The sequence below is a fragment of the Salvia splendens genome, chromosome 5 (genome assembly GCF_004379255.2).
Source record: "Salvia splendens isolate huo1 chromosome 5, SspV2, whole genome shotgun sequence".
Classification (NCBI taxonomy): domain Eukaryota; kingdom Viridiplantae; phylum Streptophyta; class Magnoliopsida; order Lamiales; family Lamiaceae; genus Salvia; species Salvia splendens.
The window spans coordinates 42,809,843-42,919,833 of NC_056036.1; the positions used below are offsets into that span (position 1 = coordinate 42,809,843).

Genomic DNA, 109,991 nt, shown 5'->3' on the forward strand with positions numbered 1-109,991 from the left:
GACTCAGGGGCAGAGCCAAGAATTCAATTCAGAGGGGGCAAAATTATATTTATAAAGAAATTTTTAGAGTTTGAGGGAGGGCATTTATGAAGGAAAGTGAAAATTTTGCAAAAACTGAAGAAGAAAATAGTAAAAAAAATATTTTAAGGGCGGTATTTGCACCCTACCCTACTCAAGTGGCTACGCCCCTGCAATGACCAAAATATGGTCATGATTCAGACAAGTCTTCTCTCGATTATTTTCTCTTACTTTGATTTTTATTCACTTTATTAATTTATTATCATTTTCTTAAAACGAGGGGAAAAAGTACATTTTATCATTTATTATTTTATTTTATAGTAAACTAAATAAGTCATTATAATGTGACGTAGGTTTGCCATTCAAAGTAAAAGTGAAATAAAAAATAAAATTCATGTTGACGGTGGAAAAATCAAATTGGATATGGTTATATTAGAGATAAATCAAAATGGATTTTTTAATTAGAGTGAACTACATAAATGATATCTGATCTTTCACTTTCGCACGTAGATGGTATATGATCTTTATTTTATATCGTTTTTAGTACCTCATGACAAAAATAACTCTAGGTACCAAACATGTAATTTTTTTAGTATGGAGGATATTTTTAGAAATTTCAATTAAATAGAACCAATTATGTGATTTTTTTTGCTTCCTTTCTTATTTCTTTTCTTCTTCTTTAGTTTATTCTTCTTTCTTTTTTCTTCATTTTCTTCTTTCTTTTTAGTATTTTATCTTCCTTTCTTCTTTCTTTTTTCTCCTTAGTTTATGTTTCCTCTTTTTTCTTTTCTCTTCTTTTCGTCTTTCTTTTTAGTGTTTTATACATACATCCAATTGCATTCATAATATAAATCAATAACAAAACACCTAATTAAATTAATTATTTAAAGTAATTAAAATAATTGAATATTTTTAATTAAATTAGTTATACTCATTTTAGGGTTGAAACACCTGACTGAAAATATTCAACTCTTTATCATTATGAATACAATTCACAATTTTAAATTTTGATTAAGACTATATTGATTAGTTAATTTAATATAAAATAATAATAATTATTTATTAATTACTACTAGTTTTTACTATTATAATAATTAAATATAATTATAACTATAATTATGATTAAGTATATTTATATGATATTGAAAAATAAATTACTTATTAATTTATAACATCAAAATAATAATAATAATAATAATAATATTAATATTAATATTGATTAATAATAATAGTATAAAGAGTGAAGAGAAGATATTATAATATCACTTTTGGTACTAGTTTTGTCAATGCCCAAAATATCCTCTATGACATAAATGGAAAAATGAATTTGTTTAGAGGGTATTTTGAGGTGAAAATTGCATCAGGTACAAAAAATATGATTTATAGGTACTAAAAACGATATAAAATAAAGATCAAGTACCATTTACTTTAGTTCCCTCTTTTAATTAAATTTACTCATTAGAGCATCCCCATCCGTGCTCTTTCCAACGAGCACGGATGTGGGCCCGGACCCACTTTTACTCTCTGCTCTTAGGCAAGAGCACAACACCCACATCCGTACTCTTCCGCAAGGACAAGCTCAAAGGCCCCACCATTCTATTATTCAATTTAAATAAAAACATTTTCATAAAATTAAAATGTATTAAAAATATCCGGAATACTATTACAAATTACATAATTAAAATCCTAAAAATTAAAAAGTACATAATTAAAATCCTAAAAATTAAAAATTACATAATTAAATTCATAAAATTAAAAAATCCACTACTCGTGGTCGAATTTCGCTCAAATGTGTTTGATTAGATCTTCTTGTAGCTCAATGTGGACTCGGGTATCGCGCATTGTGTTCTTTGTTTCGATCCTCTCGCCCACCGTCGTATGCACACCTCGGCGTGGGGAAGACCTCGCGGTTGAGCTTCCGGCTTCATCATCGTCATAAAAGCTAGCCGCCATCGGTCATTCGTCAGCTATAAACATGTTGTGCAAGATAAAACACGTGTACATGATGTCGGCGATATTTTTCCACGTACCACAGCCGAGACGGGGCCTTCACAATGTTGAATCGGGCTCGAAGGACCCCAAAAGCTCTTTCGACGTCTTTCCGAGCTGACTCTTGACGCTGCGCAAAAAGAACTCGTCTCGAGTCTTGCTGGTTGCTGAGCGTCTTCACGAAAGTCGACCACCTTTTGTAGATACCATCAGCGAGATAGTAACCCATGTGGTATGCATTTTCGTTGACGGTGAAGTCGATCGCCAGTGCTACACCATTCAAAACATCATTGAACAATGGAGAAGAATATAGCACGTTCAAGTCGTTGTTGGATCCTGCAATACCAAATTATGCATGCCAAATTCATAAGCGGTAGTCGGCGACCGCTTCAAGGATAAGTGTTGGGCCGACGCCTTTGTGACCGCTTAAGTGTTGCCCCTCCAAGCAGTCGGGCAATTCTTCCACCTCCAATGCATGCAGTCAATGCTGCCAAGCATACCGGGAAAACCATGGACTGTTTCGTGAAGACGAAGCAACCGTTGGCAATCATCGGTGGTGGGTGCCTGAAGGAATTCCTCACCGAAAGCTGAATGAACGCTGTCGTAAAATTTTTTAAGACAAAGGATTCCAGTTGACTCACCCACATGCAAATACTCGTCGAAGAGGTCAGCCGTTTGCCCAGTAGCAAGTTGTCGAATGGCACACGTACACTTCTGCAATGCCGAGAGACTTTCCCGACCGGTTGTGTCTGTACTTGTTTGAAAGTATTCAACACTGGCGGACAATGTGTTGACAATACTCATAAACAAGCGTTCTGACATACGAAAACGGCGCCGAAAGCAATCTTCCGGAAACCGCGCTTGGTCGAAAAAATAGTCGGCAACGAGCCTTTCGTTGGCTCCCTCCCGGTCACTGTGGATGTAGCGGCGAGTTGATCTAGTTGGTCGAGGAGGAGGGGCTGGGGTATTCGCGGCGACATAGGCTTCATAGGCGGCACGATATTGTTCATAGTATTCTTGTTCTTCGCTCTCCGTTTCCGCAATAAGATGAGTGAAATCCATTCGAGAGGGTTTGAGTGAGAGAGGAAGATGTAGATAAGTTGTATGAAAAAATATGAACGAGAGATGATTTGATGTGAATAATTGATGATGAATGTGTGTATTTATAGATGATTTTGTGATTAAAAAAAATACCAGAAAAAGGTAAAAAAACGGCCATATTTTTGGGAATCTGAATATTTTTTATATTATTTTCGATTTAAAAAAAATAAACGTTGGCCAATCAGAAGTCGCCATGTCAACTCCTCGATGGCACGGACGTGCTCTTAGCTAAGAGCAGCGCCGCGGCAGCGGCAAGAGCGCAACGACGAGCAGGTGGTGCCGCACCGCCGTCCGACCCGCTGCTGCGGATGCTCTTATGTAACAAGAAGACAAAAGAAAAGTAAAGCGAAAAATGGGCTCCAAACCATGGTTATTAAAGCAAGTAGGTGGTCCCCACCACTGTCCTCACCAGTTCCTCATTGTATATTTTGGGGCGTTCTGGACAAAGTATAGTGACGCATTTAATTAAGAAAAATCACAAAAACAGATAAAATTAATAAATGCGTACGTAAATATTGTTCCCCTTTCTCCATCTCTACAGAAAAAACATGTACACTATTTTCCTCTCACTATATTTATAAATAAAATGCAGTCAGTATACGAATAAATCTGTAGCAAATGGAATAAAATAATCTGGAAAAAAGGTAAAGCTGCGCTCTGATTTTTGCGTTCCTCTTTTTCATCTGTTTCTGTTCTTCTTCCGAATTTCGTGCTCAAATGGACACCATTTGAGCTATCAGGTAAAAAAAATCCGTTTATTTTGGGGAAAAAGTCACACAAATTGGAGTTTTTTTTCTCAGTTTCGGTCTGTCGAACTGAAGAAATTGATTATAGGTTTTCGTTTTTTTGATGTTTTGCAACAGTGAAAAATAGAAGAAAAATAGAGTCGAAAAAAACCCGAAAAATTTGCGGAGGTTTTTGCTCGATCATTCATGGCGGTGGTGGAAAGCGACAGAGGTAGCGCGATGAGCGACGTTGCGGATCATCATCATCGCCACCACCAGCAGTCAACAAACGGCCAGAAGTCAACGGCGCCGGCCGATCAGAGCTTCCACCTGATTCAGCAGAAGATGATGATGTCCAACGGCCACCGCCAGTTCGGAAATGGAGCGGCGCGAGAGGAGAAATTGGAGGATGATGACGACGGAGGGGAGGGGTTTAAGAGGGAGATGAGAGATTTAGAGGAAATGCTGTCGAAATTGAACCCCATGGCTGAGGAATTCGTGCCGCCGTCGCTGACGTCACTCGGCGGCGGCGGCGGCCAGCAGATGCTTTCGCCGTCTCAAGTGGCGGCTGCTGGGATGCTTGGGTTTGATGCTAATGGTTTTTTGATGCAGCACTTCCTTAATTCGGGTGTTTCAACTGAAAATTCGTTTAGAAGGGTCAGTGTTTTTTATCTGATAATTTTTTGCATTTTTCAAGCTATATTACATTTACATCCATTTTTTCCTTCTAATTTTCTGTTGGTTTACTTTTAGAAATATGGAGTTCTTAACATTTTTAGGTTGCTTTGTTTCCATGATTGGGTAATATGTTTATGTTCTCTTTAATTTGTATATTTTGGGGTTGAAATTGTTGTTTCTTTTAGATAGTGAGATATTTGTAGAGTTCTCTTGTCATGATAAATTGTTTTATGATTCAGCACCTCCTTAATTTAGGTGTTCCAACCGAAAATTTGTTTAGAAGGGTTATTATTTTTTTATCTGATAATTCCTATCATTTTCTAAAAGCTATATTACAGAGTACTACCTTTTTTCTAATTTTCTGTTAGCTTGCTTCTGTAAATAGGGTTGTTCTTAACATATTTTTAGGTTGTTTTGTTTCCATGATTGGGTAATATGTTCTCTTTAATTTGTTTATTTTGGGGTTCAAACAGTTGTTTCTTTTGGATAGTGAGACATATTTGTCACGCTAAACTTTATATTTTTCTTTTACATTCTCATTTGGTATTTTCTCTCTACCAATTGGTTTTAATATGCAGAAGAAAAATGGCTATGCCAATGGAAAACGGAGGCTCACTAGCAGAACAAGCATGGCTCAAAGAGATGACGTGATTAAGAGGACAGTGTATGTTTCTGATATTGATCATCAGGTATAAGAGAATCTATCGATTTGGTTGCTAACATTACTTTATTCAGGCAAGTAAACACTTAAATTTGGCCATTGTTATGATGACTGTAGGTTACGGAAGAGCAACTTGCAGCACTTTTTATTGGCTGCGGTCAGGTGTGTATTTCTCAAAACTCAGCTTCATTAGTTATGTTTTCACCACCACTAAATGGTTTTAATGGTTGCTTCCGCAATTTACTTAATGAAGGTTGTGGATTGTCGTGTTTGTGGTGACCCTAATTCTGTACTTCGATTTGCCTTTGTTGAGTTCACTGATGAAGGTATGTGGACAGTCTTCATTTCGTTGTGTAGTTGAAATAACCCCAGGGCTGTATAACATTATATTGTCTCTCATGTAAATACAGAAGGGGCAAGGAATGCCTTGAGTTTGGCAGGAACTATGCTTGGCTTCTACCCTGTGAGAGTACTGCCATCCAAAACTGCGATTGCTCCTGTGAATCCGACATTCTTGCCTAGGGTGAGAAACCTTGCAACCATTTAGCTCCTTCCAACATGTGTTCTAGCTCCTTTTGTTCAAAGAATGTAGACTAATTTCCTTTGTTGTTACTGAGGTGTAGTCTGAGGATGAAAGGGAGATGTGTGCAAGGACAATTTATTGTACAAATATTGACAAGAAGGTAGTTTTGCTCTCAGAATCGTTTCACAGGCTGTTAGATTCCTGTTTTCAATACAAGCATTATTTAATTGTTTCCATGTTACAGGTCACTCAAGCAGATGTCAAACTCTTCTTTGAGTCCATTTGTGGCGAGGTATGTAGACTTCTGAGAGTACAATTTTCACTAATTTCATGCTTTTCTGAAGGAATTAAACGCTTGCATATTGCCATTTGCACCTCTTGACTCAGGTCCGTCGGTTGAGGTTGCTTGGTGATTATCATCATTCCACTCGTATATCTTTTGTGGAGTTTGTAATGGTGAGAGACACAATTTCTTGCTTATCTTATTTGACTTCTATCTAAGTAACAATCTCAGCTAATAATCCCCCCCTGTCTAAATTTTTTTGTTTATGCAAATTCGTTTATGCCTTTAAAGTATAAATTGCCTGTGATATTCGCACCTGGGGCTAAAAGTAGCTTTCTTGTATTAGACAAATTTTTCTGTCACAGATAAGGTGCATATTCTTGAATGAAATCTTTACACCCTGTTTCTCCCGACCAATATATGTAACTGAGATAGTTAACTTTTTACTAAACCCTACTCGGTGGAACATTAGTTTTATTTTCTAATAAGTTTGACAAAGCTCTAATAAATGTAATCTCATTTAAACTTTAGCTGGATCAAGGACAAAGATGTACTTATCCAGATAGTAATTTTATTTGGATTCGAACTTTTATTTTTATCCCGCAATCTACTGCAGTTGTACTATATGGACAGCCAATAGATGCTTTCTTCATCTTGAGTTCTAGAATGTTCTTTGAATTAGTCCTGAGTGAAACTAATTGAGATTTGACAAGCTGCCCATTTCTTCTGATAGGCACTTCAGCACTTGTTCTAAATGGCCTCCTGAATGTAGGCCACATCTTTTTTCAATTGATGTTTATGCTAGAGAATATTGATATGGAGTTTGTACATCATAGATTTGGTTGGCGATGAGAATTTTTTTTACATTATTCTACAAAAATATGAGGCTTGCGATAGTGGTTTCTCATTTTCTTCTTTCCTCCTGTAGTAAAATATTTTCACGTTGCTTCTACTAAAAAAATCCTGTTGCTGACTTGCTGTATAAGCATCACCGTGGAAATAATTTGTTGCCATTCTGTATGTGGGTCTACTAAGCTGTGTTCCCTAGTGAAAGCCTCAACCTGCTTTAGGATAACCTGGTTTGGATAGAGGAACACATTTTCCCAAAGTTTTGTTACTTATATCATTCTATCGTAGAGTGGTTTAAGTGTCATAAATTTTGAGATTTTTGGCTATAATGTGCATTGTTTCTGTTTCACCAATTACCACTGTGCAGAAAACATACTCTTATGAGATAGGCAGTGTTGACTTATTGTTTTTGTTAATACTACTATATTGGAGATACATACACTCTCTAATAGTTTCTATACTGAAAATTGTCGAGGGTGTAAATTACTGCATCTCTTGGAAAAACATTAGGCGAGAGAGCAAATTGCCATTCTAAGAATGTGTGATTGCTGTTGATGAAGAATATACTTCTATCTAAAAGTGTTGTAACTTGTAAATTATAGTACTATGTTAGATTATTTTCATAATTTCGGCATCTTAAATTATGAACACTTATAAATTTCCCTCCAACTACCTAGGCTACATAATGTATCATTATATCTCGTCCCAAGTGTTTTATCATCTTCATAGATCTTCTCAAAGCTAAACCAGCACATACCATGTCCTTCCATGCCTTTTCACGATAGTGTGAATATCATATGAGATATACTCTGTAGTTTCTCCAGTTTGCAGTGAGTTTTGAGTTTTGAGTTTGCCTTTGCATATGCTTCATTGATATCTAAAAGCTCCCATCAGATTAATTAACTAAAAGCCACGACGATCTTTCCCCAAGTGACTTGATTTCTCTCATCTTATATTTTACTCGATGGAGATTTCAAGATGCTCGTGATATGACTTTTGTGAGGTTTCTCTGTGTTCTTCAATGTTGTGTGTGATTATCCTCCATAGAAAGTTCAACATCTTATTGGGCTTGAGGTCTTTGTGGTCATACTGATATCTTTTACAACTTTGAAGGTCGAAACGTTAAATATTCACCTCTGTATTATCTATCACTGTTACTGAAATCAACTGAGGACTTGATTCCTCCAATTCTTTTGATTATGTTTGTGTGTGTTGGAGGGATGAGGTGCATTACCGTAGAATCAGAACTTAAATTGGACTGTTTTACCCGTTGCAGGCTGAAAGTGCGATTGCAGCGTTGAACTGCAGTGGAGCTGTGTTGGGATCATTGCCTATAAGGTTGGGCATTCTCTAACATCCCTGCACCCATTACTATAACCCTACCTTTTTTCACGGTCGATTAACGCTACAGAATTTTAACGCTTCCAGGGTAAGCCCATCAAAAACTCCTGTCCGGCCCCGGGCACCCCGTCAATCCATGCACTGATCCGACAGATGTCATCTATTATCCCCTATGTATACATAGTTACATGGTAGATCCAGATACTCTGTGGTATCTATGTGTTTTTTTTTTCCGTCCACGCATACGCTGGTCGTCTCACCTGTATTGGATAATTATGGTCGACCGTTAAGCTAGTAGAGTACGGCCATTTTTTAGGGTGATTGTGACCTTGAAAGGAAACTCCTCCTTTCACATTGCAGAAAACCAATCATATCATGAGCAGCCTGGAATTGATCTTGTTGCACTATGTTTTAGTAATATGTTTGCTTCAGTTGATCCCATTTTTGAAGTACTCGTGCTCGACGCTTTCGTCTTTCGTTTGGCTTGGACGACGACTACACGTGGACTTCGAGGAATGTCGAAAAGCATATTGGTTTTGTGTTTCCCCCACTTTGATTTCAGATTGCCCAGGAATTGAATGAACAGAGTTGAGTTTTTTCAGTTATCATGGAAGTTTGTAGCAATGATGTGTTTGGGAGAAATAAAGAAAAAGATTTGTTTTTTTAATAGTCAAAATGATTAAGAGTATGTGAAGCATCAAACGAAAATAAAAATAAATGTGGGAATACAAAGAAAAGTAAAATTAAAATGAACAAGTTTGCTAAGACAGAAAAAACAAAATTGAAATAAAAAAATAAAAATAAATGTTGAGAATACAAAGACAACTAAAATCAAAATAACCAAGTTTGCAAAGACAGAGAAAACAAAATAGTACACTATTAAATTAAGAGAGAAAATAAAAAATTAGATGAACAAGTCTGCAAAGACAAAAAAACAAGACTAAAACAATAAAAGACAGAAAACAAAATGGTATAAAATCAAGAGATAGAAAATAAATAAATTAGATGAACAAGTTTGCAACGATAAAAAAACAAAACTAAAACAATAAAAGACAGAAAAAAACAAATGTTGAGAGTGGAATTTGAACCTTAATTCTTTCAGACCAGAACCTTAATCTGGCACCTTAGACCAACTAGGCCATCTCAACTTTGTGATAAGGTATCATAGTCTAAAATATACTTTAAATTAAAATTTATATATGTGTGAAATACTTATACTCCCATCTATGGAGGAAAGTTGAGTGGCCTATGTTTTTGGGGAAGTGTCATAGTGAGGTGCACTAGTATGGGCATCGCCTTTGCCCCTCAGACGCTAACATGACCTCAACGCGAACGGAGAGAATAGATTATGCGACAAGAAAACACGGAATCAACTTTGACCCTATTTTGTTGAGTATGTATAAGCACGATTCGACAGTGATTAGTGATTTAAAATTATGTTTTATATTTATTTTTCATTTTAAATTTGAATCAACATGTCGTTGTATATTTTATACCGTATGTATATTCGTTTAATATAACAAAAATATAAATTATGATATACTTATAGAAAAAATGTTGGTAGAAAAATGAAAAATACATTTGACTGTATATATATTTATATGGTGAAATCCAAATGGACCACCGTCTGTGGGATTCGTTTGGGATTTGATAGCTACCACCCGAAAGGAAACAGGTATTGCCTCCCCACACTCACATTTAATCATTATTTTATTTTTTATTCATTTCAATAATAAATAATAGTAATGTCACTTCTTTGTATTCAAATTTATTGACTACCTCCGAAAATTGATTAAATAATAATATGCAAAACTATAGCAATGCCTTTCCATTAACCTAAAAATAAAAATGACCACATCTTCATCAATGCACTCTTGAAGAAACAAAAAATTTGAGTTCTCCAAATTTAAGAGAATAGATATTTTAAATAACAAGTATCATTGAATCGATTTGCACAGGGTAAAAATATAACTGGACAATTTAACTTGTGCTATCAAAGCCTTTTGCCACTCATCTTCTCCAATTCCATACTTAGCATACCCTGCAAAGTAAATAAAGCAACTCAATATGGAATCTTGTAACCACAAGGCTTTTCAAGGCTAAGAGTTCAGACAAACATCATATATTGATGTCCCGGGTTTTAACAAATGTGACGAATGTGGACAGAAAAGTTGAAATGTGGATAAAGTAAATAAATGAAGAAAGAATAAAATAGATAAACAAAGAGATGGTAAAGAGTACCAGATAGAATTTGTTTTTTGGGATACGACTCAACTATAATGGTACCGAAGGAGTATTTGCTTTTTAATTATATAAAAAGTAAAATGAATTAGTGGTATGTAAGACCATACTACCAAATAATGTAAAAGTGAAATGGAGCATGTAATGATGGACGTCCCAAAGTGACATGTAATGATGGATGAAGGGAGTATGTTTAAAGTTCATTTTTAGCTCTTTTACACTTACATCCTATACATTAGTGTTGAGTGTCAAAAGATGTGTTGAGGAAAAACAAAAACCACTAATCCATCAAGAACACAATGTTCCACCACAAAGTTATAGACCAGAAGTAAATCATAAACTTGACTGGTCTAGACCGACGCTAACGAATTGTCTTTAACATAAAGCAATGATTCAGTGATAGTGATGAAGTGACACTGGTTGATGTCAAAAGCTGGGTAGTGGAACTAGATGGACCTTGACGAAAACATGCAAGACAATATAGGAAGAGTCTTAAACATAAAAAAAAGTTAACCTTTTCCAAAGAAGAATGATTACTATCTTCTCACATTTGACACAGCCCCAACTGCCCTGAAATATTCCACAAGATTATATTCAGAACCAAGTAAATTACAAAAAGTTCAGAAAAAATCTTAGAATACCTTTGTTGTTTCCCAGCTGAACTCATTCCAGACCTCCCATGAGATCCACCCTTGCCAACTGGCCGCAGCGTAGAACGGCCAAGTTCAGTCTCATTACCATTCGGCTCCACTTGATCTTTGGCTTTGCTCAAAATTTTGACATTTGATGTTCCTACAGGGACACGGAGTGAACCACCGTTTACATTCTGGCTCTGCGCAGCTGAGAACTGAGAAGCATGGTCATTCACATTCAAAGGTCTAGGAGCACCAAACTCATTAAAGCTGGTCTTGTCAACATTTGCGTGAGACAAGTCAGGAGGTGAGGCCTTCTTCAGTCGGTGGGACTGAGCCATGGGAGTGACTGCTACAGAAGGCAACAATGACAAGTATGATGATGGAGCTGCAGCAGCGGCTGCAGCAACTTTGGCAACTGCCGCTGAGGCTGCTATGGTTTCCTGTGCCCCTTCATGAAGCTGAATGTAGTCGCCCTCAATAAAAAACAGCTGAGATAATCCAAAGAGAGAAAACATTAGCAAATACCATTAGAAGAAGTCAAATTACAGAAACCAACAAGAAGAAAGAGGTATACCTCAGGATGACCAGCTACAAAATCATCAAGCTTTCCATACTTCCTTTTGTAATCATGCCAGTGAAGTGGGGCGAGCATTTTCCCAAGTCTATTTGGAAGCTGTTCCAGGCAGGCCATGACAATCATGTATCATTGTTGACTTATCATTATGAGTTTATATTATTTAAAGTCAAACATTCAATGCATCTATTAATTCACTAACCGTTGAACTAATCCTAATTCTGCCACCAGAGCCTATTGTGCGAGCTATAGATGCCAATAATACTCTTTCATCCAGTAGAAAACTTTCTGCAGTGTTTGCCGTGATACTCTTCTGCCCAGCAGATACAGATGCATCAGCCATATCAGTAGTTGAGCCATTATTTGTGGTTTTCTCACTGAAATTCTGAACATTAGCAACTCTTTCTGATGACGCCAGGCCAGCATGATCAGGATTTTCCATTGGGTTCCTGTTTCCCGTTCCATGATCATGAACATGGTTAACTTGTTCCTCCTGTGGTTGTATTATAATGAGACGATCTCTCAATTCCATTATGACCATTAAAAAAGAAAACAAAAGGTGGGTGAATGCTAAATATTAAGCTTTATCCAAACCTTAGTGTCGTTGCCATGTTCTAGATGATCCAAACTAAGCGCGCTTCGAAAATGGGAAGACACTTGCTGAAGGCTCTCTGGAGATTGTGTATTATCATAACCTTTTCCGATGGAGTCGAGAATCTGTAAAAGGTTAATTCAATGTGATAAATCAAAGGACTTGACAATCAGTAGAAAAAACAAGTTGCTGGAGTATCCTAATGAGCCATATACCTTGCCATCTCCATTTGCTGATGGGATTGAATCAGCAGCTAATCCTCGGCTGATATTTGAATCCAAAGTATTCACGTGAAGAATCTGATCATTCCCAGAGGCTTCGTAGTCAATATTAGATTGAATTTTCACCACATTTTGTTCGGTTTCTTGATTATATTGATTAGGGGTAGGAACATGTTGGCCATCTGGTTGACCCTTAAACATTTTGAAACAAAGAATACTTCAACTACCTAACTGGTGAAATTCTTGAAACCAAGGCAACATAATAGTATTACACTTACTTACCTGCTGCCAGTTTTGAACAGAGGGCAACGTGGATACTGAGTGAAAATGAGATTGCATAACATGTGAAGGGTGAGGAACACCTTGTTGATGCATTACAAATGGATGCAAAGCAGTCACTTGTCCTGGTTGAGCATAGGGTGGCATGCCAAGAAGGGGTGTAGGACCAAAGGCAACAACTTGAACATTGTCTGCCTGATGAAGAAAAAAAAAGGTAATGAGAACCACAACAAACATTAGTCTGTGGTAAAAAGTTCACACAAGGGGTCCTCCACATAGTGGGGCTATAATCCAATATGGTAATATGTCGTTCACAGCATGTCCACAAACCCGTACACAAATAAATTAAAAAGCACAAAATCAGTTCCCAATACCAAAACAGTAAAAACCAATTGACACCAAATTTGAATGTAAGCTAAGGAGAAAGGATCACATCAGGAAAAGAGCACAAGGATGAAAGACACTTTAGACAAGGAAATATGATATGAGGCTGCCAATGGCAATGGTCCTAGCCCTAGCGCTTAGAGTTAACAAACAATAACCTCTAAAATGAATGTACACAGGCAGACCAGAGTACAAAACAAATTATTAGGAAAATACCTGTGTTGACGTGTTTCCACCAGAAACTTCAAATTTTCCATTTTGTAGGCTGCCAATATTTGTAGTCTGTGAACCATTACTATGCACTTCTTGCTGGCCACCGTTGCCATTTTCAGGTGTAGAAGCAGTAATCACATTTTTATGGGAGATATTAGAACCATCCATGTTGCTTCCAGTCTTCTCTCTAACATCAACCAATTCAAGCTGGAGCTGTTGTATATGCAAATGAAGCCTTTCCATCTCACCCAACTGAGATAAGGAGAAATGTTAGTTTCTAATGAAAAGAAAAAGTATCTGGATCGCTCATTTGTGGCTTAGTCACCTGTCTTTGACAAGCAAGCCAGAGTTGATTATAATGTTCTGTACGTTCTCGCAGCTCAGCTTGTAAACTGTGGTAAGTGGTTGAATGTAAAGCATCCAATTCCTGTGCATGAGTAATCCAGGCTTGTGCTTCTCGTAACTGCTCCTCTTTAAAGATAAGGGTTTCTTGGGCTTTCCTATTCTGAATAGACACAAACCATAAGTATACAGCCAACCAGTTTTAACCATTGCAGGTCTATTTCTTTTTATACATAAATATATTTTTTAGACAGTAACCCATTTATATCCGTGACAATATCTCTCAAGAACAGTGCATTACACTGACTGAACCAAATGATGTTCTTATAAGGAATAAACAGATTGTCCTTTATGTCTCTTCGATTTGATGATTATAATATCTATAAGCAATTATCATGATTCATGAAATATAATGTTAATTAACCAACATTACTGGCTTAAGAACAAAAATGGACAAACCTGTTCTTGCAACTCCATGACCAGGCGATCTTTCTCTTGAATATGTTCTTGAAGTTCCCGGATTTGATTAATGTGCTGCAACCTTTCAGCTTCGGAGCTGTCCCTTTCCCTCCTACAAATGAAGCAAGAATATTATGAGTTCCAAACTCCTTATAAAAAAAGTGAAAAGCTATCATAAAAATGTTACTATTTAGTTCAGAAATAGAGACATGGAAGCAGGAAACAGCAGGAAGCATCTTCAAGCAATAGCACAACATGAGCTACAAACTTAACCAACTTCAGATCGGTCAATATTCCAGATTTGAAACCAAATCCAAAAATAGCATGCAAGAAAGTACCTGTAGCTCTGAATCTCTTTGCTTTGTTCCCTCAAAAGGTCTTCTTTGGCCCAAGCCTGCCGAAAGAAATGAAAATCGCTTAATCCAACAAAACCAACAATAAATATAAGCAGTGAAACCCCATTGCAACTTTGCAAGAGAATGAAAGCATAGCAGATTGGAAAACTAACCGCTTCATTGTCCAACCTAATAGCATGCAGCTCTCTATCCTTATCTTCCATCTTCATCTCCAGCTCACGTATTTTCTGTCCCTTCTCGTGCAGTTGCTCCTAAGAGATTGATAGCATTTCTAAATTAGCGAAGAAGATCATCATAAATGGCTACACCACAACAAAGAAAGTCCAAAACCTGCAGTTTAACATTAGCATTTCTGTGCTCTTTGATTTGAGCATCAAATGTATTGTGAATTCTCGAAATCTCAGATCTCGCAATGTTCTGCGCCCGAAGCTCAATCTCCATATGCTGCAACTCCTCCCTCTGCTTTGCCACCTCATGAAGTCTCTGCTGCAAAATATCGTTGTCCAAATCCCCATCAATAGTTACAGAGCAAAAATCCACATCCACCGGCTCCCTCCCATGCTGTACCTTAAATAACACACATACCAAATCACATCACATCTATTTGCATCACACCAAAAATCCTCATTTGAAACAAAGTTACTACCTCGTATATCAATCTCTCATCAGACTGAACTAGCTTCGAACGCTCCAACTCCTGCACAGTACCAAATCAAAACCGTCGGCAAGCTAGCAACAACCCAAACTCGCCACAATATTACGATGCACGAATCTCAAATCGATAAAAGCCGACGCAAGCACATATTTATGAATAACGTTGTCCAATTCAATTTTTACCTAGAAATAAAATGCAGAACGCGAAAAAACATTCAATTAAAAAAAATAAACACAATGCGAGATGATTTCCACCTCATTCGCGGAGTTTCGAGCGGATTGCTCCGACACAACGCGCCACTCCTTGCGGGAGGGAGCTGGCGGCATCGCGAATCCGCCATTCCGCGCGGCGGCGGGGGCGGGGGCCGGCACCTCCATTGACGCGATGCTGAATCACTTCCTTTTCCCCAATTAAATCGCTAATTCCTCATTTAAACCCTAACGAGATTAGGGAAGAAGTGGCGGTCAACGAAGAGTTGAAATCGAGCGATGAAATCGTCTGCACTTTTTGACAGTGGAGTTTGGGAGATTGATTTTGGGGTGGTTTGGTGAATTAAAGACTTTTATAGGACTTAAAGTGAAAGTAGCATAACTCTTTTGGGAAAGGGAGAGAGCCATATTTGGAATTTATTGCAAATGAATGGGAAAAATATATCGAAAAATATAGATTAACCGTGTTTATCCTACTGAAAAAATATCAATAAGTTGGACTTTTGATATCTTGTAAATTTTGATACGATATGATAACACATACCAGTAGATTTTGGTATCGTAACGAAATGTACACTGAACATTTAGTATATCGCACATTGTTCGAGATTTTGGTAACTTGCGATACAGATATACACCGATGATAATATATATATCCAAATTTTATATTATACTATGAAACAAATTTTTGGCATAGTGGTATTTTGGTATGTCATTCCGAATTGGATATATTGTAAAACACGGTACATTGAATTCTTGTATGTGTGACTTTGGTATTGAAAATTGATCATATTAAAAATAAATATACATAAATAAATTATTAAGGTGATGATATGATAATCACACAAACCAAAACTTTTGGTAAGAACAACCTTGATAAAGTATATTGCATCGAACCAGTCTATTTATAGCGCATTTATATGACATTGCAGAGCCTTGAACACGCTATGTGTGTAAGGCACAGCACAGTCAACTATGCACACACGCCAGCCTCAACAAGCGTGTAGTGCCTATTGCACACATGTGTAGTTAAATATCGATTTTAAATTGGGATTGAGAGTTGTGCAACAAATAATTATATTATAACATTATAAATTAGTACTTTTTGAAACATTGTTCAATTTTAATGTAATGTGTTTCAAATATAGAAGTTAATTAAGTGAAGCTTTGTACAATTTTAACGCAATGTATTTCAAATTAGTACTTTGTACATAGATCACTTTTTTTTACCCACCACAAAGATACGTCGAAATCATTTTCAAATATTATCACATTATAAATATACCTTAGTACTTTTTGAAACATTGTTCAATTTTAATGTAATGTATTTCAAATATAGAAGTTAATTAAGTGAAGCTTTGTTCAATTTTAACGCAATTATTTGTCTTATACCTTGTATGATAAGAAATTTTTGCAATCACTATCTAGATTAGTGTGTTATTATGTAATTAATATTATCATAATGTCCTGGACTTGATGTCCCATAGAGTAATAGATATGGGATTTTTAGAGTAAATATGCTCTCTTTTCTAAGAGCATCCTTAACGCCACGGGCCGGACCGCACCTGGGTCCTGGCCCGCGGCCCCGCGCACTGGAGATGACAAAGTTGCGGCCCAGGCCGGTCCCGAGGACTCAGTCGCGGCCCAGGGACCGTCCCGGGGTCCGGCCTGCATGGCGTTGCATCGTGACGGGCCGCACGCGATAAGTCCCGGCCCAGCGTTGGATGCCTTTCGGGCCGGGCCGCAAGTCCCCAACAATTTTGTTTTTTTATTGCCTATATATACTCCATTTTTGCACCATTTTTTCCACACTTTCTCAATTTCAATCCTCTTATATTACAATATTTTCGGCTTCTATGGATTGGTTTAACAACAATCAACGACAAATGGACGAATTTGTCAGCGCCAACAACTGGTACTTCCCGCCGTCGTCGGGCCCTAATGCAATGCCTACGCCTACCAACATGGAAATAACATCGTCAGTTAGCACTGATGAGTACGAAATCAGTGATATGAAGCCCGCTGTAGGGAAGGGCAAGGCCAAGGTTGCAGATGATGAGGGGCCGAAGAAGTATAGTCTGCAGGAGACATTGTGGCTGGCCAAGAACTTCGTCGATGTCTCCGAGGATCCTATCGTCAGCAACCAATAGAGCGGCAAAGTGTTCTGGGAGCGGATTGCGGAGATGTACAATGCTGGTCGACCAAAAGGGTCGTTCGAGCGTAGCTACGCAAGCATTGGGGTCGGGTCCAGAAGGATGTGAACAAGTGGAATGGCAAGTGGACTAACGTAGTCCGGATGTGGCCGAGCGGGCATAGCGAGCTGGACCTCGTGGAGAAGGCCAAGGAGGATTTCTTCTCTGAAGTGACGAAGCACTTCAAGTACTTTGACGTTTGGAAGCTTGTCGAGAAGAGCCCGAAGTACACCGGTGGGGCAGAACTGGCGGCAAGTGGGGCGCCGAAGAGAACCAAAGTTTCCACCGCCGGACACTACTCTTCGAGCGAAGGAGGTCCGACGATCGACCCCAACGAGACAGACGACGACGTCTTCCTCTCATCCCCTAGCACTCAAAGCCGTCCGATGGGAACAAAGACAATAAAGAGGAAAGCGAAGGGGAAGGCAACTGCAAGTGATGTGTAATTTTCGAGTTCAAATATCAAGTGCAAGATCACACAAGTTTAATAAAAATAACTCTAATATTACAACGATACTGCAAGAATACAGCGTCGAATGTAGTACTTCGCGTGTCGAACCACAGGGAGGCGTAGGTTATTTAATTCAAGATTGATAAAATAAAATATGATAAAGATATGATAAAACAAACAAAGATAAGTAAAATACAAAATTTAGAAAATAGGATTAGAAGAAAGCATTGCTCCTATATGTCTCGGGTATATGAATTGGGATACTTCGATGGATTACTATGATCAAGACTATGCTTAAGAGGATTAAGTTTGTTTTACTCTCCCTATCCGTTGAACACTTCAAGGGATATGTATACCTAGGATAAGCTGAACACGTCTCCCAAGTTCTACTCACTAACCTATGATTACTACTAGGTCGCGTAGCAAGCTTTAGATTAGTTTCTTCAATTGTCAAACACGATAATTAAATCAAATTAACTTAATGCCCACGCGGAAGCGCAGCAGACACCAAACCAATTTTACATATAAAAACTATCGATCCACTCGAGACTATCTCTCTGAACAAGTATCAAATCTCGAGTTCCTTGCATATGAGTAACGGCCAAAATCTATGCTAAAGAGGCAATAGAATAATGGCTACAAAGTTCTACCTATCTAGACGTCTCAAGATTAGTAGAATAATTAAACAATTCATAAACAAGAATCACATATAAATTAAACCGTAAAAATCATCAAAGTATCCACAATTCACCCTACAACATATTCGGAGCAACGAAGGAAATCTAGCCAAACATACTAAAATGAATTACACCAAAAGAACCGTGAACCGTGAACTCCATGGTGTTCTCCAACTCTAGATGATGGTTGATCTCCCCCGAGATGGAGTTTGGATCGTTCCTTCCTCTTCTATCCTCTTGCTTCATTCTCCCCAGATCCTCTGTCCCAAAACGTCACCCCATCAATTCAAGTCATACTCCCTTTTTTATTCCTCAAAAACTGCCGCAAGAAACTGCAGAATTGCAGTTAGAATTCATAATGCCCGACCGGGCAAAATTGGGAGAGAAAATCGCCCGACCGGGCGAAGCATTCTGGACACCTCGTTGATTTCACCCGACCGGGTGTTTTGGTGATGTCAAAACACCCGACCGGGTGTTTGTTCTGGACTCCGCATGCTTTATAGATTTCACCAGACCGGGTGTTTTGAATCTGGAAATTCACCTGGCCGGGAGTAAGTTTTGGAATCATCCAACATGCATTTCCGGCGAACTTCCAGCTTCCAACCCTCCTAAACTTCAATAAAAGCACAACTTGGTGAGTTATAATTAACATAAAAATGTGTAGTCTAATGGGAAAAGTATAGGAAATATGCTTCGCATCAGCAAGCTACGCCGCTATGCCGCCACCGCCGCCAAATCAGTCTCTGGACAAGATCGCCGACTCTATGTCGGAGATGAGTATTACCCGGTGGATGAGCCAGCTGACGGAGTTGACATTGAGGGATACCTCGACAATGTCGGAGTTCGATCTCGAATTGCACCATGAGATGGTCGCCTATCTTCGTGCCCAAATGAAGAAGTAGTTTTGCTAGGATTTGTATTTTTTTTCTAGGACTTGTAATTTTTTTTTTGGATTTGTAATTTTTTTTCTAGGATTTGTAATTTCTTTTTTCGAATGAACAATTTATTTTCCCGGTTTTAATTGTTCGACGTATTGCATTTGCGAGTAAAATAGGTTGAAGTTGTGAATAGTGTCATTTATTAGTTGCGGCCCGGGTTGGGGCGTGCAGGGTTAGAGCAGTTGTGGCCTGGGACTGAAATTTAGGTGAATGATGACGTGGAGGAGACTTGGAGCCTGATTCCGGGCCGGGGTTAAGGATGCTCTAACATATTAGTTCTTTGAAATAATTTCTAGCACACCATATTTAATACTTTCATTGATAGATTAAATGACATATAGTCATTTAAGGATATTCTTCATGGATTGTATTAAAATGACAACCATATTTAAAATGACAACATACCACCAATGAGGACCCTTAGATTTAAGAGCAGATTCAATCTTAGCCTGCTAAGTGGCAAACTTGTTTGCTTATGTATCGCAAATTGATTTATTATCTCTAATTTCGTAGTGCAGATTGCTTGGAACCATATACCGAGTTGCTTGCCTATGTATAGCAGTTTGCTTGCTTAGATTGTCATTTTAATTATGGTGTCAACATAGTGCTCTAATTTCGTATCGCAAATTGCTTGGAACCATATGCCGAGTTGCTTGCCTATGTATCGCAGATTGCATGATACGTTGTTGTCAAAATGTCACCCTAATGCACCCCTATTCTTTATAGTAGAATAGTTATACATATTTGTCAAAGTTAATATATAGTAGTATAATGAATTGATTGATAATGAGGTGGTTTGTGATATTATATGTAAGATTTCATGTTATGACTACATTTAGTCATTTGTTCGAATTTTCGGTCATATGTATATATACAGTGGCGGAGCTAGGAATTTCTGATGAGGAGCCTAAATTTATGTTAAATAACTATTGAGTTTTATTTGTTTCGATACTGTTCGAAGTCATTGGCTATAGTTGCCATCAAATGAATAGGAGTTTCAATTATCTTCAATTGTTTGAACACTCAAAACTAAAAATTAAGGCAAAACAAACAATAAAACACACAAACATAAAAATGTAGGTGACCGCGAGTTCATGTTGGTAGCAAGATATCAAACATCGTCAATAATTTGAATTAGAATAGGATAGGGTTTAAGTAATTAATCCCTAATTGTGGTGGAGTATATTTTTGTGAAACACATCTCTTTGCTATTGAAGCATGTCTGAGTGAGTTTTTAGATCCAATTATGATGATTATTAATTTAATGTATGATCGATACATTTGTTATAGCTTATTTACTGATTCGCTTCGATGTGGCCTCTTTCACTCCCTCTCTCTCTTCTCAACTGGATCAGGTATTCCTTCATTGCTCTTCTAATCTGTTGTTTTTTTATGTAAGATTCATTTTGATTAGGAGTTTTACTTCATAATTATGTTTCATTATTGTTCTAATTGAAGTTTTTTAGTATTAGAGTATGCTCGTGTTATGATCTTGATTTGCGTTATTTTGCGTGTCTGAAACTTATTCGATTTCAATGTGATTTAGATTAGAGTCGGTCTGCACTCTAAATGCTTGATGTATTGTTGGCATAGGAAAGAAGAGAATGTGTGCGCTTGTCGCAGCCAATGCACCACTTGCCAGTGTTGCTGCACCTCCGAATAAGATCTTGTTGCACTGCTTGCCGCTGCACCTTGTGCACCTCCCTATAAGATCTTCTCTGGGCATCCACCGGCACCGGGTTTTGGATTTAGCGTTGTTGGGTATCAGTGGTACTCCAGGATTGATAATAAACCGACACCATGTGTTGGATTTAGCGTTGTTGGATATCAGTGGTACTCCAGGATCGATAATAAAAACATACCCAAACGGAATTTTATTATACACAACGAGGTGTACAAAACACCAAATACACAACACAGTGGTGTACACAACACCAACACCTACACAACACTACAACACTTTTGAGGACACGCCCCAAAATAAACTCTTGGAGGACAAGCCTCACAAAAACCCGATGACACACCTCGCACACTTAACTATCCACACTCATTTATCTCCACTCCACTTCTTACTGCACGCACACACTTCTACTTTGTGCACTACTTTGTGTACTCACTCACACTTGCTACAAAATGGCCTAGTGCCAATATACAGAAAATCTAACTAATCTAGAAAATTCTAGCTAACCAAGTTTAGCCTATTTTAATAATATTATAATACATAATTATTATTTTAATACTATTCACTCACACTTGCTACAAAATGGCCTAGTGCCAATATATAGAAAACCGACTCTACTGATCTAGATAACTCTAGTTAAACAAGTTCTAGACTTTTCTAACAATATTATAATACTCGTACTAGGGATGGAGCCAGAAAATTATAGTCGAAGGGGCAAAAACATAAACATCCAAATTTTTCTTTAGAGAAGCTCTAATTTTCGTTCGTCGACAGCTATAAACCCTTGGTTTTTTTTCTGCATGTTCTATTCTCTAAGGAAAAGGAAAATATTTTATCCATCTTTTCTATTTATCTTGGATTCTGATTGCATTTTATCTTTTTAGACGGGACAATTGTATTTTTCTATTATAAAATATGGAGGGGCAATTTAGTGCTTAATTAATAAATAAATAAAATTTGCTATATAAATCTACATGTATGTGGGAAATTGAGGTAGGGCATTTGCCCCTTCACATTATGAATTGGATCCGTCATGACTCGTACATAATTATTATTTTAATATTATATCTAATTACAAGGTGTAATTCGGTCATTCCAGATTCATTGGAGATATAAGTTGAATAAGCGTGTCTGTTTTTGAGCTTGTCGACATCGTCGAATGAAGGCAAAATGAGATGAAAATAAAAAATATGAAATTCTCTGTCAAATATGTGCTGCTTGGAACTGGACTGATGTGGAGCTTCTTCAATGAAATGTGCAAAGACAAGCATCAAAATAATAGCATCAAGGAAGAGGATGGAGTCTTTTCCGTCTCTTAGAAATAAAAGGTCCAAGTTAGATTATTTTTTTTCTTCATCCCATCCAAGGTAGCCCTGAGAGTGTCCACAATAGTCGGAACAGTCACGCCACACCCACAAAAAACTTGTCCGCCTAGTCATTACAAAATAAATTAAGAAAAAGAAAAAGAGTTAACTACATAAATGGGACCTGATATTCTACTTTCACACATAAATAGTACATGTTCTTTATTTTGTATAATTTTTTTGTCCTATATATTACATTTTTGGTACCTGGTGTAATTTTCATCCCAAAATACCCTATAAACAAATACATTTTCCATTTGTGTCATAGAGGATAATTTGGGCATACACAAAATTAGTATCAAAAGTGATATTATAATATCTTATCTCATTCTCCTCACTCTTTATACTATTATTATTAATCAATATTAATATTATTATTTTTATATTATAAATTAATAACTTATTTATTTTTTTAATATCATTCAAATATACTTAATTATAATTATATTTAATTATTATAATAATATTATTCTTATAATACTAAAAACTAGTAGTAATTAATATATAATTATAGTATAATTACTTAAATTATGAATCATATAGTATTATAGAATAATAATAATTATAATTATAATTATTTTATATTAAATTAATAACTAGTCGATATAGTATTAATAAAAATTTAAATTTGTGAATTGTATTAAGAATGATATAAGGAGTTGAATATTTTTAGTTAGGTGTTTCAACCCTAAAATGAGTATAAAATAATTTAATAAAAATATTCAATTGATTTAATTATTTTATATAGTTAATTTAAATAGGTGTTTTAGTCTTGATTTATATTATGAATGCAATAAAAGTATGTAAAAAACACGAAAAAGAAAGAGGAAACATAAACTAAGGAGAAAAAAAGAAAGAAGAAAGGAAGATAAAATACTAAAAAGAAAGAAGAAAATGAAGAAAAAAGAAAGAAGAAGAAACTAAAGAAGAAAAAAATCACATGTTTGGTATTATTTAATTGAAATTTCCAAAAATATTCTCCATAACAAAAAAATCACATGTTTGGTGCATAGGGTTATTTTTGTCACGGGGTACCAAAAACGATATAAAATGAAGACCAGGTACCATTTATGTGCGAAAGTGAAAGATCAGGTACCATTTATGTAGTTCATTTAAAAAAAACACGTTTTTGACAGCCGTGGCGGTCTGTGATCGCCGCGGAACCGCCGCCACCGCCCCGTCCACGCCGCCTACGCGGCTCTTCCTCCACCGCCGCGGCGCCTCCTGTCCCTAAGACCGCCGCCGCGGCCTTCCACTGTGGACACTCTGAGTTCGACTTTCCAGGTCCATCGATGTATTTAGATTTTAAAAAATGGTGAAAATATGAAATAATGGAAAGTTCATATAATAATAAAATGAACTTACGCCCGTCGCAAAGAGCTTTCCTCATGCCACACGCTACTTAGCCGGAAGCTTCCCCGACCTTTCTTCATGCCACCGGCCGGGACACATTGCGTCTAGGTTCGCTTACGACGTAGAAAATGCATATTCTTGTGAAACGTATTAAAAATAAAAGAGTGCATATTTTTATAGGAGAGAGTGATTAATGAATTTAACCTATCTTTTGTTCTGCATTTTGGTATTAATTAAGATTAGTTTTGTATAAATCAAAACCGAAAGTGAAATTACTGCATTACCTTTATTACTTTTTTACTTTCACAGTTCACGACTAAATATTTTACTTTTGTCGACTCAGGGTTCTGAGAATTGTGAAATTATAAATATAAAAAGTTAAATGGGTGTATATATTTAGTTCATTAGTTAATGGAATGCATCACTTTGTATAGTAAAAATAAATAAAAAGAGACAACTGACTAACTAAGATAACGAAATGAGACATCATAAATCATAATATTATACTAAAGAAAAGTATATCTAAAATTAGATATACAAAATTCAAGATTCTAACATAGTAACATATATTAAAAAAAAGAGGGAACATCTTTTTAGGTCCATGAACTTTGAAAATATCATTTTAGGTCCGTCAACTACAAGTTAATATCATTTGAGGTACTTTGAACTTTTTCTGGACGAAAATGCCCTTAAGGTCTTCAAAGGGCAATTTGGACAATTCTTTCGCCACCCATCTTGCGCCAGAGACCTATAGTCCAACAATTTTTAACCGCAAATTTTTATATTTAAATTTAATTTGGATGGTAATTGATCTCATTCTGAAATTCATATAAATAATACTCCGAATGATCATCCAAATTAATAGCTATCCAATTTCAAAACAAATAAACTAAATATAATTCACAAATCACCTATAGTAAGGTCTTAAAATGCAGTTTAGATTAAAAAAATAAAATAAAGTATCTAAGTCCCAATTCACTATCCATATATAATTGGTCATCTAATAATTGAGAAATGTACTATTTTTTACGGCAGATTTTAATTGTATTTAAATTCAATTTGAATGGTAATTGAATTAAACAGTAGTAAAAAAATTGTTGGACTATAGGTGTTTGACGCAAGATGAGTGGCGAAAGAATTGTTCAAATTGTCCTTTGAAGGCCTTAAGGGCATTTTCGTCCGAAAAAAGTTTAAAATACCTCAAATGATATTAACTTATAGTTGACGGACCTAAAATGATATTTTTAAAATTCACGGACCTAAAATGATACTTCGGCAAAGTTCGTGGACCTAAAAAGAGGTTCCCTCTTAAAAAAAAATACACCTCCTAGGGTAAATCCACCACAATTCTCCATGTATATTTGAACCAATATCTAGTAATATGAAAAGTTGGACTATATGTAAATTTGACTAGTGAAATAGGCCCAATGGATTAAATAGGCCCAATTATTCTCAACGGTGATATTGTAACTATATTAAAATGTGCCCCTATTTTTTCGAAATTCTGAATTGTTACTTTCTAGTTTCTAATTTATATCATATACTCATATGTTTTCGAGAGTATAAAATAAGAAAAATGAAGGATAATATTATCACGTCAATAGAAGTGAAATATCACAATATAAATTCTGAATGCTCAATATGGTATTTAGCACCATAGATAAAAATAGTACACTAGGGGGTGTTCGGTTTGCAAGATTGTATCCGTGATTAAATAGTAGTGTATTTGGTTCATGAGATTCAACCCCCAACTCAATCCTATATGGATAATCATGGGATAATTAGTCATAGATAACCTCTTATGACTAAAATAATCTCACAACTCAATCCCAGGTTGTATCTTGGTATTATTTTATCTTGGAAACCGAACACCACCTAAATACGCACAACGTTGCTTTTCCAATAATAATTAATGTATAATACTATTAGTTGAAGAATAATAGACAAATCCTCATATTTTTCCTATATCAATGAAAATGGGCCTTTTTCCTATATCAATGAAAATGGGCCTTCCGAATAAATTGAAATATTTCTAGGACAAAACAAAGCCAATTTATTCGGTTAAACTTGTTCATCTTAAATTTACGAGCGATCAATGGATAAATTAATCGGTAAAACATTTATTCTTCAATCAAATAGATCGCTATTCGAGTTATTCCATGTGGGAGTTGTAACATGAAAAATAATACAACGTCTTCCGAAACCACTATTAAGGACTAGAACCCTATTTATATAGAGGATCTTATATTGATGGGTAACGCCGTAACGGGTTAGCTCGGGAATTATTTGATATCCACTAGCCATTTCAACACCCTTAGAGCATCCACAATGGCGCCCGTCTCGGCGGACGTCCGGCAGGCGTGTCGGAGTTCTGCGCGGGACGTCCGCCATTGCGCAGCGGTGACCCGGATACGGACATCCGCTGTGGACACTGGAGTTCCGCGGCGTTCCTGGGACGTCCGTCGCTACGTCCTTGCGTTGACCCCACGGACGTCCGGCGGACATCCCGATTATTTTTTTTCTTCTGAAAATTCTATAAATACGGCTCGCTGAACTTCATTTCATTCGCACCACTTGTATTAACGAGAATCTCTCTCTCTTTTTTGTTGAAATGTACCTTTCTTTTTTTATTTAATGAAAATTTAATTTCGTAATCGTGGAGAAATTTTAATTCCGTAAATTGTTTAATTCCGTAAATTGTTTAATTTGGTGAATTTGTGAATTTTTATTATTGTGGGAAGTCCGTCGGGATGTCCGCCACTGTGCAGTGGGAAGTCCTTATGACATGGCAGTGCAGTAGGAAGTCCTTATGACGTGTCATGAGGTATTTTTGGGATGTCTGCCGGGACATCCGCACCACTGTGGATGCTCTTAGTCATAAAAGTATAATCTTTGATAAGATACCGACATTTTACAGTTATGCTGATAGCAAAGAAAAAAAATGTAGTTGAAACATCAAATCATATCGTGCTAGTAAAGCATCTAGAATAAGCGTAACAAAGAGTTTGATAATTAATGTTATTTAATTTGTATGCATCGTAGCTCGAGTTGTAGCCAATTTTAGAAAAATAATCATATAACATAATATTTTGTATGGATTTGGTTGTACCCAAATTTGTGATGATGTTTATGTTGTCGATAATTTGAATTAAGGTTGGTCTCATGTGTATAATCTTTCATTACATTCTTCCTATCTTTTCAAAATAGTGTTAAGACCATAAAATTTTGATCGAATTCTAGCCGTCGAACAATTTTAAACAACCGGTTAGGATCACCTACTCCACTAATCCTAATTCATTCTTACTCCGCACTCACAATAAAATAAAATGGATCCACCATCACTTATTAAAATTGTTCATATTTATAAGATTATTTTATTTTATTGTGAGTGTGAAGTAGGAATGAATTAGGATCAGTGGAGTAGGTGATCCTTACCGACTTTAAACAGTCAATGTTAAAATATTGAATATGAACATTTTGCTCAATATTACCACATAGCCTAATTTTGGTGAAAGTGTATCGAATTTGCATCTAAAAAAACTATACCAAGACGAGACCGTTTGTATTATTTTTTTCAACACACTTACAAAATAAATCACTCACATCATCAATTTAAAATACTTATGTGCCAAATCAACAAACATATTACATATAGGAAATCAGAATATTTTGTCGTGGGGAAATGAAAAAATGCTAAATTTTATAATTTTTATGATTTGACTTTTAAAGTTGCAGGAAATATCAAATTTAATTAAAATTAATGATTTTTTCGGCAATTTACTTTTTATTAACTTAGCATATCTCTTAATTGGCTCGATCGGTTAATAATCATAAATATATACAATCGTTTAACAATTGTGTTAAACTTTTTTTTTGATGAATAAATAAATAGAATAAATAAACTATTATGTTTCGTGTACTAGTAGTCTCCCATTTTTTAATGAATGAAGCATCCATATATTTGAAAATCCTCAACTAATTTGGTTGACACAAGGTGGGAAATTTACTTACCCTTTTTGAACGTGTCAATAATTACAATTTTTTCAAGGTACTGCTGAATTAGTTTTATTCAATGTACTGAACAACAATAATACACTGTCAATAATTACATTTTTTTCAAGGTGAGTTGGAATCAATGACGGATCCAAGAATTCTGATATGGGGGTACGAAAAATAATTACAACATTGTAAAGTTTCAAAATTCGGCTAATTCTTTTTATTCACTTTATTTTGCTTTCACAAATTTTCTATACTTTTCAAATACAGTTTCTTTTTTTCATCAAAAAACTTCATATTAAATAAAATAAATAAATTATTCACTAGAAATATAAATATCGATGCTTTGTTCGGAATATAATTACATAGAGGTTAATTTTATAAATTTTTACTAACGATACTTAATTTCATAAACATCAATTAAAAATAAAGTAATTATTGGAAACTAAATACTACAAATAAAAAAAAATAAATTTGAAAAGAGCATGTTAGTTTGTATTGAATTAATACAAATTCTAGAAAAAGTTTGGAGAAATGCACGAAGAAAATATCTATTAAAAATAAAGTATTTAAGAAAATTAGGAGTGCAACAAATTGAGTTGAAAAAGAGCATTATGTATTGAATTAATACAAATGGAAGTTAAATAATTATTTAAAAGTAAATACGAATAAAAAAAATTAAATTTGAAAAGAGCATGAGAGAACATCTATTTAAGAAAACCAAATAGAAGTTCAACAAATTGAGTTGAAAAGAAAAGAAGAATTATGCATTAATTACTAATACAAATAGAAGTTCAAAGGAGTAGCGCATGTGGCGATGATTCGAACCTAGGCCTCCACGCAAAAATATTACATCTTTACCATTGGGCTACTGATAGATTTTGAAAATGCAAGACTACATTTTATATTAATCCAGAACATTTTGGGGTATAACTGTATCCCATGTTCCTATATAGATACGCCACTGCTTGGAACGTTGGAACACATTTTGTTGAGAGATTTCATTAATTAATTCTCCCAACCATAATTTATTTATTCTCGACAAAAAAAAGAAGTTAAAAACACAAGCGAAAATTATATCCGCCATATTCTCGCACGTATATGAAAGGAAATTGTAGTTATTATTCATTAAAAAAGGGGTTGTGATTATGATTATGAGATAGTACATATTATTGTACTATAAAACTAAATATATATTTACGAGTTAATATTTACACCAAATTAATACATTTTGGAAGAATGAAACTTCGTTTTCGAAAGTTAAATAATATTATAAATTGACAAACTTTTTGTTATTTTCTATCTCTCATAGATTGACATTGAGATCAACAACAAATTTAGGAAACATAACTTAAAGCTGAAAACATTAAAATGTTTATTACTAGCATCGAAAAGATGAGAGAACATAGTACAACAACCATCGCTAACACTGAATAACGATAACAAATGGAAGTGAATATTAACCGTTCGAAGTTTGGTTAGAGTTGCATCTCCGAAAAATCGGTGCCAACTCCAAAGAGTTAATATTCTAATATTGTTGCGCACTTACGTCGGTGGTGAGATCGATCGACCGGATCCTACGTGGAAATGTTTGGCACATTAATGATCCTACGTGGAAATGTTTGGCTCATTAATTTGTAGAAAAAAAGGGATAGAGCTACTTGGATTCCGTTGGCCATTTAAGTGTAGGAATAAATGTTTCATTATTCGGTAGTTGAATTAGACAATGCACGCGGCTTCCATTTAATGTTTCTATAACGTTACATACAGGAAAAATAGGTCAGTTACAATAATCCAATATAATACTTTCATCCGTAATAAACGAGTATTACTTATTTTGATACCGTTTTTTATTTTTACATTTTAAAATTATAAATTGCAAATTTTAAAAAATTCTCAATTATTTATTTCAATCAAAGAAAAATTAAGTTGAATCGACGGATGAAAAACTTAAAAAAAGGTATTGGTTAGGCAACAATAAGGAAGGATCAACGTGTAGAATAGAAAAATAAACGACATAGAGCGATTAAATGACTTCACATTTATTTTGTTTTTGTCTTTTAAACTAAAAAAACGTTATTTAATAATATCCGATGTCGTATAATACTACTACAAGTTATTGTTGGACTTTGGAATAGTCTGAATTGACAAAAGTAGTTTACATGGAAATCTGTAACCAAAAAATATTATTCCAATCAAGGAATTTAATGTTCGACTCAATCAAATTTTATTTTATATTTTTCATACGATTGTTGAATTATATGGTATGAAAGAGTAAGAAATATTCGGCTATGAATTTTTATTTTATTTATGAAAAAAATAATGTTTCCAATATGTTGAAATACTCGTTTATAATTTCTTTGGTCAAATACCTAACTAAATATTAACAATTATTGACTACGATTAAATATAAATGGAAGACTATTAGTGTATTATTTATATTTAGTACATAAGGGAATATGAGACTAGAATACATTTTAAGTGTCTTGGGTCACACAATAAATTATTTTATTACTACCACTAAGTAACAACTCATTTAAACACACTTCAACGTTTATTAATATAGTATATAATATCTAACAAGTCATTTAAATACACTTGAAAGTTTACACGCTTCACCATATTCCATTTTATAAAAATTCTATCATTACAAATAATATTATTGAACAACTATCTAAACAGATTCCTCCACTCAATGTATATGTTTAAAAGAAAATTAATCTTTGTAATATACTTACAAAAGAAGGCTTAGTTGAGGGGCGGAGCCAGAAATTCAATTTAGCAGGAGCAAAATCAATTACATGAAGAAATTTTAGAAGTTTGAGGTGGGCCATTTATTAAGAAAATTAATTTTTTTAAATTAATCAACAAATTAGTATAAGTGAAATATATGGTGGTAATAAGGGGCAATTGCCCCTTATTACCACCAAGTGGATCCGGCCTTGGCTCAGTTAATTGGGTGATGATTATATTTTGATAGAAGTAGTAAACATTGTGATACGTAATGTTTTAGAAATTGGATTGGACCAACTTGTTCGAGTAGTTTGGTCGTAAAGCAAGGCGTTGTTCAATCATGCTTGATCATCAAAACGAAAACCACTAAACATTTAGATCATCATGAAATGATAAGATCAAGCTTTAACCATATTTTTCTATAAATATGATGTCGAACCAACTCTAGTCCACAAATGGGGAGGGAGCATGAGCCCCGACCGATTTAGTGATCAAAATCATTTGCACATAAATATACTATGCCTGTAATATCATCACTGTTAAAAAATGAAAATGACTGATGTAATTAAACTTCTTATTGGGAAAAAGGATAGACAAAAATTCATGGAATCAATTTTACTCCTTCCATTTCGTATTATTATTGTCATATTACTTTTGGAAGTCCCAATATAATAAAGTCTTTTCTATTTTTAGTAAAACTTTGCATACTTAATCTCTTTTTTCTCTCCTATTTTTTTTAATAATACCATGTTTTCTCTTAATTTAACATATTACTACTCCCTCCGTCCCGGGCTACTCGCTCATTTCCTTTTCGGCACGGAGATTAAGGAATGAGTGAGTGTATAGGAAAGTCAAAAATTACGGCTGTAGGTGAAAATTTTTACTAAAAATGGAAAGAGTGCAAGTAACTTGGGACGCCCAAAAAGGAAATAAGTGCGAGTAGTGCGGGACGGAGGGAGTATTATTTTTAATTTTCTAAGTCGAAACAAATGCTTATAATATCATGGAAGTACTACTCCATTTTGAATCTTAATTTTCCAATTGGACTCTTCAAACTGTATTGGACGTTGATGTTAAACCTTGTGATTTAAGCCCATAATCTCTAACTTCGATTTTTCTCGTACAATTTTTTAACAGAATTAACGACTCTGGCCAAGTAATAAATGGAAAAGTAAAACAATTTAATATATAATTAAATACTATTTAATACAATATTTAATCCAGCAAGATCGAAAAAGCCACATACTAAATTCCATTAATTACTACTCCATCCGTCCACTTAAAATGACCCGTTTTCCTTTTTAGTTTATTCCAATTAAGATGACATATTTCATTTTTTGATAATTTTCTCTCTCCAATTAATGCACTCAATTACTTTTTCTCACTCCTATTTAAATATTCATTTTTCTTTTCTCTTTATTTTAATATTTACACCCCACCTTTCGAAGGGTATAGTAATTAATTTCTTTTTCTCACGTCAAAATTTACGAAATGCTGACGTTTCGTTCTTCTCTAAGAAAAAAAAAGCCGAAGCTCTCTGCTCTTTTTTATGTGTAAATAAATATTTATATATAAATACTACATATATACGCGCCTATAGATATACTATATCTATCCATCAATCTCCATTAAATTCCTCCACAGCGTAACGCAATCTGACCGGAGCTGGATTTTGCGTTTTATTTTGAGTTTTCGGTTGACCGTTGGCTGAATTTTCGTTGATGGGAGCAGCAGATGTTGGGAAATTACCGGTGAATTGAGGTCTCCGTCAACGCTATACGACGTCGCATTTCGTCTCACTGGAGCTTACAAATCCACTTCTTTTGAGCTGATTGTGCGATGAATAGGCTTTCCTGAATAGTTTTTTTTTTCTGTTTTCGGCTGATCGGAGGTGAGATTTTGAATTTTTTGGCTGACTTTTCGTTGGTGGGAGAAGAAATTAACGGTGAATTGGGGTCTTCTTCAACGCTAAACGACGTCGCATTCGTCTCAAGAGCTTACAAATCCACCTTTTTTCAGTTGATTGTGCGATGAATAGACTTTCCTGAGTAGTTTGGTTTTTGTTTCCGGCTGATCGGAGGTGAGATTTTGAATTTTCGGGCTGTGGAAACATGGGGCATTGCTGCAGCAAAGGCGTCTCCGATTCCGCCGACAAGGAGGACTTCACCTCCACCTCCGCCAATCGCCGCCGAGAGACCCCCGCATCGGGATCGCAGACGCCGTCCGCCGCCACCAATGGGGGCGCGCCGCCTCACTCCTTCACGGCGAGCCCGTGGCAGAGCCCCTACCCCGCCGGAATCGCGCCCTCGCCGTCTCCGGCGAGGACTCCGGGGCGGAAGTTTCGGTGGCCGCTGCCTCCACCGTCGCCGGCGAAGCCGATTATGTCGGCGTTCATGAAGCGGCAGCCGAGTCCGCCGCCTGCGAAGCCGATACCGGAGGAGGGCGGCGGGGAAGGGAGCGAGCGGGCGCTGGATAAGAGCTTTGGGTATTCGAAGAATTTCGCGGCGAAGTATGAGCTGGGGAAGGAGGTTGGGCGAGGGCATTTTGGGCATACTTGCTGGGCGAAATGTAAAAAGGGGGATTTGAAAAATCAGCAAGTTGCTGTCAAGATTATTGCTAAAGCTAAGGTTTATTCAATCACTACTTCAGATTGCAATTTTGATATTATATGTTCCATTTCTGCAAATCATGTTTATGCTGTAAGATGTCATGTCCTCTTTGAAATTGGAGAACTGATCTATAGAATTGGTTGTTGTCAGCTTACACTTACAATGCATTTAATTAATATTGGTGTTTTGTTGTTTAGTTCTGCAATTTTCTGGCAAGAAATAAGGGTATTAGGTATAGTTTATAAGAAGGGCTATTTTACATTTTGAATGTTCTTGGAAAAGATGGAAGGAGGAGAGGCTATGCTTGTGATCAAAGTGCACAAAAACTTGCTTTGTACTATTTGTTTCAGAAAATTAGGTTGCTTATGAAATGATGATTGTTTGGCAGATGACAACAGCAATATCGATTGAAGATGTTCGAAGGGAGGTGAAGATTTTGAAAGCTTTGTCTGGGCATAAGAACCTGATCAAATTTTATGATGCTTTTGAGGACGCCCATTATGTCTACGTAGTTATGGAGTAAGTTCTTTCTTACTGTTGAGTCATATGTTCTGTACAGAATTGTATCTATGCCGTGTTACTAAAATGAAGTCTTGTTCGACAGATTATGTGAAGGGGGTGAGCTGCTGGATAGGATTTTAGCACGGTAATTCAAGATGAATATGCATCATATGTCATGTGCTAAAGCAGCTTGAATATATTTGTTTCTCTACATTTACAGAGGTGGAAGATATACAGAAGAGGATGCGAAGAAAATCGTGGTGCAGATGTTAAGTGTTGTTGCCTTCTGTCATCTACAAGGCGTTGTACATCGGGATCTGAAGCCCGAGGTACAGAAAACTTGTGTTTCTTGTATATAATCTATTCATTTGGAAGTGTGCATCCGTTAAAATACATACACATATATATATCCTTGCAGAATTTTCTATTTGCCACAAAAGATGAAGATTCTCCGATGAAGGTCATTGATTTTGGTTTATCTGACTTCATTAGGCCAGGTAAAGGTCCCATATTTTACTTTCGGCTTCATCCATAATCTTGATAAGCTTCTAGAACTCATGTTTCCTTCCTTATCCGTCAAATTAGCACTAGCTAGGCCAGGTAAATGTCTTTAATGTCTGAATGATATTGTTGGCAGATCAACGTCTGAATGATATCGTTGGTAGCGCATACTACGTTGCACCAGAAGTACTTCACAGATCATACAGCAGTGAAGCAGATATATGGAGTATTGGTGTAATAACATACATTTTATTATGTGGGAGCAGACCTTTTTGGGCACGCACCGAGTCAGGAATCTTTCGTTCAGTTCTACGAGCTGATCCTAACTTCCACGACGCACCATGGCCATCAGTATCCCCAGAAGGCAAAGATTTTGTGAAAAGGCTGCTTAATAGAGATCATAGGAAAAGAATGACTGCTGCCCAAGCACTTTGTAAGTCATTGTTTCATCATTTATGTTGTTTCTTTCTTATCAAAACTTAAGTTTCTAACTGATAGAGGTCAATATGTTTATCTTTCTCTGCAGCTCATCCATGGCTAAGGGACCTTAACATCACGATACCTTTAGATATGATGATCTACAGATTAGTGAAGTCGTACATTCGAGCCACACCTTTGAAACGTGCAGCCTTGAAAGTAGGCCCTCTTTGCATGATCTGTGTACTTGATGTTTTTAAAAAACAGCTCAGAGATGACATTTTTCACCGTCTGCAGGCACTTTCGAAAGCTTTGACAGAGGACGAGCTCCTTTACCTTAGAACTCAATTCGAACTTCTGGAACCAAGAGATGGCTATGTCTCTCTTAATAATTTCAGAACCGTGGGTCTTTTTCATAATTTGTTTTCCACATTTTTCATAACCAGTTGTATTCCTACGCCGGTGTACTTATATCCGGACGATCGTCTCTTATTCAGGCTCTCATGAAAAACGCAACGGATGCCATGAAGGAATCGAGAGCTTCAGACATCTTGAATATGGTGAGATGTGCTGTACTTAAAAGTGTAGATAGATGCATGATAGTGTGGTTTTGACCCGAATATGATAGATGCATGATAGTGTAGATAGATGCATGATAGATGTGCTGAAGTAGTTTTGTTTTGACCCGAATATGAAGCTGGAGCCCTTATCCTACAAAAAGATGGATTTCGAAGAGTTCTGCGCAGCCTCAATCAGCACCTACCAGCTGGAGGCGCTCGAGAAATGGGAGGATATCGCGAGTGCAGCATTCGAGTACTTCGAAGCAGAAGGAAACCGCGTCACTTCCGTTGAGGAACTGGCACAGGTAACCACCACAACTTTTTACTGACATGAACTAATCGGTCGTCCGTAATTGTCCCCGGAACTAACCTAGGGAAATCCACAAACTCAATCTGATTATTCTTTGTTACTAAGTACCTACATTGAGTACTTAGCAAACTATTCTTTCTGCCTTTTACTATAGGATCAAGATACCATGTGCTCGTCACTATTTAAGCAGCGTACGTTACTAGCTATGGATGTTTGTGTTTGCAGGAGTTCAGTTTAGGTCCAACTGCTTACTCTCTTCTTGGTGATTGGATCAGACCATCAGATCGAAAACTGAGTTTTATCGGGTTTACAAAGTTCTTACATGGTGTCACCATCCGAACCTCAAACACCAGACATCGACAGTGACTCTCTCTCGCTCTATCTCTCTTCGACAGCTAAAAGATTGCTGTATGTTTGTCTGGTTTTGGGGCTTCTCAAAGAAAAGCTGATTTGGCATTTGGGAACAAGAATGAGAAGATATTCCAACAGCTTATGCTCAAAAGTTACGAGGAATATGTCATTTTACACGAATTTCTCATTGTTTGCTGTCGGCTTTAGCTTTGGAGAATGTCGAAATTATTCTTTGTTTTTTTTCTTTTTAGATGCTACGCACATCGAGTTTCATTATATAACATCCGATTTTGTCGATGTTTATTCTCTTTTAAAGACTGGTGTAAACATGAACCTTTTTGTAAGGTGATCGAGAGATGCAGAGACTTATATAGTGATTTCAATTGTTACATACCGGATGTTAAAGTTTCAATATGTAGTTGACCATTTGTCGTGTTTTATCTTACAATCAATTCGTGATAAGCGAAATAACGTACTCCCTCCGTCCCAAAAAAATATGTGCATTTGGGACGGCACGAGAATTAAGAAAAAAAAATTGGTAAAATAAGAGAGAGAAGGAGAATGTATAGTAAAGTAAGAGAGATAGGGAGAATGATAGTTAAAGTAGTGTTAATGGATAGTAAGACCTACATTATTAAATTGATATAACTTTCCAAAAATGGAATGCACATATTTTTGTGGGACGGACGAAAATGGAAAGTGCACATATTTTTATGGGACGGAGGAAGTATATAATTGGTTCAATTATCTAGTTGGAGTTTGGTCCAATTCTGGTTCTTTCCACAATTTAATAACCAGCCAAATAAGTCATTAAGTTTGAATTTGTTTGCAATTATCCTATGCATATAGTACTTAATATACTACTATTAGTTTTGTTAAACCAAAAGAAATTATTTTCTATATAAAAATATAAATAAACATTATCATTTAACTCATTAAAAGGGTCTTCCATGTACAAGTTGTCGATTGTCATATCAAATACATTTTCACCAAACATATTCGATGTGGGACGATTATCCATAAATTCAAAATTCGTGATTTTTATGCTAATATGTAAAATTGTAATAAGAAGGATCAAAATTTTACCAATGTCCATCACTTATACATCAATTTCCCCTTTATTTTATATGGCAGCAGCAAATAGATATCACACTGAGATCCTCATCATCACTTAATAGTGAAAATGTCAAATTTTGGATTGTTTCTTTTCTCGGTTTTTTTATTCTAGACTTGGAATTCAAGATTGGAAATAATAATTAGGTGTTATCTAGCTGTAGGGTTTGCCTTTTTTTAAGTTAGTGGATGAGATTATTAGAGTTGAATTTTATTAGAGCATCCACTATAATGTGGACGCGGCTATAGTCGCGAGCGGAGCGGAAGCAGGGCGGCTTATAGTGGGAAGGGTGTCCGCCGCGGGGGTGGACGCGGCGGGTGGGGGGAGGGGCGGCGGACGCGGAATCGCCGGGTGCGGGGCGAGGACGCGGCGGGGGGGCTATAGCCGCGCCTATAGGCGCGGCGCCTATAGGCGCGGCGCCTATAGTGGCACGAAGATAAAGCCGCGGCGGTTGCATGCGAATTTAATTTTTTTTTACACTTCAATTCACCTATAAATACACTCCACTCCATTCATTATTTTCACACCATTCAAACACAACATCTATACAAATTTCTCTCACTACAATTTGGGGTCGGAAATGAACAATTTGTGGAGAGACAACTGGAATGCTCTGATTCAACAGGTGCAACACCAGGCCGCCCAGGAGGTAGCGGCCCGTTTGGCGGAGGAGGCGGAGGATGCGGAGGATCCGATCCCTCGCACCATTACTCATCGGCGGACAATCCCACGAGATCACGTCGGTGCTCACCAACGTTTAATGGATGATTACTTCGAGGATAACCCCTGTTATCCACCCGAGATATTCCGGCGGAGATTCAGGATGTCGCAACGGTTGTTCAACTATATAGCGACGAATTTGGCGGAGCGTTACCGGTGCTTCACCCTCCGGCGTGATGCGGCTGGCCGGATCGGGCTGTCCACACAACAGAAGTGCACCGCTGCAATCCGACAGCTTGCCTACGCTGGACCAGCGGACATGTTCGATGAATACCTACAGATGGGTGAGACGACTAGCCTCACGGTGCTTAGGCAGTTCTGTAAGGGGATCCGGGAAATTTTCGGTGGGGAGTTTCTACGGAAGCCCAACCCGGATGAGTGTCAGCGCCTACTTGATATGCACGGGTCGGTGCACGGCTTCCCAGGAATGTTAGGAAGCATCGATTGCATGCATTGGGAGTGGAGGAACTGCCCCGTGGCATGGAAAGGCCAGTTCACTACTGGATTCAAAAGCAAACATCCAACGATGATACTGGAAGCCGTTGCGGACTACCGTCTGAAGATCTGGCATGCGTATTTCGGCGTGGCAGGTTCGAACAACGACATCAATGTTCTTCAGTCGTCGCCTCTCTTCAACGAGGAGTGCCGGGGGGAGGGGCCAGAAATCAGCTTCGTAGCCAACGGTACGCAGTACAGTAGGGGATACTATTTCGCAGATGGAATATATCCGCGGTGGCCCGTATTCGTGAAGACTGTCCGCCAACCGGTAGGACCGAAGAAACAATATTTTGCGCGCAAACAAGAGAGTGCTAGGAAGGACGTTGAGCGGGCTTTTGGTGTCCTCCAATCGCGGTGGGCTATTATACGTTGTCCGGCACGAGTTTGGCACGAAGATGATGTCGCGAATATTATGTTAGCCTGTATCATATTGCATAATATGATAATAGAAGATGAAGGATTTGCGGCAGAGCGATGGGCGCCGGAAGAGGGTGCAAGTACAAGTCACGGTGTCGCGTCCGCGCCGATACAGATGGGCGTACCACAGAGCAATGAATATTTGATCTAACGCTTCGCTGATATGCGCAGGACCACATCACATAACACACTGCAGGCCGATTTGATTGAAGACGTGTGGGCACGTAGGGGAGGTAGTGGCGTTGTGTAAACTTGGTAGTGATTTGTACTAGATTGAATGTAGTGTGTGATTTTAATTTTAATTTAGTGTATAATTCTAATTTTAATTTTAATTTGTATTTTATTTTTATTTTTAATTCGTATAGTCGGCTTCTTCTAATCCACTAAGAGCCCGATAAATTTGTTCATAATTACTTGAAATATTATAAAATGAAAGTTGATTATAAAATTTGGGGGCTATTGGAGGTGTCCACCATAGTGGTGGATACAAAATTTTGGGGCTATGAACAATAAAATTGGGGCTATGGACAAAAACTGGGGCGGAGCTATTGGGCTTGTCCACCTTATAGTGGACATCCTTATGAAATATGCTAACTTTAATACTTAATTGAAGGATGGTTGAGAAGAATATAAACAAGTGGGCATAAAGTCCAGGAAAGAAGGGAATTAGTGAAGGATATGATGAGAGAGATTAATTATACACAATCTACCACCCCTTTTCCCACTTGTATGGGGATTTGAAGATATTTTAAATAATTTAATGGCCTAAGTCAAAAGCCAGGCAGTTTTCTTTGGAAATTAGGCTTGATTTGGTAGTTTACACATGTTTTAATTTCATTTGTTCCAACTCCATTGACAATTCCCGTGCCTTTTTTCTTATTTCATGTTTACCTATATTTGGTATGCTATTATGGTATGGCCCGATATTCGAGTCCACATACTATGGACTATAGAGAGTAGTAGTATTTTTTCTATCAAGAGACTATGTTGTGTTTTTTTTAATCGCATCTTTACTGTTATATAGTATAAAACTAATTAAAAAAATTGACGACATACATCATGCACGTCTTCGAATAAAAGCACGCCAAAAAGAGCTGCCTCGAACGCATGATTTTTGCTCCATTCCCATGCCTTTGCTGTGTTTCATGTTTCCCTACATTGGTATGCTACTAACTGATTTTCCGTTTCCCTACATTGGTATGCTACTAACTGATTTTCGAATCCAATTGTTTTACAAAGACTGTTTTTTGATCGATACACTATGTTGTGTTTTGTACTCCCTCCGTCCCATGTTACTTGCACTGTTGCTTTTCGCCTCGTCACAAACTACTTACACTATTTCTAGTTGAAGTTAGAATTAATGTATTTAACTAATATGTTACATTAAGTTAAAAGGTCCTTTATTAAGTGATGTCTCGTTACCCTTCAAATTCTACTTTAATTACACTAAAAAATCAATCCCAAATTTACGGCATAAAATGAAAAGTGCAAGTAACATGGGACGGATGGAGTATTACTATGGAGTATTACTGTGTGTTTACAATTATTTATGTAATTAATTGAAAAAATATCTTGACAGCATACATCATGTACACCTTCATGTGAAGGTATGCCTAAAAGGGTTGCCTTGAACGCGTGATTTCTTTGTTCCGTTCCCCATGCTTTTTTGCATTTCATCTTTTCATATTTTGGTATGGTAGTGCCTGATTTTCGAATCCAAATGCTTTATTGGTATGATAGTGCTTTTATGGGTAGACTATTCGTCGTGTTTTGTATATTATCTTTACTACTTATTATTTATGTAATTAATTGAAAATATCTTGATGGCATACATCATGCACGCCTTGGTGTGAAAGCGTGCCTCGAATCCAAATTCACCTCAAACGCCTGAATTTTTCGTTCCCGTTCCTCAAGCCGTGAAAAACACTCCGCGTTGGCGATGCTCTTATATGTGAACAAATTCTCCGCATCGCATATGCGTAGCGTAGGCGTGTGTAGTTGGTACCTTATTCCTTACTTAAAAGTCTACAATTACGGTTCTTTGCTTAGTAGAAAATTTCAAACCTTAATCGTATGCATTTAATTTGATTTGCACATGGCACGAATGATTATGTGTTTTCAAACTATTACATCAATCACTTTTCATAAATAAAATTCCATTTTTATTTTTCTAGATGAGCTAAGTTAAGCATAACAGTAAGATTATTTATGGACAATATGTTTGCCCTTTACTTGATAGTAAAAAAATCATACGCAAACATCACAAGTGACGATGTTATCTATTCATACATAAAACAAGTTTGTATAATTAAAAAACATTTACTACTGCAAATTAATTCAAACTTCCAAGTTTGTTGGCTAATTTGTAAGTAGATTGTGAGATATTAACTTTTAAAAATTAAATTCCATTGTTTATCTTTCTAGATGAGCTAAGCATGAAATTGAGTATTTGTGGAGAATATATTTGCTAACGAATTAAAACGAACATGTCGTTAAGATGAGTTTGAGATTTTGTAATATTTTGTGATATGAGATTTATGTAATTGGGAAAATTGTAAATAACACGAAATTTGTTTAATGTTACTCCAGTATATAACGCATTTTTATAATTTAGTTGGAAATTCAAAAAGGTAAGAATTGTTTTCAATTAGCTGACGATTAATTTGATAAAATTGCACATTTGATATATTAACCAATAAACCATATGGTGAATATATTATGTCGTCCATTCATACAAAAAAACGATATCATTGAATTATAAAACATCGATGAGGCGACTAGATCATCGGAAAATTGCGATTAAATCCAAACTCGTTTGTGTTTTTTTCAAATGGACCAATTGCACACGAATTGGATCATAGTTTAACACTTACACTTGTTTAATTTAAAAACCAGTCACACCTTCAAGATCAAATCTATGAATCAAACCTTAAGAATTAAAAGGAAAAATCACAATCAATTCATAACCATAAACTGCTAAACACTACCGATCAAGCTCTGAAGCACAAAAACTGGTGGTGATGCGCGTGGTGGTGGTGGCGATACGACGTCGCATCCTGGTCAATCAAGCCTCTAACCTGGCGAAACTCCTCCACGTGGCAGGGGATATTGATCGCGCCTTTCTGATCGAAGCCGTACTCCTCCTCCGCCTCCCTGAGCAGCTCCGTGAAGAGCGGGTGGTTCACGTACATCACCGGGATCACGAACCGCTGCTGCTCCGCGCCCTGCCCCACCGTAATCGCCACGCGTCGCCTCGGAATGCCCCGCCGCCCCCCGCCGTGCTGGAGATGAAAATTGAGGTGATGGCCGCCACCGCTCTTCAGATCTCCGCCGCTTCCCATGGTAATTGAGATTGTATGTACAATTTCGAGCAGAAGAAGAGGAGAGAGATCAAAAGGAGACGGAGAAGGGCCAAGGATCGGAGGCGGAGGCGGAGACGGCGAGCTTGAAGCGCGTCAAGGCGGAATCGGTTAGGGATTTGGGGATGTTGCAGGTCATGATATGGAGGATTTGGGGATTTTGGAAGAGAGAAGATGAAGACGAAATGGAGACGTATTTATACACGCGTTTGCGATGGGTTTCTTAAAGTATACGCGAAGGCTACTTCTGGAAGAAAATATCAAAGTTTTTGCCACATTATAATATTTCTACAATTATTCTAATAAATGAATTAAAACTCAATATTATATATAATCAAGATAATAAGCTACTTAGTTGAAAATAAAAGGATATATGAATGAAATTTTAAACTGCATAATTAGTTTTCTATTGAGGGAGTGTGTCCAAATTTTCAATGCAATTTTGTAAGAATTGGTCCTAAAGTCGTCATTTAGCAAATAGAAGCGTGTCGACTTTACAATCTTAGACTTAGGCGGTGGACCTTGAGATAAGTAGTTTGTCGTGGTTAGCTACCGAGCTAGAACCAACTTCATCATCAACAAAAATAGTTGTGTCGTCTGTTTACTACGAGTACTTTATTACTGCGTACTTTATTAATTTTAAGTGTAATATATCACACAAAATTTTACATTAATGACTTGAGATATGAAGAAATGGAATACCCGCCGGTTGTATAATGTCAAAATGAGACATGGTCATAATAAAGATGTAATGCGTTTTGTTGGTGGAAAAGCATAATATATTTCATGTGCTATTCAATTATGACCTTTCCATTTTCTTCTCTCTATCCACTTGCCAAATGCCCTCAACATAAAACCAACTCAAATAAGCCCCTCCACCTTCACGAGGAGTTATAATTAGCATTTCTAAATATTTTATAAAGTCATTGGTTTAAATTAATGGAATTAATAAAGTGGGAATATAATGAAATTAGAAATAAAATGATTGTGTGAATGGAATAATATTTACTTTGCTTGGTATATATGTTTATGGAATGAATATAGGAATGCAACAAAACTTGAGGTATACTCCTATCATAGTACTGTTTCTTTGTAAGTGCAACGACTAATATTGGAATTACAATAGTAATAAAATTATCTTACATGCATAATCTATAAAATAAATAATAAAAGTATATAGTGATTATGTCATAAATAATTAGATTTATGACAACTAGTTTTACATATTTATAAAGAAATCATTTGGAGATTTTATTTTAACATTTTAGCAAGTTATATTTTTTTACGATACTTATTAGTACATTTTATTTTATAATATAAATTAATTTAAACTATATAACATTTATTTAAATTATTATTATCGAATATATTTTTACATTTATTTTGGTATTTTATTTTTTCTTTCACAAAAATGTTACCTTTAGTTTAAATTATTCAATATTCATTAGTAGTAATATTGTTCTTAATTAAGCATTAAAAAATATTTTTAAATATTCTATAATATAAAAAAAATTACTTCATTATTATTACTTGGCACAGTACATGTATCAAATTTGAGCTCCTTTGAGTGATTTGTTGCCGACAAAATCATATATTATCCTCCCCACAATTAAGGCTTTATTATAACACTCCATTTACTTTGACCCTTCTGCTTTTTTTCATCATTTTGTTACTCCAAAAAATGTTCAACATAGTAGAAGAAATGAACTGTAGTGCATAAAAAATACCTATATAATTAGTCTAAGAGCAGCAGTAATTTAAAAAAGAGAGAAAAACAATTGTAATTGATCAATTGAACATTTTAGCAGGGTAAAATTTAAATTAAAAGCTATATAAAGCAAATGAGTCACAATTCATAACTAACTGAGCAAATGAGGCAAATTTCTTATGCTGCAACTTAATAAAGAAATCAATGAGCTGGTCGATTACTTAAACATAATTAAGCTACGAAAAGAGCATTACTTCTCCATTTAAAAAAAGCTTTAAAAATAGATTAATTGGTCAAATACTCTTTCTTAAGAGGTCCCAATTCACCTGGAAATATATGCGACATTATAGTTATTGTTTTCAAATTGGAGATGAGTTTCATCCTTTTTCTTATTTTTTATTTCGCAACGTTTTAATTTTACCAAATTTGTGAATTAGACCCCAAAAAATTCATAATCATATCGATATATAATCAATTAAAGCATAAAGTTTGACCCTTGAAAACCAATATAACACCCATTTGAATAAGAAAGTTCATAACAGAAAAAAAAAACTCCCATCATCCCAAGATTTAAGGAAATGTTAGAAAAAACAATTCAATATATTAAAAGAAAAAGGCAATAATAGTAATAAATAAAGAGAGAAGAAATAATTAAATGTGTTAACAAAAATTTACTTTAAAGAAAATGACACAATAACATCTTTTCCAGGATAAATAAAAAAAAATATGGCATCTATTTACGACGGAGAGGGGTTAGTTATTCAGAGAAATGAACTGAGGCATATAACACACTCACATAATCAATAGTATCACAAGATGATAAATGAAGTCTTTCTCATTGTAGATTAATCAAAGCTACAGAACATTAGCAAAATCTTGCATTATGTAGATCAAGACTCATGAGCAAACCAAATTACCAAAAACAAGACTGATCCACCTAGTAATCTACTTGATCTTCTTCTTTGGCCTCAACTGCAGAAAAAAGTAACCATTAAACACACTTAAAAATGTCAGCAAGGTTTACATAATCATCCAAAAACAGCTAAGAAAACACACATTTCAACTGAATTGACACAACCAGCTAAACAACAGGAAAGCTTACTTGCAGCAAATCATCTTGTCCTGGTTATACTTCCTAGCCAAAGCCATAAGAGACGGCTCGATAATTCCACCCCTAAGCCTCAGAACCAAATGCAGGGTAGATTCTTCAATATAAATTCAATAACATATAAATAATTCACTCTCCATGATCTAAGCAGCCTCAAATGATAATGCAATAATCAAGATCTATTTTTTGCCCCATCTTGAAGTCATAAAATGAGTTTGAATCGTGTAATTCATGCTTGCAGTTTGGGAAATTAGGGCAAATACAACAGTTTCATTCACTAGTCCCAAAATCCAGAAATAACAAAAACCAGAAAAAATTTAAGAGATAACTATTCTGAGTGTAATGATAATGCAATAACAAAAACTAGTTTTTTGCCTCATCTCGAGGTCTCAAATGAGTTTAAATCGCACAATCCATTTAGTAATACCCAAAATCTAGAGATAACAAAAACATATGAATTAATAGAAAGAAAAACATTTCTGAATGTTATAATCAGCAAGAGTTCGCCCATCTTCAAGCTGCTTTCCGGCGAAAATCAGACGCTGCTGATCCGGAGGGATTCCTGAAACAGAAAACAAAAATAAATACAGGGTAGAAACGATGTTTCAGCATAAATTGATGAGATTATGATAAAGGGAGTGGCTGTTGCATCCTTTTTCTGGTATCAGAGACGACACCACATGAAGAGCTCCAATAGATCACAACCTCCATGATTCGATGCAACTTAAACAAAAATCAAATACACAAATCGATAGAACGGATGAATAGGAACTGCATTGATGATGGGTATTACACAAATGGAACTTCAAATGTAAATGGAAATAAAAGATACAATGATAAGATGAACACGATACATTCAACGAAGAATCACCGGATTCTCACGATGATCACAGCTCGCAAGTTCACACGCTATTTTCATGAATATGTTGAAGAAGAGAGTCTCTGCATTTATACCCAATTTGTTTCCCTTCTCTCTCCTTTCCATTTAGACCCCTCAAACTTTCTTTTTCTCTCATTTTCTGTTTATACTGATGTGGCCCTCCAGCTGGCATATCAATTAAGTCAATTGAGCTGAGCTTCTTTTCCCCTCTTTAATTTGTGACCGTAACAATCCATCCCCTTAAGAATCCTTGTCCGCAAGGAATCACGGAGACAAGCCTCTTGACCTTCTTTACCATTGGTCTAGGGAACCAAGCGAACAACCACTCCCATGAAAGGTAATGACCTTGCACAACCAACAACCTCTTCAAGCACAAGACTCGTTCCCTCTCACCAGCTGCCTCGCTCGTTGGTCTGATTTGTCCATTGCTCCTAACCGAAGCCTCCAGCAAACGAGCCGCTGATCTCTCTCGTATCCACCTTAACACTATCATCAATACATCAAATGCTATTATAAACAAGCATTTGTGTGTCAGTCTCAATGTAGATTCACCCGTCTCCAGCTCTTTAGCCAAGCTCTGCCAACATACTCCGTAAGCTTCATCTCCCCCATAAGCCATGCAATTGTGATCGTATCAACACTCCCCCAGTGAGCTTCCTTGTCCTCAAGGAAGAAAGGAAACAAGTCATTGTCAGCAAGAATAGAGCGAAATGTAAGCATCCTAAATGGAAGGTACGAATAAGGGAGCTCTCACGCCATGGTCCTGTCTTCGTCCAGAATTTGATACGGACCAAAATTCACAAGGGCTAGAGCTGAAAATTATAACGAAACAAGTGATCAACTTTAACAAATAGTGTCTCCAATTTCTCCACTCGTTCTAGTCCTTCATCAATATAAAATCTCCCTTGACACACATAGTGATTGCACAATGATCCCAATTGCTCCAACTGTTCTATACCTTCATCAATACAGAAACATCAAATGACATATCTCCATGTAATGGATCTTCCTCTCTTTTACCACCATGTTTCTTGCCTACTAAAATTCCAATTTCTAAGATGAAAATATCCCTATTATCTTTTCCATCTTGCTCTGGCACCTGCACATCCTTCGGTGTAAAAGTTTTTCTTTCAAAACCATAGGACAATGAACTAACATCCTCTGTGGAAATTCTTTGAGAGTCATTTAAATATACTGGAACTTTAACTACTGCTCTAGTGATCTTGTCACTCAAAATCTTGATGCATCATCTACAAACTATATCCCTTCTCCCAACTCTTGTGTAAGGGTGGTAGAAATTAGGTCTCCTAGTTCCACCTCCTTCGTTTTCATCTTCACCTTAGGCCTCGGAAACCAATTGAGCAGCCACGACAGTGATAAACTATAACCGGCTGAGATACGTAAAACCACAGTCAGCCCCCTCACTGGGGCATTTTGTCGAGCATGAGATAGACGTTCAATTCTCTGGAGTTGATTCTGCTCTAATTCCATGCCCTTCTTCACCTGCCCATGGTCGATTTTTCCACCACCAGCCTTTGCATCAAGACAAAATTGCAATGAAAAATTGCTATATTTCCCAAACTCTTCAAAATTAACAATAGCATCCTTCCTTAACATCATCGATTCTTCCTCCACAACACCACTAAGTTGCTCAACTACACCACCTATGGAATCCATTCCATGTCTAGAAGAACTGGTATCAAATATCTCAGAGAAATAATCCTGACTGAAAATTGATGTCACCAATGAATTACTTGCTTCCAACTTGCTTGCACATCTCGACAACAATCCCAGGCTGACACTATTACAATGGTGACTGAATTTGGAGTAGAACTCAACACACTCAACCCTACACTTCATCTTCACCTTGGGCTTATGAACACATTCCAACAGCCACTTCGATGCAAAATTACAATAAACTAGTGTAGGCAAACTTACAACAAGCTCTTTCAATTGAGCATTTTCTCGAGCAGGTGGTAGAATGAGGATTCCTTGATTTTGTGCTCCAAATTCCACCAATTTTTTCCTAGAGTTCTCCACCCTTAGGTAGTCCTTTGATTCTAGTGATGAGCTCATAACGTAAGGCTCTGAATCAATGTCGTTCACCTTCTCCAAATTACAGTTGTGCGGTAAAGGTATGGATAGCTCCAGTTCCTCTGTTTTCTGCCATGGAGTCAGCACTACCTCCAATGGATGATGATCAGTGATGTTGCAACTCAAGAACAACTCCCCAATAGGCTCTCATTCTTTCTCATGCGATTCATGGCTATCGGCGTGTTCGTCTGTCGGCTGCTGTTGATCGTTGCACAATCCATTCCCCATCGTGAGATTCAAGGCTGACGGATCCCTGCCCTTCGACTTGTGGTAGAGGTACGAACGTATGAGGGTCAGTGTCCGCCATCCGCTCGTGAAATCGAGCCTCCGATTGTTGCCGCCTCGCCTCGTACTGCAGATCTACTTCTTCCACAAGTGATTCAAAGTTGAATTCCTTATCCGCCACTGCAACTACTTCACTCGGCTTTGGAACAATCATATTTCGGAGTTGTTGCATCATTTTCTCCCATCGAGCCTCGAATTGCTGTGATTCCAGCTTCAGCTGCCCCCATCGACTCTCCCACTCTAATTCTCTCTTCTCTGGCTCTGCCAATGGCGTCAGCGACATCATTGTCCGAGGAACGTTAGCTCTAGATACCATTTGTTGCATCCTTTTTCTGGTATCAGAGACGAAACCACACGAAGAGCTCTAATCGATCACTACCTCCATGATTTGATGCAACTTAAATCAAAATCAAATACACAAATCGATAGAACGGATGAATAGGAACTGCATTGATGATGAGTATTACACAAATGGAACTTCAAATGTAAATGGAAATAAAAGATACAATGATAAGATGAACACGATACATTCAACGGAGAATCACCGGATTCTCACGATGATCACAGCTTGCAAGCTCACACGCTATTTTCATGAATATGTTGAAGAATAGAGTCTCTGCATTTATACCCAATTTGTTTCCCTTCTCTCTCCTTTGCATTTAGACCCCTCAACTTTCCTTCTCTCTCATTTTCTGTTTAGGTTGATGTGGCCCTCCACCTGGCATATCGATTAAGAGCATCAGCAGTGGCGGACGTCAATGCGGAATTCCCACCGGCGTGTGGGAATTCTGTGGCGGACGTCCGCCATTGTGCGTGGCATACACGGATACGGAATTCCGTCGAGGAATTCACAGTTCTGCGGCGTTCCGCAGAATTCCGCGGGGAATTCCGTGCGGACGTCCGCCATTGCGTTGACTCGCACGGACGTCCGCGCAGAATTCCCGTATATTGCATTAAATGGTTTTTTTTTTCGATTCCTATATATACATCCCGTTGAACTTCATTTCATTCGCACCACTTGTATTAATGAGTATCTCTCTCTAAAAATACCTTTCTTTCGAAGAACAATGGAGCACCACGATAGCGATTCCCCCGCCTCGAGCGAGTCACCGGCGCCGCATTTTCCCATCGGCGGGAGTACGTCGATGTCCACTGCGATGTCTCAAATACCGGGGATGATGCCCCAATCTCAAATGTCACCGGGTATGATGCCCCAGTACTACAACATGTACCCGCAGTGGTATGAGATGATGCCCCAGATGCCCGGGGCGAGTACCGGAATGATGCCCCAGATGCCGGGGATGATGATGCCCGGGATGATGCAGGGATCGCTTGTCGCTGCGGGGGGAGTAGGTAGGGGGTCCTCCAATCGCCGGTGGACAACGTCTATCTACCCTATATGAACCTACTGCCGACGGACAACCCGACGAGTTCTCCTCTCGAGATTCAGTTCACTGGCAATGACACGTTCTCGCTCGAGGAGTTGGGGCTCTCTCCGATCCGGGATTCTCCCACCGACGCATCACCGGCGACAATGAGGAAGAGGAGGACCGGGCGATGGAGAGGCAGGGGACGGGGCATCCCGGTGTACGGTGGTGAGGTGGGGGCCGCTGAGGTGGGGGAGGGATCCAGGGAGAACAAGAGGACCGTCTGGATCATGGACGAGTGTGTCGCGCTGGCGAAGGCGTGGATCAGTGTAGTGGAGGATCCATACGTCGGGGCGAACCAGCACATCGACCGGATGTGGTGGCGCATTAGCCAAAGCTACCTCCAGTTCAAACCGCCAGGGGGAAAGCCTCACAACGCAGAGCAATGCCGGAAACAGTGGGATCGGTTGAAGAGACAGCTCAGCCGATTTGCCGGCATTTACACAAACAACCCCCGCTCGGCAACCAGCGGCATGTCTGCCGAGGATGTGAAGCTGCTGGCTCATCAGCAGTTCCCCGACGGTGATAAGGGCTTCGGGGAATTCAAGTATTGGCCGGTGTATCTTGTGGTGCAATCTTCGCCCAAGTTCACTGCGGGTGTTGAATCTGGCTGGCCAAAGCGGACGAAGATCAGCGCCTCCGGAAAGTAAAGTAGCATTGTTGGTTCTGCGGAACTCCCACCTCCCGAGTCAGAGTTACCCACACCCACATCGTCGGCCCGCCGCCGTCGCTGGTTGGGCAAAAGTCTGCGGCGCGGATGTCGAGGGGAAGCACCAGCGGATCCGCCGAGGCCCAATCGGCAGCACCCCCCAAAATAATCCCGAGAACCCCTCATTCGCCCGCATCGCGGTACATGAAACCTTATTACGTGCGATGGTTGAATGGCGCCAAGCGACCGACCCCCATTACAAGCGGAAGCTTAAACCCCTCCTCAACATTATGCGGCGCGATTTGGGGTTCGACGAGATGTCTGATAGCGACGGCGAGGGGGGCGGCGGGGGGGGACTGGCGGCGGGGACGACTAGGGGACTGGCGACGGGGAATCCGAGGAGTGAGAAGCCGGTTTTTATTTTAATAATAATGTACTTTTTTTTAGTAATTATGTATTTTTTTAATGAAGTATGTTTTTTAATAAAGTTGTTGCATTTTCTCCGTATTCGGGTCGAAATTTTAATTACGTAAATTGTTTAATTTCAGAAATTGTTTAATTTGTGAATTTGTGATTTATTTTACTGTGGGAAGTCCGTCGGGAATTCTGCGGGGAATTCCGCCACTGTGCAATGGGAAGTTCGTATGACGTGGCAGTGCAGTGGGAAGTCCGTATGACGTGGCAGAAGGTGTTTTTAGGAATTCCACGGGGAATTCCGTGCCACAGCTGGTGCTCTAAGTCAATTAAGCTGAGCTTCTTTTCCCCTCTTTAATTTGTGACCGTAACAGTGGCGAAAAGAGAGAGTTTTTGGGGAAAATTAACCTTCCTTGTCCTGAATCTTGGCCTTGACATTGTCGATTGTATCGCTAGATTCAACCTCGAGCGTAATGGTTTTTCCGGTCAAGGTTTTCACGAAGATCTGCATTTTGGATCGTCAATATTCAGCTCCACCTCGCGGATTTTTTTCGCGCAACGGCGATTTATATGTTTAGGAGAAAATGCAATTAGTTTGTTTTGTGGCTGGCCATACGACGACGTTACACACGCTCAGCTAGGCTAGGAAGTTGCTACTTTCATTAGTTGGGCTCTAACCCAATCTCGGGCCGTTTACATTGCCTGAGGCAAGAATTTTGGGCCCAAAAAGGAAAAGAAAAATAAGAGAGACAGACGCCTCATGGGTTGATTCAAGTGATACAATCCTAAATTCTCTATTTTAAGTTTGGTGCTAGGTTTTCTAGATAAAATAGTATCAAGATTTAATTTAGGATTTGGTTGTTAGATTATTTTAGTTATATGGAGTTAGTTATGACTAATTGTCCCATGACTATCCATTTAGGATTGAGTTATGCGATTCAATGTCATGAACCAAACACATTATATATTTAATTCTGGGATACAATCTTGCAAACCGAACACTCCTAATGGGATGAAGGGCATATTAGTGAACACATATAGTACTATATTTCATTTAATATGAAATTTGTTGGGCGACACTTGCCATAGGCTCCTCATGCTCGAACGTAGCTCTGCACAACCAGATACTCCCTTCGTCCTCGAATAGGGGTCTCTTTTTCCATTTTGGTTCGTCCGCGAATAGGAGTCCCGGTTCATTATCACTATAAATGGTAGAGATGGCACACATCCCACTAACTCATTTCACTCACATATCATTTAAAACTAATATATATATACAAGTGAGATTCATATTCCACTAACTTTCTTCCACACATTTTTCTTAATATTTCTTAAAACCCGTGCCGGAAATGAATGAGACTCCTATTCACAGACGAATGGAGTATTAGACAACTCAAGTTTCGCTCATTTAAAGATCTAGGTATTCGAGCTCAGTCCAATTGCATACTCATAGTTTGAGCTCAACTTTCAATATAACTATTAAGCTCAGTTCAAACTTGGTCCATGTGATTCTTGAGAAAATCATATCCGAGAGCTTAATTTTAAGCTCTACTTGTCCGATATTCATATAAAGGGTTTTCGAGCTTGAACTTGTTAAAAGCTTGTAAAAGTTTTAAAGAATATTCAGAATATACTCTCTAAGTTAAACTTAATTACCATGCTCAACCAAATATTCAACTAAACTCATGTGCATACTCACTAAATGTTGGTCAATGATCTCGATTCTCGATTAGCAAGGTTGCGAACATATTCATTAACTAACAAATCAAAATATGCAAGTGGGAACATGAACAATAGCATCACACCTCGATAAAACCATCAAGCTCGTGCGCGAGCTCGTCGAATAAGTTGCCGACTAATTCAAAACCCTACAAAGAAACAAAAATGGAAAATTATAAAATTGAAATAAAGCCCACGTGTCATCGATATTCCCCCACACCTCATCACACCAAACCCCACACTCTCACCAACCACCACTAAACTAAGCCGGTTTCCGCCCCTTTCTCTATATATTCGCCGCATGGCCGCCTCCTTCCGCGCTCTCTCTGCCGCTCTCCCCAATCAATCCCTTACCCGATCGCCGCCGCGCTTCCTCGCCGCCAGCTGTCTCAGTCTCAGATTGAATTCGGTTTCGTACACGCCGAGGCGCGGAGCAACGAGAGCTTCCATGGCTGAGATCGTGACGCCGAAGAGCAGGGGAAAAGTCAAAGTGTTCGATACGGAAGAAGATCTGGCGGTGTCGCTCGCGGAATACGCCGCTGATTTGTCCAAAAAATCGTCGCAGCGGAAGGACTCGTTCACCGTTGTTCTCTCCGGTGGATCCCTCGTTAAGTCTCTTAGGTATATTTCAGATGATTATAATGATTCTCAGTACTAATTGCAATATTTGGTAGCATTTTTTAGATTAAATGATGATTCTCAGTAATGTTTGGTGATGATCACCCGTTGGTGATAATTTTGGTATGATTGTATTGATTTAGAGTGGATTTGTCTTGTCTTTGTGGTTTAAGAGCATCCACAGTTCGCCCGATGCATCGGATGGACTATCGTCCGTCACTGTAGCCATGAGGACGATGGCACATCCATCGTCCGCGCCCTACGCGGACGATAGGGCTTCGACCGGGCATCGTCCGCCCCACTGCGGGCGAGGCGGACGATGCAACGCGTTTTCCTTTTTTTTAATTTTCAAAATTTAATATATACACCACAATTCCTTTCACTTTTCAACATTTCACTCTTTCATCTCATTCTCTATTTCACTTATAATGAATCCTGTGATTACCCAAGTCCGAATAGTCCGATGTTCAGTGGTGGTGCACGGTGGCCGCGTACCGACTCTAAATACCGACCCTTTGACTCCAACACCCAGTACGATCCCGATTTCAGTATGGATTCGTACGGGCTGTCAGACATGGAGCCGTCTCCCACCCGCTCCACCGCCCCACCCCGCCGCGCCTCTGAATCCGCCGCCGCCTCGGGCTCCACCACCAAGAAGAAGCGGAACAGGCAAAGTGCTTAGAAGTTGCCGCTTCCGGAGAAAAATGAAGAGTTCGCCCCAGGGAGGACGTACTACAACCCGTATGAAACCATCGTCTTGGCGAGGTGTTGGATTGATATTTCAGAGGATCCGGTGTTTGCTAACAACCAAAAGCAAATAGTGTACTGGGAGCGCATCGTTGAGCGCTACAACGAGGCTAAGCCGTTGGCCGCCTACAAGCGTCATAGGGAGCAGCTCCGCAAGCACTGGGATCAGGTGAAGAAGCAGGTCAATTTGTTTTCGACGGAGTACGAGAAGTGCTTGAGGGAACAGGGCAGGGAGCGGCGAGAGTTTGATTGATGTGCGCGATAGAGCGCTTGCGTCGTACATTTCATTGTACGGTGATTTCAAGCATTACAACTCCTGACTCCTATTGAAGGACAAACGGAAGTTCTAAGGAGGGATTCTGCCCCTATCCTCTGCGGCGAAGAGGACGAAGAACACCGCCGTCGGTGATTATATGAGCAACGAAAGCGGCGCACATCCGATGGACCTCAACCAGCCGATGTACGAGGATGAGAATTTCGGCACACCGATGTCCTCCCGGCGTCCCATTGGCAGCAAGGCTGCCAAGAACAAGGGCAAGACGAAGGCGACATCCTCACAAGCAGTGGCCCCGGCCCCGACCCGATCGCGACCCCGACCTCGGCCCCGACCCCGATCGCGACCCCGACCTCGGCCCCGACTTCGGCTGCGGGACATGCCTATGCGGAGTTGGTGGCGGCCGCCAACCGGAGGACATTGTTGGACACGCACCACGCCCTCATGCAGTGTGAGGATCCGGACAAAGCTGAATACCTGAAGTGGATGATCGATGATCTGCGCCGCAAGCTGGGAATGAACTAGTAATGTAGGATTTAGTGAACTTGTTTTTTTATTTCCAACTCTTGTAACTTTTTTTTTAATTAGTAATGTAGGATTTGCCTTTAATCGTAGTGTTCTTTTGTTTATAATTTTGCATGACATATTTGAAAACATAAAAATTTAATCAACAAAATAGTAGTGAAAACTATAGGGCGAACTTTAGGGCGTCCCACTGCAGGTGGAAGGGTAGGAGGATAGAATGTTGATGTGGCGGAGCATAGGGCGGACTATAGGGCACCCCATTGTGGATGCTCTAATGTTGAATTGATTTGTTTTTCGGTTGAACGATGCATTTGATGGAGCTAAAGTATTTTGCGATTATTTTGTTTTGTGGCACTTTTTAAGATTAAAAAGTTATGATTTTTTTTGCTGAGTATATGATGACTCTGAGTACTAAGTACAATGGTTGGTGACTATCCGTTGAAGATAATTTTGGCATGATTTTTACTTCAGACTTTAGAGTGGATTTGTTTTGTCTTTGTGGTTTGATATTGAATTGATTAGCATTTTGCTTAAACTATGCATTTGATGGAGCTGAAGTAGTTTATGATATTGTGTTTTGTGGCATTTTTTAACATTAAACCTTAATTCTGGCTAATTTATCTGAGGAAATGATGATTCTTAGTAAAAATTGCAATGTTTGTTGATTATCTGTCAAAGATAATTTTGGCATGATTGTTAGTACATATCATAACTTATGATTTAGAGTTGATTTTCTTTTCGCTTAAACTATGCATTTTGATGGAGTTGGAAGTAGTTTGTGATATTGTGTTTGGTGATTGAATCATAGGAAATTATTGGAGCAGCCTTACATTGATTCAGTAGATTGGTCAAAATGGCATGTGTTTTGGGTGGATGAGAGAGTGGTGCCGAAGGATCATCCTGATAGTAATTATCTCCTTGCTTACAATGAGTTTCTATCCAAGGTACACTTTCTTACATTTCTATGGATGCGGAAATGATTCTTTGTGGTTGTTAGATTTTAGGTTGGTTCGAAGAACTTCAATCTGAATTTGGTCCTCTTTTGGGGGTGTTTGCTTGTGTTTTGACACATGGGGCAGGCTTTTAATGAGATTATCGTGTGTGTTTTTATTGTTTGTAATTTTTTCTTCGGTTTGGAGCTGTTGTGACACTACTCTCTAGTGGTTGAATCGTCGGATAATGCCTTAAAGTATGTTGCCCTTTTGAATATGTTTTCATGTGTTTGGATTTGTTTTCTTGTGTTTGGATAATAATGTGTTTGTTTTTGTATGTATGATGATTTTGTTGCTGTTTTTTTGTTATTGTTTCTGCTTCAAACTGCTTTTGCCGTACTACTCTACTCGTCATTTACAATGACATGACTATTTGTATACGGAGAATTTGGTAGTTGCAAAGTACTTATCTACTGCCCTTAATGATGAGATATAGACAATGGGATGCCTCAAAATATTTAGAAAACGAACGCCTGATCTGCAAAAAGAGCAATACTAAAGTTAGAACTGGATGTTAAGAAAATTTTTTCTTTAGAAAAGCACAACCAAAGCCCTATAAGTATATTCTTTATTGGCAACCTCCTAACCATGATTATGTGTATTTGTTCGAACTGATTTAGCTCGGGACATCCCAAAAAGGAACACGGCTTAGTATCAATGCATTTCCTTTTTCATCTATATTTCCCCGTGCAGGTGCCAATTCCCACGGGCAACGTGTACGCCATAAACGATGCACTGTCTGCAGAAGGCGCAGCAGACGATTACGAGACCTGTCTCAAGCATTTGATGAAAACTAAAACAATAGATCAATCCGAGAGAACTGGGTTCCCCAAATTTGACCTTATGCTAATGGGCATGGGTCCTGACGGTCACATTGCTTCCTTGTTCCCCGAACACCCTCTCGTTCACGAAAAAGAGAAATGGGTTTCCTTCATCACAGATTCACCTAAACCCCCTCCAGAAAGGATCTCTTTCACTCTCCCGGTCATCAATTCCTCTGCAAGCATCGCCCTTGTTGTTGCGGGTGCTGGTAAAGCCAACGCTGTACATATTGCGCTGAGTGATGTTTCGAACTCCGACATGCTTCCGGTCCAACTGGTTGCACCGGAAGGGGAGTTGTCGTGGTTTTTGGACAAGGGGGCAGCTTCCAAGCTCTAGTTTTAACGTGAATTCGGTGGTGTTGTGTCAGTTGGAATGTTGTTCTATCAATAAACGTAAACTTGGAATTTTGTATTCTAGTGTGTAATTTGGATTGGACTTAATATATCAAATATAATGTGCTGCTGCTGTGAAGATTGTTTTTGTATTAGTATGGTTTCTTTCATAATCATTTTTAGGCCAAATAACTTGTTTAATTAAACTATGATTTTATTTTAAAGAGAATCAATAATGATTTTCTATTTTGGAACTCTAAATGTCTTACCAATTGAGCTATGTTTCGTTGTATAATTAAACTATGATTAAGGGCATATAGAGTGCTTGCTCAACACTCGTTAGTTCACAAATTGGCGAAGCAAATTATTGTCACACTTATTGGATTAGTAAACACGATTAAGATTTTTTTGTTTATTTCGATTAAATACTTTGTCTTTTCAAGTTTTAACGTAATTTGAGTATTTTGTTTAGTTATAAATCAACTTAATTAGAGAAAAATACAGCGTACTACTGTAAGTATTTAAAAACAAATAAGAACGGAAAAATTTAAGTTGGACTCGTGGCCTTATAGAAAAATACAGAGTGGTAGATGTGAAATTATAGTGTTTAAAAGGAGTTGTAAGACTCACGAATAATGCAGTGAAATGTTACTTAGCGTGAATACCCTAATGTACTTTTATAATAGGCTAGGATCGGGCCCGTAGGGGCAGCGCAGTTGGCAACGGAGGGGAAGATCTTGTTGCAATGAGAGTTCGAATCCCACTACTGTCGTGTAGTTGCTTCCAAGGCCTCCCCCTTAACGAGCTACTGCGTACCTTGATTGAACCCCCTCACATAATGTCGGGCCGGAGTGTGGGGGCCGCCAAGGCGAAGGAAATCGCCTTTTGCTGTAATAATAGGCTAGGATCGGGATAACGCTAAATTAAATCGAGAAATTGAGCATAAAGCCTTTAAGAGCCGTTTTCCACAAACAACACAAAACAATAGTCTTACAACATAGCAGTCCAACCTGATAATCTCATCTAGAATCCAGCATGAACTAGTTCTACGAGCATAGAAATGTGACAGAATCAAAATTTAGGAAATTTAACCAACATCTGCAATGCAAATCCGCAATTCTAACCCCTCATTTCTCTTTGGTGTAGACTCGGACAGCAAACGCCAGTCCCAATATCAGGAGAGGCACGAGAAACTGCAGGATCTTGATCACAAACTCTGGAGTCTTGTCTGGATTGTACGATGGTTGCTCTGGAGGAACGTAGCTTCGTTTCAGGGGAACCGTTGCCATGTCTATCTCCCCGATCAAGTACTGGTCCATCATCTCCCGAGCAGAATCGCTGTGCCCAACATCTTCAAAGTCGTTGGTTGCGTCTTTTCCTAGAAAGGGGCAGTAATTTCACACGGCACTCTTGATTCAGTTTTTGTTCACAGTTTTATATAATCATCTTCGTCTAAAAAAAAAAACAAAATCATGGTAAGGTTACCTGTGGCCGATAGCAGAACTTCATCACCTCCGGGATGATCCTCCATGAATGGGGTCACATCATAAACCTATAAAAAAATATACTATCAACGGATATTCATGATGCAGTGCGGTGGCCAACATATTTCAGTATAATTTTTCAATAAAATATAATCCAACTCCAGCCATCAACATTAATTTTCTACTCCAAGAGGAACACAATATTCCTAGATTTGTGATTATCATTTGAGACAGGACGAACTGATGGTTGCATCTAGGAAAACAGCCAAACTGTAAGTGGCCCTTGTCGTTTTGTAATAGTCCCAGCCAAAACCGTTAGCTAAGAAAATCAGCATGTTAACCTAGGGGCGGCTCTGGCACCAAAACACTCAGACAACCTTCTCTACTTAGTATCATCATGAAGTTATTGTTTATTTATCATGTTTACAAGTGATCTCAAATTATTAATATTTTTAATCAATTAAATAATCATCAAATTGAAGCTATACATAATTAAACATTTCATAAACATTGTAAATAAAACTACAAAGACTATTGATCTAAGATAGTATTACTCACTGAAGATGAATCTTAGTTTGGAGTGAGTGCAAATAGTTGGAACTTAAAATGCCATCAGTATTAGATTTTCCCCAAATTAACCAATGAAATAAGAAGTTTCAGCAAGTCCAAGCATTATTTACATTGATTCAAAGATTATCTAACTACTCTACTAGTTAGTAATCAGAACTAACCAGTAACCACCTAAGGATGTGTAATCTAGCAATTCTAGCGCAAAACAGGACAAAAAAAGCGAAAAAAATAAGAATTAAACAGCTGAAACTGTTCCGCGAGCTAGAAAATGAGCTACAAATATCTCGATCTTTAAAATTAACTGAAATTCGCAGTAGAACACAGTCACTGTTCCTAATCTAGAGATTCACTTCAGTCGACGGAAATCGAGCTCTACACAAAGGTACGACTAAATTGACTCCAAAGTTAATGTGATATAACCGTATAACGAATCAAACAGCATAGAACCAAACGAATTGAAGATGTACACATCAAAATTCTCAAAATCGAGCTCCGCTCAATATAAGTAGAGATTTAATTTTTAAAAAAGGATGAAATTACCTTTCCGCTGATAATCAGCCAGCAATCCTTGGTCTTATTGTGCTTGGCTACTTCCTCAAATGTGTGAGATTTCGGATCTGATGCCATCGTTGATTGTTCCTCACCACTAAACACGAAGAAAGGAAAATAGTTTCAAAATCAGACGATTAAAAGAAAATATAGACCGATTAACGATTAAAGAGAGTATGAGCAGCGCGAAAAAATGGAATCAAACGAAATCAATTCGATTAGAGAGATTACCAGAGAAGCGGAATCTAATGATTTTCCTTGCTTAGACTATTTTGAGTGAGTGCTGAAATCAACTTCATTTGCTGAAATCAACTTCATTTTATAACGAATCTCCAGACTTCGATGAAATGACAATTAAGTCCCTAAAATAATTACACCTCCCTTTTTTGACTCTTTCGTCCTACCTTATTCAAATTTGGGAAACTGCCGAAAACAATTAGGCAGACATTCTTCAATTCCACAATATTTCAAATCAATCGAAAAAAAAATAAATTTTGAATTTGAAAACTATTTTTGTTGATGAAATTGTATTTGATTTTTCATTCGAAAATGATCAGATGGATGTCATCGCCGATTAGTTCAAAGACGTCGTCTATTTATAACAATGATTAGTTAAAATCAACAATTTGTTACACGTATACAATTAGGTTTTTCGCTAGATGTTAGTTACGAATAAATCCCAATTCTCGTTTATTAAAGTTGCAGGACATATTATAAGATAGTGTTTGATTTTCTAGATAAAATAGTAGCAATATTATCTAGGATAAAGTTGTAAGATTATTTAGTAGAAGGAGATTTGATATGACTAATTATTATGACTCATGATATATTATTAATATACTTATCTTCAAAGTTTGGCAAAATTAGTTATTTTTTCAATGCAAACATAAAGTAATAATAATGGTAAATAAACATCATTTAAAAAAACTAAAATAAATACAAAATCGTTCTTGACTTGGAATGTTATCCCAAAGATAACAAGATAATCATGCTTTTATAAAAAGGCTGTCTATTTTAGGATCCGGATCCTCTGTTGCCTGCTGTGGTTACAAACGGCGCCGTTTTGTTTACTATCCATCTCCTTTTTTTAATTCTTTTCTTTCCATTCCTTCAACCGTTTTGTTTAATATCCATCTCTTTTTTTTTAATTCTTTTTCTTTCCATTCCTTCAACCGTTTTGTTTAATATCCATCTCTTTTTTTTAAAATTCTTTTCTTTCCATTCCTTCAATTACTGGAGCACATTCCACATTCCAATATGCAAAATAGATTATTAAAAAACTCTTTCTTACAAATCTTTTGATATATAACATAATTAATTCAATCTTTGTAGAAACACTAATTAACTAGTAAGTACTATTAGATTATTTAAACATGAAAAATAGAAATATGAAAAAATGAGGAGAAAAACAGCTAAGAACACTCCACACATGTCTTATGTCTCATCCTTCTTCTCATTTCTTCTATTTACTACAGTCTTCCTCGCCCTTTCTCATTAAAAATGAAATATTTTCATTTTAAAATTGTCCCATTAAAAATAAAATGTTTCTAAAAATGAAAACAAACACCATTTTCTACTTTTCATCTCTCTTTATTAACTTACAAAACAACTTTACGTAAAATTACATACCGAAATCCAAATGTTTCATATTTAATGGGACAGAGAGAGCACATAGTACGTCAATTATTTTTAAATACTAAAATAAACATAAATTGATTAAATTTATTCATTGACATAGTTATACGTTTTAATAATGATGAATTAAGACTAGAAACTTATAAATTTAATTAATTTTATGTTCATTTTAGTATTTAAATAAAAAAATTGCAAAAGTTAAAAAAAAAAAAGAAATTGGCATGCTATATACATAAAAGAAATGGGAAGAGCGAATTAAAAATAAGACGTGTGTGTAGTGTTCCATCTTTTTTTTTCTCTTTCTTTTCACATTCATGTTTATTTATAATGAGTATATTCTGATAATAGTTAAATAACATTTCCTCGAAGTTTGAATTAATTACTATAATATTTACATTAGCATATATCAATTGATTTGTATGAAATTGTTTTTTAAGAATTTTATTTGCATATTGGAATGTGCTCCAGTAGTTGGAAGCAATGAAAAGAAAAGAATTAAAAATAAGCAATGAAATTTTGAAACTCCTTTCTCTCAAATGAGGTGGCTCATTCACCACTAACAATATTTTAATTACTTTTTATTTTTATCTCTCTCTTACTTTATCAATTATGCATTTCAACCCGTACCGAACCAAATGTTCATATTTTTTAGGGACGAATTGACGGAGGGAGTATAATTAAAATTATTGTGAGTAAAATATTTGCTACTGTTTGTGTAGACATAGCCCATAATTAAGTAGGCCTAAGCCCAAATATCGGCCCTTCACACAAAATTCAAAACCCAGTGAAGAATGTGAGGGTAAATCCGTAAATCACAGGCATCGTCTCGTCGTCGCCTCGAACTTTCTGCCTACTGCGTTTCGTGTCCCCAAAAACACAGATTAATTATCCGAAAAACCCTAGCAAGAAGAAAGGGGAATCATAAAAACCCGAATTGAATCGCAAAAAAAAAAAAATCATAATGAAAGGCAATTCGGGTGAGACGAAAATCGTGCAAGAGCTGATTCTGTACGCGGCCAGCGCCGCCCTCAGTTGTCTGGTGCTGTTTGTCGGCCTCAGGCAATTGGACCCCAACCGCGAAGCCTCCAAAAAAGCCCTTGAACACAAGAAGGAGATCGCCAAGCGTTTAGGCCGACCTCTGATCCAAACCAATTCCTACGAGGTTTCCTTTTCATTTCAGTTACTGTAGATTTCGGCAGAGTTCATATCGATTTTTAGTTTCGGAATTATGAATGCTTTTGTTGGTTTGATTGGATTTGAGTGATGCTAGTGCTTACTGATGTCTCTCAGTCTCTTTTACTTCAGCTATTTTAAGTAGAATGTGGTAGAATTACAGTGTATCGATTCAGTGTAGCTGGATTCAGTGTACCAATTCTTATGAGGTTTCATTTCATTTCATTAATGTAGATTTTGGCCGCTGATTGATTGTTAGTTTCGTTAATTGCTTGAAAATTCTAAGCAGAATTATGAATGCTTGTGGATTTTTAGTTGGAGTTGGGTAATGATAGTGCTTATTGACGTTTATCAATCTCTTTTACTTCAACTATTTTAAAAATGTTGTAGAATTAGGTCATATAGATTCAGTCTGGTGGATTATAGTACTAAGTTGTGGAAATATATTTCTAAGATTTTGTGTGTAGATAAAGTCAGTTCAAGCTATCCTTATTTGGAAGTAATTTAAAGGCGATTAGAATAGCTCCAGCGGTAATTAGAATTTACAAGTAAATTATGAGGCTCTATACTATGTTTACATTAAGTCGCTCATGTTTAAGTTATTGGATTCAAATCATATCCACTAATAAATACGGAATACTCCTTATTTGCGAGTTTGGATTGAATAATTGAAATTGCACCATCTGCTAATCGTTCAGCTTCAGAATGATGCAAGCTTGCAATTCTTACGTGTTTTCAATTTCATTACATTTCATAATTTTCATTTCAGTTTTACTCTAGATTTTGGCCATGCATCGATTTTGGTTGGAATGTGGTAAAATTAGAATATATAGATTCAGTGTAGCTGGATTATACTACTGTGTTTGTTTGTAGTGTGAGTTCAATAAGTTGTGGAATTATAGGTATTTTCTAGGGATAATAATGACGAACTGTAGTTTTACGATCCTTTGACTGAGTTTAATATTCTTAGAGTTTGGTGTGTAGATAATGTCAGTTCAAGCTATCGTTAATTGGCCTGGGCAAGTTTCTGAAATAATCTAGAGGAAATTTGAATTCAGAAGTAAATTGTGAAGCTCTATACTATGTTTTCATTGAATAGGTCAGGTTTAACTTATTGGTTTTAGATCATATGCAAAATAGCGAATACTTTTCCGTGTGTTTGGATTGAAATCGCACTATCTGCTAATGTTAGATTTCACAAAATACTGGAAGCTTGCATTCTGTTCTTGTAGGATATTGTAGCTTGTGATGTAGTCAACCCAGAGCACATAGATGTGAAATTCGAGAGCATTGGAGGATTGGATGCCATTAAACAAGCATTGTATGAATTAGTTATTCTTCCATTGCGAAGACCTGAGTTATTTTCTCATGGGAAGCTTCTTGGTCCACAAAAAGGCGTTCTGCTCTACGGACCACCTGGTACTGGGAAGACGATGCTTGCAAAGGCAATTGCGAAAGAGTCTGGAGCTGTCTTCATTAATGTCAGAATAGCCAATTTAATGAGCAAATGGTTTGGTGATGCACAAAAACTAGGTGCGTAAACTGTATTAATGGACTCGAGTGTTCTTCTTGCTGTTGCATCCTTTACACGATAACTTAATTTTAGCTATCTGAATGGAATGAAAAACAAGATGCTGTGGTAATTTATTCCTATGTTTATTGAATGCTCTAATTTACCGCGTCTTATAATTAGAGTTACTTTGTATGCTTAACTTGAACCTCGAGGCGTTACCTCATACAAACAAGGTCTGAGCTTGTGGATATGCCTATCCTATTTCTTGTACTAATGATTTCTTCTATACTTATCGATCTCCAGTGACTGCTGTGTTCACCTTGGCTTACAAACTTCAGCCGGCAATCATTTTTATTGACGAAGTGGACAGTTTTCTGGGTCAGCGCAAATCTTCAGACCATGAAGCACTAACGAACATGAAAACCGAATTCATGGCCTTGTGGGATGGTTTCACCACGGACCGTGAGTTCTCTGTTGATCACTTTGGACGATATTTTTATGTATCTTGCTTTGGTAAATTCTTTTCTTATATGATTTGTCTTTGCAGAAAATGCTCGAGTTATGGTATTAGCTGCAACCAACCGTCCATCAGAACTTGATGAGGCGATTCTTAGACGCCTTCCACAGTCATTTGAAATTGGTCTGCCCGATCGTAAGGATAGGGTTGCAATACTGAAGGTGATATTGAAGGATGAGACGGTCGAAGATGACATTGATTACGAGCGCATAGCTGCACTCTGTGAAGGTTATACCGGCTCGGATCTTCTTGAGCTCTGTAAAAAAGCTGCTTATTTTCCAATAAGGGAATTGCTTGATGATGAGAAATCCGGAAAACCATCTAAGGTAATTATTTGAAAATTTGCATTGACTTTCCAACTACATGTTGTCCCGTTATATCATGAATGCGTTAGGCTTTAAGTAGATGAGATACTGAAACCTGATGCATTATTGTGTTGTTTTTTCTGTTTTAGGAGCCCAGACCGCTGTCACAGACCGATTTGGAGAGAGTCGTTGCTACAACCACCAAGACAAATGTTGCTGCAGTAGAATTCGGCAGATTTAGCTCACAGTCATCAGGATTGTATCAGCAAAGAGATTCGGATGATTATCAGGTCCAAGCCGCTATTGGCGAGCTATCCAGGCTTGTCGTTTCACAAATTCTGAACCTTCAGGCGGGCGCCCAAGATCCTTGATTTTGATTCACACGAAGGCAGATCGCTCGACCACGAGACAGGTGTGAGTGGTTCTATGATATACTACTACTCTAATACTCAGAAGTATTGTTTTAGAATTTGATGGTATTGTTGAGTTCACCACAACCATTTTTGGTGTTGCTTGTTAATATTCTAGAATCTGAAGGCTATAATTCTGATGTTCCTCTCTTTATAAAGTGGTTTCTCAAGGCAATCAGAAAATGTTAAAATTTTCGTATGTTTGAATATAATTATTTCGTCAATCATCATAAATCGTGTATCTATGATTGGTAATCGGCTCCAATATAAATTAATATTTCAGCTTTGTTAGATAATTTTCCTTGACTATTGATTGCTGAATATTTAAATTATTAATGTTTTATTGATTAATTCTTTAAATTATACAAATTTAATTGTAATTTTACTACAATTTGCAATTGTTTCATGATACTAAATTCTTCGATCATTATGTGGCTCTTATTTATTGAGACAGACACTTGTGTGATGCTCATGTAACATACAGTAAAGTCCCAATAAAACGATACAACGAGGAGATCACCTGAATTTGATATGAAGCATTCAGAATATGATTTTCTACTTATATGAGAAAGAAATTGTTGATTCACAATTTCTTAAAAATAAATAAATCTTAATTTTGTTTTCAATTTGTCTTCCGAAAATGAATTAAATGCACTGCACTATTTTGTCGTAATATTTAATTTTAATCCACAAAATAATCTAATTTACCAAATTAACACTAATCTTACTATTCGTATCTCGTTTAAGAAATCGAAGCCCGGATAGCAGACAAGCTTATTTTTGGTTTCATCCAAACGCGCCCTACACGTCAATACTCATATCACTTGTCATCTCACATCATTTTCCCCAAATCCGATCTTCCATCAGCACATCTTATGCAAATCCAAGGTATGTATCTGATCCAACAGTAAGCTCCTATGTGAATTTTATCACATCCTAAACTTTTCTGATCTGTTAGTGGGTGGTTTTTGAATTAGACCTTCCGTAGCTGCACGAATGCGATCATAACGGGGATTGAACTGCGCAGGTGCTTCAATTGAGGGTTTGAATTGAAACATAGTCGAATTTCCGCAATGGTGAAGTTTCAGCGCTTTGATTTAACGATAATAATGATTAGTGTTTTCGTAGTTGCTGCTTTGGTCTGAGTTAGTGATGTGAATGCTCGCTTCTTCTTTCAGAATTATATAATTGGAGCGTTTAAGCCGGCATGCAGCATTACTGTTTCATTCGGTGATGGGAAATCTCGAAAGCAGGTTTTGTTTATTGGATTTGATTTCGATTACGGTTGTGTATTTGCGTAAGTTGCGAAGGAAAATTGAGACCTGAACACGTTTTGCTCTAGCTTGTACTTGTTGTTGGTTTCTCAATTGATGAGGTCAGCTGTGATTGCTTAAAGGGGATTTAAAATTCGTGTCGTATTTTTGCATCGAAGTTGCTTTGTTAGAGCAGTTGGTTTTATGATTGTTTTATGCGGCAGCCAATTGTGGGTTGTGAATTGTGCCGGTAAATGCGGGAATCGACTTTCTTGTGTCGAGTTGGATGCCGGAGTGCTCAAGTTTGATTTTTATGCTTGTGTACTCTCGAAATACAGGTGGCACTGAAGAAGGATAATGGTAAAACAGTGCTAATCCCCGTCTTTCATAGTCAAGATACCATATCTGGGAAGGTATCTGCTTTAGTGTGTTTTGCCAATTTTGTTTCGAGATTTGTGCTTGGATTTTTCAGTGTTTGATCGTAGTGACGTGAATTATGCATTGCGTTTTCAGATATCCATCGAACCGATTTCAGGGAAGAAGGTGGAACACAATGGTATCAAGGTCGAGCTCCTTGGTCAGATTGGTTAGTGTACATTCTTACGTCACTGATGTTTATCTGATTCAGCGTGTGTAGTTTATATATTCAGTGTTAGAAGCCAGTGCTTTATCACAAGTCAAATTGGCTAGTGATCTTCTTCCCAATCAAAAGAGAATGATGTAATAAAGAAGTTGAAAATCCAAAAAAGTATCATCCTGACATCCTCAATTTCTGACTACATTGATCTCTATATTTTTTTTGTGTTTGCAGAAATTTACTTTGACAGAGGAAACTATTACGACTTTACTTCCCTAGGTAAGAACATATAACGTGGTTTCATCTTGAGAGCATCATACTCTAGTTTAGTGCATCATCAACAGCCTAATCTACATTCCTTCTTTCAATATAGTATGCTATATTTGCACCTCTCTTCATAAATTAGAGCATAAATTTTCTAACAATGGCACCTGCTTCAGTATCCCGACAATATTGAAAGCAGTGCCATGCCATGATATTAAAAGCTTGTAAGCTGGATTATTCAACCATTTAACTATGTAGTAGTATAATTTTCTTTTACTGTACACATAGTTCGTGAGCTGGATGTTCCTGGAGAGATATATGAGAGGAAAACATTTCCCTTTGAATTTTCAACTGTGGAGATGCCATATGAGACATATAATGGGACGAACGTGCGGCTGAGGTGAGTTCACAGTTGAGAACAAATTGTTCAATACGACTTACTCGCTGTCTTCACTGTTCATGCATCTGAGAAAAGGATCTACGCTTTCATTTTGCACTCTGTTCTAAAGAAGTATACAATTAGCTAAGGCAATAGAGTTTTTAATTCATTTATTTATTTCATAAACTATCCTACTTCCTGGTTTGACTGATGACCATATAGCTTGCCTGCAAGTATCAAGTGTATTTTTTTTGTTAAGTTCTGTATGGAACTTCATATTTATTTCAGATATTTTCTCTATTTTGGGTTTTTAAAGTTGTTAATTTTCTAAGATTTAGGGTTGTCATCGTATGTAGTTATTGAAGCTTTTGCATGTCAAAGCTCTCAACTGAATTACTCTAAAAATGAATTATGTTGCAACAGATAAAATGTCATAAAGAGCATATTATTGTGTTTGGGTTTTTTGCATAGTCTACTTTTGCTTTTTGATGTTTTTTTATCTTAGAAGTTTCATCAGTTATCAAGCCAATTTGTCACGGATGCTGTGTGTATTTCAGGTACGTCCTAAAAGTCTCAATAAGTCGGAATTATGGTGGAAGCATAATGGAATACCAAGACTTCGTGGTAAAAACCATATTTTATGAACCTACTAAAACATTCATGTTACCATTATGGAATGTCTTCCAAATTTTAGGGACATTAATAATTGTTTGTGCATTCTTTTGAAAAAATTTCTGTTAAATAATAATCTAGATACAGTCTCATGCCAGTATCCAGATAACGTAGTTCATCTTTAGAGTTATCTGGAACTGGGAGGAAGTATCCATAGAAGCAACTCTTTATGAAGTTTATATTTTCTTGACTTGCATCTATCACAAGGTATACTACTAGTTAAAGTTCTTAGTGCGATATCATTATAGGAGTATCTTTTAACCTCTAGGATGATGGTATTATCAAATACGAGTACTATATTCAGTCCTTGGCCTAGTCCCGAATTACACTCTGATCGTCTGTAGAATGTTGAAAATTTTATGCTCAAAAGGGCCGTTATTGCAGGAAGTAGTTTCCTAATTTTCATATTCTCTTGCTGTGATCCCTCTTTGTCATTGAGGTTTTCATGCTATCTTTATTTTTTTAATCTAGTCTGGCTAATTATTATCATTTGACACTGTTCAGGTTCGGAATTATGCTCCTCCTCCGTCTATTAACAACAGCATTAAGGTATTGGTTTATTATTCAATTTACATGATTTGGTCTGCTTTTTAATGGTTATGAAACTTCTTAAGAGAAAACTTTGGAAAACACTCGACTTCACCATTTTATTATATACTCTATGCCTCCCTCACAGAGAGATTCTCAGTGTTTTTTCTTACTGATAACATAGTCCAAAATCTTCTCTTTTGATTGTAGATGGAAGTTGGGATTGAGGACTGCCTTCATATTGAGTTTGAATACAACAAGAGCAAGTAAGTTCCTACCCACATTTGATTAAACTCCGGCTTATGTGTTTCTATCTGGACAAAGCTACATAATGCATCCAAAAAGATCCATTAATGCCTTGATTCTAGTTTCTTGCACATCGATTTGTCTTATTTCTTGGTCTGTTTTTTGGGGATGGGGTGGCTCAACCAAGATGGAGAATACACCTCTTTTACGAAAGAATCTGTAGAAATGGGCCACTCACCCCCTTAAAAGGCCTTATAGGGGGGGGGAGGTAATATATAGATGAGATAGGACTATCAACAAGTCAATGTGGGACAAGAATGTTTTTTTTTCAACAATCCTTTATTAAATCTGTCCTACATAGACTGTGCATAACGATAATCTGCTAACTGAAAATTCTGATTATCCAGGTACCATTTAAAAGATGTCATTGTTGGCAAAATATATTTTCTTCTTGTAAGAATCAAGATTAAAAACATGGATCTTGAGATCAGACGCAGAGAATCAACAGGATCAGGGACGAACACGCATGTCGAGACTGAGACGCTTGCGAAGTTTGAACTGATGGATGGCGCTCCAGTCAGAGGTATCTTTGTTACTTTTCTTTGTTTTGTGAACCTGCTTATGTTTAGAAGCAAAATCTTGACCGGTTACATTCAATGGAGATTTCAATTTGCTGTCAATAAAATATCCTATTTGTTCGATGATCGCATCATTTGCTTTGGCAGGTGAATCAATTCCTATCAGATTGTTCTTAAGTCCGTATGAGCTAGCTCCAACATATTCGAATATCAATAACAAGTTTAGTGTGAAATACTATCTCAACCTTGTCCTTGTTGATGAAGAGGACCGCCGATATTTCAAGCAACAAGAGATCACAATGTACAGGCTTAGTGAAACCTCCTGATTTGACTGAAGATTGGATTGACTGCTTTGTTGAGTCTTGTTATTTGAGGAGGTGCAGGTAGTGATCCGGCTTCTTGTAGAGGACGAGAACAACCGTGTCTTTTTTTTTTGTTTGTTTTTGTTTTTTAAAATTTCGTAGCTGTCGTGTAGTCGATCTCTGAGCAAAATACATAAATTTGTATAGAGGAGGATTCTGTAGATGGAGTTTTGTGCTGATCTCTGATTTATGTTTTAAGACGATGATGATGACTTTTAGCTAGGAGGATTGATGTTATTTCTTGAGATTTATTTGAAGCCCTATGATTTGCTAATTTTTTACTACTTGATGAGGGCCCTTTTTATAAATTGTGCTTGAATTTCAGTATTTGAGTTATGGGCTTTGCCAATCTTTGTTAGACGATAAATGCTCTCTTTGTCCCTATCTTTGCTTTATTATCCACTTTACACACTAAATAGCATTATATAAAATAAAATCGTGTGCTGAAAAAGAAATAGTTTCATTTTGAATGGGAGTTTCTTTTATTGTCGGCCTATTCAAATACCACATTTTCCTTTTGAGATATTTTGATCAAAAGTGACACATTATTTATTTTTAAAAACAAAAATATAGCACCCTCTATTTATTCTAACATATTTTTATTTTTTCGCTACTTAACACTAAATAACATTGCATAAAATCTGTTTTTAATAAGGAAATGTTTTTGAATTTGAACGAGACAGGGAGTATTGAGCTTCTTTTGATATTCAAAAGAGAATAAATGAAAATTCAATTTCTTCACATTCTTTTCCAGTATTTTGTGAATTTTAATCAACGTATTACATGTTTCCGGCGCCAAGAAGTCATTACAAAGCACAGCATGGCTTCATGAAAACATTAATTTCCAAAAACAAAGAAAAACACACACTATACTAAACTTGATTTTAATTTTACTACAATTCCAAGCAACCCAATCCACCTCTTCTAGCAACCTGACTGTGCCAGTCAAAACCATCTCGTCAGCTGCTGCTGTGCACCTTCTGAAGGTATCCGCGCTGTCCACACGTGCACAGAGGCATCATTCTGCCTTTTGGAGGTGCAGTCAGTGATGGTACCCGGGGAAAAAAGATGGCCCCGGCTTGTCAAGCTTCATTGGATGCAATCTTGATCTTGATTGAACGCGTGCAGCTGCAAAACGGCTGAGGAAGCTGGTGCAGCAGTTCCGTTCCAATCATCAAGCTGATGAACTCGCCTCACTACTCAGCCTGCAGGAGAATACATTAGGAGCAACGCTGTTTTCTTTTTTACACAATAGCCAATAATTATTTGTAAATAAACTGTTGTGTTCTAATAATGATTTGCCATAATGAAGCACACTTCTTTGATTGAATCTCACGACTCAATCCTACATTACATCTCATTATTATTTTGTCTAACAAACCGAACAGCCACTAAAGGTAGTGGCAAATCTAACAAATACTCCATGTGTCGCATTCAATTTAAGATTATCATTTTTTTTAAAGACATGAGATTTTAAATAGAGTCGAGTATATTAAAGTAGAGAGAAAAATATAATTGAATATTTTAAAGTGAAAAAACAAAATCTATTCTAAACATTGAAATAAAACTTCATAGTAAGGACAAATTAAAAAAAATGACATCTTGAATATGATAGTGGGAGTACTTACACAATAAAACTATCCACCAACATGGCATTGCAGTCGTTGCCGCCTATTTTTGGAACCGGTCTTTGGATGTTGTTCCGGATTTGGAACCGAAACGTCCAGTACCGGTTCCGACGCAAAACCGGCAATTCTATCAGATTTCAAGGTTTTCGCCCTATTGTCTCTTCTTTTCGCACACTATCTATGATTTGCAGGTGACTAATGTGTCGTCTATATGAGTTGTTGGGGATTCTTTGAGTGGAAAGTTCACTTGGAAAGTGCATATTTTAGTTTGTTTAATTTAAGGAGATGATGATTAAGACACAGAAAATAATGAGTCCGCTGGGGAGTGTAATCAGAGATGAAACTGCTTCTCAGTACTTACTTTGTTGTGCCTCTGTCAGTATGGATTAGAGAAAGTGGTTAGGCATTTCATTACCATTAAGCTGTATGACATTGCTTAGATCAATATTACAAATTAAATAGAAACTAATACCTAGCCTGGCATTATGGCTATTTAATTGTGAAGGAAAGGAATGAGGATAGTTCAGAACAATGAATATTGCATTTTTTTGGTTCTTGTTATGTAGTGGAGTAGTTCTATTTAAACCATCAATCAGCCACTAACTTTCTATAACGTCGAATACTCTCCTGTATTAAATGATTTCTGATTTATTTCTACCTAAAGAGATCCAGCATAGGACCATGAAGATCTAGTATAATGAAGTTCTAGGATGTTGCCACAGTGGTTATTCATTATTTGACGTATTAAGGCATTGAGTGGAGTGAATGGATTGACATATGTTTTGTGTGCAATTTTTGGTTTCAAAAATTATTTTAAATTATTTTAGACTAAAGGCCCATTTTTGTCCTTAACATGTTGCGATTTTACGATTTTTGTTCAAAACATTATCTTTTGAATTATTCGGTCCATCACAAATAAAAACGGGTCACATTTAGTCCGAATTGGGCGGTACTGTTAAAATTTAACAGTCAACGAATCTTAATTGGATGTTGACCGGATTAAGTTACAAATTAGGGTTTATTAATGTCTAATATCTAATTAACCCAAACAAGAACTAGGGCCGCCCGCTTCATCCCCACGCTCTCTCATTCAGTTCATCCAATTCCTCTCTCTCTCTTTTCTCCCATTCCCGAACCGGGACGCCAGAACTTCCATCTCTTTCTCCTTTTTCCCTCTCGAGGTCGCCGACTGTCGCTTGTAACTCTCCTCCACCTGCTCCTCTTCGGGTTGCCGTCGTCAGCAACTCGTGCTTTCCAGTGAGCACCGGCTCTTGTCTTCGTCGCTGAAGTTCGTGTTCGCCATCGCTGTCGAACCGCCGCGTCGGGAGTCGTGCAACGTTGTCATCAGCTTCATCAGCCGGCGTCGAGGGGGATGAGGCCTCGAGCGCGGCATACGTATCGTCCTCAATCATCGGGGAGAGGGCGAGGGAGTTGGAGAAGTGGGCGTGGGGAGTATTGTGAGACTTGGCCTTCTTCATCGCGGGGAGAATTGGAGATGCGGCGGCGGAATGAGGGGAGGAGGAGGAGCGCTTGCTGGGGTTGGAGGTGCAGGTTGGGTGAGACATAAGAGAAAGAGTGATGAATCTGCTCAAGGGAAGCTTGAGTTCTTTCTCATTGCAGGAGAGGAGGTCTTTTTTGTGTTTTTGATTTTGCAAAGAATTGCAATCAATAATCTTTTTGTTTTGGGTTAAAAATAAATGACAAGCAATTCCTTTTGTTAAAAATAATTTCAAATAAAATTAGAATTTTTTTGAAAAAAAATAAAAATTTGAATTTATTAACTTAATTCGGTCAACATCCAATTAAGATTCGTTGGCCGTTAAATTTTAACAGGACCATCCAATTCGGACTAAATGTGGCCCGTTTATATTTGTAAGGGACCAAATAATTCAAAAGATAATGTTTTGGACAAAAATCGTAAAATCGCAATATGTTAAGGACCAAAATAAGCTTTACTCTTTATTTTATTGTATAATTTTTACTAGTATAATAAATTAAAGTATTATTGTGTATGTCTTACTTCATAAATGTGAAATCACAATTTCCAATTAGTATGAGTAGAAAATCATTTGGATCGTGCATCACACCCGTGATACTAGTTTGGAATTTCTTAGAAATAGTTAACTAATTTAGAAGTTCTTAGAAAGTTCTTAGAAATAGTTAGATCTCAAATATAGAAGCTCTTAGAAATAGTTAGATCTAAAATACAATAAATGCACTCAAATATTCAAATAAGAACACATTGCAAGACACCAAATGCAGCTGTTCTAGTTTCCAAACTACGGTTGTGAAGTAAGAACTACCATGGTTTTTAGAAGCAATGTATGATAATTTTCAGCAATAGTAAACGTAGTTAAATATAGAAACTGCATATTACTCTAGTAAAAACGGAAGACACGAAACCGATGTAAAAGGGGAGATGCTAAGGCAAAGAGCCTCAAATGTAAAAATGTCCCGATCGGCGCAAACCGACTAGGTCCTAATCGAAGCATCTGAAAGTCTCACGAAACTCCAAAGTTGCGATAGACACGTGTATAAATCTCCTCACTCGGTCCTACACAAAAACGTTTTTTCATGTTTAGAGTTTTTAATTGATCACGAACAACTATCTGTAAAATCGTGACGTCCACTAACAATATATGGTTAAACGCGGATGAATAGTATTTTCACCTGTCGAATCTCAATCTCAACGTTTCCCACGATGCCCACCCCCTGACCTTGCACCGGGAAAGCGAGCAAATTGGAGCCTTAAGTGTGTCGAGTCGCGGTCATGCTCATCGAAATTGTAACCTGCAAGATTTAGCTCGATGTTTTATGTTGCCAACTAGCGTCGCTTCAAATTACAACGAAAATCAGGGGACACCAGAGAATCGGTAGTCACGGTTCGTAATTCGTATATATCTTAATTAAAACTACTTGCTTATTGAATACGCTCGTTTAAGCTAATAATACGGTTGAATATGGAAATTTTGGAGAGTGGAACAACATTTTGTTCAAAAGGTACGGAGGGAATTCAAATTAAGGCCATGAGATAGAATAACAAATTTGCATTGCCTATACAATTCAAATGCAGAAATACAAAAAATTGATGCACGACTTCAATACATCAAAAATTTCGCGATCCTGTGATAAGATTAAAATTTTAATAAACAAGATTAATATGAAGTTCGTATATCAAGATTTCAAATTAATGCAAGAGTATTATCTAGTTTATAGATTCATCAAAATGCATCGCTATGACTGCTAGTAATTAACTTAACTAACGCCTTTGCTCAAGAATATCATGGATAAACTAGTAAGAGTTAGTAAATTATCAAAATTCTCCGTGCGACAGCCTTGGACCAATTATTTCATTAGGTCATTATATCGGGTAATAGCTGCATTATGACCACCAACACGAATCAGTATGTCCAAGTAGTGTCCAACCATCTCTTTTTCCATACTGCGCCAAGAAGCTCATACGAAAAGCTTACAACTGAACCAGTAGAACATTCAACTACATCTTAATATCAAATAACAAACTTGCGACGTGGGCTAAATGCCTAGGTTACCTATCGGGTACAAGGCAGAAGCCTGCTTTGTAAAGACTAAAGGCTACACAGTGAGTATGCCAAATCCAGATTCTTTTGCCAAGCTCAGTAGTATAATTTCCACAACGTAAAAACCTCAAACCATGACAACTCAGAGGTGCCATGGAATTTAACATTTTTCCCTTGGCCAGACTAGGGCTTATAAGAGCGCACAAAAAATAGAGAAAAAAACTAAACCAACAACTTCAATGGGTTGATTTCCGTGCAGAAAGGAGTAGTTGGATGCTAAGCCGCAGGTGCTTGACCCCATGCAATTCCAACAGTCTTTATAATTGGGGATAATCCAAGATCACACATTTTATGGAGCGTGTCAACTCTTAAGGGAGGAGTAAGACGTCGTGCGAATGATGGTTACAGGTAACTATGAAGTCCTATGGTCAGCTTACGTAAAGTAGAATTTGTCACTGAGTCAACAAAAAGGTCATTATGCAAAGTAGTTTCATGCAAAAACAATATCCCAGATCCCGGTTCCCATCAAATTCCATTCCCCTGAAGTTAAAGGATCCCAGTTGTGTAACACAGAATGGTCAACGGTCATAACTCCAACCTCCGTAGCACAATTAAAAAAAAAGCCAAAATCCTCTTTTTAAGATTCATCTTACTATGGACTACAACTCAAAGATAATACCATATGAAAGAAGGGAAGGTGATGACAAGACTAAGATGCATCTAACCCAAAAATAGTGTAATCAAGGGGAAATCCTGAGGCAATTAGTCGATCGTACCTTGTATAGCATCCATTGCTGTGGCTGCATGAGCCGGGCTCTGAAAATCAACAAAGCAAAGCACCAGGGGATCACCACCAGACTGCACAGGTTCAATTTTAAACAGCATGATTAGACTAAAAAGTAAAAAAGAGAATAATGGAAATAAATATACAAAATTATAATATAAAACAATCTCTTTCTTACATGTCTTGATTCTTTAGTTACTAGCCTTACTTCCTTGTAGCCTACAAATGGACGAAATATATCTGCAAATGAGAGTAAAGGAAGAAAACTACTAAAGTATAATAAGCGAAGCCGTCTACAACAGAAAGGATACGGGAAACTTCCCTGCGAGTGCAATTCGCAGGCAAGCCCTCCACAAACAAGGTGCTGCTAGCATCAGGAGGAAGAGGAATTTCAGGCCGTCCTCCAACTCCCAAAGATCGGTTTTTTGCAGCTGCTGCGGCTGCTGGGTTTGACCCGACAATTCCTAACGCACGTGGATCATCAACATGATGATGTCCTCCAAGTCCACTGCTCATAGATCGTCCAGACTCACTGGCGTATGACGGCATTTGCTGGTACATTGAACCACAGTTTCAATACATGTTTAAATGCGGTAATCATAAACTAAGGAGGATTCAAGGAGCATACCACACTGCGGAGGTAGCGATCATATGTTGCATTCATGGTGTCCGTATCTCTAATAACACGCAGTCCAGCCCTATCCTCGTCACGGCCATAGTAGCCTGACATGTCAGGTCCACTAGGCATATCTACATGATAAAGATTAAAGATAAACGGCCAAATATCAAACTAACAAAGATAAAACCTAAGGAATTTACATATACCAAAACCACAGATTGAATCACCAGATTATGGCAATAGTCTCAAAAGATTTATACTTTTTCAGCTAAGCTATTTCCTACAACTCCATACATATATGAACGGAATTGCTACGAATCATGATTGCTACTATGCTAAAATAAATAAATTAAAAAGTAGAGGTCAATTTTGATTCTAAACATATGGACAAAATACGAATTTGGCCCAAAATATTCATATTTTGAAAAACGGGTCCATAACAAATGAAAATGTCGCCGAAGTAGTCCTTTTACGAAGGTTCCGTCAAAAAACTAACGATCAACTATAATTGAACAGTGACATGACAGTTAGTTTTTTGACGGAACCGTAAAAAAATGACCACTCTGACAATGGTTTCATTTGTTATGGACTTGTTTTTCAAAAAGTGAATGTTTTGGACCAAATTCGTATTTTGCTCATATGTTTAGGACCAAAATTGACATTTACTCTGAATTAAACTAAATCAAAGATAATCGTATACAACTTCTTCGTCAATCCATCATTCTCATACTCCAAAACCTAATAATATTTCAACAAATCGAAAAAAACAGGTAGAAAAGAACATAGATTCACATCAAAAATAAAATCTAGAAACTAAACGGTTGATTCGCATAAGCACACAGCGCAAGAGGGATGAAGTGCTAAATAGAGATATACCAGAATCGGTACGGGGTCGTTTAACCACGTGAGGGGGAAGCGAAGCTGGCTGCTGCCTACCGTCGCCGTACCTCCAATAAGCATCCGCCATAACTGTTATCGATTAATCAGCTCGATAATTGGAGTGAGAGATCAAAATCCTTATGCAGTTGGTTGAAATTAGGGCTTTGGATTCTGAATTTTGAAAAAAAAAACCTTTTTCTATATGGGCTCAAGTGGTTTTGACTATTTATAATTTGCCATTTATTTTTTATATATATATTTGTTTAAATTATTATATAAAAACTAAAAACAAACTATTAAAATTTTACAAATACATAATTTCAATCTAAAATTATTGAAAGTAAAAGTTACATAAATAAAATCATAAACATAACATGGTCGAAATAAATACAATTATAAATTATCGAAATCGTAATTGGTATCCAAATTGGTTGACAAGTGTTTAGTGTTCTTGCCCATTGTCATCGCTCCCCTTCGACGTATCCTTTGACAATGTTTTGTGGTACACGTTGACCAACATTGTGTGATTGAATCCATTTTGTCTGCCACATTATTCATAAGAACTAAACAATTAGTTATGTTGGTCGTTGTCGTTGTCACCTTTCGCTTTATCAGTCTTTAATCTGGACAGTCGAAAGACTATCACTTGACACTAACTTGGGAGCAAGGGCGTCTTCAGCGTCACTACTGCTTGAATATTGGTCAAAGGCAGACAACTTTGTTTTATTCATACGTTTCATACTTAAAATGCTTGGATTGATCCGTATGAAAGGCATTTTCCGCCTCTTTTCAGAGATCCTCGACCCAAGTCATAATTTCTTCATATTGCTGATGGGGCTGGCGAATTTTGAAACGCATTGTTTCACTCGAGCCCCAATGCCTTTTGAGGTGTTGATAATCTCGCGAAGTGCCCTGGGAGGTTTCATTTTATGGTCGACATGTTGCATGCTCCAACGATCTTTTCCCTTAAAACTTTTGTATTTATTGGTTATCGATATCTTTAGAGACATCGATAGATAATTTTGTCATTGCATTTCAAACATGAACTACTAAATTTGATATTATTTCAAAATCATCTTCTTATTTTCTTTGTCATCCTTCACTTTGTTTCTTTTTTTAAATATCATTCATATTTAATTTTCTAAAATTAAATTTAATACAATTTTTAAATATCAATACATTATTTTCAATTAAATTATTAATTTATGTATTTTTTCTCAACTCACAACCATATATATAGAAATAAAATTATGCTCATACAAAACTTTTTTGTAATATAATACATAAACTAATAGTTTTAATTAAAAATTATTTATTGATATTTAAAAATCTAAATTTTAAATTTAATTTTATAAAATTAAATATGATATTGAAATAAAGAAACAAAGTGAAGAATGACAAATGGAAGGAGAATATAATTTTGAAATAATATTAGATTTAGTATATCATTAAAATAATATCATATTGAAAAGGTGAAATTGTGAATGACAAAAATGCTCATCTCACTTATGGGGCATTTTCGGGAAAGAAAATAGTGCAAAAGGACTGCCGATGAAATAAACTCCTAGCTCAGGAACTATTGAGAATATTTTCAAAGTCCAGTGACTACTGATGAAATAAACCATTAGTTCATGGATTTTTTTTGTAGTTCACTCTTATTGTTATCGCATGTCAGTTTATTTCTCCGGGCATTCATATCTTATTGCTATGGGATATGGACTTCTCGTGCAGTCGAAGCAAGTTAGCTTGTAACTATTTCACGTTTCCTGCTTTTATAATTTAGTCTTTTATTCCAAATTGTATTGCTTACTATTTATAACCAATTATACGGTTTCCCCTTCAAAAAAGTACTATATGATGTATAATATTCTCTTTATCCACCATAGGAAGCCAAGTAGGTTATAAAACATTAATGGAATATGAGTTCCAATTGTATATAATTAGTTTTAAATAAAATGTTAGTGAGAATGAGTTAGTGAAATATGAAATCTACTATACCATTTATAGTAAAAATGAACTGAGTCTGTTATTCGTGGACGGACTAAAATGAAAAAACATGATTCCTATTCGCAGATAGAAGGAGTACTACTATTTTCGACCAAAATTATGTGATACTTTTATCAATAAAATATGAGAGATAATAAAATAAATGATACTCTTTTCGTCCTTGATTAGGTGTCTCGGTTTGTCATTTTGGTTCATCCACGATTAAGAGTCTCGGTTCACTATAAATAGTAAGTAGGTCCTAAATTTCACTACCCTATTTATTCCCATTTTGTTATTAAAATTAGTTTACCATTTCCAATTATAAACTTGGATCATATACCACTTGTTTTTTTCGCGCTATCCACCCAAAAGCTTATTGCCACGCAAGCAGAATTAGATATGTCATATGGATAAGAAACCAATGAGAGAGAAGCTAAAACACAGATAGAAAATGGCGACTCTCTCAATTCATCTTCAACAAAGGGCATTCTCTCCCCCAAATTCCTCTCCCAAACCCTACCATTCTGCATCCACTCTTCACCTGCCTACCAGAATTCGATGTTCTAGTAAGTATACGCATGCATTCTCACTCAATTCAATATGCACATGATTGCATGCTCTGTATCTAGATTCAACGCTGAACTTCATTTCTGATTGGAATTTGTACGCAGATGCAACGGGTAGTTCGAAATCGGAGGAAAATTTGTCGAATTTTAAGGAGCTCAGGAACGTAGCTTGTGGAGTTCTCGCTGTTTGGGCCGTCACCGCTGTTTCACCCGTGATCGCTGCAGGCCAGGTTTATATTTGATGAGTCATTTTCGTATGAATGAGTGTAGTTTAATTTCCTTTGATGCATGTCTTCTAAACAAATGCTACATTGTATTCTACATCCACAAATTAACGAATGCCAAATTAATGTAGAAATTTACAAATTAGTAGTACTTTTAAGTAGTATTGATGATTTTTGTGAGGATGGATGTGGTTGATGGATTATATTTCAAGTAGTTCTCTTCAATTTCACTGATTTGGAGTACAATGTGTGCTGATTTGTGGGGTTAATTGATATTGTAGCGGTTGCCTCCGCTGTCGACGGAGCCAGATAGGTGTGAGCGTGCATTTGTTGGTAACACGATTGGGCAAGCAAATGGGGTTTATGATAAGCCGCTGGATCTTCGATTTTGTGACTACACCAACGAGAAATCGAACCTCAAGGGGAAGACTCTGTCTGCGGCTCTCATGTCTGATGCCAAGTTTGATGGGGCTGATATGACTGAAGTGGTGATGTCGAAGGCTTATGCTGCAAGAGCTAGTTTTAAGGGTATGTATTACTTTTTCGCTTCTGCTTGTTTTGTTGCCTTTCATCTCTTGAATTGCTTGGATAATTGATGGTTGTGTCGCCATCAATGGAGCAAGTTTCTCATATTGGGTGGCTAAATTTAGCCGTGCGTTGGAATGTTCCTCTGGATTAGCTCTCTCCGTGTTGGCAATGCTAGGACATATATAAAATCAGGGTTCTTGGAATGTAGATCAGTCAAAAGGCTGCTCCACCGGCTATATATGATCAAGTAGAGAGTGAGTTATAATATCTTAGGAATGCGTAGTATGGATATTGCCTCGCAGATAGACAAGCAGACAAACTAGTGTAACATCTATGTATTGATTTTGCATCTTGAACTAGAGAAACAGTTGATTCAGGCTCATGCGTAATCAAAGTTCGCGTGGGAAGTAGTTTTGAGCTACTTGGATTGATAGGCTTAGCCTCTTGTGTCACCTTCAATGGAGCAAGTTTCTCATACTGTCGGGCTAAATTTGGTCATGCATTGAAATGTTGATTATGATTAGCTCTCTATTTCCTGGCAATGCTATGGCATCTGTAAAATGCAGATCTGTCAAGGCAGTTTCCAAATAGAGAGTGAATAATAGTAATTTCTTGACATCAGTTGTAATTTCCTCCTATCTATAATATAGGAGTTTATTTGTAATTTCCTCCCTTATATAGGAGTTATATACTCCCTTCGTCCCAACTTAATTGTCACTCTTTTCTATTTCGGTCCGTCCCAACTTAATTGTCACACTTCATTTTTACCATAAATGGTAAGTAGGTCTCACGTCCCACTAACTCACTCTACTCACATTTTATTATAAAACTAATATAAAAAAATGGGTCCCCACATTCCACTAACTTTTCAAACCAACTTTTCTTTACATTTCTTAATACCCGTGCCCACTCCAAGAGTGACAATTAAGTTGGGACGGAGGGAGTATTAAATAGACCGTGAGTAACCTCGTGTTATGGATCTCGCCTCACACTTAGACAAGGGAACAAACTAGTGTAACATCTATGCATCCATTTTGCACCTTGAACTAGAGAAACAGTTGATTCAGGACAGATTCTGTTTTTGACTTTGGGAAGGAAGTAAAATACTTAGAAACTGATTAAGCAATCTTGTTTGCTTTCTGTTTCTTTTTTCAACACACCCCCTTTCTTCTTCTTTTTTTCTTCGAAGTTCGAGCTATAGAGACGGATAGTTCTTTTAGGAAATTTTTTACTGTTTCTCCTGTAAAATAGGATACGATGATCTAATACCTTTCGAAGTTACCAAGGTATAATTTTCGCATTTCCTTTTACTGAAGTGATTCATGATCTTGTCATAATATTGTTTTGCCGGTTTGCCGTTTCGCCTTATCCAAGGTCATGTCTAACATTCATGCGGAAATATATTTGAGCATGTTTTCCATGTATCCCTGCAATGCTGCATTGATTTTTGATACTTGTTGCAGGCACGGACTTCTCGAATGCTGTTCTGGACCGTGTGAATTTTGAGAAGGCCGATCTCACGGGAGCGGTGTTCAAGAACACCGTGCTATCAGGGTCAACTTTTGACGAAGCTCTGATGCAAGATGTGGACTTTGAGGACACCATTATCGGTTACATTGATCTTCAGAAGCTTTGCGTAAACAAGACTCTTAATGAAGATACAAGAGTGAACTTGGGTTGCCGGTAACTTGTTCCTGTAAATTTCCTTTACTACTTTTTTGCTATATTTATCATTTGGTATAAGAGATTGTGTTTCTTATCAAAGATTGTGTTTTTCGAACCCCTCTCATAAAGTAGTACTCCACTACTTTTGTAAAATGTTTTTAGGCTTCTAGGTTTGAAACATTATTGTCGTAAATCGTAATATATATTTTTATAGGGAAAATTGTTTATTAAACTATAATTTTGGTTGACTTTAGATCAATTTCATAATTTTTGAATCCTGCAAATTGAATCATAATTTTAAAATTATTCTGTAAAAATCTAAATGGTGAATGCCTAAATTTGTGAACACCTTATTAGTAGTATTACGGTTTCAGAGTTGCGAATCACAATCGGGCTTCCACGCTGCAGTGGTGAGTTGCGAAAAACATTCCTTATCGAAATTGGTAACCCAAAATAGTGTAAATCTAAAATTAAGCTGTGAAAGTTGCAAATAAAGCAAAAAAACCTGACATTAATTAAAATGATGGAAACAAAGTCGGTTTAAACCTACCAATAACGTTTTAAAGAACCAACGAAATTTGTCCATATCATAATTTTACCGTAATTCACAATTGTCTAAAAAAATCTAAATGATGACTGGTGCCTATGTATACTAACATCTTATTAGGAGTATTACGGTTTGAGAGATACAAATCCCAGTCCAACTTCCACGGCCTTACGATTTGTAGTAATTATTTTGTGCTAGTAAAAACATGGTTCACAACTACGCCCTAAATTCATATTGAGAAAAAAAAATGCAAAATAATACAGCGAATTAAGGGATCGAAGTCCTCAAAACTTTGTAAAACGTTAAGTTAATTCACCAGCATCTCTGAATAATGAAAATCGAGACCTAAAATAAAAAACCTATTGTCTTGTCTTCTACAGTTCATCGTGGGCATCGTCTTCGTCTTCCGCTTTCTCACCGGGGGCACCGCCCGACCTCTGGTACACAGCAGTGATGATAGGATTGCACACGGCCTCAACCTCCTTCAGCTTCTCGTCATACTCCTCCTTTTCGGCGTTCTGGTTGTCGTCCATCCACTCGAGTGCCTCCTTCGTTGCTGCCTCAACCTTCTCCTTCTCGTCCGACTCCAACTTGTCGGCTAGCTTGTCCTTGTCGTTTATCTGGTTCCTCATGTTGTATACATATGTTTCCAGGCTGTTCCGGGCATCGATTCTCTCCTTCACCTTCTTGTCTTCCTCGGCAAACTCCTCAGCTTCCTTCACCATCCGTTCAATCTCTTCCTGACTCAGACGACCCTTGTCATTAGTGATCGTGATCTTCTCTGATCGCCCGGAGGCCTTGTCTTCTGCCTTGACGTTCAGGATACCGTTTGCGTCCACTTCAAAAGTGACTTCGATTTGAGGGGTTCCCCTGTTCCCAAAAACATGAAGTTAGTAACAGTAATTACAAAACACTATTATCTCTCCACTAAACGCACTAAAAAACAATACATAAAACCTCATGTCAAACAAGAAATACGGACATGGGAGTAGATAAACACAAGATGCAAACCTTGGTGCTGGGGCTATTCCGGTCAGGTCGAATTTCCCGAGCAGCCTACAGTCCTTTGTAAGGCTCCGTTCACCCTCAAAGACCTTTAAACAGCACGATTTTCATGTTAATTTTTCAGAAAACAGCAAGGCGGACCAAAATACTCGAACTTCTCAACAAACAATTTGTATACCTGGATTGTGACAGTAGTTTGTTGGTCCTGGTAAGTAGTAAAGGTTTGTGATTTCTTGGTCGGAATGACAGTGTTTCTTGGGATCAATTTGGTCATCACTCCTCCAACGGTTTCGATACCAAGGGTCAATGGAGCCACATCCAAGAGAAGAATATCTAATGCAAAAATGGGACAGTTAGTGAAAAAAGCTTCAACCACAAACTTTCTTATTGACCAGCAGTAGTTATTTTGTCAAAGGTGTTATTATAAGGGCAAGTACCTTTGGTCTCGTCGCCTCCCTCACCACTCAAAATTCCTCCTTGGACAGCAGCACCGAAAGCAACAGCCTCGTCGGGGTTGACTCCCTTGTTGGGCTCCTTGCCATCGAAGTAGTCCTTGAGAAGCTGTTGGATCTTGGGAATCCTAGTACTTCCACCAACAAGAACAATTTCATCAATTTGGCGCTTTTCAAGACCAGCATCATCCATGGCCTTCTTAACCGGACCCATGGTCTTTCTGAATAGATCATTGTTCAGTTCTTCGAAACGGGCCCTTGTAAGAGGCTCGGAGAAATCTACACCGTCAAAGAGAGACTCAATCTCCACGCGGACCTGGTGCTGGCTACTCAAAGATCTCTTTGCACGCTCACATTCTCTCCTCAATTTGCCAAGTGCTCTGTTGTCCTTGCTGATATCCTTACTGTGCTTCTTCTTGATCAACTTAATGAAGTATTCCATCACCCTCTGATCGAAATCCTCACCTGAAGATGCAACAAAACATTGTTGATTGCGGAATACAATGAATCGAATGAAGTTCAAATTTCTCCTATGCTCTTAGAAATCAAGTTCCTTCAAATTGACGGTTTATCAAATAATATTATGTAATGTTTCATTAGTAAACTATAAAAGTGCAAATTGACCTTAAAAAACACATTTCAGCTTACCTCCCAAATGGGTGTCTCCGTTTGTTGCAAGAACCTCAAACACACCATTATCAATGGTCAAGATACTGACATCAAAAGTTCCACCACCAAGATCAAAGACAAGAATGTTCTTTTCTCCACCTTTCTTATCCAAACCATACGCGATTGCTGCTGCAGTTGGTTCATTAATAATTCTTACAACATTCAAACCAGCAATCATGCCAGCATCTTTAGTAGCCTGCCTCTGGGCATCATTGAAGTAAGCTGCAAAAGAGAAGCAAAAAAAGAGTCAGTAATGGCACAATGTTCTCACCCCCACTTTAAAAAAAATCTAGCACTAATTCTTACCGGGAACAGTGACAACAGCATCCTTAATTTTCTTCCCAAGGTAAGCCTCGGCTGTTTCCTTCATTTTTGTCAATATCATGGCACTGATCTCTTCAGGGCTGAACACCTTGGTCTCACCATCCTTAATCTTGACCTCAATGTAGGGTTTTCCATCCTTGTTCACAATCTTGTATGGAACAAGCTTCATGTCCTTCTGAACTTCTTTATCCTCAAACCTGAGGAGAAGCATTAGTTAAGTCACTTTTGCAGTACATAACAACAGATCATGAGAACAAAAGAAATCGAAAGAGAAATTACTTTCTGCCAATAAGTCTCTTGACGTCAAAGATGGTCCTCTCGGGATTAACAGCTGCCAAATTCTTGGCAGCTTCCCCAATCAACCTCTCACTGTCGGTAAATGCAACCCACGAAGGGGTGATGCGGTTACCTTGATCATTTGCTATAATTTCAACATGACCATTCTTGTAAACACCAACACAAGAGTAAGTTGTACCAAGGTCAATGCCGATAACTGTTCCAATTTTAGGAGCCTCCTCCGCTGCTATGGCACACGCAAATAAACTTCCTGTTCAAAGATCAAACATGACTAAAGTTAATTTAAGTAGTGCTAATATTAATGACTACAAATCCTATAATAATCCTTAAAATTCTCAAAAAGTAAAGGACCTAAGAGAAAATCAAAATAAAATCCAACAACAGCATTTTCATGATTAAATTGTTACAGCTCGCAGTAATTTCATTTTGCTCCTGGCAATGTGACATTGACATATTCTGGTAATTTAAAATACGTCAACACACTATTAACACTTCCAGTCCACGCATTCAAGCTTTCCATTACCTAAAACGTACTACAAAGAACCTAATTGCATACGTCTCAACCATTTATCTCCGTTTATAAAAATGGAAAATATTATTTGAGCATCGTCAAATTCATCTCTAACCACATTCATGCGTCATATAATCGCGTTGTTGCAGTGAATCTAAACAATAAAACGAAATTGATTTCTCCAAGCTCATCTGTACAGTATATCAGATCTAACATGAAACCACCACGATGTGAACTAATACTACGAGTTTCGACGCAGGAGATCATAACACCTCCAAGCAAAAAAAACAACGCTAAATCCAGGTTTCTAAATAGACGGAAACGCTAAATCTGAGCTAGAAAATAAATCTGAACATAGAGAAGAACGAACGCGATTCTGACCTAGCAAAACGATCCCGAACAGAGCAGAAGATGCGCGTTTCTTCAACGCACCAGCCATTGCTGCGAAGCGCGACAGTCGGATTCGCCTTCCTCGCCTTTGTATATAAAGATGCGTGGTAGTTTTTTTTTTTTTCTCTCTTTCGTTCTCAGCTGATTGTTTTTTCTGAGTGCTGTGTTATGGAATTCTGAATCTGAGATGCTAAATAAACGGTGAGAGCTTTAAATACCAACTCCGCATCAGAGATAGCTCGTCATCGGAGATGACGTGGACCAATCACCTCTCGAGTGAGAATCAGCACTTTTTCTGGAGCTTAAACTGCATGAACTGTGTCACTTGTGCTTACGTGGACCAATTGGAGAGAATCTTCGTGTCAGGTAATCCGACGTGAACCAATAGAATTTAGAGGTGAATGTTGGGCTTTTGCATTGAAATCGTTGGCGTTGGGCTTTTGGGATTTGCATTGAATCGTGTTCGTGTCCACTTTAATTCAAAGTTACGAAAACCTTAAACGCGCTTACTGATGGGCCCTGTATTTCAGAAACTTCTAAAGTTCATTGAAATCGTTGGCGTTGGGCTTTTCGACAATACCTACAATCTCCCCCCGCCGCCACTAACTACTCTTCCCCCCTCGACTGCGCCTGGTCCAACGCCGTCCTCCATCCGGCGCCTCCAATGGCTCACAATACGACCCCATCTCCGCCGTCTGGCTCGCCGGCACCGAGCTCCTCCGCACCAGCACCCCCGAGCCCACCCCTCACGGAATCTCCTGGACCTTCCACAAAGACATCACCTGCTACTCTCCCTCCTCCGCCGCTCCAACCTCACCCTCTCCGTCATGCTCGAGAACATCGTCGACGACACATACACCGGCATCTTCCACGTCAACATCACCTTCCTCTTCTACAACATTAGAAAATCCCCAATCTCAAGCCCTAGAAAACTCATACGCAATTTTCCCACTGCGTCGCTCGAATTGGACCAAATCCCTGCCGATTTGATCATCTTGGTGTCGGCCGCAGGGGAGGAAGGGTTCTGGTTCAGAATCCAGAGCGAGAACGACGTCGTTTCCAGGGAGATTCAAATCCCTAGCAACACGTGCAGAGCAGTGATCAAGGTCTACGTCTCCGCCCACGGTGACGACGAATTCTGGTACTCAAACCCGTCGGATTACTACATCGAGAGGAACGGAGTAGGCTCTTATTAAGATATATCTTGGCGTCAATATATCTTAAAATCTGTGTCAAACCCGCCGGATTACTACATCGAGAGGAACGGAGTAGGTCCATTTTGGTCCAATTATGGTTGATAATGAAAACTGCAATATCTCGGCGTCTACAGCCAGGTTCTCATCAAGCTTAAAATATTAACTTAACATTTTTAATTTTTTAGTTTTTAGTTAATTAGATATTAGACATTAATAAAACATAATTATTAACTTAATCCGGTCAAAATCGAATTAAGATTCGTTGACAGTTAACTTTTAACGGTTCCGTCAAATTCGGACCAAATGTGACACGTTTTTATTTGTGAGAGACCGAATAATTCAAAAGATAATGTTTTGGACCAAAATCAATAAATCGCAATATATTAAGGATCAAAATGAGCATCTAGAAAATATTCCTCCCGTCCCATAATAAGAGTCACATTTTACCATTTCAGTTCGTCCCATAATAAGAGGCATATTTCATTTTTACCATATATATATATATATATATATGGATGTATTCATTTCCTTTTTGCATATTTTCTCATTTTTCATTCTTGATTTCAGCCCCACGATTTTGTCATCCGACGGTTAGATTAGTGCCACTTGTCCTTTAATAATGCAGAGTTTCTGTTGAATAATGCACACCGACTAATAATGCACCATTATAGTGTAATAATGCAGATTTTCAGTTGAATAATGCACACCGATTAATAATGCACCATTATAGTGTAAAAATGCAGATTTTCAGTTGAATAATACACACCGATTAATAATGCACCATTATAGTGTAATAATACAGATCATCTGGACCGTTGATGAATGAGATCTTACGACTCATATTAAGAAGAATAAAGGATCTAAGGGATATATATATATATATATATATATATATATTAGGTATGCCTCACATTCCATTAGGCCATCCACAATAGGAATAGCCCAGCAATAGCCCAGCCATAGCCTAGCCACTGCCACATCATCAGCACTAAAAATCCTCCTGCCACATCATAAATAGCCCAGTCATAGCCTAGCCACATCATAAATAGCCCAGCCACATCAATAGCCACATCACTAATAACAATTATATAAAATGACATAATTAACAATCACACAATATACGAAATTTAATTTACGAGACATATACGGGAAACATTAATAATACTATCCACATCACTATTAACAAATATATACAAAATGAAATAATTAACAATCACACAATATACGGAATTAAATTTACGCCACAAAAACGAGAAAATTCACTAATATTAATAAAATTTAAAAAGTACATTAATTAAAAAAAAATTACATAATTAAAAAAAACTAACGTCGTGCAGTCCTCCGCGCCCATAACTGTTCAATTAAATCATTTTGGAGTCGAATATGAGCCTAGGGGCGGCTACGCCGTGGCTTGGACCAGCTTCATTATCGTCGTTGGCCCAATCAGTCAGTTGTCCACCTTCATCTTCGACAATCATGTTGTGCATGATTACACAGGCGTACATTATATCAGCAATGCAGTCGACGTGCCACAAACGCGTTGGCCCCTTAACTGCCGCCCATCGAGTCTGGAGCACACCAAATGCGCGTTCCACGTCCTTGCGCGCCGACTCCTGTCGTGCCGCAAAGTAGGCCTTCTTCTCATCTCCTGGGCATCGGATCGTCTTCACAAAGACGGGCCACCTAGGGTATATCCCATCCGCCAAATAGTGTTTCGGAATAAAAAAAAATAAAAAATAAAAATTCGCGCTAGGCGGTGCGCTAGGCGGTATTTTATCGCAAAATCCGCTAGGCGGTTGCAATAGATCGCCTAGCGCACCGCCTAGCGCCGGCGCTCGGCTAGGCGGTGCGCTAGGCGCTATTGTGGATGCTCTTAGTTCACTTCACTCTTATAATATCAATATAAAAAATGGCTTGTTTATCCAACCAATTATTCTTTAAGTTTCTTATACGAAAAAATTTGTGAGTTTATGCTTTATACAGATTACAGCATCCGTTCTTCTCTCTCAACACACAAGTCAGCAACCGTCTTCTCTTTCTGACAGCTCTTCGTTTAGGTGTTTCCAATGCGTCGCTATTGAATGATCCGATTGAGGAGTGAACTATCTCTTCTTCGCTTTCGCGAAATCTTCATTTCCCTAGGTAATATGGTTTCAATCGCTAGAATTTTACTTTCCCGCTGTTTCCGTGTGCGTTTTTGATGCGTTGGGATTGAGTAAAGTTCAGCGCAACTAGAGGATACTTGAGCTACTCACTGCATTTGTTTGATTAATTAGCTAGCGTTTGGAGCTGAAAACTGATGATAGACTGTATTGCTGATTAAATATGATTTTTGGAACTGTAACTTCTCGAGTCCGTATTGGGAGATCGAGCTACTGTTTCTTCGGCAGATGATGTTTTACTTTAGTGTGGATTAGGCTGTGTATTTTTTTCATCTGATTTCGTAAATGTTTTTAGGTGAGTTTATTTAGGGTAAGTGTTTTTTCCATTACTTTGTTTGATGATGACAAATGAAGTTTTTCTTGAATTTTGGAAGATTGACTTTCAATATGCGTTAACTTGGTCTGATGTTGCGTACTTCATGCGGTGCATCCAAAATGAATTTATATTTTCCATCCGTTAAATTTGTTTGAAACGAACAATTAGGTGCATTTGTAGTGGTACTGGTGAGTAATTTTGTTGTTTTAAGAACTGCCAAAGGGCTTACTTATTCAGTTACTTTGGTGGAAGATGAGGTTTGATTTTATGTGTTTTTTGGTGTATGATGGACTCTACCAAAATATTGAACCTTACTTGCTTGCATTCTAGCTGATTTCTGGGCTGTCAAAGGAAATATTCACAATATTTTGCATGCTGGCTTGTACTATATTAGACACCATGTAATATATGTGCTGGATATTCTAACTTGACGCACATGTGGAAATTAATCCATCCACTGCATTAGTAAGTGCCTTGATATTCTAACTTGACGCACATGTTGAAATTTGCAGGGAGAATATGGCTATGGAAGTCACCCAAGTTCTTCTGAGTGCACAAGCCGTTGATTCAACAGTAAGGAAACATGCAGAAGAAACCTTGAAACAGTTCCAGGAGCAAAATCTTCCTGCGTTTTTATTATCACTTTCTGGAGAGCTTGCTAGTGAGGAGAAGCCTGTTGAAAGCCGTAAACTAGCAGGTTTAATTCTTAAAAATGCATTGCATGCAAAGGAACAACAAAGGAAGTATGAACTGGTGCAAAGATGGCTATCACTGGACATGGCTTTGAAGAGCCAGATCAGGGCATTCTTGTTGCAGACGCTCTCCTCTACTTCACCTGAAGCCAGGTCAACGGCATCACAAGTCATTGCAAAGGTTGCAGGCATCGAACTGCCTCAGAAGCAATGGCCTGAGCTCATAGGTTCCCTCTTGTCAAATGTTCACCAGGTTCCTCCTCGTGTTAAGCAAGCTACCCTTGAAACACTTGGATACACGTGTGAAGAAATTGTTCCAGACGTTATTGACCAAGATCAAGTGAATAAGATACTTACTGCATTGGTTCAAGGCATGAATGCAAATGAAGGTAGTACAGAAGTCCGGCTTGCTGCCACTAGAGCTTTATATAATGCTCTCGGATTTTCCCAAGTTAATTTTTCTAATGATATGGAACGTTATTACATTATGAGAGTTGTTTGTGAGGCCACACTCTCAACAGAGGTTAAAATTCGGCAGGCTGCATATGGGTGTTTGGTTTCTATTGGGTCAACATACTACGATAAATTAGCTCCATATATTCAAGATATTTTCAACATCACATCAAAAGCTGTCAGAGAAGATGAGGAACCGGTGTCTCTCCAGGCAATTGAATTTTGGAGCTCAATTTGTGACGAGGAAATTGATCTTTTGGATGAGTATGGAGGTGAGGTTACATCAGATTCTGACGTTCCTTGCTATTATTTTATAAAGCAGGCACTCCCTTCGCTTGTTCCAATGTTATTGGAGACACTTCTTAAGCAAGAAGAAGATCAAGATCAGGATGAAGGCTTTTGGAATATTTCAATGGCTGGTGGAACATGCCTTGGTTTGGTGGCCCGAACAGTTGGTGATGACATTGTACCGCTTGTAATGCCGTTCATTGAAGAAAACATTACTAAAGCTGATTGGAGGCATAGAGAAGCTGCCACCTATGCATTTGGTTCAATATTGGAAGGTCCTTCACCTGACAAACTAACCCCCCTATTGTGAATGTTGCTCAAAATTTCATGCTCACTGCTTTGACTAAAGATCCAAATAGCCATGTAAAGGATACAACTGCTTGGACCTTGGGTAGAATATTTGAGTATCTCCATGGCTCAATTGCAGGGACACCCATTATTACGCCAGAAAACTGCCAGCAGATAATCACTGTTCTCCTGCAGAGCATGAAAGATGCTCCTAATGTGGCTGAGAAAGCTTGTGGTGCTCTCTATTTTCTAACCCGAGGATTTGAGGATGTGGGCGTAGCATCACCTTTGACACCTTATATACAAGAAATCATCCAGTCCCTTTTAAATGTCAGTCACAGAGAGGATGCTGAGGAATCGCGACTTCGGACAGCTGCCTATGAGACTTTAAATGAGGTAGTGAGGTGCTCCACCAATGAAACAGCCCGCTTAGTAGTGGAACTTGTTCAAGTTATCATGACTGAACTTCACAACAGTCTTGAAGCACAGAAATTTTCATCTGGCGCGAGAGAAAAGCAGAACGATTTGCATGGCCTTCTTTGTGGGTGCTTACAAGTCATAATCCAGAAATTGGGGGCTTCCGAAACCACTAAATATGACTTGATGCAATGCGCCGATCAGATTATGAATCTTTTCCTACGAGTATTCGCATGTAGAAGTGCCACTGTCCATGAGGAAGCTATGCTTGCCATAGGCGCTCTTGCCTACGTGTCTGGTCCTAACTTTGCAAAGTACATGCCTGACTTTTACAAGTACCTAGAGATGGGACTTCAGATTTTTGAGGAGTACCAAGTCTGTGATGTCACTATTGGCGTTGTGGGGGATATCTGCAGGGCGTTGGACGATAAGATTCTGCCTTACTGTGATGGAATGATGACTCTGCTTCTCAAAGATTTGTCAAGCAACCAGTTGCATCGGTCTGTGAAACCTCCAATCTTTTCTTGCTTTGGAGACATAGCACTAGCTATTGGAGAAAATTTCGAGAAGTATTTGATGTATGCTATGCCAATGCTTCAGAGTGCTGCAGAATTGTCTGTTCATGCATCAGGTGCTGATGATGAAATTATAGAGTACACTAATCTTCTAAGGAATGGGATTTTAGAGGCATATTCTGGGATACTTCAGGGTTTCAAGAACTCTCCGAAAACCCAACTCCTAATTCCGTATGCTCCTCATATCCTGCAATTCCTGGATAGCTTGTATCTTGAACAAGATATGTGAGTAGAATCTGATCTTCTCAATGCAACTCGTCTAGGTTTGTCTTTTCTAAAGCTAATTCTCTAATTGTTTCATGTTGGGACAGGGATGATATTGTGATTAAAGCTGCTATTGGTGTCCTCGGAGATCTAGCAGATACTCTGGGAAGTACTGCTGGTACTCTTATTCAGGAATCTCTGTCAAGCAAAGACTTTTTAAATGAATGCTTATCTTCCGATGACCATTTGATTAAAGAAGCTGCTGAGTGGGCCAGGCTGGCCATTAGTCGTGCTATATCCATTTGAGTTGGTGTTCACTTGGTTCATATTGCTTACCTGCGTTCATATGGTCGTGTCAGATAAGGTCAAAAGCTAGACATTCAGGTGTGTCATGCGAGATCACTGCAATTACTAGACAAAAAAGGCATTTTACTTTTTGTTGTCGCTAACGCATGCATCAACATCATGGGGTTTGGGTTCCTTTCATTTGCCTTGGGGGGGGGGGGTTGGAAACAGTGGTGGTAATGGCTTCTTCATTGAGAAAATGACATGAGGCTGGACGGTGATGTCTGATTTGTTTAATATACAAGTGATGCTGCATGCTTTTTCTGATATTGGCTTGGTTATTTTTATTGGGTGTCGATGATGAGATGCGTTCCCATCTCATCTTGGTGCTGCATGTTTGGTCTAGTGGTCACACAGACTGAGCCATGTATGAGTTTTCTTCCCATGATTTAGAAACCAGTCGTTGCACCATCTTTCTTCTTCATCTTTTTTGTCCAAATTTGCAGTTCATTTTGATTATACATTTTTGATATTTCATTGGGTGGCATACAATCTCATTCATCATTTTTACTATGGATTGTTGCCATCATATTTTTTGTAGAGAATTCCATTTGCATTTTCAGATTTAACACAGGTGATTTTGTCAAAATTATATCTTCGAACTTGCTCGTTACTCTTCTGCTCATAAAGGTACAGGCTTCATTCTCGTCAAAGTCGAATGGGAAATGCTTTTTTGTCTCTTGCTTATTAGTAGTTCTCATCTCTCATAGCAATACATATAACATAATCTATATTCTATATGGTAAATGGTGTATGATTTTCCCCTTGTGGTAGTGTTAGAACTTCTCTTTGTAAAGCTTGTGAATTATCCAAAATTGTCTAATAAGTTTAAGTTCTGAATTTGTTGAAACTTTTAAGTGTGCACTATTTTATTGCATATGCTGTGAATTTCTTTGTTAATGGTTTTGAATTCCTTATGCATTATTAAAATATACTCATTCTTTAGTGTGTGTATTCGTTATGCATTGTTAGCGTTTATGACAAGAATTTCTAAACGCTAACAATGCATAATGTCAATATATCCAACCTTACCATAACGCTAACAGTGCATCACGTCAGTATATCAAATAGTACCATAAATGCTAATAATGCAGTTACAAAAATTCAAATAGACACCTAGCATTATTCATTGTCCCACTACTTTTCATCATTTTTTGATAATTTTTAATTTCATATAACTATCAAATTGGAATGTTTTAAAATTTTTTAAAACAAAATGCATATCTAAACATGCATGCATTTATTTAATACTCCACTAAAATGTACTACTATACTAAGCTCATAATTTAACATCATATAGATGATAGATCTACTAGCAAAAACATAAAGATTGATATTTATCAAACGTACTAATTCCATATATCTCTATAAATATTAAATTTCAATACTACTTTTAGGTTCTGCATATTAATTCAGTGGGCCCAAGTCAATAATATCCAAAGTTTTGATTAATAAGTTAGGAAAGAGTCTCTCTCACTCAAAATCATCCGAAAACGCTACTCCAACAAGCGACTACTGTATACCAGTAGAATCTCAAGCACCGAAAAACACTGGAAAAAAGACAAAATACAGAGAAGCAGAAACTTCATCTGTAGCTCGAGTTCGCATCTCCGATTCTCCTTGAATTTTCCAATCGGAGAAAATTAAAGTGCAAGAAAATTGAGTGCTCGTTGAGGTATTATTTTAATTTTGTTTCTTATCTGCTATTTCATGATAATTATTGGTGATTGTATTTTGTAATGATCAATTGTATACTAATTTTTTAATTGCGATGAATTTTATGATATTTTAGGCACGATCCTTTATATTGTAGATGTCATGCATTCATTTTTGGATATGGATTGTTTTAGATCTGTTTGCAAAAGTCGCAGTGTAAAATTTTTGATCGTTTTACAGGCATAGAAGTGCAGTTAATTTCCCGGACTTTTGTTGGTAGAAATTTTCGATTTTGATGATGCAGTTCTCGTTTTATTTTTTTAATTTCTCCTTTTATTAGCTCTTATATAAACTGGAATTTATGTCAAACTCATCGGTTTACAGCGAAATGCTTTAAGTTGTGATTAGGATCTGTTTGAATGACTTTGTGGTGGATGAATCATTAAGTTAGTCTGAACTGACAGAGATATGGAGTTTAATTGGATCTCAACTCAGCCATTTTTTTCTTAATCAAATGCTTAATTGTATTTTGCATAATTTCTGTATGTGAAGCAATCTGAATGTTTGATAGTATTCAGTTTGATTGCAATTCGAGTGTTTTCAGTTTGATATTCAGTGCTGACAATTCTCCAAATTTTGCAGTTTACTTTCTTCAAAATGATGGCTACAGACAGCTGAATAAGGGTTGTGCCCAATCACTAAGCTTTTATGCTACTTTATTGCTAGCTTGCTGCTCAATGTCTAGACGGAATTCATTCTCTAGTGGAAAATCCACTGAGTCAGTTGGATCGTATTGCTTCATCCATGGTCACAAACCTTGCAATGGTGATTCTTCCCGTCCGGATCTTGTGCCTGATGCGAAATGGTGGCTGAACCATTATGGGCTTGAGCAAGGGTACTCCATTGACCAGCTAAATGCATTCGACATGGATGCTAAACTTTTGGCTGCTAACTACCTTAAGGAAAAACCGAAAACGGACGGAGAAAGCAAACTTATTGAGGAATATGTTAGTACTGACTCCAAAAATGATCCTTCTTTTTCTTCAGAGCACTTGAAGCATTTGTACTCTCACTGCAAGAGTAATGGAGATAGCTGGTTGCTCGGATTTGAATCTGCCATTAATGATCCCCAAAATGCTCACTTCGCTGGTTTGGAGTCCTGCAATAGCACCCTCTTTGAACAGCCGGAGAAGCTTTGTTCTGATCTGGACTCGCACTGGATTGGAGTTAAGAAGGTTGACCCATGGTGGGATGCAGTTGAAAAAGATGATTTGGCATCCTTGACTTCCCCGAATTCATCTCACCAGAATAAAAATTGCAATCATCCAGGAGTTCAGTCCGTGCATGGTGAAAGTGCTTCTGAAAATGGTCTGTTGTGTTTCGACCAACGTGAAGAAAGAATGGTGGATAAACAGATAAAACTCTCACGTGTGCCCCAATGTACTCAAGGTGATTTTGCTTCTGTGAGCATTGTGAACCCACTCGGTAAACAAGGGTTAGCAGATCCTACACTGCAAGAGTCGGATAGAAGTTGCAGGTATTGCTCTTCTTAGTTATATGCCCCTGATGAAATGATTTATGTTTATTTCACTGAGAGTTATATATACTATACAATGTGATAACCAGATATGTCTTCTCGATTCATTGGTAGCCTAAAAAATAGTTCTATTTTCGAGGATGCTTCCTAATTGAATGAGATTCAGATGGATGCTTATTCTTGAAGTCAGCGGTTGAAGCTTTACAGCTTAAAATCACTGTACCGATATAAATGGATTTTAAATCAGAATGATGCCATGATCCTCACAGATACACTTTCTCATTGACCATGAAAATCTCATCCTTTTAAACCAAAAGCTGATTTAGTTTTGAGTATGTACATTATAGAAGAATCATTTGTGCATATTTTTTACATTATCTACAAATAATTCTACTTGCTGACAAATTGTTGCCTGTGCTTATTTGGAAGCAATATGTTTTTGGTTTAAGTTTTCTTGCTCTCACTTTCTAATTAGGACAAAGGTAGTGTAAAAAAATCTCTTCTTCAGTGATAAGAGTGGGTTTCACTTTCATTCATGCGATTAAATTTGAAAATGCATATAATAAATGGTTTGATACTGGGCTCGGGCATTTTATGGATCATCTTGCATCTTTTACATGTCCTCGCCATCTTAGAAATCGAGGCCATACATATTTTTGGTAAATACAACATTTCCATGGATTATCACTATGCACATTTTATTTTCAGCAGCAAAGTTGGTCAGAATGCAGCAAAAGTGGACTCATCGGATACTCGAGTACAAAATGGTGATCTTAGCAGAGGCGAACTATTAGAGGCACTCTGCCACTCTCAAACAAGAGCGAGAGAGGCTGAGAAGTTGGCACAAGAAGCCTGTGACGAAAAGGATCATGTTTTCGATCTCTTTTTCCAGCAGGCGTCGTGCCTCTTTGCTTATAGGCAGTGGCTCCGCCTGCTGCAGCTAGAGACATTATGCCTTCATCTCAGAAGCAAAGATGAGATCACCTCTTTTACCCTGCCATCTCTCTCACCTTGGGTCAAGAGGAATTTGTGGAAAAACAGATTCGATGCTGCTGCTAAAAAGAAGGTAAACCGACGGAGCTGTAACGCTAGCAGATGTGCTGTTGCTTTTGCAATAGGTTTGGGTCTCGCTGGTGCTGGTTTACTCGTTGGTTGGACGATCGGATGGCTCTTTCCTGCTTTTTGAACTGCTGTTTTGTGTTCATTAGATAATTAGGGGGTTTTCTTTCATAGTTTTAAACTTTAAAGTGATTGCTTTGTGAAAAAGATTGTAAAAGAGATGGGTGATTGTGTAGATATGCAGTTGTGTATATATGTGTATGTGAATGTGTGATGTGCAAGGAAATGATTTCTTTAGCTGTGGTGCAAAGACTACTTGGTCTCCTAAGTTTGTGTCCAATAGATTAAAATTACAATATAATTTCAGAGAATTAACTTGGTTGGGTGGTTTTATTTTGTGGTACGCATATGGTGGTTGAAAAAATGAATGAGAGTTGAGTAAAATCATAATCAACTTCCAATAATTCTGCACATTTAGCATTTTGAAGGTAAGCTTTAGGCAAGTGGTAATCACCTTTCTATAATTCTGACTAGTACTATCAAATAAGTAGCATAAGTTAGTTAAGGGTCAAGAAGGCAATTATAACCAACTCACACCTACCCTATAACCAGCTCACACCTACCCCCTACAAAATTACTCCACTATAATCCTATTGTATAGTCTTATTATGTATGTAGGGTTGTTGAAATGGATATCGCATGTTGGGTATTACCCGTCATGCGATACCTGCTATTATCGCTCACGGGTTTGGATTTGGTTTTGGATTTGACTATTTATCTTTCAATTTTTAGGTATCGGATGATCTGTTAATTCAATAAAATAATTGGAAATCACACTTTTAACTCTATAAAAATTATTATCAAACCATATGTATTTTATTTTATGCTATTGGATATTAATATGTACATTTTAGTTTTATTGAAATTCATAATTTTTAATTATTTACATACTCCTATAATTTTAATTAGAGGTTAATTGCATGCCAAATCATGAAGTTAGTTCAAGTTTTAGTTGTCTCAAACTTTTTAATATTTGAATGGCATATCACAAAGTTTAAAAAATTCTTAATTATCTCAAAAAAATCGAGTAAATGCAATATATATGTTGAGTTGCCGTACAAATGTAAGTTTCCAAGTGATTTAGATGAATAGTGACACATAAATAAATGTATTAATGCGACACCAGTGACCAAATGACATAATTTTGAGTCTAAAAAATCTAATACATACTAATACATAAAAAAGTTAAATATAATAAATTATTTTGTTATTATTTTAAACACAATTATACCTTTAATTAGTACTCCTATTACTATAACCAAGAAACAGGCCATTGACAAGAATGGGCCGAATCTAAACCCCTCACAGATTTAAACATTCCTTTGTTAAGCCCAACAAACTTTAGACTAAATCGTAGAGCTTTCCCTAGAGGGGGTTTGGAAATAGTTTTCAACCACCAATAGACGCGTCTCGGTTAAAACCTCGTTAAAACCTCACTAGCTGCATCATTGCCCCAAGCGCAAAGATACCTTTCACCTTTTATACTATGTCATACACATGGTACTTGTATGTCATCATCGATGTGAGATTATAAAATTAGCCTACCCAGCTCTATCTCTATGCGAAATTTAATGTATATAGTTATTAAGTTTACATTTATAAATTTCCTTAATTACTGACATTCATTTTTTTCATTTAATGTAATTCTAATATTATGAAAATGATCATTGAGAATATTAATTTTATAATTAAAATAAAATATTAAACCTCAATTTATTCTTTTATCTATTTTTAAATGCAGGGAGAAAATAAGCAAATTGATAGTACTTTGTTTTTATGTGACTTGTAAAATCAACAATACCAATACAGATTTTTAAGGTATTAGTCATTCAATCAAGGGAAACTTGTCAAAATATTAATTTTTTTCTTAAATTTTGGTTTGTCGTATCACATTTAAATCACCCGAAATATAATGAATTTAGATTTATTTGTAGTTAGTACTCCATTTATTTGTAATTTGGAGTATCTCATAAAAAGGGGTTTTAGGTAAAATTTGTTCATCCCTTGTAAGTAGATGTTACACTTTTTTTAAATGCACAAAATATGTCAAATTTCCTTTTAATAAAATTAAACACTACCATTTTTTCATCTCCTCATTATTACTTTAATTACCGTTTCAATTTTTATTAATACATGCAACTACTTATTATCTCTATGTTTAACATAGTACTAAATAATACTACTACTACTACTTTCTAAAATCTCTTGCATATCTAATATGCCAATCGCAAAACTATGCATTATCGTGAATTCATAGTTTGTTTAAAAATAGCAATAATATATTGCACACAACACAACAACCATATTTTTTCTTCATGGGATAATTATGAAAAATCCAACTTTCAGAATATTGTTTTATTAATTTTTAAAACTGCGAGTCAAATCAAAATTCGGTCAAAATTAATGGATGTTCTGGCAATTTGCTCTATAATCAATCCTAGAGAAACAAACAAATAATGCTAACATGTACAAGTGGAATTACTGCATGACTATATGTCAGTGCTTAAAAAGAGCAAATATCAGAATAAATAAGGATATATTATAAAAAATTTGGTCAAATTTTGTATGGTCAAGCAATTTTGAAAATTAGTTAGAAAAATTATAAAATTTGAATTTATTCTCAATTATATAATGAAATTTTTTGATAAAATAGACAATATCATCAAAATACGAACAATACATTATATGTAGACTAGGAATATTAAAAACTTTCGTGATGAGATAATTAAGAATAAATCCAAGACTCTTAAATTTTTTCAAAATTACGGAAATAAACAAAATTAGAGATTTTTTAAAATTTTTTTGGTAACTAGAGAAATAAGAGTAAGAAAGAAATCTAGAGCATTTCACTTTATACACTGCGGCGTGCGGATTCAGCAGTAGCTGTGCTGTTTTCCCATTCTCCAAGAAGCGTCACACTCCGACTTCCGGCGATGTCCGGCAGCGGCGGAGTCCCGTGGAGAATGCCGCTTGATCCCGCAGCACAGGTGCTCTTCTGAAATGCTTGGATTCTCCTTTAAATTTGCCGCTCTGTTTAGTGATTGTTTCGAATTAGCAATTCAAATCGGTGGATTTGGGCTCTATGAGACGTTTTCCGTGTTTAGGAACTGGAAAATCCTCTCGAGTTGAACATGCAATTTAATTTTCCTTTCTCGTTTTGGTATCGAACAAATTGAAATAAAATGGACTGATCGTGAATTGTGAATTTCTGATGATCCTTATGTTTCAATTTGTTGCGCGTGTGCCTATTAGTTTCAGGAATTAGGTATAGCTATACGTTTCCGAGGAAATCGCGTGGATTTTCAATTTTCAAAATGTTAATCCAGTACGGATTTTATCTGGATTAGTTTATGTTGGAGAGATTAGTGGTGGATCTTCACTGATGCATAATGCCTCGAGATTTTCAAATGTCATATGTTGCAGAAATGTATACATCAGTTGTAATCATCCAGAAATTGAATGAGAATCTAGTCTCTCCGGTGAGAGTCCAAGTCATTCTGGAGAATGCTTGTTTTATCTTGAATTCTGTTTGTGTTCATAATTCATAGTTCAAGAGCATGAGTGTTCGTAGCCATGATGTCCTTGGAGATTTTAATCTCTAACACAATGTGTGTAGCAAAACTTGTCTCCGTGTATCGTATGTGACTATGTGTACAAGTGGCGTCTGTATATTTAAGTGAGCATCTTATGGTGTGATTGTTTTATGGAATGCATGAGCTTCTCTTACATGATTGATGGTTCTTTGCTGTTCTAATCAAATTCGAGAGGTGCTGCTGCTTCTCTTTTACATAATTGCATCTTGAAACCATTATGTATTTATATAGGATCTTCAAATTATCCAAGTTTTGAGCAAATTGTTGCAAATACTCCCAGAAAGGGATCGGGGCGCATAAAAACTATATTCTTAATGGAAATTTAGTAAACATTGCCCCACGAAAGATTTTCCTGCTTTTCTTCTGAAGCAAACATCTGAAGTCGATGATATGCTTTGTTGACTGGACGTATTAACTTGTGTTACACTTGTCTGTCTGGATGCATTCGCTTTCTCTGTGGTAGTGATATCTGTAAGCTGAGTAATGCCATTCCTTTGCAGCTGTCAAATAGTCCCAGAACCTTGGTCGCTTCTGAACCATCTGCTTTTAAGCACGTTGAAACAAATTCCGTAGATATGGTGACAAGTCCGAAAATGCAAAATGCAGGGAAATGTCAGCAGCTCGAGGTTGAGTTAATTGCTGCCCATTCTAAGGTTTGTCACATAAACTATCTGATCATGCGTAGGAGTATGTGTGATATCAGTACAGTTTCTAACATCTGAATATCATTTGCTGCGTAAGGAAAAATCATGATCTCGCTTAACGAAGTTTATGCAATTTTGCAGAAACTTCAGGATGACTTGCAGGAACTGGGTCTGAAAATTAAGCATCACGAGGAAAATCTTAAATACTTGACGACTTTGAAGATAAATTTAGATGAATCAATTCCAGATATGCAAGGTATCTATCTACCTTACCAAATAGTTTGTCTGGCCTTTTCCAATACTGTTTTTATTAGTACTTGTGCAGTCTCATTCTAGCAGACGAGGAATTAAGAATGCCTAAAATCTCAGAATAAGTTACATATCTAAGGGATTTGTAGATATAATTCAAGGCTATTCCTAAATATTGACGGATAAGTTCATTATTACTCATCTTTTAGTCTAGCTATCCATCTGTATATCTCACTATTGTTATATCCCTATTTTTTTATTCACTTCCTGATCATCCCGTTTCTTCTAGTCGCTCTTGGGAAGTATGATAAAGCAAGTTTCTTTCAGACAAAAAAGGAAGACCCTGCACTCGTGAAGAGTGGAGAAGAAACAATTCAGAATATTCTTAAGCACGAGAACTCTGGTGCTGCTTTTGTGTATCGGTTGAAAATCCAAGCAGAAGCACTGTCTTCTGATCATTCACTCACAAAGGATGTTATTGGCATTGTAGCCACACTTGGAAAACTCGAGGATAACAATCTTAGCAGGCTGGTCCACTTTTACCTTATTCTGGCTAATTTTTAAGTGCCTAAAGTTTTGAATGAAGGCTTCCTTCTTTGTATGATTTATCGTATAGAAAATATTCTACCTGAAGATTTATTGGTTTCAGAATATTGTTTCTAAAGCTTGATTATGAATATAAATTGGTTCTCATGTGTTTGGTTTCATTTCATGTAAAACTATACATTTTGCATTGTTTCTGGGCCGTCAAACAAATTTTGATTTTACTTTTTTGATTTTCGGACTCAGTCTTCTTGCTGAGTATTTGGGCAAGGACACCATGCTAGCAGTGGTTTGCAAGACGTATGAAGGTGTCAAAGCCCTGGAAGTATACAACAGGGAGGGTGAAATTGACAAAACTCTCGGGCTTCATGGATTTGCAGCGTCTATCGAGAAGCCCCTGGCTGATCGATTTATTGTGATTTGTCTTGAAGACATAAGGTCTGGCTGTGTTAGCTTATCTCAATTTATTTTCCACACTCCATTAACAGTTTGTAATTGTGACGCCTTTCTGGTCTCTGCTTAGACCGTATGCAGGTGAATTCATGACTGATGATCCTCAGCGGAGGCTTGATCTTCTAAAACCAAGATTACCTAATGGAGATACTCCTTCGGGCTTTCTGGGTTTTGCTGTGAACATGATCACCATTGAAAGCAATAACCTGCATTGTACCTCGAAGAATGGGGATGGCCTTCGAGAAACACTCTTCTACCATCTTTTTTCAAACTTGCAAGTATATAAATCGAGGGAAGACATGTTAAACGCTCTCCCTTGTATAAGCAATGGCGCCATATCTCTAGATGGAGGAATGATCAGATGTTCCGGAGTATTCTCCTTGGGCGGACACGAGTAAGAAACCTGACCATAACTCACCTAACGTCCCTCTATCTATCGTAGATTTTCATTGATGGAATTTTTGTACTATATTGAAGGAAAGATATAGATCTGAAGTTCCCCACTGGCTCGGAGATGTTCAACCCTCCTGAGGAATACCTCGACGCTGAAAAGGGCACAAAGGAGACTAAATGGAAGAGGGATCGAACAAACGAAGACATGAAGAGAGAGCAAGATCTGCTAACCCGTGCTAGATTCAACTACGAAAAGAAGAAGCAGGAGCTACTCCGTTTTCTTGCTAAGGGCTCATCCAATGTGTCGTCTCAGGTAATGCAACCATCACATCTCCGTCTTCATATCCATATAGGTAGGATTATATGCTGTATCATTGTTGACCTTGGAGTTAACTTCGAAGAACATGACCTTTTTTTGTGTGATCAGTATCCGATGGGACGTGGACCGATGCCCGGATGATGTCATAGAGGCAGTAGTTGTGGTTGTTGAAGAGCTTCACAAACTCATTTCATCTTCTTCTTTCTAGTCTTGATCGTAAGTATCCTTTGATGTGAAAGTGTAAAGGCTGCATTTTGCTAGCTATGTGTCAGTGTCTACTGATGAAATTCGATGTGTTACTAAATTTGTAACAAGAGTTTAACCGACTAAATTTTGGGCATAATAGTAGTAATTAAATTTTGCTAATATGTATTGTTAACAAGATTAGGACGATTGGATTGATTTCGATGCATGGTTAAACTATACGGTGCGAAATTTGACCGTGGTTCCGATTATGGAATCGTAGCAAAGGACCGACCTATTGTTTCTATGGGTCTGAAACTTTGGAACCATAATCGGCGGTTAACTTCGATAATAATGATCCAAAACATCGTAGAAGCATGAAATATGGGGGGGAAATTCGTTGGAAACTAAAAGAAGGGGGAAATTTGGTCAAAACTGCAGGAAATGTAGCAAAATAAAAAATCTAGGTTCCACCCAGACTCTTGAACTCGGGTTACTGGATTCAGAGTCCAACCTAGCCGATTTGTTATTATTAATGCATCACTAAATTTATACTACTACTACTAGTACTACTTAATTTTTGTAATTAGATAAAATGACTTTTGTTACCAAAATTTTAGGTACATTATTTTTAACATTTATCAATATAAGAGCATCCGCAGCGGTGCTCGCTGGCAAGGACGGCGTCTGTGCCGCTGGCGCGGCTGACCCCTGCTCGCCGCTGGCACTACGCTGCTCGATGCATCGAGCATGTCCGTGCCGCTGAGCAGCTGACGTGGTGGCGCCTAATTGGATTTAATTTAAAAAATCCGAATTAAATAAAAAAAATATTTTCCCACTTCCCAATAAATTATATCCGTTTTCTCTCAACTTTTAACTTATTTTTTAGTTTTTTCCCCAAAAATTCACATTTTCATCTATAAATACCCTCACTTCCACACTAAAAATTTCACACCACACTACACAATTCTTAATTCTCAATTCTCCCAACTCAATTTGTCTGATAGGTCAAATATGACCCCCGAGCAACTTGATCGCATTTGGCAATGACACGGGGTCTCCGAAGAACATTGGGGATAGGGCCAGAGGAATAGTCTTCTACGGGGGTATTTTTTAGCCTTTAATTATGTATTTTTTATTTTTTAGGATTTTAATTACGTAATTTTAAATTTTTAGTATTTTAATTATGTGATTTTAAAATTTTAGTATTTTAATTATGTATTTTTTATTTTTTTTTTGTAATTTGTAATAGTATTCCGGATATTTTTAATGCATTTTAATATTTTGGAAATGTTTTTATTTAAATTGAATAATAAAATGCTGGGACCCTTGAGCATGTCCTTGCGGAAGAGTATGAATGTGAGTGTTGTGCTCTTGCCTAAGAGCAGGGAGTAAAAAGTAATAAAAGTGGGTCCGGGCCCACATCCGTGCTCTTGCCAAAGAGCGTGGATGGGGATGCTCTAACGTTGATGATAATCCTAAATGCATAGGATGGCCTTCTAATTAAATAATTTGATGCGGGTTCGTATCGTGTTTTTTCTATGAGTGTGAAAATGCTCAAAGCTAAAAACTGATTATTAGATCCCCACTACAATTGTGCCATTCAAGCAATGCATGATTCACAATGCATGTAAAAAAAACAATACATTAACGATCTGACAACACATGATATATTCATACGACATCACAATCTCGAGCAAAAATATTCTATCTGCCAACACATGATATATTATCACAACATCACCCTCTCGTCAACCAAAGTAACTGAAAAATAATTTGATAACCATAAAAGGCAAGAAAATGGAGGAAAAGCAATAAAAAAAATATTTCTCCAACCTCTAATAATTTATCATGTCATCAAAGCTATGTGATTTCAGGTTCAACTTTTGGAATGAATTTATTTCCTCTTACATAAGAAACAAAATTAATTTATCATTAAATTTCCCTTCATTTGAACACCACCCCACATAAAAGTCAGCTTTATAAAAAGTTTTTTGTTATAATGGAGACAGCAAATAATATTACTTTCATTAGTTCAACCACGATTAGCTGTTTCTTGGTTCACTTTACTTGAAAAGTGTCATGAGGGACATCATACAGCTACAGAAATCTATTTTTGAGATGCTAGTCATTTATTTTATTTAAGTTTTAGGAGTAGTATTTTTTTTTATTAACATAAGATTAATTAAGTTTTAGGAAGTAAATCATACTCATCCTTGAGACACAATTTATTTTAAAGCTAATATACAATTTTGATAAGATGTTTTAAGGTTGACATGTTGAATATATAATTTTATAGATAAAAACTTCCTTTTTAATGTCTCACTGTTCTGTTTAATATTTTCTCTATAATCATGTTTAAGTAGCAGCATGCATAGATAATGATCATATAACCACTTCCAATGTACCACAACCATATTTACCATCATGCAATTTAAATTGCATATGAGTTCCCCAATCTATTTTAATAATATGAGTCACTCGTTTTAGTCTTATCTCTATTCTATTTATGATATCTCAATTAAAAATAATTGTACAGAGTACTATTCATCTCTCTTCCCTACTTTATCAATTAAAAATAAAGAATAAATGTGTTTGATTGAGCTTATATTTCCTCCTTAAAACAACTTATAAGTACTTGCAAAAGTAATTGGCAAAGATAAGTTCCTAGATAACTTGTAAACTAAAAAGATTTCCAACATTTTGTAAGCTCACAAAGACCCAACTTATTGTTCATAATTTTACTAACACATTGGCATCTATTGTGATCTTGTTTCTATAGAAATTTATCAGTATACATTTTCATATAGTATTTGTTTTTATTGCTAATTATCAATTGTACAAACATCAAGTTTTATTGAGAAAGGTGACCAACAGGCAACAACAAATAGAGGAAACCGAACAGTCATTTAAATACTACTCCTCCTTAATCCTTTCGAAAACCGTCGGATTAACATCGGAAAATCAAATGATTTCAAATTCAACGGCGATCCTCATTCCTCTGTCATGATCTCATCACCTAAGCCGCGGATGGAGAGAAAGAGGCATTTGATCCTTCCTTTTGTCTTCTTTTTCGATCCATTTTCCCCCTCAGTCTCTCCTCCATTTTCTTTCATATTCTTTTGATTTCTTCTTTCTCTCTGAAGAAGAAAACAAGAGAAGAAATTGAAAGAAAACAATGGACCCCTAAAATCGCTTTTAAGGTTTGGACTATCGGAATCGATTTTCGTCAAAGATCGCACCTTTTTCTCCCTCGGAATCAGGTATCCACGCGAATCGTTCTATCATAGGGCTTCGCATTAAGAATCTGCATCTCCTATTTGTGTCGAAGATTGAATTTATAGAAGTGGACATTGGGGGTTACGATTGATTGAATTGCGAAATTAGGGAACCCAATTTTGTGACACTTGCAGAAGTGGCCTTCTTGTGATTTGGGGGAAGTTGAAAAGGGGGAAAAAAGGACTTGATTCTTGTGATCGGGTGAGGAAGAAAGGGGGTTCTGTGAAATTGGGGGGCAATGGAAATGGATAATATTTCTTCAATAGAGGGAAATGAAGATGAGGAGATGCAGTCAGCAGTTTCTCACTGCAATCAAAATGCTCATTCGCATCAGTGTTCTTCCAAGCCTCTCAGCGGGTTCGTGGCTCGACTGGCGCCAACCAGCGTGCACGAATTGCTCGAGTGCCCCGTGTGTACGAATTCGATGTACCCACCCATCCATCAGGTCTGCTCAACATATCCACATACATTTCTTGAAATTCATGTGCTTTGATGAATGGTATATGTGGTTTTTAGTTGATTGAGAGGTGGGAGTCCTTTTAGTTGGGGAAATGTGGATTTGAGATTGAGGTTTGATTGGGCAGGGAAAAGTTTTAGTATTTGTAAATTATGTGACTTGATTGACTTTAAGTTCATTGTGATTGTGGAATGAGTAACCATCACAAGGGGAAACCTTGCATTTTTTTGACACATTTGTTGAAATTCTTGTGCTTTGATGAATGCTTTATGTAGTTTTTAGTTGGGGAAGTGTGGATTTGAGCTCAAGTTTTGATTGTTTAGGGAAGTTTTGTTTGTGAATTATGTGACTTCTCAGACTTTAACTTCATTGAGTTTGTTGGATGAGCAGCCATTACAATGCGAATTATTCTGCTTTGATAAACGCTTTATGATTGATGAGAGGGACTCCTTCTAGTTGGGGAAATGTGGATCTAACCTTGAGTTTGATTGGGTAGGAAAGTTTTATTTGTAAATTACTCCATGTAACTTGATAGACTTCAACTACTTTGAGTTTGTTGAATGAGTGACTATTATTACAAGGGGAAACCGTAAGTTTTGAGGGGTTCATACTTCATAGGTATAGTCCTTTTAGTGGATAGGTGTGAGTCGGAGTCCTTTTAGTTGGGGAAAGGCGGATTCAAGCTCGAGTTTTGATCTGGTAGGGAAATTTTATTTGTAAATTATGTGACTTGATATACTTTAACTGCATTGAGTTTGTTAAAAGAGGAACAATTACAATGGGAGCCCTGAATTTTTGTGGTTCATAGATACAGTGTCTCGACATTGTGTATATTTGGTCTGTTACTTTTTTCTAATGAGTGAAAGAATTGCAAGAAAAGGGCCTCCGCAGTTTGGTTACATAATACAACAGACGATATGGTAACCTATGACCATTATGTTACTTGATAGTTCGCTCTAAACTTGCATCGAATGGCTTGAGTTGCGGTCTGCGTTTTTCTTTGGCGAATCACTTCATGTGGCTTGTAAATAAAGGGCCTTAATCTGCTGTGTTCCGATGAAAATGGCACATTAGTGTGTATCTGTTGGAAGATTAGCTTTTACTTCTTTGAAGAAATGATGGTTAAAGAATGACTGTATTGAACATATTCTTCGTTGCAGTGTCACAACGGGCACACACTCTGCTCCACTTGCAAGTCGAGGGTGCATAATCGCTGCCCTACCTGCAGACAAGAGCTCGGGGATATCAGGTGTTTGGCACTAGAGAAGGTTGCGGAGTCACTAGAGCTTCCCTGCAAGTTTTTCTCACTGGGGTGTGCCGAAATATTCCCGTATTACAGCAAACTCAAGCACGAAGCAGTTTGCAACTTCAGACCATACAGTTGTCCGTATGCTGGATCAGAGTGCTCGGTCACAGGAGACACTCCTCACCTGGTTGCACATTTGAGAGACGACCACAAAGTGGACATGCACACAGGGTGCACCTTCAATCACCGCTATGTCAAGTCAAACCCCCGTGAAGTTGAAAACGCAACGTGGATGTTAACAGTGAGTTCCGCATTTTCTAGTTATGGTTAATTTATTGTGGATAATTACATTTTTCATGCAAAAATTTTCACCGTTGTTTTATATTGGTACAAAAAGTTTGAAGTTTGCATAAATGATACAAAAAGTTCCATCCGTGTTTCATTTTAAACGTCATCTATGTTTAGACACTGTCAACTCTTTGATTAAGGTTTTGTACCCTACATAGGCAAAAGGTTGACAATGTCTAAATGTAGATGACAAAATGTATTAGAATGGAACACAAATGAAACCTTTTGTACTCCTTATGTCCGCGATATGATGTCCCATTTTGATATTTTGGTACGTCCTCGATTAAAATCCTCATTTGCTTTTTTCCATTTTCCGTAAGTGGACCCCATACTCCACTAAATCATTACTCTCACGTTCTATTATAAAACTAATATACAAAAGTAAAATTCACGTTCCCCTAATGTTTCCACCCATTAGAATGACCTGATTCTTAAAATCCGCACCAAGTCAAAATCGGTCGTTATACTCGGACGGAGAGAGTACAATATATACAAACTTCAATCTTTTTGTACAATTAGTGTAATTATCCCCTAATTATTCGCAATTAGGATTTTGAAAGATTCATCTCCATTGTGTTTGATTAGGTATTCCATTGTTTCGGGCAATATTTCTGCCTCCATTTCGAAGCGTTCCAGCTGGGGATGGCGCCCGTGTACATGGCGTTCCTCCGTTTCATGGGTGATGAAGCTGAAGCGCGCAACTACAGCTATAGTTTAGAGGTGGGAGCGAACGGGAGGAAGCTG

General features: G+C 37.3%; 15 protein-coding genes and 3 pseudogenes across 21 annotated transcripts in view; 11 read left to right on the forward strand and 7 right to left on the reverse strand.

The window, feature by feature from the left end:
- The first annotated feature begins 3,599 nt into the window (after positions 1–3,599).
- Positions 3,600–8,609, forward strand: LOC121801992 (polyadenylate-binding protein-interacting protein 12-like). Of its 2 annotated transcripts, none has more exons than XM_042201501.1 (11): positions 3,600–3,752; positions 3,972–4,490; positions 5,090–5,200; positions 5,290–5,334; positions 5,426–5,498; positions 5,583–5,695; positions 5,796–5,855; positions 5,940–5,987; positions 6,083–6,151; positions 8,104–8,165; positions 8,256–8,609. In XM_042201501.1, exons 2-11 carry the CDS (start codon positions 4,041–4,043, stop codon positions 8,311–8,313), a joined length of 1,089 nt encoding a protein of 362 aa, XP_042057435.1. In that variant the 5' UTR covers positions 3,600–3,752; positions 3,972–4,040; the 3' UTR covers positions 8,314–8,609. The 2 variants fall into 2 exon arrangements, with proteins under 2 accessions (XP_042057435.1, XP_042057434.1); XM_042201500.1 differs by having other exon boundaries at positions 3,695–3,848.
- Positions 8,610–9,981: 1,372 nt separating this feature from the next.
- LOC121801993 lies at positions 9,982–15,665 on the reverse strand. 3 transcript variants are annotated; one of them, XM_042201503.1, is made up of 16 exons: positions 15,374–15,665; positions 15,111–15,161; positions 14,795–15,025; positions 14,617–14,715; positions 14,447–14,502; positions 14,109–14,220; positions 13,633–13,812; positions 13,311–13,559; positions 12,714–12,905; positions 12,426–12,623; positions 12,213–12,335; positions 11,821–12,111; positions 11,619–11,717; positions 11,051–11,532; positions 10,924–10,979; positions 9,982–10,209 (listed from the first exon to the last, which is right to left on the reverse strand). In XM_042201503.1, the coding sequence occupies exons 1-15, from the start codon at positions 15,494–15,496 to the stop codon at positions 10,946–10,948; spliced, it is 2,520 nt and encodes an 839-aa protein (XP_042057437.1). In that variant the 5' UTR covers positions 15,497–15,665; the 3' UTR covers positions 9,982–10,209; positions 10,924–10,945. The 3 variants fall into 3 exon arrangements, with proteins under 3 accessions (XP_042057437.1, XP_042057438.1, XP_042057436.1); XM_042201504.1 differs by having other exon boundaries at positions 12,426–12,509; positions 14,795–15,031; XM_042201502.1 differs by having other exon boundaries at positions 14,795–15,031.
- Positions 15,666–32,304: 16,639 nt separating this feature from the next.
- On the forward strand, positions 32,305–36,353 carry LOC121801994 (CDPK-related kinase 4-like). 2 transcript variants are annotated; one of them, XM_042201507.1, is made up of 11 exons: positions 32,306–33,340; positions 33,711–33,841; positions 33,927–33,968; positions 34,044–34,152; positions 34,242–34,320; positions 34,461–34,757; positions 34,851–34,960; positions 35,039–35,143; positions 35,239–35,301; positions 35,439–35,606; positions 35,837–36,353. In XM_042201507.1, the coding sequence occupies exons 1-11, from the start codon at positions 32,825–32,827 to the stop codon at positions 35,975–35,977; spliced, it is 1,761 nt and encodes a 586-aa protein (XP_042057441.1). In that variant the 5' UTR covers positions 32,306–32,824; the 3' UTR covers positions 35,978–36,353. The 2 variants fall into 2 exon arrangements, with proteins under 2 accessions (XP_042057440.1, XP_042057441.1); XM_042201506.1 differs by having other exon boundaries at positions 32,305–33,340; positions 34,851–35,143.
- Positions 36,354–41,504: 5,151 nt separating this feature from the next.
- LOC121802064 (auxin-responsive protein SAUR32-like) lies at positions 41,505–42,270 on the reverse strand. The gene has a single exon (XM_042201622.1). The coding sequence runs from the start codon at positions 42,050–42,052 to the stop codon at positions 41,702–41,704; it is 351 nt and encodes a 116-aa protein (XP_042057556.1). The 5' UTR covers positions 42,053–42,270; the 3' UTR covers positions 41,505–41,701.
- A 2,305-nt stretch (positions 42,271–44,575) lies between these two features.
- Positions 44,576–51,146, reverse strand: LOC121802065 (annotated as a pseudogene).
- A 1,415-nt stretch (positions 51,147–52,561) lies between these two features.
- Positions 52,562–56,819, forward strand: LOC121802330 (probable 6-phosphogluconolactonase 4, chloroplastic). The gene is made up of 3 exons (XM_042201972.1): positions 52,562–52,975; positions 55,327–55,462; positions 56,204–56,819. The coding sequence occupies exons 1-3, from the start codon at positions 52,656–52,658 to the stop codon at positions 56,666–56,668; spliced, it is 921 nt and encodes a 306-aa protein (XP_042057906.1). The 5' UTR covers positions 52,562–52,655; the 3' UTR covers positions 56,669–56,819.
- A 781-nt stretch (positions 56,820–57,600) lies between these two features.
- LOC121802075 (cytochrome b5-like) lies at positions 57,601–59,591 on the reverse strand. The gene is made up of 4 exons (XM_042201633.1): positions 59,499–59,591; positions 59,259–59,364; positions 58,150–58,216; positions 57,601–58,042 (listed from the first exon to the last, which is right to left on the reverse strand). The coding sequence occupies exons 2-4, from the start codon at positions 59,343–59,345 to the stop codon at positions 57,792–57,794; spliced, it is 405 nt and encodes a 134-aa protein (XP_042057567.1). The 5' UTR covers positions 59,346–59,364; positions 59,499–59,591; the 3' UTR covers positions 57,601–57,791.
- Positions 59,592–61,709: 2,118 nt separating this feature from the next.
- On the forward strand, positions 61,710–65,019 carry LOC121802445 (outer mitochondrial transmembrane helix translocase-like). The gene is made up of 5 exons (XM_042202122.1): positions 61,710–62,064; positions 63,308–63,608; positions 63,892–64,050; positions 64,136–64,431; positions 64,560–65,019. Exons 1-5 carry the CDS (start codon positions 61,864–61,866, stop codon positions 64,779–64,781), a joined length of 1,179 nt encoding a protein of 392 aa, XP_042058056.1. The 5' UTR covers positions 61,710–61,863; the 3' UTR covers positions 64,782–65,019.
- Positions 65,020–65,568: 549 nt separating this feature from the next.
- On the forward strand, positions 65,569–69,963 carry LOC121802986 (vacuolar protein sorting-associated protein 26B). Of its 2 annotated transcripts, none has more exons than XM_042202683.1 (12): positions 65,569–65,708; positions 65,798–65,896; positions 65,999–66,073; positions 66,412–66,486; positions 66,587–66,659; positions 66,885–66,929; positions 67,203–67,314; positions 67,851–67,917; positions 68,470–68,514; positions 68,704–68,759; positions 69,147–69,322; positions 69,465–69,963. In XM_042202683.1, exons 2-12 carry the CDS (start codon positions 65,894–65,896, stop codon positions 69,641–69,643), a joined length of 906 nt encoding a protein of 301 aa, XP_042058617.1. In that variant the 5' UTR covers positions 65,569–65,708; positions 65,798–65,893; the 3' UTR covers positions 69,644–69,963. The 2 variants fall into 2 exon arrangements, with proteins under 2 accessions (XP_042058617.1, XP_042058619.1); XM_042202685.1 differs by having other exon boundaries at positions 65,586–65,708; positions 65,848–65,896.
- Positions 69,964–70,368: 405 nt separating this feature from the next.
- Positions 70,369–77,328, reverse strand: LOC121801996 (RNA-binding protein 1-like). 2 transcript variants are annotated; one of them, XM_042201509.1, is made up of 7 exons: positions 77,126–77,326; positions 76,259–76,380; positions 75,942–76,182; positions 75,809–75,870; positions 75,623–75,704; positions 73,978–74,097; positions 73,491–73,861 (listed from the first exon to the last, which is right to left on the reverse strand). In XM_042201509.1, exons 1-6 carry the CDS (start codon positions 77,214–77,216, stop codon positions 73,994–73,996), a joined length of 702 nt encoding a protein of 233 aa, XP_042057443.1. In that variant the 5' UTR covers positions 77,217–77,326; the 3' UTR covers positions 73,491–73,861; positions 73,978–73,993. The 2 variants fall into 2 exon arrangements, with proteins under 2 accessions (XP_042057444.1, XP_042057443.1); XM_042201510.1 differs by lacking the exons at positions 73,491–73,861; positions 73,978–74,097 and adding an exon at positions 70,369–70,884 and having other exon boundaries at positions 77,126–77,328.
- Positions 77,329–79,508: 2,180 nt separating this feature from the next.
- Positions 79,509–82,329, forward strand: LOC121801830 (thylakoid lumenal 17.4 kDa protein, chloroplastic-like). The gene is made up of 4 exons (XM_042201256.1): positions 79,509–79,680; positions 79,786–79,910; positions 80,186–80,432; positions 81,896–82,329. Exons 1-4 carry the CDS (start codon positions 79,566–79,568, stop codon positions 82,117–82,119), a joined length of 711 nt encoding a protein of 236 aa, XP_042057190.1. The 5' UTR covers positions 79,509–79,565; the 3' UTR covers positions 82,120–82,329.
- A 582-nt stretch (positions 82,330–82,911) lies between these two features.
- LOC121801997 (luminal-binding protein 5) lies at positions 82,912–86,476 on the reverse strand. Its single transcript, XM_042201511.1, has 8 exons — positions 86,284–86,476; positions 85,374–85,641; positions 85,077–85,291; positions 84,750–84,992; positions 84,087–84,566; positions 83,828–83,982; positions 83,656–83,738; positions 82,912–83,514 (listed from the first exon to the last, which is right to left on the reverse strand). The coding sequence occupies exons 1-8, from the start codon at positions 86,339–86,341 to the stop codon at positions 83,019–83,021; spliced, it is 1,998 nt and encodes a 665-aa protein (XP_042057445.1). The 5' UTR covers positions 86,342–86,476; the 3' UTR covers positions 82,912–83,018.
- A 328-nt stretch (positions 86,477–86,804) lies between these two features.
- LOC121804323 (peptide-N4-(N-acetyl-beta-glucosaminyl)asparagine amidase A-like) lies at positions 86,805–87,488 on the forward strand. The gene has a single exon (XM_042203813.1). It carries the CDS (start codon positions 86,805–86,807, stop codon positions 87,486–87,488), a length of 684 nt encoding a protein of 227 aa, XP_042059747.1.
- Positions 87,489–89,439: 1,951 nt separating this feature from the next.
- On the forward strand, positions 89,440–97,777 carry LOC121801998 (annotated as a pseudogene).
- Positions 95,445–97,607, forward strand: LOC121804324. Its single transcript, XM_042203814.1, has 2 exons — positions 95,445–96,421; positions 97,130–97,607. Exons 1-2 carry the CDS (start codon positions 95,445–95,447, stop codon positions 97,605–97,607), a joined length of 1,455 nt encoding a protein of 484 aa, XP_042059748.1.
- A 1,055-nt stretch (positions 97,778–98,832) lies between the features above and the next one.
- Positions 98,833–99,007, reverse strand: LOC121806077 (annotated as a pseudogene).
- A 1,368-nt stretch (positions 99,008–100,375) lies between these two features.
- On the forward strand, positions 100,376–104,100 carry LOC121805787 (protein DEFECTIVE IN MERISTEM SILENCING 3-like). The gene is made up of 8 exons (XM_042205788.1): positions 100,376–100,527; positions 101,634–101,786; positions 101,919–102,033; positions 102,316–102,553; positions 102,816–103,007; positions 103,093–103,416; positions 103,500–103,728; positions 103,843–104,100. The coding sequence occupies exons 1-8, from the start codon at positions 100,474–100,476 to the stop codon at positions 103,873–103,875; spliced, it is 1,338 nt and encodes a 445-aa protein (XP_042061722.1). The 5' UTR covers positions 100,376–100,473; the 3' UTR covers positions 103,876–104,100.
- A 2,697-nt stretch (positions 104,101–106,797) lies between these two features.
- LOC121803103 (E3 ubiquitin-protein ligase SINAT5-like) overlaps positions 106,798–109,991 on the forward strand; it is a 3,575-nt gene continuing 381 nt past the window's right edge. The window contains exons 1-3 of the mRNA XM_042202808.1: positions 106,798–107,641; positions 108,814–109,200; positions 109,833–109,991. The exon at positions 109,833–109,991 is cut by the window's right edge and continues 381 nt beyond it. Of these exons, the coding sequence (XP_042058742.1) occupies positions 107,435–107,641; positions 108,814–109,200; positions 109,833–109,991 (753 nt within the window). The 5' untranslated portion in view covers positions 106,798–107,434. The remainder of the gene's footprint in view (positions 107,642–108,813; positions 109,201–109,832) is intronic.

Bases quoted from the DNA above. Each gene is read 5' to 3' on its own strand.
- LOC121801992 (XM_042201501.1), top strand. From the start codon at position 4,041: ATGGCGGTGGTGGAAAGCGACAGAGGTAGCGCGATGAGCGACGTTGCG. The intron at 4,491-5,089 runs GTCAGTGTTTTT...TTTAATATGCAG, and splicing joins CTGAAAATTCGTTTAGAAGG to AAGAAAAATGGCTATGCCAA. The intron at 5,335-5,425 runs GTGTGTATTTCT...TACTTAATGAAG, and splicing joins TTTTTATTGGCTGCGGTCAG to GTTGTGGATTGTCGTGTTTG.
- LOC121801993 (XM_042201502.1), bottom strand. From the start codon at position 15,496: ATGGAGGTGCCGGCCCCCGCCCCCGCCGCCGCGCGGAATGGCGGATTC. The intron at 13,560-13,632 runs GTGACTAAGCCA...TCCTTATCTCAG, and splicing joins GGCTTGCTTGTCAAAGACAG to TTGGGTGAGATGGAAAGGCT. The intron at 12,336-12,425 runs GTATATGGCTCA...AACCTTTTACAG, and splicing joins CAGCAAATGGAGATGGCAAG to ATTCTCGACTCCATCGGAAA.
- LOC121801994 (XM_042201506.1), top strand. From the start codon at position 32,825: ATGGGGCATTGCTGCAGCAAAGGCGTCTCCGATTCCGCCGACAAGGAG. The intron at 33,969-34,043 runs GTAATTCAAGAT...CTACATTTACAG, and splicing joins CTGGATAGGATTTTAGCACG to AGGTGGAAGATATACAGAAG. The intron at 35,607-35,836 runs GTAACCACCACA...TTGTGTTTGCAG, and splicing joins CCGTTGAGGAACTGGCACAG to GAGTTCAGTTTAGGTCCAAC.
- LOC121802064 (XM_042201622.1), bottom strand. From the start codon at position 42,052: ATGGGAAGCGGCGGAGATCTGAAGAGCGGTGGCGGCCATCACCTCAAT.
- LOC121802330 (XM_042201972.1), top strand. From the start codon at position 52,656: ATGGCCGCCTCCTTCCGCGCTCTCTCTGCCGCTCTCCCCAATCAATCC. The intron at 52,976-55,326 runs GTATATTTCAGA...ATTGAATCATAG, and splicing joins TCCCTCGTTAAGTCTCTTAG to GAAATTATTGGAGCAGCCTT. The intron at 55,463-56,203 runs GTACACTTTCTT...TTCCCCGTGCAG, and splicing joins ACAATGAGTTTCTATCCAAG to GTGCCAATTCCCACGGGCAA.
- LOC121802075 (XM_042201633.1), bottom strand. From the start codon at position 59,345: ATGGCATCAGATCCGAAATCTCACACATTTGAGGAAGTAGCCAAGCAC. The intron at 58,217-59,258 runs GTAATTTCATCC...ATTTTTTTATAG, and splicing joins GGCTGATTATCAGCGGAAAG to GTTTATGATGTGACCCCATT. The intron at 58,043-58,149 runs GTAACCTTACCA...GCCCCTTTCTAG, and splicing joins AGTTCTGCTATCGGCCACAG to GAAAAGACGCAACCAACGAC.
- LOC121802445 (XM_042202122.1), top strand. From the start codon at position 61,864: ATGAAAGGCAATTCGGGTGAGACGAAAATCGTGCAAGAGCTGATTCTG. The intron at 62,065-63,307 runs GTTTCCTTTTCA...CTGTTCTTGTAG, and splicing joins TCCAAACCAATTCCTACGAG to GATATTGTAGCTTGTGATGT. The intron at 64,432-64,559 runs GTAATTATTTGA...TTTCTGTTTTAG, and splicing joins AATCCGGAAAACCATCTAAG to GAGCCCAGACCGCTGTCACA.
- LOC121802986 (XM_042202683.1), top strand. The intron at 67,918-68,469 runs GTAAAAACCATA...GACACTGTTCAG, and splicing joins TGGAATACCAAGACTTCGTG to GTTCGGAATTATGCTCCTCC. The intron at 68,760-69,146 runs GTAAGTTCCTAC...CTGATTATCCAG, and splicing joins TTTGAATACAACAAGAGCAA to GTACCATTTAAAAGATGTCA.
- LOC121801996 (XM_042201509.1), bottom strand. From the start codon at position 77,216: ATGGCGGATGCTTATTGGAGGTACGGCGACGGTAGGCAGCAGCCAGCT. The intron at 75,705-75,808 runs GTAAGAAAGAGA...GAACCTGTGCAG, and splicing joins TAACTAAAGAATCAAGACAT to TCTGGTGGTGATCCCCTGGT. The intron at 74,098-75,622 runs GTACGATCGACT...TAAATCTTGCAG, and splicing joins AGCAATGGATGCTATACAAG to GTTACAATTTCGATGAGCAT.
- LOC121801830 (XM_042201256.1), top strand. From the start codon at position 79,566: ATGGCGACTCTCTCAATTCATCTTCAACAAAGGGCATTCTCTCCCCCA. The intron at 79,681-79,785 runs GTAAGTATACGC...ATTTGTACGCAG, and splicing joins TACCAGAATTCGATGTTCTA to ATGCAACGGGTAGTTCGAAA. The intron at 80,433-81,895 runs GTATGTATTACT...TACTTGTTGCAG, and splicing joins TGCAAGAGCTAGTTTTAAGG to GCACGGACTTCTCGAATGCT.
- LOC121801997 (XM_042201511.1), bottom strand. From the start codon at position 86,341: ATGGCTGGTGCGTTGAAGAAACGCGCATCTTCTGCTCTGTTCGGGATC. The intron at 85,642-86,283 runs GTCAGAATCGCG...ATCTTTGAACAG, and splicing joins GTTCGGGATCGTTTTGCTAG to GAAGTTTATTTGCGTGTGCC. The intron at 83,983-84,086 runs GTACTTGCCCTT...TTTTTGCATTAG, and splicing joins GGGAGGCGACGAGACCAAAG to ATATTCTTCTCTTGGATGTG.
- LOC121804323 (XM_042203813.1), top strand. From the start codon at position 86,805: ATGGGCCCTGTATTTCAGAAACTTCTAAAGTTCATTGAAATCGTTGGC.
- LOC121804324 (XM_042203814.1), top strand. From the start codon at position 95,445: ATGTTTGATAGTATTCAGTTTGATTGCAATTCGAGTGTTTTCAGTTTG. The intron at 96,422-97,129 runs GTATTGCTCTTC...TTTTATTTTCAG, and splicing joins GAGTCGGATAGAAGTTGCAG to CAGCAAAGTTGGTCAGAATG.
- LOC121805787 (XM_042205788.1), top strand. From the start codon at position 100,474: ATGTCCGGCAGCGGCGGAGTCCCGTGGAGAATGCCGCTTGATCCCGCA. The intron at 102,554-102,815 runs GCTGGTCCACTT...TTTCGGACTCAG, and splicing joins GAGGATAACAATCTTAGCAG to TCTTCTTGCTGAGTATTTGG. The intron at 103,729-103,842 runs GTAATGCAACCA...TTGTGTGATCAG, and splicing joins CATCCAATGTGTCGTCTCAG to TATCCGATGGGACGTGGACC.